This window comes from Dipteris shenzhenensis, chromosome 25, assembly GCF_047967505.1.
Source record: "Dipteris shenzhenensis isolate YYH24624 ecotype China chromosome 25, Dip_SZ_1.0, whole genome shotgun sequence".
NCBI lineage: Eukaryota > Viridiplantae > Streptophyta > Polypodiopsida > Gleicheniales > Dipteridaceae > Dipteris > Dipteris shenzhenensis.
Window position 1 is genome coordinate 16,153,995 of NC_141620.1, and position 144,179 is coordinate 16,298,173.

The window sequence follows — 144,179 nt, forward strand, 5'->3', positions numbered from 1 at the left end:
TGGGGGGCAAATGAGGAGAGTGTGGATTATTACTTGTTGCAATGCTCTATGGTGAAGAGTGTGCTGAATGAGGATACAGTGGATGGGCATGGGATGCACTTCAATGCTCATAGCATGATCATAGGTGGCCACTATTTTCAGCAGATACAGAGGCGTGGTCGCTATATTGAGTTCCAAGAGTACATGGTGGATCAGGAGGCATACATGTATTCTCATCTTGTTGTTGCGATCAAGATTACTTTGAGTCGTGTTCGCACTCGCAAGGCGACGTCCACTCCATGATGGCGCCTTGCAATGGAGGATCATGAGAGCATACTTGCAACTATTGGCATGAGAGCTGATCCTGAGGAGTAGCACATTACATATCATAGTTTTGGGATCATCAATTGATCAGATAGATTTTTATTGGGTATCACTAGTTGATTACATATTTTTGTATTCGATATGTATAGGCTCACTATGTGATCGTACCATTGTAATTTTCATGGACTCATATTTTGTATTTCACTATGATGGTTTTATACATGTTCATACACATCATTGTATTAGATTCTATTTTATACATGATGTCCGTTGTCTTCTCAATGGGACTTGTCGTTTTTGTAAAACAAAAAATTGTTTATTAGTAGTAATGTTGTGATTGTGTTTTGTGCTTTAGGACATTTTAAAAATGTGACAAAGAAAATTCGCGCACGTACTAACCAAATATGCATGTGGACTTATCTATTGGGGATGAAACTTTGCATGACTCTTAGGCTACCCTAGACCTACGTCCATGCAAGATTTGGTTTCCAACTGATTTGGTATGTGCCATGTGGAAGGTATAATGCATACATTTTTGCAAGCACTCCCTACTAGTGACTACGGATGAAAAATGGCGCATGTACTAACCAAATACGCATGTGGACTTATCTGTTGGGGATGAAACTATGCACAACTCTTAGGCTACCCTAGACCTACATCCATGCAAGATTTGGTCTCCAACTGATTTGGTATGTGCCACGTGGAAGGTATAATGCATACATTTTTACAATCCCTACTAGTGACTATGTATTAAAAACGGCGCACGTACTAACCAAATATGCATGTGGACTTATCTGTTGGGGATGAAACTTTGCACGGCTCTTAGGCTATCCTAGACCTACATCCACGCAAGATTTGGTCTCCAACTGATTTGGTATGTGCCACATGGAAGGTATAATGCGTACATTTTTACAATCCCTACTAGTGACTACGTATGAAAAATGGTGCATGTACTAATCAATAGGCACATGGACTCATATGTTGGGGATTAAACTTTGCACGGCTCTTAGGCTACCCTAGACATACATCCACGCAAGATTTGGTCTCCAACTGATTTGGTATGTGCCACGCGGAATGTATAAGGCATACATTTTTACAATCCCTACTAGTGACATGCATGAAAAATGGCCCACATACTAACCAAATACACATGTGGACTTATCTGTTGGGGATGATTTTGGACCAATCGTACATAATCATGTATTAATGTTTGACACATGTTACTACCAATGAGCACCATTCCATGCTAAACATTGACATTTTTTTCTTAATCTACAATTTACAAAAATTAGTGACAATATTAGTGGAATAATTGCAAGCATTGATATATATGAAATTCAATATGATATTCAAAATGATAAAGTTCATAGCACAAGAGAGAGAGAGAGAGAGAGAGAGAGAGAGAGAGAGAGACCTTATACTTGAACACCTTTTCAATGCTTAATGTTTACAATTACTTCACACAGCATTATTTTTAAAATACCTTATGTATTAGATGTGTGAATTGAGATATCTGAAATTCAAAATGATACTCCTAATTTTAAATGTTTATGTTAGATTTGAACAAACTATAAATTGAGATAAACAAAGTAAGAAGAACATCATGAACGTACCAAAATGCTCATGCATCATAAAAGTAAGAACAACATCATGAAAGTACCAAAATGAATGTGTACATCATCATCATCATCATGCAGAAGTGCATTCCTAAACAAGATATGTGTGAGGCCTAAACAATCATCCTGAATCAGAATCTAATAACTCCACATATGATCCTCTAGTCGTCCTCTGACGTGGCTCCTATATGACCCGCTGCCTAACCATCTGATGTGTGTCCTCAGGCAAAGCCGGATCAGATGGGCCAGCCTCATCTCCTGGATCAGATGGGTCAGCCTCATCCTGATGAAGAGGGCATGCTGCACGAGACACTACTGCCATCTCTGCCTCCCTCACCTCCTCTATGTATGCGCGCCTCAGCTTCCAAAGTCATGCATCTGCGAATACTCGTGCCTCAAATCCAGCGCGAGTAATCGTCTCTACATATAGAAGACGCTGTCGCCCAAGCTACTGCTCTACCCACTACTGCAATGATATATGAAGCTCTGCCTCTCGCTCAATACGACGTGCCTCCTCTGCTCGTGCCTCATCACCTGGCATGAAATCACCATATGAGAAGCGTTGCAAAACACACGCTGCAACCACTGAAGTATCAGCACCCTCCTACTGCAGCAACGCTCTCTGTGCCTCCTCCCTGTAGTGCTCTATCAAGACCACGTGGGCAAATGGATCAATGGCCTAATGATGACCAGGATATAGATCATCCATGCCTAGTCCTCTGTATGTGGCCACATCAATGTCAGCAAAGCATACAGGGCACACTAATCGTGTGACCATGTGGCGGGTCATGCAATGGAGATGTGCAATGTGGCCGCACCCTAGTCCAAACCACCCTACACTGTCAAAATCCTTGTGGCAAAGGACGCGAGTGGTGGTAGGAAGCCTGGCTATGACTGGTGCATCTATGGGTGTCCTAGTCACAGGAGGAGCAGGGTATAGGGCCACACTGGGGTCGATCCTATGGCAAGATGGATCACGACTAATATGTCTCAACTGCAAAATATAGTGCTTCGCTCGATGGTAGGCTATGCGTGTCCGAATCCTCTACTCCTCCAAATCTGTCTCCAATTGTCATACACCAAACTCCATATCCTATCGCAATAGATCTGCCTGCCAAGCAAACATGTCACGTACATGGTGAGAATGAACCAAAAACTTCAATTCAAAACATGCAACAAAAAAATAAACTAAAATAATCAAAATAACTAACCTCGACCCTAGACTCAGCCAACAATGCCTCCAACTCTACAATCCGTGCATCTCGAGTATCCAACTCATGCTAAGGCGGTGTAGATATGGAAGGTGGTGTAGATGTGGGAGGCTCCATAGATGTGGGAGGTGGGGGAGGTGGACTCGAAAGTGATCTCGATAGGGCAAAGACCATGTCGTGCAAGGATGAGGCCACTAAATGAACATCCCCCCTAATCCATCCGCCAATAGCTCGCAATGCCAGTGCAGGGATAGCGTGCAGCTCTGGTGCCTCGCATCGATGCCGAACACTTGCAGTCTGACGCTCCTGACGCCCCATCCTACCATGTCCCACTCCTAATCTTGGACGAGTACTAAGGTAGTCTACCCAATGACCAAGCACAAACTCGGCGTATAGCTGCATGGCAAATGACCTGGCTATCTAACGGTTGTGAGGCAATGGACCCCCATTCGCAGCGAGATATCCATCGCCTCAGTGTGACCATCCCAAAACATATCCTCTAAGGCCTGCCTATGAGGTGACTCACGCTCAAACAACTCTCGAATGGCTCTCCAATCCAAGCCATGATCACTAATCTCTGCCTCAGCCTGTGCCTGAAAGGTATCCAAAACGTCCTTAACTGTATCTAATCGACCTAGAGCATCAATGACTAAATCTAGACTCGCAACCAAGTGAGGGGGTGCCCTAGCATCCTGCAGTGCCCTCATCTCAGCTCTCAAAATCGCTATCTGCATATGAACAGTGGTGCCAGAACCTGCGCGCTGGCTAGCACATGCACAAAAAAACACATGGAAATTAATATTCTATTTGGGTAATGAAAATTAATATTCTATTCAATGGGATTTAATAATCTATTTACGTAATGAAAACTTTTAGCTAGCCAATTTTGATTGAATTTTTGCAAAAGCTCATGACAAGGTTTCATGGAATCACATAAGTCTTTGTATTTGTCTATGTAACTATATCCATACATAGATCTACAACCTTCCCTAGTTCCCTATTTCTATAGTTTCATGTGCCACCTAAAGGGATTGCTAGCCACATGATCTACCCTCTCCTTGCATCAACCTCTCGCACCATATGATATGAAAATGATGTGTAGGCGAATGTGTTGTTCAAATCATCCTATTTGTTTGATTGATTACACTTAGTCACGTACTCCTTGATGAGGTAGGATATCATTGGGATCATCCTATGCACCTAACGGTAGATGGGCGAAATGTGTGGCTATGCCTACAATAGTGCTATGTTGCAAATGCAACACATGCACTCCCTACATGCTCTAAGTTGCTCCACTCTTCAATGGAAGATGCACACACAATAGTTTTTCAAACTTTGTGTTAAAGATGCTACACTTCCCTAATTTGAAAAATAATATAAAAACTACTTTAATCTCTTTTTTAAAATAAACGAAATAGATGATTTTGAAAAACAAAATATATACGTTTTGACATTTAAATAAAAACTTCACTAACTTGAAAAATAATATAAAAGCTACTTTAAACTCTTATTTTCTTTTTTTTAATAGATGATTTCTAAAAACAAAATTTAAACGTTTTTATATTTAATTCAAAACTTCACTAATTTAAAATATAACATAAAAACTACTTTAATCTCTTTTTTTTTAATAGATGATTTTTAAAAACAAAATATATACTTTTTGACATTTAAATAAAAACTTCACTAACTTAAATAATATAAAAGCTACCTTAAACTCTTATTTTCTTTTTTTTTAAAAGATGATTTTAAAAAAAATTAATATTTTTTTATTTAAATAAAAAAGCACTAATTTAAAAAATAACATAAAAACTACTTTAATCTTTTTTTTAATAGATGATTTTAAAAAACAAAATATATACATTTTCATATTTTAAATAAAAACTTACGTAATTTAAAAAAACTTTAAAATGCATTTAAAATTTTGAAATATTTTATAATTAAATTAGATATTCCTACAAACTAAAATTTAAATAAATTTTCGCAAAAAAAAGCTACATTAAAAAAAACCTTACCTAGAATCTCCTACTCCGTCCATCTCCATCGTTGTCCGCCGTCGGTCCTTGTCTGTCACTTCTGCAATTCCGTCGAGCTCCCGCAATTCTGTCGATTTCGATGAGGAGGAGCTCGATCGAGGTTTGAAGAATTGGGGGGGGTCCGTCTCTTTATATACAAAAATTTAGGGTTTCATTACCTCAATCGTGGTATTTCACATGCCATATACACATCGCTCCATCGTACCTTGATCGAGGTATAGACATGCCACGATACCTTGATCGAGGTATTTGACATGCCACATACATATCGGTCTAGCATACCTCGATCGAGGTATGTCAGCTGTACATGTTGGATGCCACATACCTCGATCGTGGTATTTGACATGCGGCCAAGTCATTGGTCCAGCATACCACGATCGAGGTATGTGGACTTGCCATGGTACCTCGATCAAGGTATGTCATCTGCCATGTCAGATGCCACATACCTCGATCGTAGTATTTGACACGACCGATGTCATCTATCCACGATACCTCGATCGAGGTATAGTTGGCTTGCCACAATACCTCGATCGAGGTATAGGCTCAGTTCGGTGAAAGAAAGTCTAGGACCTCGATCGAGGTATTGGCTTGGCTCGGTTGTCCTCATGTGCGAATTTCATTAGAGACGATACCTCGATCGAGGTATTTCACATCGAAGCAAAACCTTTGTATTTTCACTCGAGGGGGTGTCACACTCACCCGCAAGTGGTTCGGAAGTGGACACCCTTAGCTTGCTACCTCCCTCCAAGGGAAACTTCCTTTTTTCTTACATGAAAAGAAAGAATATAAGCTCTATGTTGTTGACACATATGACCTACAACCTATTGTTGCACAAGAATATAGAAATTAGAAGAGAGAACCTAACTTTCAATAAATGGCCTTTGAAGGTAGCATATTAAGTAGATTATATGGAACATATCCTATCTAAAACTTGTTTATAACCCTTCACGTAAAATAACCTACACTACCAAGATTTTGCATGAGCCTTGGATGTGGGACATTACAGTTTGAATGTTGAAATTGTTTGTCCACCCTAAATTCATTTCCAATTTGAAGGTTTTTTTATTTGGACAGAAAACCATCAAAGACCATGTGTGAATCTTAATTTGAGCATTATACACCTCCTCCATTGCCTTTTGCCATTTTGGTACTTGTGATGCTTTTGTGGTGCTACTTTGAAAGATGTTGGTCATTCGATCTCCATAACTTTTGCCACGAAAGTTTTTCTTTATATGTTTACCTTTTGGTTCCTTTCTTTTATAAGAAGATAACTTATGTGCTGGAAGGAATTTTTAGGATGATGGTGGTGGTTGCGATATCCACAAATTTCTTGTATTTTCATAAATTTCTTTGTTTTATGGTCATAGTGGGGGCATTCTTTGCCAAAATATGGTAGCAATGAAACACTCTGAATATTTGGAATAGTAAATACAATGGGTGCTAAAAACATTTGTAGGTTAGTCAAAGTTCATACTCTTCACATCTTTAGAGAGTTAGCCTCCTCTTAACTAGATCATATAGGGTGTATGCCTTGGGCTCTTTAGAGTACCTATAAAAAACACTTGATTGACTTCACATACAAATTTTTCTTAGTTCATCCAAAGCTTGTGTGTGGGTTTTTTTGTGTGTATGCAAGAGAGATAAACATTCTCAATAATCAACACAAGGCTTAACACTCATGAATGCATCTTATAGAATTACATTTTGCAATATTGTTGTAGACTTATATTTTGCATCTTATAGGCTTACATTTTGCAATATTGTTGTAGGTCTTATTTTCATCAAATGCCAATAGTCAAGGCACATTCTATTATAGGCTTGGGCAATTTCTTTTTATACATCATGCATTTATATTTATATTGATTATTTTGTTGATATCACCATAAAATATGTAACATCAAAATAAGCATGAGCATCATCATTTTAAAAATGTACAAAAAAAGTCGATAGGTGTATTGATGCTTACACTTCCAAAATTCATGCTCGAGATAGAATAAAGTTTTTAGTTCTCCTGCAAGAAAATTCTAACAAGGGGTGCATAGCTAGTAAATCTGGGCAACAACTCAAAAGAAATACACAAATTTTGAGGTAGACTTATGGAGCAAGTAATTTTACTCTAATATATTTATTTCATATGTATACACAATATCTAGAAATTTCTACAACTTTTGATTATTTACCCCTAGAGTTATATAAACAATAAGTATCCTTTGGGTTCAAATGAAAATAAGAGATGTAATCATTCTTTGTCACATAGAGGGTTCTCCTTATTGGTAACTAGGCATATAACGATTGAGGTGAGCTCATTACCATGGAGATGCCCCCCAAAGGCATTATGTGAACCATCTTTCTTGCTAAAAGAAATTTATATAAATTTTGTTGGATGTTAAGTCTTCTATGTAGCACATAGTAATGTTTTTAATTTCAACCTTTCACTAAGACAAAAGGGGACATATGTGCAGCCCTTGGTGGTGACTCACATGTTGTGGGTATCTTATCATAATGCTATTGGAGAGATCACCTCCAAGCTACCCTCATTGAGAGCAATGCAAGCAAGTGTTGTCCATAAGTGTCACACCTTATGGCTCTCGAGTCATTGCCATTGTGACATAAGAAGAAGAAAGGAAAGTGGGAAAGGAAGGAAAGACGAGAGTGGGGGTCATGGATGATTTTTTCAAGCTAGTTTCGTTAAGGCGCTAAACTTTTATATTAGTGTCAAAAGTTTGTATGCCCTAATAAAAATAGACATTTGAAAGATTCGCCAAGATTTGAAACTTTTATGCAAAAAAAATTAAAGTTTCGCCAAGATTTATGTCTTTTACTTCAAATTTGAAAAGAAAATATATAAAAGTATACTACATCCTATAGTTATTGTGAAACTAAAAAAATGAGCTTGATAAACTTTTGCCAAATTTTTATATTAATATATAAGATTTTATATAAGTATAGCTTCGATAAAAACATCAAAGGTGGGGGTTGAGAGAATGGTGAAAGGGGGGAAAGAGAAGCAAACATGGCAATTACAAAGGGCATAGAACACTATGCAGAAGAAAGAGAGCTTGATATTGTATTCCAAAATATGCACACAATAACTAAAGACCAAAGTCAAGGGTCTTCCCTTGATACAATACATCTTTTGAAGGGAGTACCAACCTATGCTCTACATACCACTCTCTTAATTCATCATTTTATATGCTTCTTAGGCATATTTTCCTCTAAGACACATTTTATATGCTTCTTGGGCCTATTTGCCTCTAAAGCATACTCCTAGCTTACTAAAGTCTCATATACCCTTAACACTATCGACTCCTAGCTATACTTACTTCTCATATACCCTTAACCCTATCGACTCCACCACCCAAAACCATCAAAATGGCATTGCTAACCAATGTTGTTAGCATGCACCCCTTCCTAGTGTTGAGCCATCCTTGGACCAAGGGAGTCAAAGGATACGAGAAATTGTGTAGCTTATACAACTTGGTGACAGTCTAGAAGTCATTGAGATATTTAGCAAACAAAGTGATGTGGCATTCAAAATCAAGTGTCGTGTATGTCTTCAAAGGTCCATATATGACGAGCAAGAAACTCTAGTATGTGAAGGTACATGCAGAGCATTTGTTTTAGTGTACGTCACTTGCCAAGATCAAACACCAATTCTGACCTTAATCTAAGCTCCTTTTCTTTGATATTTGGTGCTCAGAGAGTCTATATTTGTCACTTCCTTTAGTTTATGAGCCACCTCATATTCTTGCTCTTTTATCCTTTCCTCAGCTATGGCATACCACTTAGCCTTAGATTCCTCACCTTCCTTCTCCTTTGACTCTCCTTTGTTCCATTTCCTAAATAGTTTCACCTTGGCCTTTGGATAATTTGTGGTGGCCTTTGTTGCATGTTCATATTGCTTAGGAGGATTGTGGGTGCTCCACTGTGGTTGGCTCTTGTAGTAATGTTCTAGATTTTGCTACTAGTTTGAAATCTTCCCTTGATAACTACCATGCATCTAGATGGTAAATCAGTGGGGTTAAAAAGGTATTGGGTTACTAATTTGTACACGCTATCTGCAACTAGAAATAGTCTACCAGTTTGGGGTTGTGCAAATGATCTAGATGTGTTGGGTGATGACATTCTGATCCCAAATATCCTCAAAGAGTACTCCCCCTAAGTACTTATGAGGCTACAATTTACCCTTAATTTCCCCCCTAAAAACATGCAAGCAAGGTTTATGAGAAAGAGTTGGTTGATGGAAATATGAAATTTGTTGCTCGATGGAAAATCAAAGATGAGTGTCGGCATGTACAGAACATGGCACAATATGAAGCTCATTTACTTCAACTAAAAGAGGATAAGAAGGATGGAGCGGCTCCTGAGCAGCTATGCAATGCTTATATGACAAAAAGTATGTGAAGTATTGCAATCAACACTTGCACAATTCGCAGTTATACTATACATACTTGCCATAGGAAAGCCCATGCTAGGCTATCTTAAGTTGCAAAAGCCTTTTGACTTCATTGGACTTCATGTTCCACATTTTTCGACACATTATAATTGGAATTTGTTAAGAGAGCATGATGAAAACTCACTGGCTCATTTAGCATAGAAAAGAAGGCATGGTGTGACAATAAGGCCTCTATCTGTGCAGCCGGAATGTGCGCATTTGAGTATGGGTACGAGCATTGATGTGGTTCACATGACACTCGTGAATGGGGGGCTAGTGGCCTTTAGGCATCTAGGTGCGAGATTGAAAGCAACAAATTTTGTTAGACTCCTTTGGCCACCCCAGTGCTAGATGCACTAGACAGGGCAGCGCCTGCCTCTCTCCTCCTTGTCAATCTGCATCCCTACCGATCTATAGCCCTTCCTACAACGAGTTTTACAGCCCTTTCCTTTTCAAGCTTTGCATGCGTGGCCCAAATGGTCGATAGCCGTCACAGGACACCATCCGCACCCACCCTCCAAAGGTGTCGAGACGTGGGCCCACTCACTCACAAGCTGAGATAGGGAGATAGGAGAGGGCGTGTGTAGGGGCGAAGTGAGATCCAACGGTTGGCTTCTTGGCTTTGATCTCCTCCAAATCAACGACCTCTCATTTCCCATGCACTTCACGCGGCCTCTACGTGCGACTCACTCATCACTCGCTCATCTTGACTTCCATCCTTCTTCGCCTTTCCCCTCAATTACCCTCTGCATGCATTCGAACAGCCAATCCTTCTAGCTATATAGAAAGCTGGAAGGCAGCCAAAGAGATGTCGATAAAAGGGACGTGCCATGTGCTTCGGAAGCAAAGCTCCAAGGTCGCCCCTCACCTCACAGATTCTAATTATTAAGGCTTTCTATATTTTGATCGCTACCCTTTGTCTGGTGCACGGCGCGGTGCCTGATGAAGTGTGCGGAGAATTGACGGGATCACGCCTTTGTGTTGGCAAGTAAAATGGTGCAGCGGAGAAAGCACATGAACGTTTAGAAAGAAGAGGAAACACCGTATGGAGAGCGTCTGACGAGATCATGCCTTTGTGTTGGCAGGTAAAATGGTGCAACGGAGGGACAAGAAGAGGGACAGATTGTGGAGAACGTCTAGCAAGATCATGCCTTTGTGTTGGCAGGTAAAATGGTGCAGCGGAGGAGGCACATGAACGATTAGAAAGAAGAGGAAAGTGGAGAACTGATGAGATCGTGCCTGTGTGGAGGCACATGAGCGATTAGAAAGGAGGGAAGGAATCCAACACGATAGACAACGTCGAAAAGTTCTCACAGATCACCGTTGTGATCTGCGCCAAGGGAGGAATATCAACGCCATGGATCACATGGCATGTCCTTCTTATCACTCCTTTCGCTGCCTTCCAGCTTTCTATCTAGCCATCCCTGGTCTCTCATCTCACAGAATCCTTTCTACATGCTGATTGCTGCCCTTAGAACCACTAGACTGATGCCTGGCGAGGATCAAACAGTGTGGAGGACTGACGAGATCATGCTTTCGTATTGGCAGGTGAAATGGTGGAGCGACGGAGGCACATGAACGATTAGAAAGGAGGGAGGCGGCGGATCCAATTCACGATACCCATCGTCGAAAAGTTCCGCACACCACCGTTGTGATCGGATCCAACACAACACGCAACGTCGATAACTTCCTGCTCAGGTCACCGCTGGGAGGCTGATCAGACAACGTCGAAAACTTCCACAGATCACCGTTGTTAGCTGCGCGAGGGAAGGAATAATATCAAGCAAAGCCAGTGCGGACTGCAGCCATGGGGATGCGCGAGGGCAGCAGCTCATGGAAGGATCCAACGCCAGGGCCGGGAACATACTTTCCTACGCACAAGACGAGCTGGGGAGCTCCTGCGTTCTCGTTCGGAAGGAAGGCGAGCAGGCCAAAGCTGGAGAAGGAGACGCCAGGGCCGGCGCAGTACTTCCCTGCACCTCCTACAAGACACTCGCCCTCCTACACTTTAGGCAAGAAAACGCTCGCCACCAACGGATCAGAAGGCACTCCAGGCCCAGGCTCCTACTTCGTCACAACGCCATCCTGCTCTTATTCTTCCTCTCCAGCCTTCACTCTCGCCGGCAAAACATCTCCAGGCAAGCTCCTCGAGGACGCATTCCCAGGCCCCGGCTCCTACGACACCCCCCTCTCGCCTGCCGGCCCCAAGTTCACCATCCGTAGCAAACAGATCGAGTATTGTAAACATCCCCTGCCTGGCCCCGGATCTTACTTCGTCGACAGTAGCTTCGCTCATGTCTCGCCTCCTCCGTTCTTGCAGCACCAACACCACAATGTTTCCAATTCCGATTTGTGAACGTCCTAAGCTACTGCTTCTCCTCCAGCTTTCCGCCCCACACTCTCCTTGATCGATCAGCGCTTCCTCTCCTTCTTGCCGCTCATCCAACTGTGCATCCTCCACCGCGGCCCGGCGAGAAGCTATATTGGATATACGCACAGGTCGCCAATATATTTATCGTAAGGTTGCATCCACGCAATCTGCGATTACTTTCATCAAACAAGTTAAAGAGAAGGTCAACAATATCCCTGTGTACCGTTTGCCATCTGCGCTACTGCTCATCCCTGGTTTGTGCTTGCCATCCGCTGCCTGATCCCGAAAGCCTTGAAGAAGCAAAGGTTAAGCAATCACATGAAAGAGGCAACACGCTTGGTGCACGTGAACATTTCAAAGACTCGCGTGAAGGGTGCTTTCACTTTTTCTTTCCTGTCTTCTACCACGGGGGTTAAACTACAAATATTCACACCAAGCTCTTTTAAAGAGAATAGGTGATTTCTTTCAATAGTCATAACACAAATCTTGTATCGTTTCTACTTATTATCATAAATTAACAGGAAGACGTGAATGTCATTAGAAAAGGCCTGAATTGAATGTTGTGAGGACAAATGTGATTACCAATGTTTATGTTTGGTGAGGCCCAAATTTCAATGTAGTGATCAGGATAAAAGTGAACACCATAAAAAAGGTCTTTGTAGTGAGGCCTAAATTTGGAAAAATTTTGGGAAAAAATAGAGGAAGGAAGCGAATGTTACAGGGACAAAAGTGAATACCATGTGTTGACATGAGACAAAAAGCTTTCTTTTATGGTGAGGCCTAAAATCTGGATGTTTAGAGGATAAAAGTGAATACCATGTTGACATAAGACAAAATATATTTCTTTGTGGTGAGGCCTATATTTGGGAAAACCTTAGAAAGCAATATTGTGTGGTAGAATAGTCCATAGAAGGTGGAAGCAAGTTAATAGACAAACATGGGTGCTATGCTTACATATTTATGAGTGATCCCTCCCCCGAGGTTAAAGGGGAAGAGGGAGAGGCAATGTGGTGAAGAAGAGGGGAAATTTTGTCAATTAGTTGGAGGGGAAGAGGAACATGCAAAGTGATGAAAAAGAGGGGAATTTTTTTTCCCTCTTTTTTTTTGGGGGGGGGGGGGTTGGGGTGGCGGGGTGGGAGGGGGGGGATGTGATCGAGAGTTATACTATGGCATAATATTAGTTGGTTTATGGATTTACACGTACTCTCCAAACGTCACCTTCTTCCGCAGAATCGTGAACTTGTACAAGATCTCCCATGGATAATCTACCACTTCGATAGTCCGTCTATAGCATTGGATCAAGGAAGGATCTAATAAATACTAGCCATAGACCATTCAGAGCCATCTGATCGGGGAGGGGTGTCACTCATAAATATGTATGAGTAGCATGACCCGTGTCTACGATGGGTTTGCGACCCACTCTGCTGGTGGGATCTTTAAATTTCTTTAATTTCAAGAAATATGAAGAACCTAGAAGATATGATTACGTGACTACATGGTAACCCTCTCCTTCCTCCTAGGACTATACATTGTGTGTTCTCTTCTCAAAAGAGGTGTGTGGTCAGTGTGTGTGTGTGTGCGTGTGTGTGTGTGGGGGGGGGGGGGGGGGGGGTCTCTACACAAAGTGGAGGGACCTCAAAAAGTGTAGGCTTTTAGTATTTCTCTCTCTAGATTTAGTATTTCTCTCTCTAGATCCTGATTTTGCAAGTATGATTGGATCTTTTCTAGAGAGGATTTTGGCTATCCTCATCCTTTAAGATTCATCATACCATACAAGCGGAGCTTTGCCGCTACTCTACACACACAATGCTCTCATAGTTGTTGTCTTAGACTGCACTTCTGGCCCTTGTTGCCATAGGGTTAACAACTCCCCTGGACCGATTTGATTACCCGTCCTTGGGTTATGGTTGAGTTTACAGATGATGTTGTGTTGTGGTTGTCTTTACCCAATGAGTATGGTAAAAATGGCAGCGGTGATAGATGGAGCGAGCTTGTTGTCGATCTTTTCCTTGTAATCCATGAACACCGTAGATTGCTTGGTCAGTTTTTAAGAAGCTAGTGTCAACCATTTCTTCGAAGAAACACACATAATGCCCTTGAAGAGATATGGCTCTGTGAAAGATGTGACTTGTTGTTTGAGCATCTATCTATTGATTTGGATTGAAGCTAAGGTTGGGCAAATGGTCATCAATGGTGAGGGACACCTCCATGACTTGTTAAGGCTTCACTGTATTTTGCACTTTCCTTGAGTATTTTGTCATAACTGCCTTGCATAATTGATGCATGTTTGTCCAAGGCATTGATGAGTATGTCCTGGCTTGTCCATTTGATTTTAGAGTTTCTATTGATTAACGACCAATTGCGAGGAGCATCTGCACTATTTGGATCATGATGATTGGCATCCTACCGGTAGCGACGGGGTATCGCATCAAATGTGGGATGCGTGTGAAAGGAAGATGGACCTTGTAGGTATTCAAGGAGGTAATTTTCATTGAGCAGCTTTGGTCTATGCCAAGTAGGTTGTGGCTCCAATTTGAAGCTAATGTGTGGAGTGATTTGTGCTTGGCGGATACTCATTGAAATTTCAGAGAGGTCCCATCCTCCTCTTGACTACATGTTTGTTGAGAGTTGTGGTGCCATGAGCACATGTAGAGCAAAGGTATGAGTAAAGGGCAAGCTGCCACATGGCATGGAGGAGATATCCCACATGTGAGCAAGCATATGGATGTAAGTACCCTCATCTATAAAAGGGAGGTTCATTTGAAGTAATATCAATCAAGCACTTTGCACTATCTCAAGATTCTCTTTATGAGTCCAAGCTAATCTATCTTGGAACTTAATTGACTTGAGGTACATGTCATGAGCACTCTCTTCATCATGTTTGCACTTAGGTTGCATCCTCCTTAGAGTAGTGTTTTATTAGGATGTTGTCTCATGACTAGGAGAGCTCGATCCCCCGATTTGACATGATATCAGAGCTTAGGTCTAGTTCTCCTAGATTAGTTTGAGATTGAGGTTGAGTGTTCTCTTTCAGTGTTCATTCTTTCATTCTGCCGTTGAAAGCTTTCCGCTCTTTTCCATTTGTTCATTCCATTCATGATTAATTGAGTTTGTGAGAGAGAGTTTGAGTTCCTCTGTGAGAGAACGAGATAGTGATCGTTCCTCATGATCTACTGCTACACAACCAGACTTTAGCGAGACGGAATGACCAACAACAAGTAGCAAGGTTTTGGCCACACACAAGCAATAGCATGACAAGGGCCTGCAAATGTGGGTGGCTCAACAAACAAAGCCACAAGAAGCATGCAGCCAAGCCATGCCTCCTCCAAGCAGAACCAAAAGTCAGAGAGCAAGGTGGGAGAAGAAAGCTTTGAAATGGCGGCGAGCTTCTACTATGGATCAGATATCTGCTTGTAGACTTCAAACATAGCTCAAGTGAGATGCGCAGCCGAGTTTCTCGAGATGACACAAGACTACAGCCAAGGAAATCTTGGTAGACGATGCGATTTGTATTTGCATCAGAAAGTGCTCAAAACATTGGATGACACCCTCGTAGTTCTCAAACAGTGCCCTGAGTCTCCAAGCAGACCATCAAAGATTCAGTCAAGGTCTGCAGCTCCAAGGCCTTCAGTCGAACCTTCATCGACTCGATCTTTAAGGCTCTAAGCCCACCAGGCAGCCTTAGCCTTCATGCACGCAGACCAGCACACCATCGACGAGAAGCCTCTACACTGGCTCTCCAAGCAATGCCTCCAGCGCCTACCTCTCCAACGCCGAGCTACAAGCTTGAACAATTGGCCACAACCTCCAACGAGCTGCTGGTTATTTGCACCATGCCTCTTCCATGGCCTCAGCCGCCTCATACATCCTTGCAAGCTCCAACGTAGCAGCCATCTCTTGCAACAATAGCCATCTCTTGCAACAAGCAAGCCAACCAGCCACAAAGTAGCTTGTTCAACTCAACTTTCTTGGGATTCCTCATCGTCGCCATCGCCGTCTCCTCCACACTCTCGAAAACTCAAATCCTCTGCATCGCCGTCGTCGCCTCAAACCTTTCTTCTCTAAGGTTCACAAAAGTGACACGTGGTAGATAAGGCATTAACTGTGATTAAGGTCAACCTTGGTTAAGTTTATGGTTAGGTTCAGTTACTTGGACCATGGTTCAGTTTTCTTAGACTTGGGTTAACTCAGTTTGGTTAGAAGACTGCCACATGGCATTGTGCCACCCAAGCACAGTCCCTTTGTAAGCACAGTTTGAATTCTGCATGTGAATCCATGTGCCACATCATCAAGACCCCCTCTTCTTCACAGAAACTTCGACAAACCATAACTTCCAATCCAGGAAGAATTTGGACACGCTTTAAAAAGGAAAAGTGCTCATCCTTTTGAGCTCTACGCGCTTGTTAAACTAGAATCATTGTTAGCAATTATACACTGCCATTGAAGCAAAACAAAGCTCATGGTAAGACCTTTGCAACAAATGATAAATCAAAGCTTGAATGCATACATCATTGTCATAAGCATGCCAAAAGCACAAGTGCATGAGATGACCATAGCACGAAGCATGGCATCCACACATAAAGCATCAAGGCACATGGAAGAACAAAGCATCATGCATGAAGCTACACCAAGCAAAGAAGCAAACCCCATCGTCATCAAGCCATGAGTAGAATGACAGGAACAACATGTATTGAGAAACAAAAACCTTGCCAACCTTGTCCTATATTTTGTAAACAAACCTAACCACCTGAGAGTAGCTATGTAAGCACCCAGGGGAGGATTTGATCTTGTAACTCACATTTGACCACCTTACGGTAGCCAAAGGATCATGGCACCAAGGGGAGGTGTTGAGAGTTGTGGTGCCATGAGCACATGTAGATCAAAGGTATGAGTAAAGGGCAAGCTGCCACATGGCATGGAGGAGATATCCCACATGTGAGCAAGAATATGGATGTAAGTACTCTCACCTATAAAAGGGAGGTTCATTTGAAGTAATATCAATCAAGCACTTTGCACTATCTCAAGATTCTCTTTATGAGTCCAAGCTAATCTATCTTAGAACCTAATTGACTTGAGGTACATGTCATGAGCACTCTCTTCATCATGTCTGCACCTAGGTTGCATCCTCCTTAGATTAGTGTTTTATTAGGATGTTGTCCAATGACTAGGAGAGCTCGATCCCCCGATTTGACAATGTTTGGGTATTGACTCCAAAAATCACCAATGGGATTATCGGGCATGGGAATCCTATCTATATCTTGTGTGGATTATCCAATTCTTGAAGTTCATTGATGGAATCATTAATGGTGTCTTCCGTTGAAAACTCAAGGGAGATTGGAGGAATATGTGGTCTTGGGGGAGAGGAAGAGGTTATAGCGAAAAAGCTTGAGGTCGAAGCAAGTAGTGAATGTGAGAAGGCAGTAGGGATGTTGGTGGAAAGTGGAGGGAGAGCAGGGCAAATTGATAGTCCTCAAGGGATGGATTGTCAAGTGTTGGAAAAAAATTAGGTGCAACTGGATGATAGGAGTTAGATTCTTGGATTAGGCGATAGTGTTGAGAGGCATGGGCAAAGGGGCATGGCAAGGAATATGGGTTAGCATGGATTGTCACTTCTAGTAGGCATTGATAGCTTTAATGTTGGATTTTTCTAGGAGTTATATCCCATGGAAGTTGCTAGTGATTATTGCAGTAAGGGTAGGAGGCTAGCTACTACCCGAAGAGGGGGGCTTCCCATCAAGCATTCATATAGTAGTATTGCATCAGCCTTTAAACGTATGAGATTTGCATGCACTGAGAGACAAAATACATTCTTCTCGTCTTCATCCATATGCTAGCATAGATTTTGGAGAGTCTTTATGCTTACTGGTTTGGTCCAATTAAGACCAGATACTGCATGTAACATTTTGATTTGCAAGTGTTTCCACAGTATGCGTATTCTTCCTTCAAGGTGACCCCCTTGCTGGAGGACTACAACAAGCTCTTGGTATACTATAGTGATGCCTTGTAGCAAAAGATCTTGTGCTGACCCCTCCGCATCGTCATCGGCTTTATCTAGTAGTTGAATTGCCTTTTGATTTGGCCACTTCATGCACTTGTCTTTATACTTACCTAGTGTGGAGGTGTACATATGGAGATGCTTTTGGATGCCCTGAAAATTGATCATTAAGCACACGGAGTTGGAGTATATCTTGCTCCTAAGCATCTAGTTCTACTTTGGTGTTCACAAGTATGTCTCTTAATGCCATCCATTCCTTCTCTAGTGCTTGAATTTGACATTCTTGATATCATCACAAGTGCCTTGCATTTGGGAGAGGGATAACTTGACCTTTTCCTTCTGGTTCGAGGCATTAGATAGCTATAGGTGTTTTTCCCGGAGAGAAATCGTGGCTTGTAGGACATCCTTTCTACTTTTTGCTAGAGCATTTTGTGCAAAGAGTTGTTGCTGCATTTGTCATGCCATGCTTTCCTTGAGCTTAATAATTTCAGTCCCGGCACTTTGCCACTTGGTTTGGAGTGATGGGAGCATATGTCTTTCCATTTCTCCTTCTTGCTCATCTAATGCCATGGTAGCAAATAATTGAGACCATCATTGTAACTATTGGATGTGATGTTGTATGATCTGGAATGTGCTAATGGCCTTGCTTGTATTGGACATACAGTTGACTCCCATGTGCCCTTCTGGAATTTTGATCTATTTCTTAAACATCAGTCTGTTGTATGGTGCCACTAGAGACATTTGGGGGTTGTGACTCTACAGTCGTGGAGTCGTCAACATTAGTGACTTGTGATTCTTGGAGAGTCATGCTATTTGGCTCACTTGCAAAGTCATTATGTGGCATGGTATCCTTTTGGATTTCCACGCTTGAGTCCTTCTGTTGTGGGAGCAAGACTGAACTGAGTTGCAGGGTTCTTTGGCATAATTCCACATTGTCATTCTCTTGAATTTGTTCGGATTGTTGCCCATCCATGTTATCTACATTGAGAGTAGGTGGAGGTCTAATTCCCATTCTGGCGATAATATCAATGTTTCAAAGTCCTCTATATCTTGTGTTGAGAGGGGTGTAGAGTCTTCCTCTTGCTCTATTGCAAACCCAATCATATGATGGCCAATAGATGCAACGTAGCTTTTTCCATTGTGTAGTGGATACATAATTGGTTAGCAGCAAGGATATGTGTTGAGCCGAGTCTTGTAGTTTTACTCTACAAAGGAGTGTAATAGTTTTTATAGACATATACTTTTTTCTCACTCCTGTATGATTGAAAATGTCAGCCAAAAACTTAGCTTCCTCTTTGCATATGGGATCCAGAATCATATCATGGTGTATTCCCCCGCTTTGTGACTTTCTGTTAGTGGGAATAAATCCTAAATCTCAAAGAATCTTGCATCCAAATGTTTTTTTGGATATTCTTCTTATGCCTCTGGAAATGAGAAATCCTCCTGCATAGTGGATCTTCTATTGTAGATCTGTAAGGGCTTTTCTTTATATGTTACTGTGCCGTACTTATCTTTCTCCAACTCTCTGCTTTTATATGATGTTATGAATTGACAAATGTATTCTGTCATAGCAAGTGTTGGTAAGAAGGATTTTAGCTTCTAAAAAAGACTTCCTAGACCCTTTGACCACAAGAAGTTGTAAGCATTGGGTGACATGGTGAACGTTGAGACTTGTGGCCATATAAGTTGTATTATTTCATTTGTTGCTAGCTCTTTGTTGGTTTGGTCATTAAGGTGTTCTGCACCTGCATCCTACATAGTCAATTGCTCTTCCTCGATTTCTCCTAACTCTAGGATCCTTAGGTTCTGTGGCATATCTTCTTAACATGTTGCATTTATTTGCTCATCAGTATCATTGTTCAGAATCACTAGTCGTGGTCATTTTGGTGTTGACCTCTAAGTTGCTGATTCTGGATCGTGTCCTTCTTCAGGTTGGTGATTTGAGGAGGGTTGTTGAGGTTGAGGCTTGGGCCGTTTGGCATGGTGTCGCTTTGTCCATGGCATTGTAGGCCTTTTTCCCATCCCATTGGTTTGTCTGCACCCTGTTATTTCAAACATGAATCAGGTTCCAATTTGATAGTGCCAATATAGTGCCATGTGCTAAGAGTGCCTGTTTCTTTTGTGAGTAGCTAATACATTTTACGCTTTTTGTGATGAGGGTGTTGGGTGTGTGGATCAAAACAAGACTCTCTTGGGGCTTTTATTTGTGCAATTTATTCATGGTGCTCAAAACGTGTGGGTGCCCTATGCATGACTAGTGAGGTGGACATTCCTCCTATATGCTTAATTTGCTAAGGGAATCATAGGGAAGCTAGGACTCAGTCATCACCTCTGAGCCCTAGGTTGAAATCGATTGAAACTACCTATATGTGTGAAGTCATACATATGCTAGTGAATGCTCGTGATGCAATCTAGTCCTAACTATGGAAGACCATGGGCCCCTAAATCTTCATTATTGTCGAGGATTGCTTGCATGTTGATGTAGTAGCACTTCAGTCGACTCCCATTTATTGTTGTTGTGAATTGGATTCCATCCACTATTTCTAGCAGCACAGCTCCAATGGGGTTCATTTTTTTGACTCTATAAGGTCCTTGACCTGGAAGTTTGAGCTTGCCCATATGAACTTTGGTGTTGTACAGCAAACCCAAGTCACCTTCCTTGAGAGGATTACCAGAATTCGAGCAAGGCGACGGTTCAAGCGAGTAATTTCATAAATTTTGACATTCTAGTGTGATGTTTTATGTTCAAAAAGTAGCATGCATTGCTTACTTTTACGGTTGTTGTCCTACCCATGATATTGTGTGAGTAATCAATTGTCTTATAGACAAACAACAATTTCTGAAAATGTTTGGCAATGTTTTTCAAGGGTCAACAACGGAGGAGTGGAAGAAAGGGGTTAAAGTATGTGTTTTTCTTGTGCAATTTCCATTTTCAAGGCAAAAAAATAATGGGAGGAGGATTCTCCCTAGAGGCCGCGATATCATGGCCTCTTGGGAGGCTCCTCTTGCCAATTTTATTTAAGCCATAACTTAGTCAATCGGACTCCAAATATGGTCATGTTTCTAGTCAAAATGATCAGAATGATATGAATGAATACATTTATCATGTTAAAGTGTCAAAATTCTAGATATTTAGAAAGTTTATACTTATCTTTGTTTCATGAGAGCTGGACCTTATCAAACTCTATATTTAATTATGACCATGGATTTTTCTTGTTTAGAGTTTGAGTCCTTGGTTTCCTCCCTCCATCCTAGAGGTGTATACATGGTCAAGGACATATGAAGGTGATCCATATTTAGTTAGCATCATCATGGTCATAAGGTGATCAATAATTTATTAGTTCCATAGTTTAAACATTTTATTCATGTGATCATTTTGTGTACAAAATGGATCAAATCATGTCGGTAGCATAAAAATCAATGAGCTACAAATAGCTGTTTGTGAGGGATTTTGCTAGGAGGAGCTTCTATATCATTGGTAGGACTATTGTTGCCATCTATGTAACTCCATAAAATAAAGAAACCCCTTCAACTCACATACTACCTTACATAATTCTCAGTGATCACCTCGAGGTGTAGACATTGTAGCATTTCCCCTTTTGTATCTATTGAATGATTGCTAACTTGCATGTATTTATTATTTATCGAATAATAGGTTTTCTCTTTGTATGTTGCCAAGAATTTTCCCTTTGGTATTCATTTAATGATTGCTGACTTGCATGGATTTATGAGTTATCCAATAGTAAGTTTAATCTTTGTAAGTTGCCAAGAATCATACAAAAGATAATTAAAAACAATCTGTAATAGTGTCATGTAGATTCAACCATTTTTAGTAAAAATTTATTGCTCCTCTAGGGAGAATCCTCATAAGCATCGCTCGAACTTTGGGCTCGCTCAAACGCAGTCGCTTGATGTTTTGACTTACCCCTTCCTTGATGTTTTTGTCTTTAAGGTTTCTATCAAACCATGCCTTCCTTCTTCGCTTTTCTGGTAGGCAACTAATCTGGTCTCTGTATGCTTCTCTAATTGGTAGAGCCTTTCTTTCAATGATGTATGGTCTCCCATACATTCTTGTACTGCTATGCGTAGACTGGGTATTACAAATTCTAGTGGAACCATAGCTTCAAGGCCATACACCAATTGAAAAGGTGTATTTCTTGTACTGACCTTACCTTGGTGAGGACAATGCATAATATTTTGTTGGTGGATTTGGCTTGTCCATTCCCTTGGGGGTACTAAGGTGTGCTCTTTCTATGGATCACCATAAAGCTAGACAAGAGTTCTTGGATGACCTCATTGACAAAATGTGTGCCTCTATCTGACACAATTTCAATGGGAGATCCAAATCGGGTGATCACATTCTCGTACAAGAACCTTGCTTTGCTTCTGGCATCTACCTTTTTGACTGTTTTAGCTTCAGCAAATTTGGTAAAGTAATAAGTGGCCACAATGATGTAGCATGCCTTTGTTCCCTTTGCTGCTGGATGGATGGGACCAACAAAATCAATCCCCAATTTTTCAAGGGATTTTGTGCAACGACTATTGTTAGGGGATTGAAGTCTGTGTGTTGTGGCTTAGTAGTTCGTTGGCATACGTCACAGCTTTTGACATATTCATAGGCGTCTAACCAAGGTGTTGGCCACCAGTATCCTATGAGAAGGACTTTTCTTATTGGTTGCTTCCCCTTGGAAATGTGCACTTGCAATGCCTTCATGGGCTTCACTAAGGATTGGCATGATCTCATGTGGCATCACACATCTCCTTAAAACTTGGTCCTTGGCCATCTTGTATAGTTGCCCTACAATGAGTTGATAGGGTGTAGCTTTTAGAATTAGTTTCCTAGCATCCACTACTTTCATTTCAGGTGGTGGTCTTCTTGCCATTAAGTACCCAATGATGTCTGCACACCAATCAGGCACAGCATCTATTTGAAATAATGCAGCATCTAGTAAGTCATCTTCTAGTCCTTTCGGCTCTTCTCCTATCCTCAATTGTGACATGTGATCGGCAATGAAATGTTGAGCTCCTTTTCTCACCATGATTTTGAAATTGAATTCTTGTAGCAATAGAAGACATCGAGTGATCTGGCCTATGGTACATGGCCGATTCATAAGATATAATAAGGCTTGATGATCTGTGTAGAAGATAAGGTCAGTAGCCAATAGAGAGTGTCAAAATTTCTTCACACTGTAGATCATTGCCAAGGCTTCTCTTTTTGTTGTGGTGTAATTCACCTCCGCATCTTTTAGTTGTCTGCTTGCAAAGTATACTGGGTAGTCTTTGTTGTGTTTGCTAGGTTGACATAACACACTCCCTACTACATAATTGGAACCGTCAGTATGTACATGAAATTCTATGTCCCAATTTGGTGCCATTAGAATAAGGGCTGTGATCAATCTCCACTTGAGGGTTTCAAATGCTTGTTCGCATTCATCTGTCTAGATGAAGTTGACTAGGAGCTTATATAGGGGTCTTGCAATCATGGCATACCTCAGTATGAACCTTCTATAGTATCTGGCATGGCCCATGAAGACTTGGACTCCCTTGGAATTTAGTGGGGGGGGAGGTTCCATGATAATCTTTATTTTGTCCATGTCAGTTGCAATCCCATGTCGAGAGACTATGTGTCCCAAGACTACACCGTGTGTGACCAGGAATTGGCATTTTAGAGCATTCAAAGAGATTCTATGCTCCTTGCATTTTTTTAGCACTTCTTCAAGGCATTTCAAGTGATCCTTTTTTCCTAAGTGTACGCACAAGTCGTCAAGGAAGACTTGTAGGAACTTGTTGAGAAATTCCTTGAAGCGGTGTACATGACCCTTTGAAAAGTAGATGGGGCATTACATAAGTCGAATGGCATGATTCTGAATGCAAAAATGCCGCATTCTGTGGCAAACGCTATCTTTGCCTGATCTTGAGGTGCAATTTGTACTTGGTTTTACCCGCTGAACCTATCCAAGAAGCTATACACTTCAGATCCTGCTACCCTTTCTAAAACTATTTCAGTCAATGGTAGGGGATAGTGATCTCTAATTGTTGTTGTATTGACATTCTTGAGACCAGCATCCAGTAAATGTTCTAGTTCTTCATAGACATGGGTGCCATACTTGGGATTTGTCTTGTAAGGTCTGCATACCTTTGATTCATGATTATGGCAAGAATTACATGCAAGATTTGAGAGAAGCAATTGCTAATGCTAAAATTTCTTGTCAAAATTTGACTAAAATTAGTCATATGCAAGGTTTAACTCCAAATGAGAGCACATCTTTATGTCAAGTTAAGCATTCCTTACAGTGCAATGACTACAAGAAAATTGCCAAATGGGAAACTAAGGCAAGACATTGTCAAAGAGCTTTTGTCGATAAGGGCTGCTCTCTAAAGAATTTTTTAAAAGTCTCTATTACAAGTGGCAACCTGCAAACATCCGTAGAGTTTTTCAACCTAATAGTCCTTGGACCTTTTCAACATCACAACTTTGCTGTTTCTGGGCTGGGATAATCTCACAATAGAGTTATTTCTTACATATTGGAATGCCCTTTAATGTTTTTTACTACACGTGATTAACTATGCTTGGCAAAATCAGCAAATGCTTGGAAAAAAGGGTTGGTGAAACTACTCCCTAAGGAGCATTAGTCTAAATCATTTTGCTGATTGAAGACCTAATACTCTTATGCTTGTCATTTAGAAGATGGTTGCTAAAATGGCAGTTGATCGTATCAAAGGATACTACATGATGGTCTACATCTTGCTCAATATCACTTCATTCCTCACATACATATCACTAATAATGTTGTCAATGCTTACATTGGAATCGAATATGAAAAATATACTTAGCAAGATGTACTCTTGCTGCAAGTAGACATTGCTAAATCTTTTGATACTATTCATTGGGATTTCATTTCACGGACTATGCATTGTTTGGGTTTTGGGGGAAAAATGGAGCATATTATTTATTGGTTGTATTAATATGACACTAAAGCTACTTACATGCTGTCTAGGGATATTTCTAATCAATCGACTCTCCACCATTTGGTAAGTTAAGGATGTCCTCTTAGTTTGCTCTTATATGCCATTGCTACTATACATGGATCACATGCTTTGCATGGTTTGGAGATTCTTGGTAGACAATCCATCATTGCACAGGCTTATGCTAATGATTCCTTCTTCACTCTTAAGAATACTGATAAGGATCTCTCACAACTCATGAGTGCTCTGCCGTTATATGGGTTGGCTGCTGGTTTATAGGTGAATTTCCAAAAGTCTAATTTGTTACCTTTTTATCCTAAAGATTGGCATCATCTTCTATGGCTAGGGGAAATTGTTTTGCTTGCTCAGTTTGTTCATGATCTTGGGTATCCTTTGGTATGGATGGTCACTCGCCATCAACAAACCAATTCGGTATTTAAAAGAAGTTGGAATATTGGAAACTAGCTACTTGGCCACTACACGTTGGGCTTTATATAGTCCAATAAATTTTGGTTGTCTACATCACCTTTTTTACCTTTGATGATGTTCTATAGCATGCTTCATGTCCACTTCGATGGAAACTCTCATCCCGCATGTTTGGATGGAAATTCCTTGCGGGCTGAGAGTTTGCATGGGTCAAAGGTATTTGATTGGCTAGACGTTCATATCTCATTAGTTTCAAAGGAATCCAACTTGTGTGTTATGTACTTCAAGATGATGATACCTTGTTATCTCTTCCTTCTGCAAGTAGATGGTATAGTTTCGAGATTCATTGTCGCCCACTATGCCAATATCTTACTCAAATGCTTCAATCTTTCATACCAACCCAAAGCTTTAGCTCATGCATCGCCTTGAAGGTTGGACCCTTCTCTGCAAGGGTTTGCCAACTCATCCTTTGTTGTATGCTAACATCATTGTTGCCTATTTATATAAGGTTTTGATGCATTCACCCTAGATTTTAGATCGAGCAAATCAGATTTGGTCTATGGATCTCAATCCGAAATCATGGCAGTGGAAAAGATTGCGGTAGCTTTGGAACTACAAAGTCCCTCTTTGCTAACAAGTTTTTTATGGCGGGTGCCTTTTGTGGCAGGTGTTGCTTAGTGTTTTTTATATTGGCCAACTCTCTCCTTCTATTTTTCACAGATGTCTAGACCCAAGGGATACTTTGCCTCATCTCTTCTGGCATTGCCTTAACACTCGTGACTTTCTTGATTTTCTGCAACGTCTACAAGCTCACTTTTTTGGGGCTTGCTTTGGCAAGCACTTCAGGCTTTTTGGTATTCACCCACAGAGGCAAGGATTTGATCTCATTTTTACTTGGGTTCATTACTAGGAACTTTGGACACTATGGAGAGAGAGAAATCATTGAGTCTTTGGTGATCCCAACTTCTCCAGGTTTCACTTTTTCTGAGTGTCACTACCACATCAATTTTTCTTTGATTGTTTGCTGCTGCAAGCTCGCCAGATAAATTACTTTGTATATTTGTCTTACATTGAGATTTTTTGATATTGTAATTACATGTTTCGCATCTAGGAACAACACTTTCTAATATAAAATTACATGGATTTTCACCCCAAAAAAAGAAAAATGTGTGTGTGTGTTCATCCGGATGGATGGTCTATAGTGGTGTGGGACACTACGGATACTATTGAAGCATGCATTAGAAATCCTAAATGGGATAAATTCAAAGCCAATACCAATGGGCCCTTAAGTTCAATTAATGGTATACCTTCCAAAGTGGATTAGTATCTAGCTATAGAACAAATGTTATTCCAAGGTTCTTTAGTCAATGTTTAGTAAAGGTGATCACTTTACTGGGGCCAATGTAATTATGAAAAAAGTTCTGGTTGAGAATTCTATTTATAGTATCTTGGTTTTCCTTTTGGTAAAGGAGTCTTGTGAAGAGACATACCCGATGTTTTTGGGTAATGTAACAAGTGGTTTAATAAGGTTGTCACTATTGTTTTATTTAGCTTTTGTTAAGAAAGTTAGTATGGTACATTAATGGGAATCTAAATTTGTCAAGTGCATAATAGATTGATACTTCTCCAATTAATTCTAAGGGGTTTGGCCAAATACTTGCAGATACTACAAATTGGATGCAAACCACACTTGAGATTTGATGCATTTGCCTTAGGATAAGAAGGCTATTGGTTGCAAGTGGGTTTACAAAGTTAAGCACAATGCATATGGTTCTGTGAGCATATATAAGGCAAGGTTAGTTGCAAAAGGCTAATGAGAAGATAGTAGGAGCTGAACTTTGGTCTGCTTTTGCTACTTGTCACTTGAGCTAGGCCAAAAAGAAGAAGAGAACGGCTGAAAGGCAAAGAAGGTTGAGCGGCTTAGAAAAGGCAAGGGGGGTGAGAGGAGGAGAAGGTGAGTGGGCTAAGAGACTGAGACGCAAAGATGGAGGATGGGCTGAGAGAGAGAGAGAGGGGGGGGGGAGAGAGAGAGAGAGAGAGAGAGAGAGAGAGAGAGAGAGAGAATTAGGTGAAGGTGAAAAAGGAAAGGTCAGAGAAGAGGAGGGAAGCCACCACAGATCTAAGGCATATACAAATGTACACTTCCGGATTCCAAAAGGATGACTCATACTTAACCCTATTAGGCTATTTATATCAACCCTTAAAACATGGAAGATGGCCATTTATACACTCTTCTAAACATTTTGCTACACATTTCCCCAATTATACACACAATGCAATATAGATCCTCAACATACCTTGCCTCTATATGTTCTTACTTGGCTACTTTGACTACTCAGGCAAGGCCACAAACCTTTGAGGCCTTTGCTTTTATTATAGACTATTGCAATCTTTAAGCCTTCAAGACCTCTATCCCACTACTTGTGATGCCTCCCGAAGTAGTAGCTTGGCCCTTGAGCTCTGTGCTCTTTGTAAGCATCAATCACTCCATCTCAAGGCTCAAGTTATGTAGGAAGCTTCTAGTCTCCAAGCACTTGCACAAGGGAGCTACAAGAGAGCTAGTATGCGCTATGATACCATGGTAGCATAGGGAGTAGTGATGGAGAGCACACGTAGGTAGAGAGAAGAGGGCACAACACAAAAACCTATAATGCAATAACATTGGGATAGTGAGGGAGAGCAAATGTAGGTCGATAGATTATAAGAGTGCACAACACAATAGCCTACAAATGTACATCTATTGAAATAGAAATTTCTTATAAAATCTTATATGGGATTGCTCCCCTTATCCAAGCTATATCACCCTTACCAACACCCACTAAGGTATAAGCATATGAGACTTCATAACTAATGTGTCTAACATCATGGGACTTGTTTTAAAGGATGGAAAAAGAAATCTTTCTTTTTTTTAAAGGAGGGGGGAGACGAGGGCTTTTCAACTGAATTAAGAAACCTAGGTGTGCAATCTACTTGCATATAATTTTTTTTTTTAAGTTGAAATTAGAAATAATGAGGAACATGTTACTTCTGCAATGGTGCAAAACAATGTCGCCTTCAAATCCTATACATCACTAGACAATGTGGTAAGTGAGGAGCATAAGGAAATCACTACCCTTCTTGAAAGTCAATGTAATGATCCATGGTGCTTCTTTGCTCCTTTGTAACCTTGTTTGCTGGTTCACTAAGACAAATCTTCAAGATTGGCTTGATGCTACACACTATATAATATGCATTCCAAGAATCCGCAAAGTATAACATAGAATGCACAATGAAAAAATCAACACAAGCATGTCTCTTATTTCTCTTCAAAACAGAAACTTTAAAGACTAGCATTCAACTATGCTCAATACTCAATTTCTACAATGGGAAAAACCAAAGTCAGATTGTGAATTGAAACTGAACAACAAAAAAGCCAACCAAAATAGGTAACACTTGTAGATAGCTACCACAAAACCAAAAAATCACTTCTTTAAAAGCTCTATTAAGCATATTTTATAAGACCCCATACAAATGAGGATGAGGAATAACTCTTTTGTTATGAGCATTTGTTGATGTATTTAAATATATTGCATTAACATCCAATCCCAAAAACTAGCACATATGTTAGTCATTGCAATATCTTTTGTATGTATTGTAACACATCTCTCCAATGAGAAACCCAAGAGTATCTTTCCACTACACATGTACGATCCACCTTTTTCCCTTACATGGTCACCATGTAGTCGATTAGGGTTGAAAGCTAGTATGTTTGATTGGACCACATCCTCTACAATATTTATGAATGTAAGGATATGAGCAAAGCTTGGCTTTTTTGAAGCAAGCCAATGAATGAACTTTTGCATGCTTGCTACACTACTTTGTATGCCTATATCCTTCATGAAAGCTAAGCATCATGCACTTTGCATTATTGATTGTACCATGTCACCCATGCAAAACTCATACAAGCCTATTTGGGAAATGTGCTCTTTTCATGCCAACCAACTTCCATACTTTGATAGGTTTCATGTTAAGCATAGTAAGTAATTTGTATTATATGAAGATAATTGTTGCATGTTTCTTATATAGCTATATTATTGTTTGTGTGGTGCTCATCTCTGTTTTTCACTATGCAAATAGGCCCCAACGATGACTTTTATTCCTCCATTAGGATTAGTAAGCGCGGGCATGGAGGGCCAAAAGTCCAATTAAAGTAAGCTTAATGCTCGATCAAGTGCAAAAAATTAAGGGCAAAAAATACGCCACCATGATGAATCCAAAAGCCTCTATCTCATCACTTGCTCTCTCCCTCTATTGCTGCCCCCCCCCCCCTCTCTCTCTCTCTCTCTCTCTCTCTCTCTCTCTCTCTCCTGACTGCCCTGCTCCTTCTACCTCCCTGGGGCTCGCTCTCCCTTCTCCACTCTTCTATTTGCGCCTTCATCTCCCAACCGCCTTGCTACTTTGCGTTCATTTCCCTCCCTACGGCTCCCTCCTCCACGCTCTCCCTCCCTTGCTTCTCATAGCACTTGAAGAGTCATTTTGCCATTGCGCCTTTAAACTAATTAATTCATCTTTCTAATTTAGGTTAATTAAGCATGCAAAAATTTAATTAATTAACCCTCTCTCGCCTTCCTCTTCGAGAGCCTCCCACCCGAAAGTCTCACACGACCACCTCCCAAAAGTTTCTTCAAAAAATTAGCTGTTGTTTGCAATTGATTTGGGTTTAATTGAATGTGTCTTTGAGTAGATACGAATTTGTGAAGAGAGTGAAAATTAAAAAATCCTTATGCACTTGTACTTAATCAAATGTTGCAAATAGAGGCCTAAGGACATCGATAGGACTGCGATGGAGATCCAATTTTGATCATTCCTACCATCTAAATCAATTGTCTTGGGTTGGTTTAAATGGCTTGGGCTAGTTTTTTTCCCATCCTAGAAAAGGTTCCCCCTTTTTAAGGATTGGAAAGTATATAATGATGCCATGTGTCCTTTCCCATCCTAGAAAAGGTTCCCCCTTTTTTTCCCATCCTTAAAAAGGTTCCCCCTTCTTAAGGATTGGAAAGTATATAATGATGCTATGTGTCCTCTCCCATCTTCTAACACATCTTCCAAGTGCTGACATGAGTCTTCTCCCACCTAACCCATCCTAATTCTTCTAGGAGCTGGTGGGTTGGGGATAGGATAGGAATAGCATTTGGATAGCATGAAATAGGATGCAACCACCTTTTCCCATTCCATCCTATTGTCTTCAATGTGCTAAGACCCTTCATGTATAAGTGTGATACTCTTACCTGTAAGCCACCTTGTAATATATCAAGGCATCACATTTTCATCTCCAAATTTGAAATGTTTTGGGCCTCTGCAATGCTACATGGAATTAATTAAAGAGAAAAAACATCCAACAATTAACTGATATTGAAGCTTTTATATATGCTGTAAGGAAAGGTGCTTATGCTATGCTCTTATGCAAACACTCAAGCATCGTGAAACGAGCTTTCTTAGAATGAAAGCATTCCAAATGCGTGAGGTCACCTGGTTGACCACGCACCCATTTAACAGGCCAGCATCCAGAGTGGCATTGTCAAAACTGAATTTGACAGAATTTCCATAACTGAGAAATAATAGACAAACATACCCTCTTATGCGATGATATAGTGAGATACAAATCTGCAGCAAGCTCATTCTCTGCTGAGAATCTGAGGGTTGCTGAGAGTTATGATTTCTTTCCACTCCTCGAGCTATGTAAGTCAAACTCCAGGTCTTTTTTCAGGAGATGATGAGTAGACATTACCCCTGATTGCACTTCCTGCACTACGTCTCTGTGAATGTGTCATGCGATTGCTTCTGGACAATAGTTGAAGCTGTAGACCACTCGCTTCTTCTTGAAGCAATGCCAGCTGCAACAAGGATTTCATACATGCATCACTATTGGTTGTTAAGCTTCTTACGAAATCCCTTTTAAGTACACATGCAATGGATTCACAACCATTCCCAAACTCGCCATGTAAAACCAGAATGCAGCATACTCTCAATCATGATGCCAGGAATTCTTTAGAAACATGCCTAACTTGCGATGTAAAGTGAAATGCAGAACTCATCAAGCCCAGAGCCATCTACACACACACACACCCAGTCATACATCCGCACACTGACCTACCCATCCACACCCCCCCACCAACAGTCACCCACACCCACCCCACACATGCACATGCACAAACCCCCATTCTCAAACTTTCCGCGAGAGAGAGAGAGAGAGAGAGAGAGAGAGAGAGAGAGCATGTGATGGGACTGAGTCATCAAGGCTAGCACTTAAAGAGCAACCTAAATCAACCAGTAGTCTGCTGCAGCACTCACTCTTAGCTTGTTCTGCTGTAATCGATCCCATAAAGAGCTTGAAACTGGGCTCAAGCTGGGGGGAGAAAAAATCAACAGTGCCATTAGTGTGACATTCAGTGCCACACCACGCCAATAAAGCACAACATTTTCTAATTTACAAAACAGGGGCCAAACATACCAGTATTCCATAAGCTTGCAAAGTGATGCTTGATATGTTGCTGAATGATGTATCCAAGCAAGAGGATGGATTTTCCCTTTCCTGATCAAACACAAGAAAATCCCGATTTCAGAACCTGTGAAACAATTCACGTATATGAGCACACATTACTGTAATAGATATTCTTCCATTGTTTGAGTCTATCTATCCATGTAATTAAATTCTCTCATTCTATTTGGAAGTTACTGTTAGAATTATGGTCCATCTCCCAGCTGTACTATAGGGAGTCAGGCATATTATATGGTCATGCCCACCCAAGATAGTTGTAGGGGGTTTTCCCAGGACATGTTGCCAGGGTATAAGGGCTGGTAAAGGGTCTGCTTAAGGGCTGGTAAAAGGCCTGGTTAAGGCCTGGTAAAGACCAGCACTTGCAGGACTAGTTGAGGCCAGTCAAGCCAGCCAACCAGGGCCAGGTCAGCCAACCAGGTGGGTTGGATTAAACCGACCAGCCAACCAGCGTAAAGTCGGTCAGTCAGCCTATTTAGTCAGCCCCCCCTACTGCCTATAAAAAGCACAGTTCTGCCTTTCTATTGTAGCTTTTAAAGGCGCAGGTCTGCCTTTGGTTGGGGTCTTCCAGGGCCCACTTCATCCTTTGGTTGTATCTTCAAGTTGATGAATTTCCCAGCAGTAAAGCAGAGATGTTTCCAGCACACAATCTCTTTCAAATCTCTTGCAGTTTATTGCACAGTTCTCTCCCTCTCAGTTCTCTCTCTCTCTCTCTCTCATTGTATTGCTGCACTCTCTCTGTCTGCATATGCATATTTCTGCCACAACTCTGTCATGGCATCAGAGCACAAGGTAGAGTAAAGCCTTGGACATGGAGAGCATGGTTGGGACAGACTGTGGTTTCTGCTGATCGAGCAGGCATGAATAGTTCAGGACAAGGAGAAGGAGCGTGAAGGAGGCATTGCTGAAAGACAGCCACCTTGCACGTCGCCTGCAGAATCTTCTTTCTTTTCTTTCCCACCTACCCTCCCTTCACAAGAACAAGCTCACCCCCTCAAGATGGCAGATTTGATAAAGATGGCTGAGAAGTCAGTGAAGTCCTTCCTATGCTCACAGTCAAAACAGAGTTGCAGTCCTATAACTTGGCTGATTTCCTTTTGGTTGGAATTGTATGGCCAGATCCGGAGGAGCACCTTAGCATCCTTCTGCGGAAGGAGCTGAAATCCTTGGCACGAGTGGGATCGTGTCGATGCTAGAGTACGTTCCTTATCTTCCTCAACTACACAGTTCAAAGTGATCCATCACGATTCACGTGCAGCACATGATGCTGTCCAAAGGAATTTGGGAGCACTTGGCGTCTCCATACAACAGGGTATTACCCCATGAAGCGCATCTCCTTGGAAATGCAAATGCGTGTGCTGAATCCCACGAAGTCCTCGACGATGTGGGAGCAGATCAACAAGCTGCAAGCTCTTCAGCAACTGGTCCTTCAAGCTGGGAAGAAGATACCTTCGGAGGATATGGCCATCACCTTGCTTTCACATCTTTCCTCATAGTGCTCAGCGTTCTACTCTTCTTTGATTGCCAATGGTAGACCCAACACTATCACATGGGAGGAGTTGGTGCCGATGGCTCTAGACGAGGAGAAGCGGTTTGAGAATCTTCCACAGGACGGAGGATCGGAAGCCTTGCCTGCTAAAGGCTGGAACAACAACAATAACAAGAGTAAGTGGAAGTCTTCCTAGTCAATGTCTTCGAGAAAGTCTAACGTGGATCATGAGGCTTGTAAGGCAGAGCAGACTTGTAGCCACTATGGTGAGAAGAGTCCCTACAAGAGGAAGTGCCCTCAGCGGAGCCGCGAGATGGATACCAATTCCTCAATAATAGCCGTGACAATCCCAGCTTTTGTACACTAGAAGATCATGGATAAGGGAGCTCCATCTTCTTGGAGCACGGATATAGTTGCTCTCACTGTTGGTGATTCTTGAAAATGGATTGGACAGTGGTGCTTCTAGGCACACGACCTCCTATGGTAACACCCAACATGGCCATGCAATCAAGGAGATTTAGGTGAGCTTTGGGAGTACTAGAGAGAGGCATGGATCATGCTTGGAACCTAAGGATACTCCCTTATGTGCAAGTGAGGATAGTCTCCCTGATATTTGAGATGAGGGTATGGATGACATGATGGATGTGATTTTTAGAGGCACAACATCACATGTACATGTGATGTCCGAGTCTGAGAGCATCATGTGATGGTGCTAGGGTTCAAAACTATGGGCTTGCCTTTTGATCCTAAATTTGCAAGCAATGTATGGTTGGCCAGACACGTGTGTCTCGGCCTTATTGAGATTAATGCATTTATATCAATTGATTAATAACACGTTCATAACGTTTTTGCATATATGAATTGCAATAGGTTGCTCCAAAAGATGTTACCTAACCCAAATACCATGCCCACATCAAGGGATGAAGCAAAAAAGATATTAAAAAGCATTGGGATGGATTATAACACTATCCACGCTTGTCCTAATGATTGCATTCTCTTTCACCGTCAGCATGAGGATTTGGTGCCAGTCCCATGGAGCTGCACATCCATGCCCTCTTCTAAGTAATAGTAACCTCTCTCTACCCTATTTTCTACTAGTTCTTGCTATTCGCAGCTCTCCTAGTCCCTAAACTAGCAGCACATAGCAGAAATAGTAGAAACTCTGATTTAGAGATGCAATCATTGATCCTAGTACACCTCAACAAGGATGTAATCCATGCTCAGGTGAGGCCAACTGCACCTACTAACCCCCTCCTCACGATCCAAGGAAATGGAATGCCAAAGATGCCTAGACTTTGTCACTCATTGCCTTGTCTCTTAAGAGGTTCATCACATCTCATATCCGTTCCTCCAGGTGTTCCAAGCAAGCTTTGGATACCTTGGCTCAAGCAAGAACCGCAGCCAAGTCCCTTAGTGCTGAAGAGTGACTCAGCATCAAATCATTTGACTAAGATCTAGGATCTTAGAAAGCAGTTGCTGAACATTGGTGCAGCCTAACAATCAACTTCTATCTACAACCATGAATTCTTTGCTAGGGGCATATTTGTCTTTCATACTTCTCTGAATTTGTCCACAGGGAAAAGTACAGTTCTATTTACTTTCCAAGAGCTTGTGGGGCTGTTATTGCAGGAAGAATAGAGTAGGGAAACTGATTCAGCTCAGTCATCAAAGAAAATTTTAGAAAATGTATATCAGCCCTAAACGAAAGGTAAATGTCATTCTTGCAAGAACCTTGGATACCACATCAATTAATATAAGAAAGGAAAGAGAAGGAAGCTCGAATGAAAGTTTCAAATTCCAATGCATCAGATGCAAGCAAGGGTAGTGCTTCAGCTAACCTTGTTACTGAAGATTGGTCTTTGTGGTTTGCAGTTATGATGCCAGGTATGATGCCAACCATGAGGTTGCCTCACTCAGTGAGTGATTCCTCAAGTGCAGTTTGATACTTTGACAGTGGTGCTTCCAAGAAGAATTTATTTGCAAATTTGCACCCTGCTCCTTTTGGCAAAGAGTGTCTTGTGCCAACAATTCTTCATATCCTGTGAAAGTAGTTAGGAGGATTTTGCTGTCATCAATTGATGGACTGATTTATGCCTTCCAAATGTCCTGTATGTGCCACGGATTAAGAAGATATACATTCATAAGACTAGAACATATCCAATCTTACAAATCAAAATTCTTATAAGCAAGTGAAAGAACAAAGGAAAGAAGGGATTTTGTAAGCGACTCTAAACAAGCTTATGAGTAAATGGGAAAATAAAAAATAAAAATGCCTTAGTAAGCAAGTTAAGCTTACTTTCTCATCAATACCCAACATAAGCTGCCATCTGGGTTTCAAAAGATTCAAGAATCTGTGTGTCAAGGATTAAGACTGCAGAAATGAAAATTGAAGAATTTTGTCATGCAAGGCTCAATTTTCAGGACTGCAAGCCTATTCAACTCCCATGGAGCCAGGGCTGAGGCTGTCCATAAATGGTGCTGTCCTTAAATGGTGCAACTGAACCTTTTGATGCTGTTGTATACAGTCAGGTTGTTGGATGCCTTATTTATCTTTGCAATACCCGTTCAGATATTCAGTTCAGTATATCCCAAAGACACAACATTGGTGTGCTGTAAAGCGTGTTTCCAGATACTTGCAGGGTATTCAGTCAAAAGATTTGTTCCATGCCAAGGGAATAGTTTTGTTTATGTTCTTAGCATGCCATCGGGCAATTTTAAAACCAGCCCAGTGGTCTAAACACCTTTGTTACCATAATGTGCATATAAATAGAGTCACTCGCACTTGCATGTTTTCAATGATTCAGACTGGGATGGGGATTACAATACTAGACATTCCACCAGTGCCTATGGTTTTGTGCATTTCTCGATTGAGCAAGAAACGATCTACTATGGCAACTTCATCTTCTGAAGCCGAGTGCAAGGCAGCCTTCACAACTAGAGTTGAATGTGTCTACCTAGCTCAGGAGATTGATGGCAAATCTTCGTGGTGGTTTGCAGCCATCTACTCCCATACTCACCAAGGCTCAGAGTGCTATTGCGGTGGCATAGAATCCTATGTTTTGAGATCCATTATCCCTAGGTCAGAGAGAGATTGCACGTAGGAGAGATCAGTTTCATCTATTGTTTGCATGCACGAATGCAAATCTATTCACCAAAGCACTATCCCGAGAAAAAATTCAAGCTTTCCGCAAAGCTTTGGGCTTACTTCCATTTGGTGATTGAAATCACTCCTTGTACACCAAGATATAGTCGTTGCAGGGGAGTGTTGAAAATGTTGTAATATTTAAGGCAGTGATTAGGGGCACGTAACGTTTTTTCCCCTATCCACAATTGATGGTTATTGTGATGGAGTTTTAACTCACACTACCATTTACCTAGGGTTTTAGGGCTTTATATTGACAGCCCTTTGTACTTGATACTTGCAACTGTTGGGGTAAAGGCACATTGCCACCCTTTAAAAGTTATGACCCCTATGACTGTCAGTCATAGGGTGAATCCCTAATCCTAATAAAACCTATGAGTTTGTGGTGTGGCTCAACACTTTTTACACACCCACACTTCTTGTGTCTCCCTCTCCTAACGTTCCACCTCCTCTCTTTCCCTAACAAGTGGTATCAGAGCCTCCCTCTCCCTCTCACTCCGGTCTACCCCTCCCTCTACCCCTCCCTCTCCCCTCGGGCCTCGTGCCCTCAGCGCGAGCAGGGCGCAGCAGCAGCAAGCAGAGCGCAGGGCACAGCAGGGCGCAGCAGGTGCGCCAGCACCCATAGCTGCAGCAGCAGCTAGCTGCTGCTAGCTGCTACCCGCTACCCGGCGGCCGCAGCCTACCAGGCGGGCGCAGCCAGCGCGCAGCACCGGCCGCGCGCAGCCAGTCGACCGGCTGCAAGGCAGCAGCCGCGACCAGCCGGACAGCCAACCGTACCGGCTGTACGGACGCATCTGTACGGACGCCGCGACAGGCAGGTACAAAAATTTTGAATTTTTTTTTTTGGGAATCCGTGCCCTCGCAGGTACAAGGTACAACAGGTACCCTGCCCAGGTACAGAAGGTACAGCAGGCACTTTTTTTTTTTTTTGGAAGAAGGAAAAGAGAGAGCACTCTGCTCTGCATTCCCGGAATTTTTCAGTTCTAAAACTGTGTGTTTGAGGTACAGCAAGTACACTCGTGTCCCTCGTGCTTGAGGTGACTAGTGCCACAGTGTGTGGTGGTTGCACAGTTATTTTGTTTCGGGAAGGTCAGATGCCTTAATTTGCAGAGGGCTTTTATGCTTTTGCTGAGTGCAAATCTCAGTTTACGGGTGACAATTTCAAAGGGCTTTTGCCTGGAAGTGTATGCAGCGTATGCCTTGAGGCAGTGTGGAGCCAGGGTGCCCACATTGGTCTTGTTTCCGCAGTGTACTCAGTGACATTTCTTGCAGGTCACATTCTGTGTACGACACTTTGAAAATCTCAGTTGAGCCACGCTTGGCCAGGGCGCATCGAGTTTACTCGGTCCCTAACTGTCCATCGTTGACAGTGCTCAAAAGATTTTCTTTTCGGTGTTTGTACATTGGGATCTGTGTTGCTACTGTGTACACAGGGCAGTTTATGCATTACTTTGTCAGGTGAAAGTGCCAGGAGAGCGCTGTATTTTGTATGCTACCTCAGTGTTGAGGTGTTTTTCACTTGGTACAGGTGTCAAATCAAGGGGCTTTTGCCCAGATTTTGCTTGTGAGCACTTGAGTTACTGTTTGAGAACTTCAGATGCCTTTTATCCCCTTGGCAGAAGGGTGATTGCTTGGGATTTGTCCCATACTTTGTTGCAGGTTTGTGACAGGCTGAGGTGTTTGGAGCCTTTTTCAGTGGACAAAACAGTGTATGACAAGTGGTTTATGCATATAAAATCAGTGCAATACCTCATCTGAGGTGGGAGAAGTGTCCAGGACAGCAGTGTTTTGTGCTTCGTCAGATGATGATGCACTGATAAAGCACTTGTGGAACAGCTGCAGCATTCTGAAGTTACTGTTTTATGCCTATTTGAGCACGGTACAGTGTGTCAGAAGGTACAGTGACTGGAGGGAAAATTTTCTGTTTTGCTGCAGATTTTTTTACAGTAAAAAACAGCACTATTGTGAGTGCTCCTGGCTCTTGATAGAGCAGGTTTTCTGAGAAATCAGAATTTTATTTAGTCATTTTTGACTTATAGGGAGTCAGGCACTTTCCTTATCTGATATGGCATCAGGGGGAAGTGAATCTTCAATACTGAACATAAAGAAATTGGAAGGGGCACACAATTATGCATTATGGGCAGAACAGTGTTTGAATGTACTTATGCTAAAGAAGATTTCTAAGCCCATAAGGGTGAAGGGTGTCAAGCCATCTGGGATGGCAGATGATGAGTGGGAGGAGCTTGATTTGTCCGCAAGGGCTTCTATCATGCTTACTCTCACTGATTCTCTTGTGTTCAATGTTCAGGCAGAAAAGACCTCTTATGGCCTATGGCAGAGGCTAGAAGAGTTGTATGCCCAAAAGAGTTCAGCCAGTAAGGTTTATTGGTTGAAGAAGCTTGTCGACCTTCGCATGAAGGAAGGTACAGCTATGACCTCACACTTGAGTGAGTTCAATGCCATCTTTACACAGCTTATTGCACAGGGATTGAACCTTGATGAGGAGTTCAAGGCTACTTTCTTGTTGTGTACCCTCCCTGAGAGTAGGGACACTTTTAAGACAACCCTGTCTAATTCAAATGTCACTCTTATGTATGCTGATGTGGAGAGCTCTCTTCTCATGGAGGAGATGAGCAGGAAGAATAATGCGGGCAGCAAGTCTTCCAATGCTTTGCAAGTACAGGAAAGAGGTAGGACTCAGCAGAAGGGGAGATCTGCTGGCAAGTCCAAATCCCGCAGTCAGTCCCGTGGCAAAAAGGATATTGAATGCTTTTACTGTGGCAAGAAGGGACATGTGAAGTCTAAGTGCTTCAAATTTATACGGGATCATAAAGCCAAGAAGGCTGAGACAAAGGATGCAGGCAGTGGAAGCAAAGGCAAAGGCAAGGCCAAGGCAGATGACTTGGATGCAGTGAATGTTGCAGCAGAGGACAGTGACAGTGACAGACATGATGTTTTATGCTCTTCTGCTATAATTGCACATACATTGGTTGTTGATGGCCTTGACATGCATACCTGGCTCTTGGATTCAGGTGCTTCTTTTCATGTTACTCCTCATAGGGAGTGGTTTACTTCCTACACAGGTACTCATGGAGTTGTTCACCTTGGGAACAACTATGCATGTCAGATTGCAGGGATTGGCAGTATACAGATAGTATTCCCTGATGGACGCATATTTATGCTTGATGGTGTTCGCCATGTGCCGCAAATCAAGAAAAATCTGATTAGCACTGGCTTGTTGGATGATAGTGGTTACCACACCACATTTGGGGATTCCAAATGGGTGATTACTGATGGCCAGGTTGTAGTGGCTGAGGGTTATAAGAGTGATACCTTGTATCCTCTTTATGTTTCCAGTGTAGGTAATCATGTTGTTGCCATAACCGAGCTGCCGAAGATTTCATTGTGGCATAGCCGGTTGGGACACATGTCCGTTAAAGGAATGCAAGAACTGTCACGTTTGGGTTATCTGCCGTCTCTTTCATTTTCAGATTTGCCTACTTGTGATCATTGCATTTTTGGAAAGCATTCTATGACTCCTCATAAGAGGAGAACTCCCCAGAATAGAGCACCGCTTGATCTAGTGCACACTGATTTGTGTGAGATGCCACAGCTATCACTAGGGGGTGCAAAGTATTTCATTACTTTTATTGATGATGCCACACGCAAAGTGTGGGTCTATTTCTTGAAGCATAAGAGCGATGCCTTAGATGCTTTCAAGAAGTTTGTCGCTCAGGTTGAGAATCGAACAGGACGCAGGCTGAAATGCCTCAGATCCGATAATGGGGGTGAGTATGTGTCACATGCTTTTGTACAGTTATGCGAAGCTAAGGGTATTAAACAGGAACTCACAGCCCCTCATAATGCATCTCAAAATGGTGTGAGTGAGCGGATGAATCGAACTATTCAGGAGAAAGTTCGATGTATGTTGTCTTATGCTGCATTGCCCCATGGCTTTTGGGCAGAAGCCGTGCAAACAGCAGTTCACCTAATTAACAGGTCGCCGAACAAGACTTTGGAGTTGAAAGTGCCAGAGGAGGTGTGGTCTGGCAAGCCACCTTCATATAAGCACTTATGTGTGTTTGGCTGCGAGTGCTTTGCTCATGTACGCAAAGAACTGCGCACCAAACTGGAGCCAAAGTCTTTCAGATGCATCTTCATGGGTTACGGTGACGAAGGTGAAATGGGGTACAGGTTATGGGATCCCGTCAAACGGAAGATTATACGCAGCAATGACGTCATCTTTAAAGAGGATAGTGTACACAAAGAACCCGTGCAACCTGTGGAATACAAAAGGGTTGTTTATGATGATGTCGGACAGCAAAGAATGCCCATTAATATGCAGCAGCAGGCTGCTGTAAATAACCCTGTTCAAGAGGGTATACAGGCTGAAAATCAGCCAGACAATTTTGCCAATGATGCACCACTGGATATGCCAGCAAATGGCGCTGTAGAACAGCCAAATATGGTGGTACAGCCACCCGTCATGCACGACGAACAGGCTAGACAGCAGCCTAATACGGAACTTTTTGTTAGGAGGAGCACCCGTGTACAACGGCCTCCTGACAGGTTTGTTCCAGGAGCCAATAATGTGGCTGATTTTATCATGCTGACAGATTGTGGTGAGCCTTCCAGCTTCAGGGAAGTTATGGGAAGAACAGAGAAAAGGAAGTGGGAGAAAGCCATGCAGTCAGAAATGGACTCCCTACTTCAAAATGATACATGGGACTTGGTGCAGCTACCTGCAGGCAGAAAGGTTTTGCCATGCAAGTGGGTTTACAAAGTCAAAGTGGATTCAAATGCTTTACCGAGGTATAAGGCCAGATTGGTTGCCAAGGGATTTAAGCAGGAGAAGGGCATTGACTTTGATGAGATCTTTTCCCCTGTAGTCAAGATGACTACTTTGAGAGCAGTGTTAGCTCTTGTTGCTCATGAGGACATGGATCTATGTCAGATGGATGTGAAGACTGCTTTTCTTCACGGAGATCTCCATGATGAGATCTACATGAGTCAGCCAGAGGGATATGCTGTTAAAGGGAAAGAGCAGCTTGTGTGTAAGCTCAAGAGGAGCTTGTATGGACTCAAGCAGGCACCAAGGGAATGGTACAAGAAGTTTGATGCCTTCATGCAGTCCCAAGGGTATCATAGGTGTGAGACCGATCACTGCTTGTACACCAAACGGGCAAAGGATGGCAGTTTGATGCTACTCATTCTATATGTGGATGACATGCTGATTGCCAGCAAATCTCAGCAGGAGATTAGTGCTTTGAAGAAGCAACTGCATAAGTCTTTTGACATGAAAGACTTGGGTGATGCAAACCATATTCTTGGTATGCGGATTATTCGTAACAGGTCCAAGGGACTTTTGTTTCTGTCACAGAAGGAGTACATTGACAAAGTACTGCAGAGGTTTAAAATGGAGGGGGGGAAGTCTATTAGTACCCCGTTGCCTCCTCATTTAAAACTCAGCAGTAAGGACAGCCCCAGATCAGATGATGATAAGGCTGAGATGGCCAAGGTTCCGTATGCATCTGCAGTTGGTTCTTTGATGTATGCCATGGTTGCCACTCGTCCGGATATTGCTTTTGCGGTGAGAGTCATCAGCAGGTATATGGCAAATCCAGGCAAGCGGCACTGGGAAGCAGTGAAAGGCGTCTTGAGGTATCTCAAGGGTACCAAAAACTTGTGCATATGCTATGGTAGGCAGGATGCATTGGTGCATGGTTTTACAGATTCAGACTATGCAGGGAATGCAGATAACCGGAAGTCTACTACCGGTTATATTTTCACATTTGCAGGAGGTGCTATATCATGGGTGTCTCGGTTGCAGAAATGCATTGCACTGTCAACCACTGAAGCTGAATATGTTGCAGCCACTGAGGCTTGCAAGGAAGCAATATGGCTTACTCGGCTGGTGGGAGATTTGGGCATTACAGGAGATATGCCAGTTTTGCATTATGATAGTCAGAGTGCTATCATCTTGGCAAAGAATCCGGTCTTTCATCAGAAGACCAAGCACATAGATGTGAAATACCATTTCATCAGGGAGGTACTGGAAGACAAGCGACTTGAGCTTGTGAAGGTGCATACTGATGATAATCCTGCAGATTTGCTCACTAAGAGCTTGCCTACAGAGCGGTTTGCACATTGTCGCCACATCATGGGATTAGGATGAGACCATTCTTATTTTATGGTCTTGTATACAGTAACTGTATATTGCTGTAATTTTTATTCTTTTCTCCTCTTTAGGCACATTGGCCTTTAGGTGGGAGGTTGTTGGGGTAAAGGCACATTGCCACCCTTTAAAAGTTATGACCCCTATGACTGTCTTAAGACAGTCATAGGGTGAATCCCTAATCCTAATAAAACCTATGAGTTTGTGGTGTGGCTCAACACTTTTTACACACCCACACTTCTTGTGTCTCCCTCTCCTAACGTTCCACCTCCTCTCTTTCCCTAACAGCAACTTCAATTTAGGATTGCTCCACGTCTTGGCTCTCCCCTCCATCTCCACTTCGGACATATATAACTCCTTGCTCTCCTTCCCAGTGAGGCTCGCCATCTCGTCTTCTCTCGCCCTCCTTTCGCAGGCATTCCTTCCCTAACCCCTTTCCTCTTCGCTTTCAATCTTTATCCCCGGCTTCTACCTTTATAGCCCGTTTTTCAATATTGCTCTCTTGTTTCCCTCCCGTCTGTCCCCTACTGTGAGCATAGGCTTCACTCTAAATGAATTTGGGACAACGACCTCAATCCTAGGTACCAAAGGTTTGCCTATTTGCCATGGAGCCCACTTCCCTACATTGTGGATTTCCTTGGAGACCTTTTTCGAGCAGCTGTGCTTCAACGAGCAGAGGTGGGGGGCCTTCCAAGACAATGCCATCGTTGTCTAGGGCTTGGTCATCTAACCAAAAGTTTGCAAGACGTACTGGAGAGGGATAGGATAAAGAGACACCCAAAGCACAACAAGAACCCTCCTAGCTTCTAGCCTCATAGAGGCTATGCATGACTTCAGCAAAGCATGACAAGCGTCAATAATGAGCAGGTAAACCGACAAGTACTCCCATGGAGTACGAACCCTCCATAGGTGTAGAGCTTGGAGCAAGCTAGTGAGTCCTCTATGGAGAGCTATATGCCACCCTTAACAGAGCTGCAAACACCTGACCCCATTCAGTTGTTGCTGCAAGTAGCTCCATCTCCTTCAATGGCTCCCAAGCGGCTCGTTGGCCCATCCCTTCTAGATCCCTTGCTCAACCCTTACACAACTGCATGAGGGAAGGGACCCCTCTCCAATTTTTATGTCGTCAAGCTCAGCTTGTCTACAAGTCCCTTCCAACCCACCGCCTCCAATCTCACTGATCCCCGGATTCTTCTCCTCTTCCCCTCCGTCTCTCATTCCCAAGTCTTGGTTCCTTGTCATCTCCTCCAACTACCCCTTCTAAAACTTATTTCCTTCCCTCTACTTGCCCATTCTGGTCATGGTTGCACCACCCCTTCCTAGACTTCTCTCCCATCCTTCCCCAAGGCCCTGTCCAAATTTGGTAGCCTATCCCACTTCCCTACCTAGCCGCTCCCTCCTGACACCTCCCATCCTAGCGCCTTTCCTCCTTCCCAAGGGCGTGGTTTGCTAGGCCCACACTGGGAGCTTGCCTGAAGCATCCCCACTAGGATCTAACCATAAACACAGTCTAGCTATGATCCGTTAAAACAAATAGATATCAAGAGGCGACTCACCTCCCAACCACCCTCCAGCACATGGGCTAGAGATCAGATATGATCATAGCTCCGTTGCCCCATACCACTTAAACCGTCCATTAGAAACCTTCAACATAATATCTCATGATCTGCCATGTAGAGACGAGAGTCTAGGCTCGTGATCCAAACCAGACCTATCAGTGGTGTCAACACACTGAATGCCATCCCAATAGCCATTCGATACCAATTTGCAAAAATTTAGGAACCTACAGTCGGAATCCTCGTACATGGATCCTACCACCTTGTGTGGATTTTTAATTAATGGTTTGGTGAAAGAACATAAACTCCAAGTGGAGAACAACCATAGTAAGAACCTCAAGGATGCAATTAGATTGCCTCTATGGCAAAACCATGGCGAAGGGTAGTTCTTCACAAAAACCAGAGGCTACCACGAGTTCCAAGCTAAAGACTTTTAGGAGAAAGAGACACTTTCGACCTCCTAGGGCGAAGCAAACTCAAGCCACACGTCCTTCGGAGACTCCGGCTGAAGCAGCCACAAAGCACGTAAAGAAGGCGAAGCAAACCCTTCAGTATGTAAAGAGATCCCATTGCTTTAGTTGCGGATAAAGGACAAGTGTGAGGGCAGTGTCTGAAGTTGAAGGGTAAGACAAAGACAGCTACTTTGACCGAAGTCAAAGGTAATACTATCTCTTTCGTTCATATCACAATTTTAGGTCAAATTCCTTGCAAGTATAGCTGTAACTTCAACATGAACGTGTTTAAACCCAATGATCTTGTATGTATATCCAAGATGGTTTGGAAGCAGTTTCTATTTTTTTTAACGGATCAAGGTATCTACTAATTGCATAATCCTCCACACTGACAATTGGCGCCAACTTCTAGGCTACCCTAGGCAGTGAACTTTGGACCATCATAAGTGGGCTGCATGACAGCCAGCACATTTCCAGCGTCTTACAAAATGTTGAGCTTTGCATTGTTTCAAAGCTCTTTCATTACCCTCAATAGCATAGCTCCGATAGGATTTTTTGCAAAAGGAGCTTTAGTAATGGCCTTAGGAACAAGAGAGACTAAAATTTTACAGATTAAACAAAAAGATAGATGTAGGGCCAACAAAAAGCATTCTCTATACATACAAAGTCTATATGTATTCACAATTTGCATGTGCATGGGCATAGACACAACTGTATTGATGGATCCATTAAAATGCCTGCACTCATCTCATACAAACAACGTAACTTTACCTCCTACAATATTCCTCTGGGGCATACCATCACATTGAAAGCACCCACGTGCATGGATGGACAGAAACATGAGCAGCAGCCAGCAGGGGTCTGGCCGACCAGAACTGGCCGACCAGCTGGCCGACCAGCGGGCAGGCCCACCGACCAGCTGGCAGGTCCACCGACCAGCTGGCAGGCCCACCGACCAGCTGGCCGACCAGCTAGGTCAGGCCTATAAAGGCACTAGCCCCCCACACTCTCACTGACGGGACAGGACCTGCAGCTGCTCCTCATCTCCTCCTTCCTTTGCTGCAGCCCCGCCTGCTCCAGTTCTGCTTTCTGCCATCTTCTCCTACCTCAGGACAGGACCTGCAGCTGCTCTACACCTCCTCCATCCTTTGCTGCAATCCCTTCTGCTCCAGATCTGTCCCCTCCTGCTCCAGACCTGCCCCTTCTGCTCCTCTGCTCCAGATCTGCTCCTTCTGCCCCAGATCTGCTCCTTTTCTTCATCATGTTGCTATTCCAGATAGCCTAAAGGTTCCTTCCTCAGACCATGCTGGTTTTCAGCCATTTCCTAGGGCAGCTCCAGCCCTTCATCATCTTCGTCATCATCAAGCTACACGGAGGACTGCGTTTCGCTCCCTCTGCTGCTATCATTTTCTACTGTTTCTCTATATGGAATCATCTTTCTGATTCACCTCAGCCATGGTCTTTGAGACACGACGGCTTGAGGTTCTTGTATTCAGTTTTTCATATTACCGACAGGCACTATGTTTTCTGAGTTCCGTTCTTCAATTGTGTCTGAGTATTGTCTATTTTTTGATCGCTCTACTGCAAACCCTATCGTTTCTCTATATGGTATCAGAGCCATGGTGATCTAAAGACCCCAGATCTCTGGTGATCTAAAGATCTTGCTTCTTCAAGGAGGCCATAGGTACGGGGAGCATCACTCCTATGAACATATTAGTTTCCTCTTCATTCCGCTGCGCACTATGGGAGAGAACTCCATCTTCTACTCCCATCCCTCCCTCCCTTTCAGAACTCCATCTTCTACTCCCATCCCTCCCTCCCTTTCTTACCTCCATCTTCTACACCCATCCCTCCCTCCCTTTTCGGTTTCAGGCTTGACACTCCCCATTCCTTCGAACAAGGAGGTCATGATCCTTCACCTCTACCAGATCTCCATTGGCATCAACTTCCAGGATCTACAAGTTCTCCCTAGGCGGGACACTTTCTGTTCAAATGTGTCTTGATGACTGTTGTTTCGAATTCTTCTACATTCATGGAGGCGGGGATAGACTCCTCTCTCCCGAGGTTCAAGATCGGGCACACACTGGCTCACTGTTCAGCTCCGACCTCTTCCTTTGGTGAAATCCTACCATCTCTGGATTATCAGTGCTGCTACGACATATTTGTTCTTTACCTTTGCTTTTCCCTTCACCTTTCGGCGGTGAGAGGGGGTGGCTTATTCTCTCGAGCTTCACAGTGTTCTTATTTCTGCTGATCATACGTGTAACTCAGGCACTTGAGGAAGTGAACAATTCCCTTGCAAGGGCACTCCTCTTGTGATCATCTCTTGGGCATTTCACAAGGATAGCCACCATCACCGTCGACATCCCTACATGAAGCTCCAAGCACACAATGTCTGCCTCTCCAAATTGGCAATTGAGAGGGGGTGTTAAGCAACTAGCAATCCCCAATTTTTGGGGCAAACATACCAGTTTGCAGGCCAGCCAAAAGGTCAGCCATCAGAGGTCTGGCCGACCAGAATTGGCCGACCAGCAGCCAGCAGGGGTCTGGCCGACCAGCTCTGGCCAACCAGCGGGCAGGCCCACCCACCAACTGGCTGACCAGCTAGGTCAGGCCTATAAAGGCACTAGCCCCCCACACTCTCACTGACGGGACAAGACCTGCAGCTGCTCCTCATCTCCTCCATCCTTTGTTGCAGCCCCGCCTGCTCCAGTTCTGCTTTTTGCCATCTTCTCCTACCTCAGGACAGGACCTGCAGCTGCTCTACACCTCCTCCATCCTTTGCTGCAGTCCCTTCTGCTCCAGATCTGTCCCCTCCTGCTCCAGATCTGCTCCTCTGCTCCAGATCTGCTCCTTCTGCCCTAGATCTACTCCTTTTCTTCATCATGTTGCTATTCCAGATAGCCTAAAGGTTCCTTCCTCAGAGCATGCTGGTTTTCAGCCATTTCCTAGGGCAGCTCCAGCCCTTCATCATCTTCGTCATCATCAAGCTACACGGAGGATTGCGTTTCGCTCCCTCTGCTGCTATCATTTTCTACTGTTTCTCTATATGGAATCATCTTTCTGATTCACCTCAGCCACGGTCTTTGAGACACGACGGCTTGAGGTTCTTGTATTCAGTTTTTCATATTACCGACAGGCACTATGTTTTCTGAGTTCCGTTCTTCAGTTGTGTCCAGTATTGTCTATTTTTTGATCGCTCCACTGCAAACCCTATCGTTTCTCTATATTGGGATCTCTGTGAAAGCGCTCTGTTAGAAGTGTCTGGCTCAGTTTTGTGCAATTACTTTGAGACTGTCCTATTATTGTCTACTACGCCAAATTTGGTGTTTGTGAGCCCTAGCTTGTGGACACAGAAAGTTTGAAGTTGGATTAGCATTCTCTTTCTATGTTCTCGAGTGCATAGCCCATATCCATTCTATATTTCCACTGCGTGGAGAAACTAGCTAGGTGTCTAGGTTTCTTCGAACACATACTTCACCATCCATTTATACAAAGGTCTTCGTACTGAGTTTCTGTCCGCACTCTGAAGGTGAAGGGCAAAGTCAACTGTGCCAAAGGCTAGCACCAAAGGAGAAGCCTACTCAAAAAGTAGTCCGCATTCTCTTTCATTCAAGCTACAACTGCTTGTGAAGACTATACGATTTCATTTTAGTCTATCATCCAACTCTGCGCAACTCAGTGCTTACCATTTTCTTCTCTTTAGGTTCTTGTGAAAGAATGCCTTCTCTTCACGCGGAGCTTGGCTGTAATTAAAACAAACTCCAGGTGTAGAAAGGAAAGACGTGTCCTTGGTGCTTTGAATAACCAATCGATAACAAAGGGGATCCAGTTGTACAACAGTAATACCTTGTGCATTGGGAAATTGCTTGGTTATAAGCAGTCTGCTCTTCATCAAAGAGGATCCTTTGCAAATCAACAAGCGAACTTAGGGGGAAATCTACTTTCATAAGTACATGGCCAGGAACAACCTGCAGAGGTACTTCTTTCCTGGTAAACTCTGCACCACTGCACAAGCCACCCATAGAAGAACAATCAGCAGACTAAAATATGTGAGATAATTTACCCACCCACACGGGCGTTATACAACCACAAGGTGCAGTGATGAAAAACAACCTCATGTCAAGGTTAGATCGATGCATAGCCTCTTGCATGCCTGCTGTTAGATCTAAAGGGTCCAACTCTCCGTCCATACTCTTTTTCCCTGTGGTCTCATACAACCCTAGCATATCCATGTCCCTACTGCCCGCAGGATCACTATCCGTATTAACGAAAAGTTCTTCCAATGCTACTGTATGAGACCTGGTCCTGCTATTCACCTGAAAATCCCCAAACCAAAAAAAGAGAAGGGATAATCAGATAGCACAAGAATAACCTCACTAGACGTGATTAAACCTTGCCCTCTTTGAAACACTATGTGGATGTTCAAATAATTGATTGACACTCTGAAACTGGTTGGATGATAACAATCGCTCAAAACACACATAAATTAAACTAAAAACATATCGAGACCTTTTTGCGGGCTATTCTTGTAAAGTTGCACACAGATTTTTCAAAACTTGCTTGCAATCAAACTAAAAGCCAATTGATAATTGCTAACATATTTTGTATATGGAAGCTCTATGTAAGGTTGCAAAAAGATTCTGCATGACAAAGTTAGTAGAATTTCCCTCAAGTAATTCCTTGATTCCTTGTTCAAAACTTTAAGTGGCGAGTATCCAGGGAAGAACCATGCTACAGATGTATCCTTTGGCATACTCACGCTACTCCACTAGTAGAATTAGAATCAAATTGTCTGCCAGAAAGTCAGATCCCAGACAATTTAAAAAATATTGAACATATTGAACAACTGTAAGTACACAAACTTTTAAATTTCAAACTCCATGGAAGTATGGCCACAAAAATCAGTGAAACTTTGACTATTTTTAGAGCCAAGCATTCATTTCCTTTGCAAATAGCATATTCTCTAGTTTTTAAAAACATGTCCCTTCCCTTTCCAGCACAAATTATGTACCTGCATTAGGTGCATGAGCTATGTGGCTATCAGATGCAGCAAGGTTTTAACATGATTCTGTACTACAGAGACAAATGCATAACTGTTCTCAGTTCACAACATACACAAATACCCATTCATTGCATGCATGTATGGCTTAGTTATTTCTCACCTTTCCAGCAGGTAAACTGGTAATCTCTAGTTCTGTATTGTCAGATTGGCTAGAGCTTGATCCTGAAATTGAGAGTGCTGCTGCCCTGCCAAAATCTTTCTCCATATCATTGGTCATATCATTTACAACCTTCCGTAAAGGAAGTCCCAAATTTGACTGCACAGATGTCCACTCCGTATTTTTTCGCCGCCCATCAGATGCTTGAAATGCGGTTGCTTGAATTCTACCTACCTGGATTGAAAACAACTGTGAACAATAGTCACACTAGCTCTATCCCTCAGGAAACAACCTCACATCTGTTTTCAAACTCCACAAAAACCAACATTAGATAGGATTTGCATGTTGAAAGATTGTGACTGTTATAACCCAATGATCCCCTACCTTCACTGATTTCAAAGACACAAAAAGGGAGAAGAGGATTAAAGAAGGGGCGAAAAGATGGTTGGGTGTTTGTTTTGTTCAGAGGCCTGGGGGAATTTGTTTTGTTGGGAGGGCTAGGAGAATGATGTAAGCTCCCTTGGTTCCATATCAGACACCTGCCTAGCATCACTACCAAGAGGTATGGAAAGGCTTACAAACTTTAACACACACCCAAACAACACGCCACCAGAACCAAAGATGCAGACATTATCAACGACATTGTCAAACTAGAGAATTGAACAGCCACATTAAAAAACTCATGTTTGCTAAATCTAGTTACCTCAAAAAGTGTTATGTCAACTATAATACCATAGCCATGGATACATGCCATCGTAGAGGTGGGAAACAATCAGGGCTAGATAGTGCTTGCATTAGTGGGATTAAAACTACGGTTTTGGCGGCTATCCTAGGCCTAAGCAATGGATTGGAGGTGCACAGGGAAGGCCCAAAAAGGCTGTAATTGGAGGACATATGGAACATTAAGAAAGCCCACATGGGGAGCATTGGACTTGGTGGGAGGATGAGAGAGAGAGAGAGAGAGAGAGAGAGATCGGCATGTCATCTGTGTCAATCCACTTTGGCGGAATGGCTGCCTCTATCTACTGTATCCTGACTGCACTCCCTCTAAGGTGGCTAACTGCTAAAAGTCTCTGATGCTCTAGAAGTCTCCTAAAGGCTTGCCAAGCGCCTACTGTAGAAGCAGGTCCCTTCTCCCATCTAGACCACTACATATAGTGTGACACTCCCAGTGGCCTACCATGGTCATCCAAAATCGAGTCATTCCACATGACAAGCTGCCTGTGAATTTCTTCACGAGAGGTGGGTGGAACTCTGCGAAGAGTGTTTCTGAAGCTGCCCCAAGCTTTCAGAATAGCAGCCATGAGAGGGGAAGGGGGAGATTTGAGATGGGCTGAAGTAAATATCCATCTGATGCGTCCATCCAATCTTCCCCATGAGATGGAGTACAAGAATGAATGCTGCGTGAGAAGAAATCTTTCCAGGGCTCCTATCCAGGCATCAATCCACATACTACGAACTTGCAGAGCAAGGCCATACACTGCAAGTTCGGGTTAATGATATTGAGACCTCCTCCTCCTGTCGGGAGAATGAAGGTCTTCCACGCCACCCTGGCTACAACATCTGAGGTGCCATCCAAACCGCTCCATAGGGAGTTCCTGATAGGTCTCACGAGCTGAGTGATACAACCTCTAGACCTGCAAGAGCAAACGAACCAGCCAGTGGCCGATAATACCTGGTTCACAAGCACAACTCTGGATGCAAGGTCTGACAAAATATGAAGAGGGGAGAGGAGAAGAGTGGAGATAAGGAGAGAGGGCACAGCTAGAGAGCACACCACAAATGACTAACTGTACACTAGATTTAGTTTAAAAAATAGAATATATACAAACCCTTTTAGGGTTAGGGTTAGGGGATCTAACCCTTTCCTTTATAGCACTCTATAAGGTTAGTGCTATGCACATATGATCACGTGATGGTGCTATGCACACATGATCACATGATGTTGAGCGTGAACTCTCAACACCTTCCCTTAAGATCAACATCATGAAGTAGGCCTTTCCTCAAGATGATGATTCTGGGAATCGAAGAAGGACTGAGCATTACATTCCATCACACCCCTCTAATGGGAATGTTCTTCCTCTGCGTCAAACCAAGAGCTAGTCGGTGTTTCTCGAATAGCTCTTTACCGAGTGGTTTGGTAAAGATGTTTGCAACATTTTCTTTGCTATCACAATGCTGCAGTGATTTTCTTTGCTATCACAATGCTGCAGTGTGATGTCACCAAGTAACACTCTTTCTCTGATGAAGCGCTCTCTGACATCAATGTGCTTTGTTCTGGAGTGATATACTGGATTCTTCGCCAATGCTTGAGCCGATTGATTATCACAATATATTGTTGTTGGCTTTGACTCATCAAAGTAATCTGTTTCTGACAATAGTTTTCTGAGCCATATAGCCTCACATGCACCTGCAGTGAGTGCTCTATATTCTGCTTCAGTCGAAGACAAAGAAATAGTTGGCTGTTTGTTTGACAACCATGATATAGCACCTTGACCAAGGAAAAATGCATATCCTTGTGTCGATCTCCTGGTCTCATGATCTCCGGCATAGTCACTGTCACAGTATCCATGCAACCATGGATGACTTCCTCTGTATTCTATCCCAAACTGTCTTAAACTCTTATGTATCTCAAGACTCTTTTGGCTGCATTCCAATGAGACTGTTTTGGATTTGCCATAAACTGTGCTAGTGAGCTTACTGCATAACAAATATCTAGCCGTGTGATTGTCAGATATATATAAGAGATCCGATGAGCTACCTGTAGTATCTGTCATTGACTGTAGGCTTTTCTGAATCTTTAGTAAGTTTCAAACTCTGTTCCATGAGAGTGGCTGCAATCTTGCAATCTGCCATATGAAACTTCTTCAGAAGACTGTCAACATACTTGAGTTGACTCATGAATGTGCTATCTGAATCTCTCCAGAACTCAATTCCAAGACAATAGTGCGTAAGTCCAAGATCTTTCATGTCGAACTCTGCAGATAAGTCTTCTTTCAATTTTCTGATGAAGCTATCCTTGCTTCCTGTCACAATCAGATCATCTACGTACAAAAGTGCAATAGTAATGTCTTTCCCTTGAACTTTGTAGTAGAGAGTATGATCTGCATTGGACTGCATGTATCCCAGATCAACAAAATACTTATCAATTCTGCTGTACCAACTTCTGGATGCTTGCTTTAAGCCGTAGAGACTTTTCTTGAGATGGCAAACCTTATTCTCCTTTCCTGGTTCAAGATAACCTACTGGTTGTTGCATGTAGACTTCCTCGTCTAGATAACCATTGAGAAATGCATTCTTGACATCAAGTTGATACACATTCCATTGGCTGAGTGTCGCTAGTGATATCAAGAACCGTATGGAATCCATCTTTGCTACTGGAGCATAAGTCTCATCATAGTCTTGACCATATTGTTGTGCAAATCCTTTTGCAACTAATCTGGCTTTGTATCTCTAAATATTGCCATTTGGATTGTACTTCACTTTGTATACCCATTTGTTTGCTATGGCCTTCTTTCCTACTAGAAGATCGCATAATTCCCAAGTATTATTCTTATACAAAGCATCCATTTCTTCATTCATAGCAGTTTGCCATTCTGGCTTGTCTACTGCGTCTTCGAAATACACTGGCTCTTCTGTAGCCATGATGGTAGTCATAAGAGCATAGTTGGTGGTTTCCACCTGAATTGCTTTGTCTTTCTGAGCATATGTCAATCTCGCTGGTGGTCTGCTTTCCCTAGTAGACCGTCTGAGCTGCTATGGCTCTGCTTGGGGTGTTGCTGGCAATTCTTGCTCTTCTTCATCAACCTGTTTTATAGATGACTGTGAAGTCAATGCATCTATCTCCTGTGCAAGTGAGGTTTTCCATTCTGATTCCTCATCAAAGATTACATCTCTGGAGATAATGACTTTGCGGTTGATGGGGTCATACAATTTGTATGCTTTGCTTTCTTCACTGTAGCAACCATGATGCATTTGCGTGACTTTGCATCCAATATTCTACGATGATCATCATGTATGTGGGCATATGCTATGCAACCAAATATGCGGATATACCCAATGTGTGGCTTGTGTCCAGTGAATGCTTCATAAGGAGTCATACCCTGTATCAGTTCGGTAGGAAGCCGATTAAGCAAGTAGTTTGCAGTGGCTATTGCTTCTGCCCAATATTGATTCGGAAGATGCTTTTCGCTAAGCATTGCTCTAGCACTGTCTGCTAAAGTCCCATTCTTCCTTTCAACTCTTGCATTTTACTGAGGAGTATCTGCACATGTGAATTGTCTTCGAATGCCGTGATTTCTGCAAAAGTTCATGAATGCTGAAGACATGTATTCACCTCCTCTCTCTGATCTCATGACCTTGATCTTTCTGCCTGTCTTGTTTTCTACCATGGCTTTGAATTCTTGAAATCTGAAAAACACTTCAGATTTCTCTTTCAGAAAGTAGACCCAACAATATCTGCTGTAGTCGTCGATGAAGGTCAAGTAGTAAAGTGAACCATTGATGCTGCGAGTCTGGGCATAACCCCATACATCTGTATGTATCAAATCAAGAATACCTCGTGCACGAGAGGTACTTCTGACAAAGTTGGTTCGCTTTTGTTTGTCGAAGCAGCATGCTTCACAAACTTTTCCAAGAAACTGTAGCTTCGGAATCCCAATTGCCATATTCTGATTCCTGAGATCTAACAAGTACTTGAAATTGACATGATCATATCTCTTATGCCATTTTGCAGATAGTGGCATCTGTTGCGGTTGAGCTGACATGGCAAGCTTATCTGGTACAGTAGCTAGCACTCTGTATAAGCGTCCTTCCTTGACACCTTTTGCTACTAGCTGACATCTTTTGGATTTGTCTCTGATAGTGCATTCATCACCGTCGAAGATGACTTTGTAATTATGTTCCGTCATTTGACCTACTAACAAAAGGTTCTTGCTGAGCTTCGGAACATAGAGCACATCTTTGACTAATCCTTTTGTACCAGTGAAATTGTTCATAGGGATAACACCTGTCCCTTGAACTGGATTCGGTGTATTGTCTGCTGTGTAGATGCCATTTTTCTGTCCTTCTAATGGCTTCATTTCTGTGAACCATTCCTGATGATTTGTCATATGAGATGATGCACCGCTATCGATGTACCAAGGATCCTGTTCCACTTGGTCGACTTGATAGCTGAAATCCTCTTTGGGATTGAAATCAGTGTCTAGGTACACTGTATCAGTCTGATGCAATTCCTCGCTTGCAAGAAACATATTTCGATGTTCATTTGCAAAATGACTGTGACTAGAATGTCCACCACGATGATTTCCTCTGCCTCGGGAATTCCCTCGATTATTGCTGGATTGACCGCCTTGGTCGTACTGCTTCTTGCAGCAATCTCTTTCATAGTGTCCAACCTTGTGACAATAGTTGCACTGAATGTTTGACACATTGGTGGATGCATTCCCTCGTCCTTGGAATCTTCCTTGGTTGGAATGATTTCCTCTTTGCTGATTCTGATGTTGCTAAGGATGATGCTGATGCTGATGCTGATTCTGACTTTGATTTTGTTGATGATGACCACTTTTCTGGTATAATCTACCTCTGCCTCTGCCTTTACTTCTATCTGAAGCTGTGAATGCCTGATCATTAGAATGACCTTTTCGTGCTTGGATGGCCGAGTTCTTCACCAAGTAGAACTGACTGAAGTTCTTCCAGTGTTGGAATTTGCCGTTGGATGGCAATACTCTGGACTAGATTCTCGTATCCCTATCCGAGTCCATTCAGAATGACTTGAACCATTTCTGCGGGATTCATAGTCTCTCCTGCTGCTGCAAGTTGATTGTTGTAGTCTTTTATGCGGAGTACATAAGCATGACCAGTTTCACTGCTGTTGCGGAAACTCTAGTTGATCTGGTTTCTCAGGGTGAGAATCCTAGATGTGTTCTTGGACTCGTAGAGAGCTGTGAACATATCCCATGCTTCTTTTGATGTCTTGACTGTGTTGAGCTGTCCTAGCATGACATCTTGCACATTCTACTTGATCAGGTGATAGGCATACTTGTCTTTCTTATCCCATTTTGCTTGAGCTCGGGCAATGGCAAGATCTGCTACTGGTGCGGAAACTGTTTGTGTAGCTGTAGATCCCGTTGCTGGTGCTGTTACGACAGATGGAGTAGAGCTACTTGTGGCTGGATCGTCCAATGGTCTAGGTGTAGACCCATCGACATACTCCCATTTGTCCTGTAGTACAAGAATGGTCTCCATTCCGTATTTCCATGTACCGTAATTGGAGTTGTCTAACTTAGCAGATGCCTCCAGATTGAGATTGCTAGTCGACATGGTGCAAGAAATGTACTCAAAAGTGTCGTGAAGATCTCTGTATGAATCAACTGCAAATACACTGACTATGCCAAGTGAAATCTCTGAACCGTCGGTGAAGATAGAAGTTAGAACTGCAATATATAAAATCTGATATGTATTACAAGGCTTATGGCAATGATGCCGGGAATAGCCAAGAGGCTTTACAAGGCTGAAATGATGTGCACGATGCCGTGAGATAGCCGAATAGGCTTTACAATGGTGGCATGTGTGTGTGAAATCAAATGTTATCTGCCCACTGAATCAATCTGCAATGCCTCTGAACTCTGAAGTCTGCTCACTGAACTGATGAACGTAAGGTTTCAGGTAATGTAATGATGTGAAACCGTATGTGAGCGTATGGACTGACTCCGAGTAGATACTAATCGGGAATTTCGGGCATGGCTTAGATTGGCAAACATTCAAAGCATCCCCTCTATGGCGATCTAGTCTACTCTGATCTAGATCTAAACCAACCATCGATCAATGAAAGAACAGCAAATAATTCATTTTCTTTTGTTCTTTTTAAGTGCTGGGTCAGATGCGTCGATGTAGAGGCAAATGTGCGTGAAGGAAGTGGTTTTGTCGGCGAGGCTCAAATGTGAGTGTGATTTGCGCCGAAATGTGCACATGATGTGACGAGCGCGTAGAGCACGAAAAAACAATCGACTTTCCTTTTTGGAGCACCCTCAAATTCTTCCTGGATCAAGAGATATGACTTGATCTAGGTGGAGGGGCAAAAGGAGTGCAAATGGTGCTCGATGATGATGTGTCACTGTGAGTCACATGCAATGATGATGTGGCACTGTGCCTAGCAAGAGGTGTGCCAGTGAAGCTCTATGCTAAGGTGGCAGAAGTAGTCACATGAAGTGACTGTGAAGCACTGTGTGTGCCTGCAGAGGTCAGTGCTGACTGGACAGCTGAGGTGGCACAGATGATGATGTCAACAAATGACGTGGCAATGCTGACGTGGCACTGATGACGCGGCAGGATGACGTGGCAGTGGTGACGTGGCAAGCTGATTGCCTTGATGATGTGGCATGATAAGGTTGCTGATGTGGCAATCGGCTGCCACGTGTCAGTTGGATGACGTGGCAAGTGAATAAGTGCCATTGAGTAACCCAGCCTTGGGTTAACTTGATTGGGGGTTCACTTATATCCACTTTTTGACCAGGGTTACTCTACGCCGGGTTACCTTGACCTAAGGTGGGTGACTGCCACGTGTCCAACTATGGCCCAACCAAACCCAAGGTTAACGGTTAACCTAACATGGGTCAAATTCTATCTGCCACGTGGCAAAGAAGAATTGAGGAAGACCTAGAAAGCCTTGGCTGGAGGTGTGCGGAGCGACGAGACGTGCTTCGCATCGGCTTCTGAGGATCGATTCGTCTCGCGTTGCCGTCCGGTGGCGGGGAGCCTGGGAGGCTGTCTTTGCTTGGAACTGGAGGATGCGAAGTCACGTTGGAGACGGCTATGGAGCTGCTGGTGCATACGGGAGCCGCTGTTGTAGAGGTTATCGAGGAGGTGCAGCTTTGGGAGTTTGGAGCTTGGGTCGCGGGCGTCGAAGGTGTACCTTGAAGGAGGACCTAGAAGGAGCTGCTGATAGAGTATGGAACCGCTAGTGCTAGAGGAGCGTGAGCAACAGAAGACCCATGCAGAGCCAGGCGACGTTGGAGCCCAGAGCTTGATGCCGAAGTTGAAGACTCCGCCGATTCCCCAGCGGTGAGGCTATTGCTGTCGCCTGCGATGCCGAGGATGTTGACGGTTTTTGTTTGGCCGTCTTGGAGAAGGAGCACTGACTCGCTGGAGGAGCGCTAGGTGCCGAGAGCCTGAAGGCTGGAAGTCCGTTAATGGAGCTGCGCAGATGGAGGCTCTGTGGCGTAGAGGAGCCGGCCGTTGGAGCGCTTTGCAGGCGTTGTGCTAAGGAGCCATCGGTGGGCTGGCCTTGAAGAACATAGACTATGAAGCAGAAGGTTGCAGCCAATTGGAGATTTGGTTAATGGCGATTGAAGGCGCAGCAGATGAAGGCCTTGTTGATGATGATAAAGGCCTTGTTGCTGGCTTCGCTGTGAAGACGGGCTGTTGTAGAGCAATGGAGTGCTTAGGAGCCTTGCAGCTAGAGTAGTAGAAGGTGCAGGAACCTCTCTCACACAGGAGATTGAATCACAAAGAACCTTACAAACTCAAAAAACACTCAAGGTCTCTCTCTCTCGAAACGGAAACTTCTCAAAGCATGAACTCTCGTAACAGAATGGAACATGAGTAGAATTCGACGGAAACTCTCTCAAAGAACTCTCAAGTCCTCACAAAGAAATCACTCACGAGTCTCTCATGAAATGTATGGAAGGAAATCTCTTTCAACAAAAAAGAAGTTCTCTCAACGGAAGAGAACACTCGATCTCTCTCGATTTCTCAATCTGTCAATCACTCTCACAAGAAGGATGGCGCCTCAACAGAAGGCTGAACCATGCTATGATACCATGACAAAATATGAAGAGGGGAGAGGAGAAGAGTGGAGATTAGGAGAGAGGGCACAGCTAGAGAGCACACCACAAATGACTAACTGTACACTAGATTTAGTTGAAAAAATAGAATATATACAAATCCTTTTAGGGTTAGGGTTAGGGGATCTAACCCTTTCCTTTATAGCACTCTATAAGGTTAGTCCTATGATCACGTGATGGTGCTCTGCACACATGATCACATGATGTTGAGCGTGAACTCTCAACAAGGTCAAGTCTGGCAAAACTCCAAAATATGAGTTTCCTCCTGATACTCTCCAACACGGGAGCAAACTGCTGTGCTAGAGAGATACCCACCCCAACCTGGCATCCCAGATATCTGACAGAAACACCCCTTTGAATCCAAGTGAACCCTATGTCATTTCCCCAGTCTCGAGTTTTCTCATCACTGATCCAAAAGCCATTGGATTTGTTCCAATTAATGTGTGCACCTGCCGCAATGCAAAACAAATCCAATGCCGTCCTGAATGAAGGCAGTGTCTGTGGAGTGGCATCCAAAAAAATAGCCATATCATCTGCCAACTCACTGTCTAAGAGCTCATCCTCCTGTCTCAAAGGAAGCCTGAGCCCTACAATATCAGCTTGAGCTCTAATGTTTGACTCTACCTCCCGTCTGAGTCCAAAATGACTCTCTCGCATGAAAGGCATACTCTGCTCTCTGATCTAAAAGTGACTGCTGCTGGGCCCTTGCTGCAACAAGGCGCTCCTGAATCCAAGTATCTGTAGGCCTCTTCTGCTCCTCCCTCTGGAGAGCAGCCAACTGCTGACGGATACCTATCTCACACCGCCTGAGAATCTCACCCTTCGGTATTTATTTAATTATTCAGGCAATGGCAATTACATCAAGGGCTCACCCTTGCACTCTACTACACTAGCCGTCCACTACCCAAGCCAATACTAGGCATCAAAATGCATCCAATTCCCAAGTGTCACTAGAACCCAACTCTCAAGGCAAAGCCAAGGCATTGGCTGTTGATCATTTTTCTTCGACACATCCCTACACTAGACCTGCCGATGGAAGAAAATCATCAACGCTGAAGGTAGAAATTATTTTGAACTTAAATGAGGAGCCCTCATTCCCTTAAGTGATGCACCTCTACATCCGTGTCCGCAATCTTCATGGTCACCATTTCAAACCTTTGGAGGTATGTTTGGGACACATTTTTGAAAGCCGCTACATCCATTTTGCCGCATCTCTCACGAAACGTTTGATAGGTACATAATTATGAACAACGCCCTCAAGTCCGACATCATGCACCAGACACAATCTAGGGATGGATTAAGGAGGCATCTTAACCACAACGGTTGTTGGATGTTGGAAGCAACGGAAGCTCAAAAATGGAAGCACAATGGAGAAAAACGAGATGCTGTAATAGATTGCTGCAAAACTGAAGTGTGGAGGCTCAAGGGAGAGCCAACATAACAAAACCCTAACTGGACTAAGTGTCCTAACTGACCTAGATGGTACATAAACTAACTGTACCAATAGTCCTGACTGACTATAACTAGGCCTACAAGGCTCATACCAAGGTATAAGTGGCATCTATGGATAGCCCATGAAATAGCCTAAACCCCCCTCCATGGTATGAGCTGAAGTATCTTGGACATGGCTCAGGATACCTAAATATCTAGTGTCATGATTGCACATGTTTGTCTCGTAGGATACCTATGACTATATAGAGTACAACAGATCAAGTTACAAAAGATACTAAGTTTAAAGCTTGCTGAAAAGCCTCAAACTTAGGTCGAGGTAGAGCCTTTGTAAAAAGATCTGCCAAGTTGTCTTCAGTGGGAACATAAAACAACTCAATATCACCTGCTAATAATCGCTCTCTCACATAGTGATAGTGAACCTCAATGTGCTTTGTGCGAGCATGGAAAACTGGATTCCGTGCGACAGTCAAAGTACTATGACTATCAGTGAAGATGACGATAGGAGCAGTCTGACATGCACAAAGATCTGCAAGTAGCTTCCGAAGCCAAACACACTCCACTGTAGCTGTAAAAGCCGCTCTGTACTCAGCTTCACAGCTAGAAGTAGCAACTGTACTCTGCTTCTTGCTGAACCAATAAACACATGAAGTACCAAGCATAAAACAATTGCCACTATGTGACACACGAGTGTCAGAACAACCAGCGCAATCACTATTAGTGAACCCATGCATGACAAGTGAAGTATCAGCCCCATAAAGAAGGCCTAAATACTAAGTGCTTTTAAGAAATCTGAAAACACGCTTCACGGCATGCCAATGGTGCATAGATGGGCTGTGCATATATCTGCTCAACTGTGAGACAGCATACTGTAGATCAAGTCTCGTATGGCATAGGTAAATCAAACAACCAACCGCCTGCTGATAAAGAGTGACATCACATGTACCGCTGCCATTCTCAGAAGAGAAGTGAAAACCAGTCTCTAATGGTGTGGATACTGGCTTGCAATCCTCAAACTGAAAATGCTGCAAAAGCTGTCCAATGTACTTGGATTGTGACATTAAAATGCCCCCCTCACTACTAGCAAATTGAATGCCGAGATAGTAGTGCAAAAGACCAAGATCAGACATAGCAAATTTATGTTGCAAATCAACTTTAAAATCTGCAATTTGCTGAGCATGTGTCCCAGTTACAAGCATGTCATCCACATAAAGGACTAAAATCAGCAAATCTGTCCTACGCTTGCGGATGTAAAGGGCAGCCTCTGTAGGGCTGTTCTGAAAGCCAAGTGTGAGCAAATGAGAATGAATTCTCGAATACCAAGCCCGAGGTGCCTGCTTCAATCCATAGAGGGACTTTTTCAAGCGGCATACCTTGCTTTCAGAACCTTCGACCTCAAAGCCAAGAGGTTGGGAAACATAGACCTCTTCCTACAAATGCCCATGAAGGAAAGCTGTCTTAATATCAAGCTGATGTATCTTTCAATAAAAGTGGGCAGCAAAGGCAATAACAATGCGAATGGTAGTGATCTTGGAAGTGGGAGCAAAAGTCTCCTCAAAGTCAATGCCATGCTGCTGAGCATAGCCCTTAGCAACAAGACAGGCTTTGTAATGGTCCACTGAACCATCAGCTTTCCGTTTGATCTTGTAAACCCACTTAATTCCAATGGCATTCTTGCCATAAGGCAAATCACACAACTCCGAAGTGCCATTCTGATGGATAGAATCCAATTCAGCTTGCATGGCCTTCATCCAACAATCATTCTGAAAGGCATCTTGATGACATAATGGCTCTTCATTGCATGCTGTAGCAACCAAAGCATAAGCAACAAAACTAGCATGCTCTTTCCAGACAGCTGCTCTCGTACAGGCTCGCAGAGGAGTGTCTTGTTTGCTGTCTTTTAATGTGTCAAGGAGCCAACGGGGTACCTTTTTAGGCTCCTGAATTTCTGCTCTTTCCTGGTCAAGAGCCGGGTGCAAATGATCCTGATCAATGGTAGGCATATCAAGCTGAATTTATGCATGCACATGGGGCTGTAAATGACCAACAGATGGAGGAGGGACAACCTCAAATGGAACATCATCCCAAGCATCGGATGGAAACAAAGGCATCAAAATGTCAAATATGTTTGGGGCATCAACAACGGGCTGTTTTTGACAGTCCAGCAAAGGCATAGTGGAAGATTCATCAAACACAACATCCCGACTGAGAAAACACTTGCCCATGCGGGGCTGATATAGCTTATAGCCCTCGCTCTCTGAACTATACCCAAGAAAAATGCATTTAATAGCTTTATCATCCAACTTAGTGCGTCTCTGTGAAGGCACATGAGCATAAGCTAAGCATCCAAAAGCCCTCAGGTGGGAAATGCGAGGCTTACGACCCGTCCAAGCCTCATAAGGTGTGACAGTCTGCAAGGCCTTTGTAGGACATCTATTCAAGATGTAATTTGTACACATGACCGTATCCAACCACAACTTATTAGGCAAATGTTTGCCTTTCAACATGCATCTAGCCATTTCCATCGTTGATTTATTCTTCCGCTCATAAGGTGTGATAGTCTGCAATGCCTTTATAGGACATCTATTCAAGATGTAATTTGTACACATGACCGCATCCAACCACAACTTATTAGGCAAATGTTTGCCTTTAAACATGCATCTGGCCATTTCCATCGTTGATTTATTCTTCTGCTCAACCATGGGATTTTGTTGAGGAGTATAAGGCACCGTGCATCGATGATTGATGCCCCAGGAAGCCAAAAAAACAGCAAACTCCTTCGACATGTATTCACCCCCCCTGTCTGTATTAATGTGAGCAATGTGCAGCCCACTCTCATTCTCAGCCAAGGCAATAAAGTACTTAAAGCATTAAGAAACATCAGACTTGGATTTCAATGCGAAAATCCAAGTGTACCTGGTGAAATCATCAATAAAAGTAACAAAATAGTAGAACCCCCCAAGAGCTACAACCCTCATGGGTCCACAAACAGCACTATGAACCAAATAAAGCTTACATGAAGCACCAACTCTCCCATCCTTGGGAAACACAGCACGGTGCATCTTACGAAGTAAGCATGGTTCACAAACATGTTTGGTAGGCATATGCATTTTGGGAAGATCCACAACCATATCTTCCTTATATACCAGGGCTCCAAAATTGAGGTGTCCAAACCTCTCATGCCACAAATGAGTATCTGCCATGGTAGAATCAATAGCAAAGGCATGTGCAGCAGCAAGTGCAACATCATCATCTGAACATTTGTCATAAGCATCAAGTCTGTAAAGACCGCTAGACAATGTGCCAGTCAAAACCAGGGTAGAGGCATGTATAACATCATACACTGCACACCTCACACCATCAAAAATAACTTGAAAGCCACATGTAGCAATGGCTGAAATAGTTCTTACGAATGCCTGGAACATAAAGCACATGGTCTAAAGTGACAATACCACCAGAGACAGAAGTAAGAGCAACTTGCCCAATACCTTTCACGATATATGATGCATTATTGGCACATGTGACACTGCCCCCCTTAGATGTAAGCTCCAATGAGCTGAATAACTTCCTGCAGGAAGTGATGTGCTTGCTAGCACCACTATCAAAGAACCAGGCATCACGAACATCTAAAACTGCCATACAAGCATCATGAACAACAAGATTATACTAACATGTAACCAAGAAAGCCCAATGGTAGTCTTGTGCGAAATTAGCGGACTCATGTCGATCTTCTGCACTAGAAGAACCAGATCTGCAAGACCAGACTCTTTCTTTTTCCTTTCAGATGCTATGCGCTTCCTGCATTCAGAAATATCAAGCCCAAGTTTCCTGCAATAGTTACATCTCTTTTTCTTTTTGTTATCCTCTAAAGAAGAGACACCATGTGAATGACAAACCTTGCCTTTACCTTTGTGTTTATGATGGACAGCAAATGCTTGATCACTAGCCATAGTAGCATTGCAATTCACACGACTTTGCTCCTCCTGAAGAAGAAGAGCAATAAGCTGGTCAAATGAAAAATGATTGGCATCACCCCCTGCAACTAACCTCAATGTAGTAGCAAAGCCTTGATATGAATCAGGAAACCCATCAAGGGTATTAAAAACCAGCTGAGAATCAGGTATAATCTCATCAATGTTGGCCAACTGCTCTTTCAAATCCTTCACATTAGTGAGATAGGCATCCATGTTACCACCCTCATCAAGCTTTAAATCTTTCAACTGCTTGCGGAGATAGGCAACCCGCGCCTCATTCCGCACTTGATACAAAGATGCAAGCTGATCCCATGCTTGCTTAGCTGTCTTGCAAGACCGAATATGAGGGATAATAACCCGTTTCACTGAAAGAGCAATCAAGGCATGTGCTTTGGCATCACGACCATCCCACTGAATTTACTCCTGTGAAGAAGGCAAAGCACCTGTAGCACGAGGTGCAGGAGTCCTAGCTGTAGCAGTAGAACCATCACCTGAGACCCATCACCTGAAGAAGCAGAGACTGCAGGTGTAGCACCAGTAATAGTGCAGAACCTAAAACAATATGCCATAGATTCTTGGCAACCAAAACATGTCCCATCATGTATGACCACATGGGGTAATTGGTGCCATCAAGCTTGTCATCAGCCCCAATCAGCCCAAACAAATCATATTTGCCACCAAACATGGTGCTAAAATACAAGGCGAATGCAACAACTGGCAAAGCAAATGAGAGAAAGGCAACGTCTCAGAATCAAGTGCCAAAAATCTGCCCAAGCTTCAAAGCTTATGTCTGCAAAAGACTCTGCTGTCCCAAGGTGTACCTGTTGCAAGAAAATTCCCCAAACGCAACACGAGGCCTTCCAAGGCAACACGAGGCCTTTCCAAAAAGCAAATGAAGCAGAAATTGAAAAAAGCCAATGCAACAACGGCTTACCCAATGATGTACAATAGTGACAGGCTTTGAAAGCAAGCAAATGAGGGCTGGAAACGAGAATTACAGCAAAAGAAGTGTTCCCACGAGGAGGAGAGCACGTAGAAATGGAGTGAAAGAGATCGAATGGAGAGAAGCTCGCAGCCCAAGGCAAAGGGATGCTAGATGAGGAGGGAAGGGCTCAAAGAGAAGTCTCCACATCAATTCAGCATCTCTAAATGGCTCCAAATGCCGGCACGCACCTCGAGGCAGCTCCAAAATGCTGGCACGCAGCTCGAGGCAGCTCCGAAATGCTGGTGCGCAGCTCGAGGCAGCTCCCAAATGCTGGCACGTAGCTCGAGGCAGCTCCAAAATGCTGGCGCGCAACTCAAGCCAGCTCTGAAATGCTGGAAAATCTGAGAAATGACTGGCCCGCACCCCGAGGCAGCCTGTACTGCAATGACTATACTTTAAATTCTGACAAACTGGACAGAAGTACAGAATTTTCTGACAGCTATACAGATTTTCGTACAATTTTTGACAGGTGTACGGATTTCCATACAATTTTTGTCGCATGTGCGGATTTTTTTATTTTATTGTATTTTTTGACAAGTTCGGAATTCCGTACAAATGCAGTAAATGCTCGCGTGTACAAAAGGCTCTTTGAGTGCGAAAGGCTCTGGTCATTTTTTGCTGCAGCAGGCTGGAAAATGCACCGAAAAACAGTTCCCTTCACGAGAGTTGCTCCAAAGTGTGGTCTTCTCGCGATCGCGACAGAAGTGCTTGGAAAGGTCTCAAACACTCGTGGGAGTGTGAAAACCAGCAAGACCAGCAAGAATGAGAGCTCCAGAGGCTGCCAAACAGCTTGGGAAAGCTGTCAATGGCTGAGGGAATGGATTCCCGACCTACTCTGATACCACTGTTGGGTGTTGGAAGCAATGGAAGCTCAAAAATGGAAGCACAATGGAGAAAAACGAGATGCTGTGATAGATTGCTGCAAAACTGAAGTGTGGAGGCTCAAGGGAGAGCCAACATAACACCCAACTAACCTAGATGGTACATAAACTAACTGTACCAATAGTCCTAACTGACTATATGCTAAAGCAAAGATGTAGGAGAGGGTGTAAGGATTGAAATATGCTATTTGCCTTGGAGCCATATGGACCCAGGTGTTTGTAACATGAGAATGAGAAAGGTACAAGAGAGTACAAGGGTTAGCCTCCCTTCAAAAGGTGGAATGTATTGAAGGCCAAAAGTTTGACTTTGGTCTTCATTGTATACTTGCAACATTAGGAATAGAAGCTCTCTCTTTCTCTACAGTCTCTTGAAGTTGAGTCTTCTTGTTTCCATTGCTACTTGCCTTGTGATTGCCACTTACTCCTTTCACCATTGTCTCCCACCTCTCACTCTCATTCCCGTTCCCCTCTTGCCCCTCTCACCCTTTGCTCTCAAGGAATCACTTAAACACTTGGGTGACACAAGTGCGAGGCTTGCACATACAAAGCTCCCACAAGGAGTTGTATGGGAGTGGAGACTTCGACAACATTCTTCCAAGATCCCCATGACATTTGAGTCACCGCGGACTACACAATTTTGAGCTCACAAATTGGTATCCATTTGGTGTGCTGAATTGACCACTCTGACTGTGCCCCACTGAAAGTGACAACTCCAGCAATAGCAAATGCTCAAACGGCCTCTAGACATAAGAATTGCAATACACTATCCCTCTAGCACCTTTCTAGGCACACCCTTTGTGGCTACGTGTCTGGTTACAGCCTGTATGGCCTAGAGAGAGCCTCGAAGCAAACAGAAGAAATAACAACTTCAAAAATGACAAATGAAACCCAAAAGGAAATCAGAATATCCATACCCGTTGTCCATGGAAGCATAGTACCTAGAAACGGCGATTTTGGGCACCCGAAATAGTTTGCCCTTTTGGCGTCATTTTCGAAACCAAAACGATGTTTCGGACAAGCCTTTTTTTTTTTCTTCTTCTTAAATAGTGCCTCTGGATCCTAGCCAGGGAAACGTTCTAGAGCAGCAACAAGTAAGAACCCCATTGGCTGGTAGGGCAGTTTTTGCTCTCCCCCTCCAGCCTCTCCTCTGTTGGAAAGGTCACCTCCCCATCTGTAAGCCCCCATATGAGGAGAGCATTGGGGGGGTGAACCTAGGGTTTGAGAGACTAACACACGAGCAGACCATCTCACAACTGGAAAAGTATGTTTATGGATTTTATTGTGTAGTAACCTAGGACATAGAGGGGATATGACTCCACAAGTGTACTTCGGATTGATTATACCAGCTGATACTATTAGTGACTACGATAGTAAATTTAACAATCGTTGTGGAGGGGTTCTAAAGAGCTTGGATACAACTCTAAATATGAGTATTGCATATCATCCACAAGTGATGGTCGAATTGAACATGTCAATGAGATCATAAAGAATGCTACGAGCAGATGTACAAAAACGGTAAACTAATTGGTAAGAGTATCTATCCATATTAGTGTTTGCACACAACAATGCCAAACATTCTACAACGGGTTCTAGTCCATTCATGATAATATATGGGTGTCAATGAGCACTACCGCAAGGTCATGATATGATCTGAACAGTAATTGATGAGTTCCATAAAACAAGCCCACTTTATTCCTTTAAGAAGACGTTAAAAGAAACTAAGGCAGAGATACTTTTAATTAAGCATATTTTTGTACATCATGGTATACCTCAGCCACTTGTTTCAAACCATAATACCAAGTTCACCAACAATTTTTGGCAGGCATTGTTTGATAATTCAGGTATCAAGCTGGAATTTTCATCTTCTTTCATCCAAAAACTGACGGGCAAAGTGAAGCTGCAAATAAGGTCTCATTGGAATTGCTGCCTTGGAATTGCTTCACACATCCACAAGGGTTTTCCAACACAGTACCCATAGTTTATTCCTAACTCTTTCATATTGGCATTGGGGGTGAGCCTTGGTGTGCTGGAATGATGCTGAGCTTAATGAGGACAGATCAAGATCACGTAGTGTTTAACCGTGAGGCAGATGTGATCTTCACAACCAATAATGTTTGAGTGTCAGTTTTAGCACCTTGATCACTCACATGCACATTAGATAGAGCACGTCAAGGTCTAAAGGACAAATTCAGTTTGGGTAAAATTTTGAGTTGTCTAGGTCAAGTTACAAGCCTAGCAAACCTAGGATCTACATTTATTATGGGCCTATTAATTTAATTAATTGTGTGCATGGGGTAGAGGGGTCATGGGGCAAAATCTTTAGAAGACCTAATTAAAGGATTAAAATAATTCCTAAAAACTATTGTAACCTAAAATAACCAATCGAATACTACAATTAGGAAATAAAATATTAGAAATCATTTTTCAGCTTTTCCATAGCTTTTTCAGCCTACTTTTTGTACTTTCTTAGCTTTCCGTAGCTTTGTGCTTTCTTAGCTTTCCGTAGCTTTTTGCTTTCACACAAGATCTATAAGAAGTTTGCGATCAGTTCTAAGCAGTCTAATTGCTGAGTGCTCTCTCTTTCAAATTTCCATCCTCTCCCTGCTGCTCTCCTTGCAAATTTGCCCTCTTCCTAGCCATTGTCCTTGCTGTTCACTTGCCCTCTGCCAACTTTGCTTCACTCTTCTATTACTCCATGATCTCCTTCTGCTATCCAACTTGATGACGTTGCTGGAATTTCTGATTAATCCTATGTTTCCTCCTTTTCAACACCCAAGGCGAGTCATGGGTCAAGTATTCTTCGCATACTTCGCTTCTATCAATACCTACACTTTCTTTTACGCGCTGTTTTTCTCAAATTCATTTCCGCTTTTTGTATTCCAAGCTACCAAAAAGTAATTTTCTGATTTCCTTTTTCGCTCATATAGCTTTCTGGAACTGATTTTATTAATTCCCTTCCATTACTAACCGCGTTTAGGTTGAAAACGCTAACCGTTTCTGATGGGGGCTATGTCTAAGAGATAGGTTGTCGCTAGAACAACAATTCCTAAGAACTTTTGCAGAGACTAGCAAGTACTGGGCCTCTTTTAACCTGGTTTTCACCAAGGGCTGCCAGTGGTTATTTTTCTATAGTTTCCTACAGCTTTACGTATTGAGTTCTCCCATTTTTCATTCACCAGGAGATCATTGTGCATGTTTTGGACTACTTATTCATGTCCTAGAATTTCTAGGTTACCCCGTGTTCCATCTGAGGGTCTGCATTACTATTGTACTTGAAGCTGAGCATCATTATAACAAAGAAATATACCTGAGATTAGCCCAGGTAGTAGGTGTACTTCATTCACACCCCATCGGGTGCCGGACTCATTTCCCTTCTTCTTCCAACCCTTTGTGTGACATTTGAATGATATGTGTGTGAATGTTCATCTCAAAATAATGTCTATTTGAATTTCTAAGTTTATTGAGTAACTTAACTGGAAATTGCGCTTCCACATAGCACGACTCTAACAGCCATGGATATACACTATAGTAGAGGCTGCAAACCATGAGGACTTGACAATGCTTGCATTAGTGGGATTAGAGGGTTTGGATATCAAGGCTATCTAGGCCTAAGCAATGGATTAGAGATGCATAGGGAAGGCCCGGAGAGGGCATAAAGGTCCTAATGTCCATCGAAAAATGGCACATGAAGAAGAACCCACATGACAAGCATTGAGGTTCGTGAGAGGGTTTCATAGAGAGAGCTCATCCAAAAAAGACAAGTCAAGGAACCCATGGTTGTCAATCAGAGAAGAAGGCCTCTAGAAGTTTACGTACAAAAAAGGCCTCACAGATGCTATTCACAACACTGGATATTAGTGATTTGTGAACCTGGGCCCCTAGTTCTAGCTACGATAGTATATAAGATAGGGGAAACAAGCTCCCGATGGCAAGAATGCCTTGACAGATGTTAATGCACCTCTTGCTAATTAGCATCACTATTATCATTCCTACATAAATCATAAAAATAAACTAGTGATATAGTTCATCCAGTCCAAGATGTAATTTTTCAAAGCAAACACACTAAATCGCTCAAGGCCTACCTTTCAAATTTTTAAAGTTAAGGAGTTCAAAGTGCCTACATCATAGTCCCATGTAATTAAACACAAAGAATCACAAAAAACAAGCAGTCAACAACTATTGCACTAGCCTGTAGATGATAACGCTTTAAGAGTGGAGCCTTACACCACTCAAATCTCCAACATAGTTGTTTGTCACACCATCAATACGCAAACATATTATGCCTCATACAAAACTTGGCAGTCCCCAAAAAAAAAGCTAAACTAAACTAAACCCTAACCTTGTTGGCATCTTCACTGAAGCACGAAAATATAAGACCTATAAAACCTGGATCCAATAATTGATACATCCCTTGGGTACGTACATCTGCAACAAAACAACCATATCCACACTTATATAAGAGCTTGAAGAACAATTTCAATTCAATACACTCACAAACTTCTATCACATTTAATGGACATGCATAGCAAATATCTATATATTTGTTTGTTCGTTCGTTCATTTGTTTATATATTTATTTATTTATTTTTTTTTATTTTTTTTTTAGTGGAATTGTGCATATCAATGCAAAACTAAGTTTTAAGACATCCAAGCGGAGCGAGTGTCTCGTATGTGTGTAACCAAGTGTTAGAAACCAAGCATGCACTAGACATAGCTTTGCTTGGGCACTCAAGAGCCCCAAGCTCCATGGCATTCAAATCCACACAAAACTCCCTTCAAAAACTCATCCAATAGCATCCCAAGGCTACATCAATCAATCCCACATCCAAGGCAAACAAGTCTCCTACAAAGGAGAAATCAAACGTACGCATCATGGTGACATTGCCAGGTAATGATATGCTATGTATTGGCAATCTCAACTCTCAAACCATTGGTCTCTCTCAATAGCTACAAGGCTCACTGTAGATCCATGGAATACTTGGGAGGTAGAGAAACTTATGGAGTTGTTGATTCCACATACAACAGCTATGATGAAGGTTTTTTTAAAAGAAACTACAAATACTCCCACTACCCACTAACACATGAATAGTCCTACCATTAATTTTTGATGTCTTGTTCAAGGCGGATTCAATAAACTCGGGTCTTGACAAGGTATGTGAGGTGATTTGTCAGCCCCTTTCGAGAGTGTGCATGCTAATTCTGCTGGCAAGGATCCTCGAGGTGGGGTGAAAGAATCTAAGCAAAAAGGAGAGGTAGGATAGGGGTTGGTTCGTGGTGAATCGTCTACGAGGGAGGAGCCAAGATCATACGCGGAAACAGTTTCATGCAAGCTTTCAAGAGGCTTTCTGCATTGTCTGTTGAGGACGCATGGAAGATTGTTTGGGCTGATGTAGCTAAGCGAGAAAGTGAACCAGCGAAGTAGGTTTTAAGGGAGAATGGTACGAGACACAAATCGGTTTGTCGAATGCAGTTCAAGGCCATTAAGCATGAGGTCGAGAAGCTTGTTTGGAGGTGGGGTATTTGTTTTTTATTGGGAGGCTTCCTACTATGGAGAAGCTTCAAGTCTTCCTCTCTTATGAGTGTGAGGTCTCGGTGGAGGCTTGGTCGAGGTTTTTTCTTCTCGAATGTGTGTCAAAGAAATTCGTACAACATTGTCAGCAAATCATACATGTTTGCAGGTGCTGCGGTGTTGACTATACCTTGGAGCCCAACATTCAATATTGATAAGTTTCTTTATAGGGATTGCCTTGTATGCGTTGATTTTTCGAGAATGCCAACTTGGATGGGCACTTTGCTAGAGTGGGTTGCATATTCACTAGGTCGGGTTCTAGTCATTCCCCCATTAGCGAGGAAGGATTTTAGGGCCAAGAGAGCGTGGATCTTATAGGATCAGAGGCAGCCGATACCAGATTATGTGGAAGTTCAGCTCTCGGATGATGTGGTGGTTACGCACAAAGTTCGCTTTGGTTGGAAGGTGGTGGTACGGAAGGGTAAGGTGTACGCTGTTCTTCATGATAAAAGATTGTATGATCCTAGCCCGACTCAGTTCGGACGTGATGAAGGTTTGGAATGTGGCAACAATCCTGAAGCAGACCAATTTCGGATCAGTGTGTAGTTGATGAGGAGGATGATCTCTAGAGGCAAACCATCGGTCTGACAATGAGGCATTCGATTCAGCGTCCCTCTCCCCCCAATTCTTTACGAAAAACCTCAACGATATGCCAGAATTTTGAAACAAAATTACCTTGATTATCCATGACCCTGTCCATGGATGTTTTTTCCTTACAGCCTGAAAGATAAAACTTTAAAGGACAATCCGCCAACAAAAGCCACAATTGCCTGCTCAGGATCCAGGCTCTGTTAGCAATTCTCTAATTCGAGCATCTTCAAGGCATCCTCCAATTCGACAATGAGTGTGGCTAAGACTGGATCACAAGGGGAGATCTCCAAAGCTTTGAGCAACTTACTCTTGCATTCCACAAACCGCACTTTCTTTCAATCTAATTCTAACCTTCCAAGATCTGGCCACTTGAACCACTGTCCTAATATCCCTATCCCATCTAATACAAGGATCGGCACTCTTTGAAGACACGTTGACCCATCCCCTCATGACTTCTTCACAGAACTCATCATTCTTCAACGAAGCTTTGTCAAATTTAAAGGGCACATCAAACGACCGACCTCAAAGTCTCGGCAGGGAGGAGGACCACAACCTATAGGGAGATGATCAGACAAAGCTGAATTCTCCCATACTTTACCCCCCATGGACGCACAGAACCACCACCCTTCATCTGAGAAATAAAACCTATCAATTCGATTAGCTCTAAACTCTCTCTCTTATTACTCTAGGTGAACCCATTTAGACCCTTTGGATCAAAGTCACTAGCATCCACCAGGCCCTTATCTAAACACAACTCATCCCAAGACTCAGATTCCGACAAGGACAATCCCCAAATCCCATGAGTCAGCTCTATCATGTAACACCCACCTATTTCTCGTAATGAGACTATTCAACTCTCTTCAGCACTCCCCACGAGTTTGTGCATCATTCGACCATAGTCACAGTGAAACGTGGCTAGGATACTGTAGGTTTAGATAAAAATTTGTAGAGGCGAAATCTCCCGTACGGCGGCGTGCATGTGCAGGTGACAACCCTGCTCTTCGATTACCTGCAAATCCAAGCCCACTAGCCTCAACTAGGCCATCCCTTGTGCACAACTGTCAACAACTAGCCATGCAGGGTCTTCATGCTTTTTGACGACACCTGCAGGATGCGCCGCTAGCTATCTCCAAGCGTCGGCAGATTGCAAGGCTCAAGCGCCCTGGCCCCTACGCAAGACGTGCAAGCTAGCAAGCAAGTACCACGGTCCACGAGCAGCAATCGATTGCATGCATAGCTACTCCAACGCCAATTGAACGACGAACAGGAGCGCCCAAGTGCATCGTGGACACAGGTTCGTTAGCGCATCATGCATGACGATAGTAGCCCCTTTTGTTTGTGGATTCACTAGCCCCTTTGGTTCGTATACAGCTCGCTGGCCTTTTGTTCGTTGGTAGAATTTCTACGTGCTCCTTCTTGCCATGTGTCGTTGTGTTGGAGCCTGGCAAGTAGATTGCTGCATGCATGATTCTACTAATTGCCAGCTAGCTAGCTATTAGCTAGCTGCTGTGAGCATTGGAAGCAGTTGGCTGGTCATGTTCATTAGTATACGTAATACGTATTACTTACTACTACATTCACGATTCACAATACAAAATTTATTGTAATTTGTCTTGCAAGCTTGAAGCAACAAATAATCAAAGGGATTATTGGTTGTCTCGCAGGTCAAAGACTCGAAGTGTCAGAGGGCTACAGAGTAACCTGTAACCAGTTCCAACTTCCAAGGACTTAGGATAGTATAGCTTAGAGATGGGGCGAGCAAAGGACATTGTTTGGGAGCAAGTGCATGTGGAGCAACAGTATGGTGCTTCGGGTTCGAAACAATGGAAGTGTAAGCATTGTGGTGGCTCATTTTGTGGTAGTGCACCTCGTGTAAGGGCACATCTTCTTGGTATCACTGGAAAGGGTGTCAATCCATGTGTAGGAGAAGTTCCAGATGATGTAATTCTTTCCTTGGGAGGCACACCAAGTGGCCCGTCAAAGAGGGCACGAGTTGAGGCCTCATCAACACTAGTAGGTCCTGGATCTCCTCCCAGGAGTCCCGTTATATCTGTGACATCTGGACCCCCTCCTCCACTTTCACCACCTACACAAGGGGCTTCTTTTTCTATTGGTAGTGCTTCCACTAGACGGGCATCAGTGCGAGTTGTGAAGCCTCCAAGGTTTCCAAATTCAACCAGGTTACCACCCAGGCCAGGGCCTTTGCGAGCCAATTGGGTCACAACTTTGCTTGCATCTGCTCGTCGGGCAACTCGCAAGCTCTTTTATGAGTGTGACCTTTCCTTTAACCTTGCTTGTACTCCAGCTTTTCAGGAGTTTGTTCAGGCAGTGGCCGAGGCTGGCCCTTCATTTAGGGCTCCATCTTCAGAGACTTTACGCACTCGGGAGCTGAAAGGAGAGGTCTTGCAAGTTGAGAAGGAGCTGCAGCCTATTAAGGCATCATGGGCTAGATACGGGTGCTCCATTTTGTGTTATGGGTGGTCAGATACCAAGAGGCGCCCGCTCATTAACATTCTTGTATCATCTTGCGTGGGTACTATGTTTTTGAGATCCATAGATGCATCAAATGAATCTCATACAGGTGAGTACATTTACAGCCACATTAAGAAGGCAGTAGAGGATGTGGGGCCTTAGAATGTAGTACAGGTGGTTACAGATAATGCAAGTAACTGTCAGCGCATGGGTGCGCTACTTGAGAGTGACTATCCGCATATCTTTTGGACTCCCTGTGCTGCACACAGTTTGGATCTTCTTATAGAGGACATAGGGAAGCTTCCTTGGATTTCCTCGGTGGTTGACAAGGCACGGAGCATGGTGACTTTCTTGACAAGGAAGCATAGAGCCCTTGCAATTTTTCAGCAACATAGCTCCCATGAGATTCTGAAGCCCTCAAAGACCCGCTTTGCCTATCTCTTTATAGTCTTGTCACGCTTGGTAAAGGTGAAGCCTAACTTAACCTAACTTAAGGCGCATGGTAGTCAGTGAGGAATGGTTGAGCTGGGATAAGTCCAGCAAACCAAAGGCACGTGCCTTTGAGGACATTGTGTTTGATGGTGATTTTTGGCATGTAGCTGAGGAGATTGTGGGGATTGTGCAGCCCCTTTTCAGTACCCTTCGACTTGTTGATAGAGAAGGATGCACAATTGGACTCGTGTATGAGTTCATGCAGAAGGTTGGAGAGGCATTGAAAGGGTGCACATGGCTTGATGCAACAAGGTAAATGCAAATCAGGAATCTTGACTTTTCAATTCACTGTTGGCTGCAATTAATTTGCAGCTTTAAGGAATTGCATGTATGATGTTACATTTGTATTTAGAATCTAGAATCTAGATTCTAGGTTTGCAGCAACCTAAATATATTTCATTTGCACCCTGGTCCCTACAGAGAGCAAGAGATTATGGCCTTGTGGGAAAAAAGATGGACATGGTTCCATAGGCCTATTCATGCAGTAGCACACATTTTGCATCCTCTATGGAGGAGGGAGGACCAATCAGATGATGCTGAGTTGACTGCAAGGTGGACAGGTTTCCTTGAACGTGCATATCAAGATGCAATATTGCAAGATGCTTTGAAGGACCAACTCCTCTCATTTAGGAACTCCTTTGGGGAGTTTGGATCAGCTCGTGCATGTCTCCATGATGGTCAGTTGAGGCCTGTTACCTCGTGGGAGAAGTATGGTCGGGGCACGCCGGAGTTGAAGCGCATTGCCCTTCGAGTCCTTTCACAAGATTGCTCATCTAGCGCCTGTGAAAGGAATTGGAGTGTGTTCTCACTTATACACACTAAAAAAAGGAATAGACTACGCACTGGACAACTTGACAGGTAATTCATAATTTTGTGTGTGAGCACTCGGGCCTCGGCATATCTATTTTCTTTTATATGCACTCAGCACACAGTTCATTATTAGCATTTGAATTATAGCTATGCTACAACCTACATGTATTTACTGTTAATTCATTTGGTGTATAGTAGGCTTGTATATGTCCATGCCAATCTACGACTTATTCGACGAATGAAGACCATTGAAGGTCCACAGGAGGTGGATCCTGATAAGATACGTGTGCAAGTCCCTGAGGATGAAATGCTTCATCCTATGCATGAGGATGATGATGCATATGCATTCATTGCTGAGGAGCGGGCATCGTTGGCACGTGCCACACGATCTCAGGCAGGCAGACAAGCAGGGAGAACAGAACCAACTTTAATAGCAGCTGCTCCAGAAGAACAGGAGACCTCCTCATCATCAGAAGAGGATTCATCCACTTCTGCAGATTCTGATAGTGATGATGGGGAGGAAGAGGAGGAGGGGGCTGAGGGCCAGGGAGAAGATGCCCAAGCACCTACAGATCTTGATTCTTGCTGATTAACTTGCTACTTTCTTTCAGATTTCAGTAGAGTTTGAACTTTAGTTTTGTTTGAAATTTAAAGTTGATACCTTCACTCTTGACTCTTGAGTTATGTAATCTAGGTTCTAGTCTATAGACTAGCAGACTATTTACAAGAGTGAAACTGAGAACTTGATTTATGTCCAGACTCCATAATTGTGATTCCTGAACTTGTGAAAACTGAAATATGATAAAGTTTAAGGCTTGAGCTTGTAAATTGTAATCTGAAATCTGATTTTTTGCAACCTATCTAGATTCTAGTATCTACTCAACTGAAATCTAATTTCTAAAATTTAAAGGCTTAATTGAGCTTTGTAATCTAGACTCTATTCTAATTTCTAGCATTGGCCATTATAGGCTTGTTGATAAAGTTGAAGGCTTGGTTGAGCTTTCTAATCTGGAGTCTATAATCTATTCTACCATTGGCCACTATAGGCTTTCTGTCAAGTCTTTTTCTATGTTTTTAGCTAGTTTTGCACAGTTTTGGCATACCAAATGTATGCATGCATAAAATTTATATTTTTTAGACCAAAAAAATACAATTTGGTTTTTTGAAACTTCACCTATTTTTTTGAAACGTTTTGAAACGTTTCAAAACATTTCACGTTTCAACGTTCTGAAACGTTTCATTGAACTATGCATTCAACGCATAGAGCATCTCTCAAAAGCTCCCTGCCCAGTAACGGATTAACCTAGACTGCCACACCTCCTTTCTCTTGAATAGGCGAGTTCACAAAGGTTACAAACCCCAAAGCAATTTTCATGATGTGGAAAGCGATGCATAAATAGCTTCCTATAAGAGGAACATGGCCCGGTGGTCAAGCATTAGTCCGGTGTGCCCTTTGTGTGGAAGAACCTTGGAGGATATTTTGCACCTGGTTTGGTCGTGTCCTATCACAAGAACTGGACTGTCATGGCCAGGGCTATCAGGAGGACTGGCCTGATGGCTCAGTTCTCTCTCCGTTCCAATCGAAAGCTAGTGGTCCTGATGGAGTGCTTGGGACAACCAAGCTTTCGGTCAAGGGGTGAGAGTGGGCTTTAGAGAGTTCTTAAGACTTTCTTAACTGACTTTGGGGTGTCTATTCGGAGAAGGGACTCCTTGGTGGGGTCTCACTAGAGTGAGCTGGGCCTATGCCTTGTATGATGTGTCTGATAAACTACTAAGTGTGCCTTTTTGGAACAGGCCACAAGCAATATCCCTTGCTAAAATGGCCAATTTTTGTACAGTTTTTTCATATTAATAAAAGCCGGCACTTTTTTTTAAAGCTCATTAATTGTTATACTTAGATAATTGGTCACTCAACTCATCACCATCATTCTTTCAAAAAGACTTTTGAGTTGGTGATGCAATTACCAAACAAGCTCTCCAGCCTATTCCAGATTTCCTCAGCCGTAGACTTGAACTCAATGTGATGGATTAGAGAATCTAACAAACTGAGCCAAACTAAGACAAACTTTCATTGTCTTGCCTCCATAGCTTCAATGGATGGGGGTCGCTTCCTAAGACCTAGACCTCCATCATGACCCTATACTAGTTCCCACACTCCTTAACGCATGAGAAGTAGCTGAACCTTGGTCTGTCATGTCGGAAAACCTTAACCTACGAACTTCAAGGAATGGAGGTGACAGGGCTGTCCTCCATGACAAATACTATGACAGCCAAAAAAACCCCGTGTAGCAGATCTTAACAGAGACGGAGCATTTGACAGAATGGTGATGAGAAACAAACGGGCTATTGTTAATGAAGGTCGATGAGGAAAAAAACAATGACTAGCAGCAGCAAGAGCAAGAAACATCTTGTTGAAAAACAGGCAGTTCTCAAGAAACAACGAGCCTCTCAAGTAAAACATCAGGCAATTGCAAGCGGTGGATGGTGTAAAAATGGTGGCTAGTCATTGCTGAATACACTAGAAGTTTGAAGGCAGATATCCAAGCTCATCTCGTTTTTCTGATGTCCGTCCTCAGCAAAGCATGCTCCCGCTCTCAAAAAAGCATGGACAGAATTCATCGCTCGCAAAAGCAAGGACGGAATGGAGTTAAAATGTTCTCAAGTGGATGAAGAAGAAAAGGAAAGACTGAGCAAGCAGAAGGAGGGGAAGAGGAATGACTCTGATACCATGTTAGCTTTACATGGTGAGAGAGGGAGAGAGAAGTGGAAGAGAAGGATGGAGATACATGGAGGCAAGCATACTTGGATTGATGTTGCTTGGTGTGGAGTACATTCAACCTCATTTGATAGGCACAGGGAGTGCCTTATCTTCCCACACACACACATCACAAGTGATGTCAAGTGAGAGAAACTCACTGACATCACTTGAAGGCAAGGACCTTGCTAAAGGACAACCTTGATTCAAGGCTCTAGGGAATCGACTTCCACAACTAGAGAATTGTGCCCTTGCAAGAAGGACAATGACTCAGGTTCAGTCAAGTGTGTAAAGAGTTCTAGATGGTGGTGTTAGTTTTCAGAATTGCTGTGTAGAATTGCAGCAGAGATGTCGAAGTCAGAAGCCTCTTCAGCCATTGCTCTTTCTTCCTTCTCCTCCAGCCGAATTCCTTCTTTCACTATCCCTAACTTTGGAGAGTCCAAGAAACTGGATGGGACCAACTATCCTATCTGGAAGGTGAAGATCCAGAGTCATTTAGTGGCTTAGAAATTGTGGAAGCTTACAACATGGAGGCAAAGCCAGAGGATGTGCTGGACAACAAGGGGATGATACTTGCACCAGTAGATGCAAATGAACTGGAAGCATGGGAAGATAGAGATGCCATGCTTGGCATTGATCATAGGGACAACAACGGACTCGGTGATTCCTCATATCCAGATGACAAACACATCAATAGAGGCGTGGGCCATTCTAAAGGATTTGTATGAGACATAATATATATCTTGAATCTTGACTCTTCAACATAAACTCTACAACATGGATATGGATGAGGCAGATTCGGTTCATCACCACTTGATGAAAGTCAAGATGGTGAGCGATTGATTAGCACCAGACTCAAGCCAGTTGGCCTTGCATGCACTTGGGATGGTACCACGGAGTTTCAAGAGTTCGTTACAACTGTGACAGCAGAAGACAGGACCAAACATGTGACCTTTGAGGAGTTGGGTCCCTTCTTGCTATAGGAAGAGGCTCAAGAGAAGCTCTATAACAAAGACAATGACGACAAGGCTTGCTGGCAAAGGACAAAGCCAGCAAAGGATAGGGCAAGCCTAGCGGTGACAAGCCCAAGAAGGATGACTTTGGAGATAAAGAGGACACTTCCAGTAAGAAAAGGAAGCACAAGAGGAAGTGCTTCTATTGTGACGAGCCAAGCCATTTTGCGAAGGATTGCAGAAAGAAGGCAGCAGATCAGAAGAACAAGCAGTCCGATTCAGATGGTGAGTCAAAAGCGTTGGCTAATGTGGTAGTCGGAGAGCTGTTCTTGGTGACATCTCCATGTATTACTGAGGTCGGATATGCTGACCTAGAAGTCTATGTAGGATATTGGAAGTTTGTGGGCAGTGGTTTGCCTATGGTGCAACTTTCAGGAGACCTTGTAATCAACCGCTTGGCTTTATATGAATATTAAAGAAATACCGCAAGGGGCGCCATCGTTTGGGCCCAATTGGTGTCCTTGTTTCTGACTAGGAGCGCTCTAGCTCCCTGTGATTAAGTTGTGGTGATTAATTGTTTGGCTATTTACTGTGTATGCTATAGTTAAAGTGGATCTCACCACCCTTTAATATGTGAAGGATAGCTTCAGTTGAAGGATTTTGTGATCTTCGGTGGGGATGTCTGTATCGCTGCTACTTCTTTCATCAAAGTTCGTGGTGAAGGCAACCTCGAATTATTCTCGATCTATGTGGAGCAACCACCTGGGTTTACCAAGTCAGTAGGTATGGTCTACAGGTTACGGAAAGCCTTATATAGGCTTAAGCAAGCTCCTCGAGCATGGAATCAGAAAATTGATGAGTTTTTTGTTCGGAAGTATTTCCGCAGGTCTGATCCTAATCTATTCCATCAAGGGGGACTTCTCGCCCTTATCATCCTGTATGTTGATGATTTGTCATATTTCCGAGATGAAGGCAGCTCTTTCCCAGGCCTTTGAGATGACAGATCTCACACTTCTTCTTGGGTTTGGAGATTTCACAGGGGCCGGAAGGATATTTTGTGTCCCAAAAACGTTCTACTCAGGAGCTTATGGAGGCTTTTCATATGTCAGATTGTCGTGCCATTTCCTCACCCATGACCCCAATACCAAATTGTCCAAGTATGACCCCAGTGATCCAGTGGATGCAAGCACATGTCGCCATTTGATCCGCTCCTTGATTTGGCTCCTCAATACCATATTTGATCTATGTTACTCTGTTGGTCTTCTCAACTCCTTCGTGCAGGCACCTAAGAAGACCCATTGGGACGCTGGTATGCGGATCCTTTGTTATTTTCAAGGGTGTCGCAATCGAGGGTTGTTCTATCAACCAAGGCAACATTTGGGATTCATCACTTGGAGTAGTAAAAGGCAACCCACAATAGCCTTGCCTTCAACCGAGGCTGAGTATCATGCTGCGTGTTTCGCCACTTGTGAGGCAGTTTGGCTCTGGCAGTTGCTTGGAGAGATTCGGTTCCCACAGACATTATCGGCAGTTATTCTCAGTGATAATCAGAGTTGAACTCCGTATTCCATGCTCGTACCAAGCATATTGAGATCCAGTACCACTATGTCCGAGAGAAGGTGCGATGATGTGATCCAGCTTACATATTGCAAGACGGACAACAAGGCGGACCTCTTCACCAAACCCTTGGCATGGCAACTACTTGGCGATGATTCCAACTCCCTCACGATGATCCATGATCCAGGAGCTAAGAGGGGATGTTAGAGGTCATCTCATGTATCATACTGTATCGTAGAGAGAGGGCCTTGGTTGTGGGTCTGCCCGCCAATGTGAGGTTGAGTGAGGGCCACGCTTGTGGGTTTGCCCGCCCAGGAGAGGTCGAGGGGTGTCCCGTGCATGCTTCTCAGATGGAGGGGAGTCCTGAGAGGTGTTGTCATGTCTCGCACCCTCCCCATGCCTGGATCTGTGCTAGAGTGTCAAGGGGTGTCACAGGGGGGTACGGGCCTGTTCTGCCCACCCCGGGCCCTGCTATGGCCCCGATGAGGACTGCCACCAGGCCACCTAGGTGGCGCCTCTGTTAGGGGGTTAAGTTGGGCCCCCAACCCCATGCATTCCCACCGACCAGCAGGTCGGCCTGGCCCTCCCTAGGTCGGTCCACCTGGTCGGCCAGTTTAGGGCAAGGGAGGCTCTATATACAGGGCTCGTCTCCCCCCCATTTCATCATCTCAGCAGTCAACTGTTCTCTCAGTTTGGTTGAGGTTTTCTCTGGCAGTTGAGGAACTTTAACTAAGATCCTTGTGCAAGTCTCTCCTGGCTCTATTGTATTCAGTTCTTCCTGTGTGAGTGTTTGTTGTTTTCTCTCCATTGTTGCTCAGCACCGCTGCACTTCTCACATCTCCAGCCCCTAGATTTGGTCCATAGGCACCTCCAGACAAGCGCCTTTGATCTGACCTGTCCTGCCATCTGCTCCAGCCATTTGCACCTCTGTTCAGCCTTTGTTTGGCACCAAAGATGGGGAGGTGACCTTTCCAACACCCCCTCTAACCGACACATCTCGGCCCAATGCCACCTCGTCGATGAAGTTGCTCTCCAACAGCTCCCATGATGAAGCCTTTGAAACAATCTGGTGTAGATTCCGATTCTTGGCTTTTTAATCAGTGGCTCTTGCTCCTCTAGGTCCTATCGTGCACAAGCAAACAATCCTGGTACATAGGTCCATCCAGGGTAGGACCAGATGGCACCACCCCCTTAAGTGATGTTCCTTCCTTCGAGCTCGAACAATCCAGATGCCATAATCTTCCAGATGTCCCCCTCATAATGAGTAATCAGCCTGGAGTCTGCCAAGCACCATGCTCCCAGGGTCTGTTTCAACGTGTCCTCCCTCTGCCAAGGTCTGCAACAAAAGAACCATCTTGAGAAATGAAATGCCAAGAATATCTCCAGATAACCTGGACCATGAACTCTCACTGAGTTTTCAAGCAAGTAATCTTATGGCTTCAGTACACCCTGTGCATAGTCCTCTTCAACAATCTGCTTCCGAGATTCGAAGGACACACCCCCACCAACAGCCCACAGACTGCCCTGGTAGTCAAAAATCAGCAAGGCGATGTGATAGAATAGCCCTAGAGCACTTTCCCAGCTTGTGACTTGCCTCTCCTTGTTCTTCTATGGTCCAGAAACAGCCCTCCAAGAAAATTTTGACTTTTATGCTTGCTTTTTGGCCTCCCACATACCTAGCAGGTGTCTTGTGCTGATTTTAAAGACCCGTGCCCAAAATAGCAATTTTTAATTGCACCACTCTTTTAGCCCTCTGTTGCACACTTTGGTCCTAGGAATTAATTGCCTAGCAATTGGGTGCACATTCACAATTTCCAAGGGTCCACTAGGAATTTTAATTCCCCAAGTCCTGCGCACGTGGCCAAACTCTCGCGCCCCAAAGGCTCAAGGCAAGTATGGGAGTTGCAAATCAAAGATCCCATAAATTCATGTCCTTGTGATGTACCCCCCTCTTGAAAGAAGACAAATGTCCATGATTGCCTGCAAACAAAAACAACAGCAAAAGAATTAGAAAATAGCAAAAATAAAAACCAAACCTGAAAGGACAGCCAACAATGCTGCCAACAGATCAACCAAGTTTGAAAGGGTAGCCAGCCAACAGACCAACCAAATCTGAAAGGACAGCCAACCATGCCGCCAACAGCTCAACCAAGTCTGAAAGGGTAGCCAACCAACAGACCAACCAAATCTGAAAGGACAGCCAACCATGCCGCCAACAGATCAACCAAGTCTGAAAGGGTAGCCAACCAACAGACCAACCAAATTTGAAAGAACAGCCAACCATGCCACCAACAGATCAACCAACAATGTATACATATTTGTAGAGCCATGGTAACAAATACATATAGCATTGCACATCAAATGCATCATAACCAAGTGACTAGTACACCAATCATAGAGGTCCCGCGGCAGAAATACTATCAGCAACCAATACCTCAAGTGAGACTTAGTGTAACACCAAGCGACCTCTAGATACTCGAGCGTGTCTGTATAGAGGGAGTGGAGATGCTACCCCCCCCCCCCTTGAGCATCAGGCAATGCTCCAAACGCATGTCGCTCTGCTGAACCTGAAGAAGTGCAAACTAGAGTTGGCTCCAGTTGAAAAGCCTCAAGATAAAGCTGCAACACCTGACGAGTGTCTACAAGTTCCTCCTCCAACCACTTCACATGCAATGATGAATAATTTAGAAATTTCACCAAGTAGCGTCGGGTAACTTTACCTTTACCTTCCTTTCCTTGTGTGCTAGAATATGCTCAGGCACAAGAATTTCATCTAACTCTTCCACCTCTAGCTGCATCTCCCAAGGCACATCCTCAGGCACATCACCGTGAAAAGGCTTAAGAAGGCTCACATGGAAGGCATTGTGAATCCTCCAATGATCAAGCAACTGCAACCGGAATGCTACATCATTGATCTTCTCAGTTATTTGAAGAGGCCCACAATACCTCATACTCAACTTAGAAAAAAGCCGAGTACGACCCCGTGTACTTTTTAGCCTTGCCTTCTAAAAACGCAGCAAGACATAATCACCTTCATTAATAACAACTTCACGATGATGTTTGTCTGCTGCCCTCTTGTGCTTATCGTGTGCCCGCTGAAGAGCTTGCTTCACCTTTTGATAAGCTACATCCAAGCTTTTCACATACTTAGCAGCCTCAAAAATTTTACCTTTGGTCTGTAAGATGGGTGGAATCTTATGGCTACCTTCCACTATCTTGAATGGAGCTTTACCTGTAGAAGAATGTACCATGTTATTATATGCATACTCAACCAACAGTAGAAATCTCTCATTGTGATTGGTGCTCCGAAACATAGCATTTCAGCAAATCCAATGCTATGAAATTAGCCTTCTCCGATTGCCCATCTGAATGTGGATGAAAAGCACGAGAAAACTGAAGACTAGTGCCCATATTATCAAAAAGCCCCTGCCAAAACAAGCTGGTCATGAGAGGATCTCTATCACTCACGATAGACTTAGACATGCCATGATATTTAAAAATATTATGCATAAATAACTTCGCCAGATGATCTGCCCCAATCTTCTTTCGTATAGGAATGAAGTGTGCCTGCTAGCTAAATCAATCAATGATCGTGCACATTCCATCATTAACTGTAGGGATCTTGGGCAAATCAAAAATGAAGTCCATGGCTATGCTTTCCCACGGTCTATCTGGGATGGGCAAAGGATGTAACAGTCCTAGTCTTCTGACGATCATACTTCACCTTCTGACAGGTCATGCATGTACAAACTTTCAACATCACGCAGCATAGGCCAATAAAAGAAATGCTCCACCGCCTTGACTGTAGCGTCAATACCACGATGTCTTGCATACGGTGAATCATGACATTCACTCATGACCTTCTGCCTCAACTGCTTAGTGACACATAGCCTGCCATGCATCATCATATAACCATCCTTAAGCACATAATGCTCATGTCTGTGTCCATTCACAAGCTGATAATAAATTCCAAAAAACTGCTCGTCATTTGCATACTGATCCTTCATAACATCCAACTCATTATGATAAGAAATTGGCACAGCTGAAACTTGCGGCTTTCGAGACAAGGCATCTGCAACCACATTCTTTTTGCCTGCCACATGTACAATCTGAAAATGAAACATAGACAAGATGTTTGCCCACCTCATGTGCTTCTCGAACAGCTTGGATTGCATCAAAAAGTAGCGCAAGGACTGATAATCCGTCTAGACCGTAAAATCAGTTCCAAGAAGGTAATGTTTCCAAGTGGACAGGGCATGAAGCACAGCCAACATCTCCTTCTCATAAACCTGCAAATGCTTCTCAGCTGGCTGTAATATGCGACACCGTAAAATCAGTTCCAAGAAGGTAATGTTTCCAAGTGGACAGGGCATGAAGTACAGCCAACATCTCCTTCTCATAAAGCTGCAAATGCTTCTCAGCTGGCTGTAATATGCGACTCTCATAGGCTACACGGTGCCCATCCTATGTTAGAACAGCTCCAATACCATTCTTACCACAAGCATCCGCGTGCACATGAAAAGATTTCCGCAAATCACGCAAAATCAGCACCATATATGCTATGAGTATCTGCTCCAACTCCTCAAAAGAGTCATTCTCCTCCTTTGTCCACCAAATCTCCCTCGCTTTCTTAGACAGTGCATGCATAGGAGCTGCAATATCTGCAAAATGACGGATAAAGCGGCAGTAGTATGAACACAAGCCCAAGAAACTGCGAACTTCATGCAAGTTCTTCGATTGTGGCCAACTCCTTATGACTTCCACTTTAGTTGGATCCATCTGTACCCCATCTTTGGAAACAATATGCCCCTCGAAATGAATTTCAGCCATGAAAAACTCACTCTTCTTGGGGTTTATAAAAAGCCTTTGCTTCCTAAGCTCTACAAACACAATCGCTGAGTGCTCTAGATGCTCCCCTTCATCTTTCGAAAACACAATCATGTCATCAAAGAATGTACCTACAAAGGCTCTATGATTTCGAAAGATCATGTCCATCATGCGATTGAATGTTGTAGGAGCATTAGTGAGTCCAAAAGGCATGACCAAAAACTCATACAACCCAAAAGAAGTTCCGAATGCCATCTTATGCACATCTTTTGGACGTATGCAAACCTGGTGATACCCACTCTTTAAATCAATACAGCTCCTCCCTTCAACCTATCCAGAATGTCATCTGTCCTGGGTACCGGGAAGCGATTTTTAATGGTAATCTTGTTCAAGGCGCAATAGTCGATGCACATACGCCAAGAGCCATCTTTCTTCTGCACCAACAGGACTAGAGAACAGTAAGGTGATGAGCTCGGCTGAATCAGCCACTTCTCCAAGAGTTCATTAACTTGACTCATGATCTGCTGCTGCGCGCCGCACTGACCCTATAAGGTGGTTTATTAGGTGGACTACTTCCAGGTATAATATTAATCCCATGGCCCTCTGGCATTTCTGGCGGAAGCTCACTCGGCAATTCATTTGAAAAGCAATCTGAAAACTGATTTAGAAAAACAGCCCTTTCTCTCTCCAAATGAGAGATAGTATGCTCTTCATTTACTAGAGGAATCTCCCTAGAAAAAACCATATACACAGAGATAGTATGCTCTTCATTTACTAGAGAAATCTCCCTAGAAAAAACCATATACGCAGAAATATGACTTTTTATTACAGAATTTATGGCACAAGCCGTTACAACTGGGACAGAATCCCCTTTCAATTTTGCATCAATTACATGGGTCTTCACAAACTATAATTTTCCTCTTTTTGGCTTCTATCACTGCATCCAAACGGTGCATCCATGGAATTCCCAGCAAAACATCACAACCAGAGACAGGCATAATATAGAAGTCTTCGTTGTCCGCAGACTGAGTATGCAAACAGAGCTTCCCTATAATGGAGTGCTAAACTCTAGATTTGCCATGCCGGCTTCACAACTCGGCCCGATCTCATCTGCACGGATCCACAATCTAGCTGCCATATCTGGAGAGATAAATTTGGCCTTGGTGCCAAGATCAAAGAAGATTGAGGGCTGTTTGGTCCCGAATCTTACCCCAAGCCCTGCATAGCTCTGTTTCTTCACCCTAGGGCTGTTCACTGATTACATATGGCATCAAACCAGCCATGGTCTTCGATTTCCTTCCCTTCTGATCACTCTTATCTGCATCAGCCTTCTCCTCCTTCCACTGTGGGCAATCCCTAGATATGTGTCCAAGTTCCTTGCATTTAAAGCACTTCTTTTCCTCATACAAGGACTTCAACTCTTCAGGAGATAAATAAGCAGCTGCCTTCTTATTCTTTTGGCGCTGGCCTGCAACAAACGAGCTTTCTGGCAATTGGCATTCTTCTCAATTCTGAAAGGACGAGACCCAAACTTCTTTTCTGCACTGTCCTTCTTGACCTCATGCTTCTGACCTCCCTTGAATCCAAAAGTCTTTCTCTGCATCAGTGTGTATGCTGCGCTGGCATTCTCAATTATCAATTAATTGAGACATGTTAGAAACTTTCATTTTTGTACAGTAGTCTCCGAGCTCCTTTGGTAAGCCACAACAATACTTTTCCACCTGCTCAGAGAAAGGGACATGCCAATAGGAGCTTACAGGCAACAAAGCCGTCCAAAATTTATTATTGTACTCCTCAAGATCTCGGCAGTTGTTTGAATTCAGCGCATGCCAGGCAGTCATAATATCAACCTCAAAAGTCATAGTAAGCCACGCAGCTGAGAACACTTGTTTGAAGCCTACCCAAGTAGTAAGTGTTGTGTTTTGCATAAGCATGGTGGTCCACCATTGGAGAGCATTACCCTTCAGAAAACTTGCAGCCTAACATATCTTAGATGCTTCAGAAAAGTTTCCTCCAGTATACGCTGCATCAAACTGTTGGAGAAAGGTCAGAGCCTTGAGCTTGTCCTGTGTACCACTGAACGTCTCAAATTTAACCCCAGCTCCAGCTTCCTTGTAATCTTTCACTTTCCCTTTCGGTGTCAGATTATCATATGCAGGTGTCTGAGCAAAGGGCACAGCAGCACTCACACTATCTCCCACACCAACACTATGAGGCAAAGCTGAATTATTCAGACCAGGTCCTGAATTTTGCATGTTTGGCATAACCATGTTGCCAGCTACTGTATTAGGCATTCCCGTTTGCATCCCTGGGGCTGCACCAATATTAGCATACATCCAATTCTGTCCCATGGGCTGCAAAGTAGGCTGATACCCCACCATCTGACTTGCAAGCATACCAGCAAAGTAGCCATCGCCTGGAAAATTGATCCTCCCCCAAAGCAACCACATTGCACTGGGGGTGCCATAACTCCTTGCTGTCCGGAAACCATGGACTGAAAATTATTGCCTTGATTCGGCCCCGGAATAGCAGTGGATTGCTGCAAACCATAAAGGTTTTGTGAGGGCAGGTCTTGAAAGCTGACATGCGGTCTCTTGTTAGCTTCAAACTCCCTAGCTGCCTCATCAAGCTTCCTTTTCTTTGGCTGTGCATTAGAATTCAGCATCTTCAGGAAGCGAGGGTCCTGTGTACACTGCGTGAATGCACTCGTGAAACTCTGCAACTGTGGGACGGGGCTCATCCTCCCGGCCAGCAGCTCCCAACCTCCAACCTGGGTGTCCCTTACTGCGGGACTTTGGAGGTTAGGACCCTGGAACTATCTCGAGATTCTGGACTAGTATCCTCTACCACAAGAGGTAACGCTCATGGTCCTACAGCCTCGGAAAGGGGGTTTGATCAGTGCAGTGGGCTCTCAGACACACCCCGTTTGGAGATTCCAGTTCGCCTCCATAGGGTTGGAGAAGTGGTCCCCAGAGGTGTTTGATGCCACTATGGGAGATCAGATTTCACGTATGATGGACGAGTGGATGGGGCCATAGGGACTGGACCTTTGGCACACCCACGGTGCTGAGGTGAACTTTCAGCTGAGCTTCACGCACGAGGAGCCGATGTGTGGTTTAGCGGTAGGGGTTATCAGATTGCCACTAGAGGCAAAGGTGGAGCAGGCATACTACTGGCCCCTCCAGAAGTGTCCGGAGCTATTCGGGGTGGAAGTCTCCTTCACGATGAAGTGGGCACAGAGGATCGGTATTGAGCCAGTATCCACTCTAGTATGTCATCGCACAAACACGGACTATTCGCCCTCCAAACCCCCAGCAAAATCACTTAAGGCAATCTTTCTGGAACAGGCACCAACCCACTAGAGAGCCTTGTTCTCGGCACCCCCGTCCTCATGAGTTGGACCATAGTGAGTTGGAACGTGCACGGGCTCCACGACCGTGCTCGTAGCCAGCCATAGTACCTGATACTCCAATAGGAGCTGCAGAGGGCAGTGGTAGGGCGGATAGTGGACATCCTTTTGATTCAGGAGCACATGTTTTCAGCATCAGACATCAGACAACGACACCACCTTCTCCCAGATGGAGGTCCAGAGAAGTGGTCCCCCGCAATAGGACGGAGTAGAGGGGTTTGCATCTCCGTCTCACAGACTTTGGCTTCAGAGGTCTACGATCAGGGTGAGCTCATCCCAGGACAGGCAGTTTGGATGGGAGTTCGGATGGGAGAGTCTAGGATTGGGATCCTGAACGTGTATGCCCCAGCACACAGACAGCATTGTCCGACCTTCTAGAGGAGGCTGTCAGAGTGTCTTCTGGATGTAGACTCCTGGATTGTTGGAGGGGGCTTCAACAACCTGGAGTTTGGGGAAGACAAGCAGGGCGGCGCCTCCTTCTCTGAGATGCCAACAGCAGAGCATAGCACCTGGGAGCAGATCACGTTCATGATCAGTGGCAAAGACCCGTGGAGAGAGTCAGATTTCAGCAAGACACCTGGCAGCCTCCTCTTCTCCTTCGGACAGAGGAGACATGATGGGCTGCTCGAGAGACTAGACCGTTTCTATGTTGGGGACTGGGCACTGCACAGAGGCGGCTCTACCGGGATTCTGGCAAGTACCACGATGTCAAACCACTCTCTAGTAGTACTTCACTTAGATCAGCCCCGCCAAGGTCTCCCTCAGAAGGGGGTCCGCATTCTAAAGGCCCTCCTGCAGGACAAGGAGATCCAACAGGTCATGGCAGGGATTTGGGAGCAGTCAGAGATGAGGGCTGGGCTGCGTGCTTGGCCGAAGCGATTCAGAGGAGCAGTGAGGAGTTGCAAGCTCACGTCCTTAGGCAAAGGACTCCTCTTCAAGAGCGTGAGCGGGCTTTGAGGAGAGACCTCACCTCCATAGAGCGGCTCAGGGAGCAGGACCCAGGTTCTCAATGGCTTAGTGACACGTTTGAGAGCGCTCCCCTTGAGCTTCAGGACACGGAGATTCGGCGGGCTGAGTTCTCCTATCACTCCTTCTAGGCCCGGTGGGTGCAGCAGGGGGACAAGATAACGAAGTAGTTTTTCAAACCACTGGGCCCCAATCGGCAGGCACACAGCTGCAGCGTCTCTGTGATTCGCAAGGCATCATCCACACTGACCCGCATGAGATTTTAGACCTGACCACAGATTTCTACAGCCAGCTCTTTCAGAGGGAGAGGATGATCCCAACTGGTCTTGTGGCCCGAGAGGTAGTTTGGGATCGCGTTCCGACAATAGTCTCGCAGGACTTATGCAGTAGACTGGAGGAGCCTTTCACAGATAAGAAGCTCTGGGAAGCCCTCAAGGCTCTCCCGACCCAGAAGTGTCCGGGTGAGGATGGCTTGACACCAACCTTCTTCCGGAACTTCTAGGAGATTATCTCCACCCCTTTCCGATTGGCTTGCCAGGAGATATTTCACTTTGCTTGATACTCCATACAAGATCCTCGCCAAGGTCTTGAGCTTGCAGTTACGGCCCCATCTTACCGACATCATCCATGACACACAAACCGGGTTCATCCAAGAGCGCAGCATCCTGGACAACATCTTCACGTTCTGGGAGGCAATGGATTGGTCCAGGGAGGAGTCACAGCCACTGGCCGTCCTTCTCTTGGATTTTGAGAAGGCCTACAACAGGGTGGAGTGGTCCTTCCTGGAGGGTACTATGCGGAGATTGGGTTTCTCAAACAGATGGGTCAAAGGAGTTTCTGCGCTTTAAGCAGGGAGCTCTAGTCAGATGCTTATCGAAGGACACACGGGTGAGGCCTTTTCTCTCTCTCACTCGGTCCGCCAGGGCTGCCCACTCCCCACTTGGCTGTTAGCCCTAGTACCAAAGATCCCCTAGGCAGTGAGCTGGGTTTCTCTGGGACAGGCCGGTTTTTTCTTTCAGCCCAGCACCTTTGGGGCTGTCTTGTATGAAATCTTTCAAGCGTTAATAGAAGGTTCTTTTCTTTTGGGGTACTCCTCTATCATCAATAGGGGTCTGAGACATGCGCTCCTCCTCTTCCTCTTCTGTAAGAGTCGGCAATCGTTCCCTGTGCGACATATTTGCTGAATAGTATGTTGTTTTCCTTCGCCCAGTCTGTTGGACTTGCACCAAGCCAACCTTAGGCTCACCTCTTGAAGAAGTTAGGTGGATCTTGGCCATGGAACCACTGAAGCCAGCCTTCACAGATTAAAGGGTGGTGGGATCCATTTTAACTAGAGCATACACAGTAATTAACCAAACAATCAATCACCACAAACTTAATCACAGGGAGCTAGAGCGCTCCTACTCAGAAACAAGGATACCGATTGGCCCCAAACGTTGGCGCCCCTTACGGTATTTCTTTAATATTCATATAAAGCCAAGCGGCTGATTACAAGGTCTCCTGAAGGCTGCACCACAGGCAAACCACTGCCCACAGACTTCCAATATCCTGCACACCATGCAATCCCTGTTCAACCTTATATGGTGAATAGGCATCCAATCACTAGGAAATCCTGCAATCTCCATGCCAACCAAGTGCGCAACAGTACCCCAAAGGCATCAACTGACTCTACGTGTCCTGCACCTGCACAACCCAGTGCCCAACCCGCCAGACACAGCTGAACAACTGCAGAAAAGCCCCAGACAGCCAAACTCTAGTGCAATCAATCCACCAAGCACTTCAAAACAAGTCGCCCTTATCTATGGCCCTCCTGGCCACTGCCCAACAGCAAAAACCAACCCTTCTTGGCAAGGAATCAATCTCAAACGCAATAACCAACCAGCAAGCAGTCCAAGAACGGAAAAAGCAGGTAAAAGCTAGCCCTCCTCTGCCCAGAATCCACAGAAATCAGGTCACCTGGGCTGGAAAATCCTAGATCCTAAAAGGATAGTTGATAATGGCCTGGCACAGCCCAAAGACAGCTCAAAAAGAGACACCCAAGCCTGGAAAGCTCCAAAATCAGTAGCAACAACCCAAAAAGCAACCAAAAACAGGTCGCAATCCCTGTAGAAGCTCCTGCTCAGCCAGACAACATCCCGCAGCGCCCCTGGACAGCCCAGAAGCAAACTGATCTGGAGGCTCTTGGCACAAAAACTTCAAGCAGCCTTGGCAACCCACCAACAGCCCACAGACTGCCCTGGTAGTCAAAAATCAGCAAGGCGATGTGACAGAATAGCCATGGAGCACTTTCCCAGCTTGTGACTTGCCTCTCCTTGTTCTTCTGTGGTCCAGAAACAGCCCTCCAAGCAAATTTCGACTTTTCTGCTTGCTTTTTGGCCTCCTGCATGCCTGACATGTGTCTTGTGCTGATTTTAGAGTCCCGTGCCCAAAATAGCAATTTTTAATTGCACCACTCTTTTGGCCCCTTGTTGCACACTTTGGTCCTAGGAATTAATTGCTTAGTAACTAGGTGCACATTCACAATTTCCCAAGGGCCCACTAGGAATTTTAATTCCCCAAGTCTCGCGCACGTGGACAAACTCTCACGCCCCAAAGGCTCAAGAAAGGAATTTTCATTCCCCAAGTCCCGCGCACATTGCCAGACTCTCACGCCCCAAAGGCTCAAGGCAGGAATTTTAATTCCCCAAGTCCCGCGCACGTGACCAGACTCTCTTGCCTCAGAGGCTCAAGGCAATCACGCGTAAATTACGGGAGTCACAAATCAAAGATCCCATAAATTCACGTCCTCGTGACATCAATCCAACTGAAGGACTCATATTCCGAGATGCCCCACTATCAACGATCTAGGTCCGGAAGTCTTTGGCTTGGAGAGACAAAACCCCCTCTCCAACAGAGAAAGCAAGAGAGTCAATCATTTCAATATGCACAAAAGCAGGAGTGATAGCGGTAGAGGAAGAACCTGGACCTTGGAAGAACTGGGACCTGTGTTGTTAACCCTAAGGGAACTTCCTGCAATAATGGCCTTTCTCGCCACAGTGATTACAAGTTCACTCCACCTTTAGTGCCTCCTTCTCTGCTTCAGTCCTCATATCAAGGGTTCGACGACCTTGATTCTTGCCTGACTGCAGAGCTGCCAAGGCATCGGAGCAACCGCCATGGGGGAAACTTTGAAACTACTCCTCTTGACCCAGCACCATAGGCACCAACTCTTCCCAAGTGAGAGTACTCATCCTGCTCCCAATGATCAGTGAAGAATAAAAAGCAGAGTACTGGGAAGTGAGATGAGAGAGCATAGTGATGGCTATCTTCATATGATATCTCCTATGAAGTTATCTCCTGTTGAAATTCCTAAAGCTTATTGATATGTTCCCGCATAGAAGAGGACTTAGTAGGATCCAACATCCTCATCTAAACCTCAAGAGAGACCCTCTTCATAGGGGAAGTCCGATTATAGATGGAGGCTAGATGCTTCCAGATGTGCTTTACACGATTAATAATCGGAGGAGTACAGTTCAAGAAGATGAATGAACGGACCCTTGCATTGACACAGTCCCTGATTCGGGCCAGATTCTCGGCCTCCTTTTAATCCAGAATACCTAAACTTGCATCAAGGGGATCTGGCCTTGTGACACCTACATGAATGAAGTCCGCCAAGTCGTAAGACTGTAATACTAACTCCATCATAACACACCACATGCCATAATTATTCCCGTCCAATTAACACTCAACAAGGAGCGTGGATAAAACGGAGATCTTCGCCTCCCTAGTAGAGGCATCACTCTCGATATGGCCCATCGGAAACAAAGATCATGGAGACCGCGTCCACGCCACAACGAGAGACTTCCCAACAGACACAGATACGAGATATTTTCGCAGCTCACAAGAGAGCCACCATGGAACCTGGTTATGTGTTTTGACTCTGAGATTGAGTATTAGCTTTGAGCTTATTTTAGTGTAGTACTCAGCAAAGGGCCGTAGTGAGCCCTTTGCCTCAGCCCACAGTGGCTAGTGTGAGTTACTTTGATATTGTACTTTGTCTCATAGGTCCGCGAGGCCTTTCGAAGATGGCCATGCATCTCTCTCTCTCTCTCTCTCTCTCTCTCTCTCTCTCTCTCTCTATATATATATATATAAACTATTTACTTCTTTATTTATACTATGGTCTACACCCACTGTTGGGCGCTGATGACGTCAATGGGGATGTCATAGTAGCTAGTCCCTGCTATGCATGATGGAGTTTATGGCTTTCAACTTTATGAGTGACTATCACGACTATGTTGTGTTTTTAAGGGATGAGTTTGGGAATGTTCCTGGATTCATTTAGGTATATATCCATGCCACACACACACACACACACACACACACACACATAGAGAGAGAGAGAGAGACAACATGCCCTCGAGTCTACATGTATGCATGCATAAGTAAATTAGTGGCCAGATGTGCATGTGCGCATGGGTGTGAAACTTTGACCTGGACCTGAAGTGCTACACAGGAAAAGCTAAGGGCATAATACTACTGCATCTCTCTTAGCAAAAGTATCAAGTCATAATCTCCATTAGACCCTGAGTCTTGTATAATCCACTACAATAAGTGCATTAAGATTTGTCAACACAACCATCAATACATGAACTTAGATTTTCTACACACTTAAAGAAAGAAGAACAAGGTCAGTGATGTCCACTCAAGAATGGCAAAATCCTATCTAGTCAACTATTATGTTATCGAATCCATTATGTGTGTAACGGGATCGTTACCAAAACATCCCCAATGCAATCGTACAAGGCTTCTACAATGTGTAAACACATGCAATAGTGCAATGCAATGTCCAAAGTGAAAGCATAACTAGGAGCCTATTGAACACAATATGAATTGGGAAAAGATGATGCATATCCACATACTAACACATCCTGCATACATATATCCAAAGGTCTGCGAACCCCGGTCATGATACAAGCTAGCCTCAAGGGAGAAGACTTATCAAAGATTCCGTGTACATCACGTACCAACATGAGAGGGGAAGACCGTTATGTGCGGATGCGAATGGTACCATCCTATGACCCTTGTTACTCTCCCCGTCGCAGCAGATATTCTGTGTTCAGCAGTCAAGTTGAACCATCCCAGCTTTCCTTTGAGCAAAAGAATCACAAATACAATGCCACGGTTTGCAGAATTTTATTGCAGAGGCAATCCAAATGAAAGGATATTTCAGCTTGAGCAGTGGCAGCCGCAAGCTGCTCTGGATTTGTCTCCACTCGATCTTTGCGACGATCGGACCGAGTCTGAGGAGCTGCACCCCATACGAGCGCTGTAATACAGCCATTTTTTGAATACTGCACCAACAGCGCATGTCAGAGACAATCGGTTGTCTAATCTGGTTCATTTTACACTTACTTTTTCCGAGATCCCTTGCTTCAATTTTTTTCCCGATATCATTTGCCACTTACTTATCCACCTAGGCTTTGTAAGACACACAAATGGACCATATTTACAATGTAATCGAAAAGCACCCTAAAGTGCTCACTCTGAGGTCATTTTGCAGAGGAGAACGTGCTAAGCAGGCCTCCAATCATTAATGATGAGGAGCTGCAAACAAAAGTTTTCAAGTTTCAACAGCAATCATGACTCGATTATGGCACATTTGGAAACAGGCATTCTTCTTGTGTGCTTTTAAGAGTGACGCACAATGCAATCGCCAATTGTTTTAATAATCGGGCATCACGTGTGCTACCAATCTGTAGGCGCTTTTGACGATTAACAGGCTGTTAACCTAAGCCATGCATCGTTCCAATGAGAAAAAAGAAAGTGAGAAGAGGCAGAGCAAAAGCGTAAACGAGGAAAGTCCAGCTGTATTCGTACCTCGATATCACCAAGCAATAGTCCCATGACTTCCTCTGTTTCTGTCGACAGTGCATGGGTGACGCAAGTCAGCCAAACCTCCTGGGAGATCTTCACTCCAGTGAGAGACATATCCGTTCAATAAATCAACTGTTCCTTTGTTTGGACAGTACTCCGTCAATTCTCCCTCTCCGCAGCTTCCGCTATTTCTCCAATCTCTCTTTCTCTCCCGCTGTGAAACCTAGGATCTAAAGATCGCTTCGTTTCGATGTAAAGGGATTTCTTCTGCTCTGCTAGCAGAAATCCTTCTGGCGTCCCAAGACAAAAGCCTGCTCTGTTGCCTCAAGAATCGCTGATCAAATGAATGCATCTAGGCAAATCGAAATGCTCTAGATTCCAAGTCTTGCATTCGGGGTCGATGAAATGCAACCCAAGTCTTAATCTTTAGGATTTAAAAGAGGAACCTTTTGGTGCCAACAGCGTTTAGACCAAGCAGGTTTGTAAACAAGTGAGTAAAGTTATGTTCCGCCAAACACAACCGATTGTCGAGATGAAGGGATGATTAATTTGCAACACTTCTGATGGAAGCCAACCATTGGAAAGTTGGAATGCTATAATACAACCATGCAAATGCAAAGAGATTTGCAAACTCTATGTTTGTGTGTGTGAGAGAGAGTTTTTTTTAAGAGATAGACTGAGTCCCACAGAGACTTAGAGAGTACGCAAGCTTCATAAATGCCTTTATTTGATTGGCTTGTCGATTTTCTACTAGCCTACTAGTGGCGAAAATTGCCCCACTAGGCTAGTTGAAAATCGACTAGCCAATCACAATTGTGCATTTAACACACTCCCTAGTGGCAAAAATTGCCCCACTAGGCTAGTTGAAAATCGACTAGCCAATCACAATTGTGCATTTATGGAGCCTACACACTCCCTAAGTCCCGTGGGACTCTACTGCTGTGAGAGAGAGAGAGAGAGAGAGAGAGAGAGAGAGAGAGAGAGATTAAACCAAAATAGAAGGGGGCCACTTGGCAAGAAATGGTGTGGCACACTTTTTTAACAAAAATGTTAGTATAGCGTTGCCTAGAAGGCAGTGTTAACAAGGTGAAGTAACTTCATCGGGCCTTCCCACAAGGGATATATTATTTAGCTTCTTGTTCCAGTTTTTTCGAAGTGTGGTTAGCATTTTCTATAGCAATGAGTGGTCTAACGACCAATAACCAAGTTTTTGTCGTGTTTTGTATTTCTTTTTGTTGAGTTTTTCTGTATGTGGTTGATAGGTTTTTTTGTGTTATGGTAGAATGTCTTGATCAATTTTGTTATTTTGTGAGGAGGCTTTAATTGTTGGATGCTTATTATTGCTCTTCTAGTGGCGGTGTAGTCCGTTTTGTTTTTTGTGAAGTCGTGGTCAGCATTGTGTAGAGTAACAAGTGGTCTAACCAATTAACAAAGTTTGTGCCATGTTTTGTATTTGTTTCTATTGAGTTGGTCCATATGTGATCGATAGTTGTTCCATGTGTTGTTGTAGGTGTCACGATCAATTGTCTCATTTTGTAAGACCACATTAGTTGTTGGATGTTCACCATGATGTTCACCATTGGGCTCGCAACGGAGTTGTAGTTGATGTTGAAGTCACCTACAATGTATGTTGTTGTTTTTTGTGGCACCATGTCTAACATTGTCTATATATCCTATGTCAATGTTTGCGTTCTTGCTCTTGGTGATTTGTATATGTTAAGAATTACAATTTGTTGGTTTGATCTTGTGTGCAGTAATGAAAGCAGGCACTCGTAGCCTTGTATGTACAAGCTCTCTTGTTGTAGTAAGGCTAGTTCTTTTTTGTAGTATGTGGCCAGCCCCAGTCCTATTGATGTTGCCACATTTTTGAATAGTGGCAATTCTAGGGTTAGTAGTGTTTGAGTGTGTGTTTCTTGCAAACATGAGATGGTCATACCAAGGATGCCCTTTGAGCTCAACAAGTCATTTTTCGTGAAATTGTGACAATCATGTGTTTAGGCTTTGTAATGTTGTCTCAATGTTGTTGTTTTGTTCAAATGTCCAATCGGAGTTTACTTGTAACCTTGAAAGTTCTTGTAAGACTCGTGGGTTGATTTTTATGTGTTTCTTTTCTAATTTAGTGTATACAAGCCCATGTGTTTTGATTCCTGCGGGGTCAAATGCAAGGCTTCCACGGTTAGGCCTTGCGAGCGGTGGATTGTTATAGTAGGTGTAGGTTGGGGATCGGGAACTATGTTCTTATAAGTGTGTTTAATTGGTTGTTACCAACTTGGATCTCGCGAGTGAGGTCAAACTTTTCTGGGAATTTTGCAGGCAGTCTGTGAGAAAGTTTGTATTGCCATTGCTTGATGTCATTGGATATGATTGAGCTTTATGAAACAATGCTTGTTGTTGATCAATATTTTCTTGGTAGTGGTTGTACATGTCTTTCCAAGTCTGAAAGTCATCATTCAATGAGTGTTCAATGAAACAAAATGGTAAGTATAGCAAGCAAAGTTCTTTGTAATTATTTTCTAGGTCTTTCACTGCGTTGTAGTTGTTAAATCATATTATTCTTTTGTGCTTTCTTTTTTTTATACTCCCCCTTTGTACTATGTAATTGCTTGCAAAAGATGCCAAATAGGTGTTTTGCAGGTCTTGATGTTTGTTTGCATCTTTTGTGATTATATTGTCAAAGAAGATGTTAGTGCTTTTTGGATGCAAGTGTTCGAGTTGTGTGAAGTAGTGTCCTATCCTCAGGGGAACTTGTGTTTATGTACATGAATTCCCTTGTTGTGCTTGTGAGCGGGAGCGAGAGGCACAGGTATATAGCTTGTTGTGCACTGATGTGTTGGGTATTTAAACTTTTGATGCCAACTGTTTGAACATGTCCCACTTTCTTGAAACTATGTACAATTGCACGTTTAACAGCGTCATTGGTTTCTTTGTCAATCTTTACAATGTATGATGTGCAATAAGAGGCTGCGCCATGAGGATTCAGAGTGAACTGGACATCGGTGTTTGCTCCGCAAAGATCTATCAAAGTTGGATTAAAATTGTTTGTGTAGATGTCCTTTAGTTGTCTTTTCATAAAGATATTGGGCTGCGAAATGTTTCTTCTTAGCACGAGCTCATAATCATTCTCTAACACATAAAATCTCTAAAGAAATGCATCGAAGCTTAATGTACCAGTTGTTTCTTCTCGTAACGCTTCCGTTAATGTTTTGAGAAAAAATTGTGGTTCATTGCACTGATTTCATCAACCAATGGTACCAAAATTCTTGTTTGCCACATCGGTGGCCTTCCTCTTTTTTGCATGTTTTCCTATGTCTGTGGCTTTGCAAATCATTTTACGTGTTCTGAAGTTTTGCACTGTCTGTTGTGATGTATCTGTCGATGAATTCTTCTACATTGCTATCATCACAAGTCCCATAAATGGGGGCCCCGCGTAGTAATGTCTTTAAAGCTCTAAATTTATGTACATAGTATTGAGTTGTTGTGATAGGGTCCGACCTGATGAGATCACAGACATCGTTATGAATTTGGTTTGTATCTTCTGGAAAAACATGCTTCCTTAGCTCAGGAAAACATGCCAACAGGGGCTCCCATTGTTTTTCAACTGTAAACAACGTGACGAAGAACGTAGGTGGGCCAAGTTGCCTCACCATCGCGAAGACATTTCGTTTCAAGCATTGTTTAGAGTCGGCTGAGGTCCTCAAGCAAACAAAGTCACGATATCCAATTTCTTATTGCATCAATTTTTCAATGTTTGTATCTATTATCACAATTTTTGTCCAAAGAGGTGTCCCTTGCAGTTGGCCTTTCCGCATACGTACCCAAGTTGATGATAGTACCTGTCCTACCAACACTTTCATGGTTTTGAAGAGCAAGTTTTTGATTGACCATGCGAACCTCCTATCTTTGTTTCGTAGTTCCCATTTCACTATGTCTTGGTTCGTATGTATGGGTCTTGGTTCATATGTATGGGCGTGATCATAAAACAAAGTTGGAAATGCCAGTTCTTCACATTGTTCGAACGCCTTTGAAAAGACTAAGAGGGAAAAAGCCTTCTAATGGGGCAACGACTATTGGCTTGTCCTCAAAGTCAATAACCTACTGGCTTGTATAAATGCCATGGACCAACGTATCTGTTTCGAGCTTAACTTGCAAATTTGTCTCGGCTGTTGTCGTTGTTGTATTTGAATATGCCTATTCATTGCAATGGAACACTTGCATGTGCTCTAACAAATCATGGTTGACCTTCACATTGTTCATTTTGTAAAGTGGGCTGCCAAGCATTTCTTGTAATGCGTGCATTGCCAATGTTGGACGCACCAAACCACTAATGTAATTATGATCATACTAAAAGCAATGTTTGATTTCGACTATCATTGTTGCACTATCACTTATAAATCTTCATTCATAGGCCAAAAATGGGGATGGGAAAAGAGTGCAAAGACAGGGAGGATGACGGGCAAAAACGATGACCAAAGCATGGGCCAAGCAACCATGCACACAACAGATAAGGAGACTATCATAACGAATCAGAGGTGGATAAACATTTGCAAGAGTGCCGTATGCTCACATGCAACTGTCCAATCGCGACGACAACACACGCAAAAAAGCCAAGAATAAACAAAAAAATCCCCAAAAACCTATTTTCGCTTCTATGGGGCGTTGCCTTCACTTAGGCCTACTCATGGCAGGCCAAAAACAAGAGAGTACAAGTACTCATGAGCAATGCCTTAGATTCTCTTAAATGCAAACGATCATCACGATCAATGGATGATTACTTTGCAGCACCTATAACGAAAGTCCGTGTGTAGAACCATTGAAAAGTTTTAGTGTTGTTTATTTCACTAAAAGATAAGTGTATGTGAGAGAGAGAGAGAGAGAGAGAGAGAGAGAGAGAGAGAGATTTCACAAACAAGGTGAAAATCACTAGGCATGCCAAAGGATATGTAGATTAGGAGAACCTTTGAATCCCCTCTCACATTATCCTTCCATGACAGCATTCATTTAAGGAAAACCTCACTCTTAGATTAGGATAACCTTTAAATCCCATCTTAGGTGATCCTTCCATGATATCATTCATTTAAGGCCCTTGCACAATCCCCATAACAAACACCTAGGCATTTGCCTTTGGCATGCCAAAAATATGCATGAGAGAGAGAGAGAGAGAGAGAGAGAGAGAGAGGAGCTAAAAACTAAAATAGAAGGGTATGGAGGAGGAGCCACATGGCAAGAGGGACACTTTTTCCAAAAGTGAGATTAGAGCGCTGCCATGCAAGGTAGTGCTAACAAAGGATGAACTTTTTGTACCGCCACTACGAGGCATGTTGTCCGTGACCTATGGTAATAGGTAATGGATATCCTTCCCACAAGGAATCAAATGCGGGTAGCCGAGCAGCCCCTCGGGTGGGTGACCACCCAAACCACCTAAGCTATCGTTGCTTCTCACCACATGAGGAAGGTTGATGCACGACCATCATGAGTAAGGTTGATGCAGTGAACCTGACATGTTTCCCTCACTACTAGGTACACACTGTTTGTGGCCTATGCTAACAAGTGTCCTTCCCACGCAACGGTTGTTGGGTGGGTGGACCTGAGTTGTCATTGCTTCGCAACGTCAAGAGGAAGGTTGATGCATGACCATCATAAGTAAGGTTGATGCATGGCCATCTGTCAAAATTATGTGGATGGGCAAATAGGTGTCCCCTAGGTGTCCTTCCCGCAAGGAATTTCACATAGGTAGTCGCTTGGGTGCATGAATGCCCAAACCACCTAAGTTGCCGCTGCTTCATAACATCATGAGGAAGGTTGATGCATGACCATCATGAATGTGTCCAATGAGTGAGGTTAATGCATGATCATCTCACCAAAATGTGTCCAATGATGTCCATCTCTCAAGAAGTGGGTTTACAACAATAAATTCCAATGCCAATCTATGGCATCAACCCGAAGTCGATTGAACTTGTTTGGAAATTAGTCAAAGGGGCCATGCATCGATAGCATTACCCATACATGAGTGCATTGGTTGATATGCTTTCCTCTGGAAAGGCACAACTAAAGCAAAAAGGTGGCAACAATGCACTAGGTGCTGCTATTTGTAGGGAGAATGATGATGAGCAAGGAATGGAGCTCTGTAATAAGCTCGCTTTAGTTTATGATTAAAGACATTCTAATTTTCTTGCTGCTACTGATACATCCTTTGGTTGTTTGGAGTATTGTACCTTCGAACTATGTATTTTACTTGTACATGCTCCTAGCAAATGATGGAGCATTAAAAATCATAATCATAGCACTAAGTAGATGCTACTAGTGCATGGGGGAAGGCCCTCTTAGTTACATCAAGAAAGGGGAGCAAAGTGCCAATCCACCCTTTTTTTTTCTTTGTCAGGATTAGGGCTTTTTGGGTGATGCACTTCCACTACAGATTACAAGAGTATGCTAGTGGTGGCCATTTACATCTTCATTTCAAAAAAGAAAAACTTGAGAGAGGAAATTGTATAAAAGATTGCATAGAAATACAAACAATTGCTGCTGACATGCCTTTAACAAAAATGATTTTCATTGCGTCCAAAATTTTGGTACCATTTTTTATAATAGACAATGTATATACAACTCAAGATTTTTTTCAATAATGGATCACTTTTGATTTGAATAGTGAGAGCTATGTCCTTGTCCATAATGTTTGCCCTCTTTGCATGTATACAACACAAATTTGCAACTTCTATAATAGTGACTAGTTGCACTATTGCATCCTCTTGCAATGTTGCCAATGCAACACTTTGTATTCTTGCATTATACATGTACTTTTGCAAAATCTCTTTCACCACAAAGGAAAAAGGAGCTGTAGGCATAAGCAATTCAACACTCTTCTGATACCTCTTAATTTTTAAGAGTTCCCTCCTCCACAGTTTCATTCAATAGTTGCTTCTACTATTGCCACCTCCACCACCGCCACCGCCACTGCTTCTATTGCCACCACAATCGCAATGCTAGGGTGACCACCTCTTGATCTCTTTTCTCATTCTTTCTTTTTCTTTGACTTTCTTGTGTGGGCTACTAGCTTGGACCTCTATGGGCTGCTAGCTTGGACCTACTTGTGGGGGCGTAATCAAGAGTTGCTTTCCTCCCACCATAGGCCCATTTCATCGAGCCTTTCTAACCCCATGCTACGTGTTTTTAAAATGTGCACCTTGTGCTCTATAATGTGACTTTTCCATACCTTGCGTGCTCTAAAAAATACTTTTTAATAAACCATGGACCACGGGTGTAAAGAATGTGTTGCAACCAACATAGAAACAAGCACCAAATATGCTTTTCTGATTGCACATGAAAATTTGCAATAACTTTGCTTTCTTGTGCATTTTTTAAGGCCTTATTCATATGTGTAATACAGACTCACTCTAACTTTTCTCCATTCACTACTCCACACTCATCTAACTTGATAACAAACACTACTTTTCCATTGCAATCAGCAAAAGCACAATAGCAAATCTGTCAAGGCTATGCACATTTCTCATTAACTTGATGCCTCTAGGAAAACATGAAATGAAGACCCAAATTATTATGCTCACCTCCTACCTTCATGTTGTAGTACTGGACCATTGCAGCTCGCACTTTATGTAAAGCCAAGAACACATTGTTGTACTCAATGTACTCTCTTTCTCTTCTCTTTTTCTTTTCCCCTCTCTTCTTTTCTCCTCTTCTCTTTTCCTCCCTTTCCCTCTCTTCCCCTCTCTTCTCTTATTTCCTATCTTCTCTTATTTCCTCTCTTCCCCTCTCTTCTTTTCGTCTCTTTTTCTCTCTTCTCCCTTATCTTATTTCCTCTCCTTCCTCTCTCTTTTCTCCTCTCCTTTCCTCTCTTTCCTTCTCTCTTTTACTTCTCTCTTTCATTCTCTCCTTTCCTCTCTTTTCCTCTCTTTCCTTCTCTGTTTTCCTTCTTTTTTCCTCTCTTTCATTCTCTCTTTTCCCCTCTTTTCTCCTTCTTTTCTCCTCTCCTTTCCTCTCTTTCCTTCTCTCTTTTCCTTCTCTCTTTCATTGTCTCCTTTCCTCTCTTTTCCTCTCTTTCCTTCTCTCTTTTCCTCCTCCCCCACATTCTCTCTTTTCCTCTCTTTCCTTCTCTTTTCCTCTCTTTTCCTCCTCTCTTTCATTCTCTCTTTTCCTCTCTTTTCTCCTTCTCTTTTCTCCTCTCCTTTCCTCTCTTTTCTCCTCTCTTTTCCTCTCTTTCCTTCTCTCTTTTCCTCTCTTTTCCTTTTGGGGGGGGGGGGGGGGGGCAATGCTAAGTATGTAAGTCTAGAATGTGCGTTCAACAGAAGGTATTTAAAAATCCAATCAATTCACATATTTTACATTTACACAGGGTTAAAGAATTATGAAATTTGTGAAAAAATTTATTGTACATACGGGGCTTTTAAATCTATTTTGAATAAGAAGAGTTCGTTATTTCAGTGGTATGAGTATTGTCCTTTTGCTTAGGTGGCGTGGGTTCAATTCCTAGCCTTATAGCCTTTTATAAGGCTTCAAGCATTGCAGGTTGGTCCATGCTATCACTTTTAGGGTCGGCCATTCTTGCAGGTCGGCATCTCCTTTTTCACCTTCATAAAGAGGATGTTGTCTCATTGCCTTAGTCACTGTGCTCCTTGAGTTTCCTCCAAGTTGCATTGTAGAACAGATCCTCTGTGCCTAATGATGGAGTCGCAATTCTGTAAGATCTTTGCCATGGAACCCACAATGACGGTCGATGGACTAGAATGCCCATCGCAAGCCCTCTACCCTCAGTAATGCAAAGTTTAAACTTTTTTCGTGGAAGCCAAGTTTTCATGGTAGGGTCATAGAGGTTATACGCTCCAAGAGTTCCCACTTGATCTACATGTTTGTTCGTCGTTTCGACATCTTATTCTCAAGCTCCTAGTGACTCACTTCTTGTGGAACACTGGAGGTGAATTACCAGATGCTAGACTTGTCTTATCCTTAGATTAATCCTACCATAGCAGCTCGTGCCTCTCTTTTACTCAAAAGGAAACGGCTCATTTGGACACGGGACTATCTACTTTACACTTTTCATATAGGGATATTTGCTACGATGCTTGGGCTCCTATTTTCTTAAGAACCATTCCCTCATGAAGCAACATGTGATTCAAAATAAGTGAGAAAACTTGAGTGATGGAAGATCTAAGGAGAAAGCTCTAATGCAATGGTCCTTAGAGGGGGACATGGAATCCTAGAGGGGTAGGAAAGCCTTACTGCAACCATTTGCATGATTTGTGTTGGTTATCTAGATAGAATTAACATAGGTTTTATTCTTTGGGGGGGTAAAAGCATGAAAGCATTAGTTATACACATTGTATGCATAGGAATCTCTATGAAAGCATTCAAAAACCCATGGATATATTGGTCAGTACAACAGGTCAATGCTCACATCAACTCTTATATTGATGCTATCACTCCTACACTAATTTTTTTTCAATGTTTATATTGATGCTAACGAATTGTTTAAAAAATTCAAGTTGGATTATGGCTGAAATAGCCCCAATCTACCCTAAAATATCCCCTGCACACACACACACACACACGCACACACACACACACACACACACACACACACACACACACACACACACACACGTGTGCGTGCACGTGCACACATTTCTATTGTAACACACACAGTTTTTCACACACTCCTCTCCACTAGAACACACACTATTATTCATTCTCACATACTCGTACACTTGTATGCCATCATCATTCGCACACAATCACACACACATGCACATACAAACACACATTCTCCTTCTCACAACACACACACACACACACACACACACACACACGTAAGTTCAGTGGGTTTGTTCTTTACCAAGTCACACTTATAGGCCGCAAGTGTTTTACACACACACACATACACTTCATCATTACACCTACATACATCATTGTCTAGAGCAAGATACTAAATGCATCCAAGTACTCATATTTTTAGGGTTGTAGGACAAGATGGCCTAGCTACCACAATCTTGCTTACAAGTAACCCAACGCCAAAAAGCCCACATTGAGTATTTGCCTTTTTATTACCCATAGTTGGAGCCTCTATCATCTCCCCCTTCCTCTTGGGTCCTCCATGGGATCATAAGGAGGATTAAAAGAAAGACACTTGGCTAAGCTCAAGAAGATGCTAGACTTGCAGAAGCAAAATCATGAGGCTACTGATACAAAGTGAGAGTGAAGAATGTGGGACAATCCCATGGGACCACTTGGTAAGCTCAATTCATGACATACTTTGTAAGTCCTCTAACATATTCTTGATGGAAGTGAGACACCACATCTATGCAATATTTCTAATGATAAAACTTTTGTGAAATTTCTTTACACTAGCTTGAGATAGGCATCTTTCATAAGAGAGAGTACTTACCTTGGATGTCTATGTTAAGCAAAAAAATGAGGATTACAACTTTTCCATCATCATTGAGCTCACTTGTAAGGCTTGTCAATTGATTGTCAATGAAGTACATTGTAGCCAAGTAGCCAATATTTTTATCAATTTAAGACATTCTAAGCTCATAAAATTTAAGATTAGAAAACACCTTCAAATTGGTAATGTTACCAAAAATACTTTGAGCTTTTTCTAGACTTCATGAGATAACAATTTGAGATCAATGTGATGTATAACTAAGTCAACTAGGCCAAACTCCAATAATATCAATTGCCCTATGATTGTGTTTCTTTCAAGCTTCGTACTCTGTGGATTCTGATGAAGTAGTTTCCTTGTTCCTAGAAAGTAACTGTCAAGTCCTTTCTCACATCAAGATGAGTGAAGTAGTCTCGGTGCCTTTTGGTTCCTCATTCTCAACATTTGATATGCATACAAGTCTGTACTTTGAATCTATTTTCTATCTCAGTGTCTTCTGGTTCCTCATTCTCAACATCTCAACCTTGTCACTATCTATTGGCACAAAGGTTTCTTACCCTAGCTCAGATCCATGCCCCCTTACCATTTGCATTATTTGATAGCATGGATCCTATGCACAAAAGTCCCTAAAAAGCCACCTTGGATTCATCACCCTACTAGAAGATTGGTGCCTGCATTATCAAATAGTATAGTTCCTGTGCACAGAAGTCCTTGAAAAGCCACCTTGGATTCATCACCCTATAAGAATGCTGTTGTCTAGCAAAAGGGAAAATCACCTCTTAAAGGTATGTATTACATGTATCTTTGCATTGCATTACCTTAAAGAATGAATTCACATGCACATGATTGCCTTATAAAGGAGACAAACTGTTAATTTCTTTGATGTCATGGTTGATATAGGAAACAAACTGCCCTAGTGGAGATTTCCTTTGGTGCACCCTCTCAAAAGAAGCTCCACTCCATAAAGGAAGACTTTCATGTGGAGTATTAATATCCCATGAAAGACATAATCTATGAATTAATACACTATTCAAAACATTTGGGCCAAAATCGATGGACAGATGGATCATTACATTGATGAACCATGAGGGAAGGTCCCATTCTTGGTTTTTATAGCTCTTGGGGAGGAAGTGTGTCACCTCTCCAACCACATACCGTGTGGTTGTGTGTGTGTGTGTGTGCATGTGCTTGCATGCGTGTGTGTGTGTGTGTGTGTGTGTGTGTACACACACACACACACACACACACACATACACACACACACACACACACACACACACACACACACACACACACACACACACGTGCACATGCACACGCACATGCACGTGCATGCACACACACACGGACATGCATGTACGTGTGCACACACACACACACATACATTCATACTATATACATACATATATATTGATATTTGTATTCATATTTATATATTTATATATACATATATATATATATATATATATATATACTTGCAATATGAAAAAAGTATATCTGTTAAATCAATTAAATTTGCTTCATTTCATCATTCATACTAGTTTGCCATTCTGGCTTCTCTACTGCATCTTCAAGTACACTAGCTCTTCTGTAGCCATGATGGTAGTCATAAGAGCATAATTGGTGGTTTCAACCTGAATTACTTTCCCTTTCTAGGCATATGTCAATATGGCTAGTGGTCTGCTTTCTCTGGTAGATTGTCTGTGTTGTTTGCTCTTCTTGGGATGTCTCTGGCAATTCTTGCTAAAGTCCGAGACACCAATTATCACATGACTGGCCACCCAACCACAATGCTTTATATTGTAGCCTTTAGATGCCTTCTTTGCCATGCAAAGCTTCATCAGAAGGCTTAAAAAAATTTTGGGCTTCAAAAGAAGGCCGCTATTTCTTAAAGTTAGAAGGCTAGAGTAAAATTTGGCCTTCTCATTAAAAGGTGAGGGCACCATAGTGATTGGCAATTAAGTACACTATATTGGTTGTTTTGTCCCAAAAATAATTGCATGCAAGCCCGTCCAATTATAGAATCATGAGGCACTATTTAATCACATGCCACCATGGTGATGGGTAATAACTATACCAAAAATAATTAAAACATATCACTCCTCCATGGGGACATAAAATCATATGCAAGAACGTCCAAATGACCATGAAGGAGTTGCCATATCGATGATTGGTAATTACCTAGTAATTAATTGCATGCCAACTCGGTGGTGCTCTCCAAATAATCATGAAGGAGTGGCCATGTAGGTGATGAGTGGTAATTAGCTATAATTAATTTCATGCAAGCCTAGTGGTGCCATCCAAAGAATCATGTGACACATTCAATTAATCAAAATTTGAGTTGCTAATAAATCACATGCTACCCATCCAGATAATCATGAAGGAGCTGCCATGCCTAGCATCATGGGCCACTGGGCAATGACTGGTAATTAATTGCACTTTACTTAATCACATGCAAGCCAAATAATCATGAGCCACATTCAATTAATCAAAATTTGATCCATCAATTTCTTTTCACAGAATTATGGTTAGCATAATTCTTTTCACAGAATTATGGTTAGCATAATTTCTTTTCATAGAATTATGGTTAGCATACCAAGATCGGTTCAAGCCTTTGATGCTTGTGGCAAAGTTGTCTGACTGTTCAATGGTTTAGCCGTCAACTAATCACACACGCTTGGCCAACCACCGTAATGAGTACTAAATAGGCCTCAGCCAACCACCAGGGTGGCTGTCACTCTACTTAGCCTCTACTGTTCCTTGTATTTTCCCTTTTACTCTTTAGTCTGGATGTTATTCCTTTGCCATTTCACCATGTTCTCTCAACCTCTCTTCCTTGCACTCTTGGTGCAACTTCTATCCCCTCTCACAATGGATCCCCCTGGACACACCAAGCTCCAAAACATGTCATCCAACTCCATCTCTACAGAGTCTAAGAGCTTCTCACTGAATCTTTCATCCCCCTCTGCACAATACAAGAGCCTTTCACACAATCTTTCTTCCCCCAGTCTTGAAATTTTGAAATACGAGAGCTCCTCACACAATCTTTCCTCCCCTAATCTTGACATACAAGAGCTCCTCACACAATCTTCAAAAGCCCCATTTCAATTATCTCTTCAAATTCACCAAGTTGATAGATGAAGTGAACGTGGAGGAGGGATACATTGTCTGTCAAAGTCAGAAGATTAACATCAATGAAAGCATGATTGAAAAGGCACTAGGCATTCTGCAAGGTGACTCATAAGCATTATTCTTAGAGAATAGAAAGGATATTAGTGGGATGAGAGAGAGAGAGAGAGAGAGAGAGAGAGAGAGAGAACACCACAATTGACTAACTGTCCACAATATTAGATGAAAAGAATGAATAAATACATATCTCTTTAGAGTTAAGGTTAGGGTTTCTAACCCTTACTCCTTTTAGCACTCAAGTTGTGTAAGTGTTATGCACAATATGAGCACATGATATTGAGATAAATCCTCTCAACAATCATTATTTACAAATTTTGTATAAGTTTTGATATCAAGGAAGCATATACTGTAAAGGGAGATTAGTGAGCTTGAAGGCTCTCTTTATCCAATGGTATGTCTAATAAGGCTAGGTTGCATATTGTACAAAATCTTCTACTAACATCCATTTCCATAGCCACATTAGCACCATTGTGGTCACCTAAGCATGACATCAGCTTCTTAGTTTTGGGAATATAAATCCGTAGGGCCTCATGCCCTTGAAACACTTATATGCACTATCATCAATGATGATAGTGTTTCTACATGAAAAGTCATCTTGATGATGGGACCAAAAGTCATCCAGATCTTTCAACATCACTGGATTCACTCTTTCAAGCACCTTTTCATGACCTAGTGTCTTACAATGGTCTTGATAGAAGCCATCAATGAGCTCGGGAAAGCACAAAGAAAGCATTGTGAACAACTTGTTCTCCCTATAGGAACTCCATATAAAGACTAAGAATTGCTTAAAGGCTCACTCAATGAAAAGGCTTTCATTTAGGAAAAAGAATTGCCTTTCTGAATCATCCTTCCCAATCATTTCTATCATTGGTTACAACCGACACAGAAAAGGAACTTACCACCACAAGAGTGAGCATGGTGAGTGATGATCAAGTACCTCATTGTGGCTATCTCTTGGATAGAGTAGTGCATTCATTAACTTCTAAATGGCAAGTACCAATGGCAACAAATGGTGAAGTAGTCAATTAAGGGCGGTCGACCAATGGCGACCATGGTGTAGTGAGCCAAGCAGCACATCTTTAGAAGGCAATTTTGTTGTTAGAAAAGAAGAACTTTGTAATAGGGAGAAGGAGAGAGAGGAGCCTATCATCTTGTCTAACTCTACATAGAAAAAGGCCTTTAACATCAAGAATTAGATCCCTCTTACTAGCAAAAAGAGGGAAATGTTCCCTATCCACATCATGCAGATAATGTGCCAGTGGCAGCTACTTTTGCATCTTCGTAGTTGCATCTTTTAGTAGCTTTTAGAGCCTCACTAGCTTCTTTTGGTCCTACCTCTTTTTTTATATCTTCTATTGTGGAACCTCACTAAATTCTCATTCAAAACAATCAGCATCTATGAGGAGTGTGATCCAAACAAGGGACCATAAAAAATACAACCGCAAAGGCCTAGGCACATTGCACCATGTTGATAGAAACATGGGTCAACATTTAGGAACAAGGAACACAAACTGGGGCACCATAGCATAATGTTTGTTCAAAGTCTCAATAGTAGATACTATGCTAATTATTATGTAGAAAATTAGACTCTACCCTAAAGTAACGTATGTGCAAGCTTCAATGTGGTAGAACATATACAATAGTTAATATATTAAAAATTATTTTGAATAGAGTTAAGGAAAAATTGTCTAGCATGGAACACAAATAGAGCAAAAAACTCTAGTCCTATGTGAACAATTATGTAGAAAAGAGTTCACTATGAGAGAAAAAGCAAATGGAATGTAATGAAAAAATCTCAAGGACCTCTCATTATCTAGAGTGTACATTGGTTGTAATACAAGTTGTGGAACAACAATGAAGCGAATGTAATACAAAGGCCTTGCGTCCATTAATTGGAGTATAGTTTGTACAAAATATAACATACTAGATTAAAAAGGTGCCTAGATGGCTAGTATTCTTTGTAGTAGTAGCAAATGGAAATACAAAGATTCTAAAAAACATAGAGGTGAAACACTAGGTTTTGTTAATTGGAGTGTAATTAATATAGAATATGATCGGATCACATAGTCCCTAGATGGCTATAAATAATAACTTTTTGCACATCTGTGGTTTGCAATTATTTGTAGTGGTAGTAAATGGAATGCAAAGAATTTGGAGAAGTGAAGCAAATAGAATGCAAAGACTTTTCATTAGATGGAGCACAATTTGTATAAGCAACATGAAGCAGATTACAAAGTGCCCACATAGCTATTGATTAGAACTTTTTACAAGCTCGTGGCTTGCCAATATTTGTAGGGGTAGAGGAATTGTCATACCCCATACTCTTTTTGGGAAGCTCCAATGCCCAAACATCTATAGGTCCTTTTGTCTTATTTTTCTTCTTGATAGCTACTTGTGCATTATATTAAATGACATAGAATGATTGCTAGAATTAGTCTAATGGCTTTCGCTTACTACATACCATTAAATAGTTTTGATAATGGCATGCATTCATCATCATTTTCCTGCTTTGGATGCAACTTAGCTCCTTAATCCCCCTTGCATAATTCCTCAGAGGGATCATTCTTTTCATTCTAAGAAGCTTCTATTGTATATATAGGGAAATAGAAGAGAACCCATTTTCACCAAATCAGTTACAAGACCCTAGTCAACTACCGAGTGAAGCTTACCTTTGTTCACTTCTTCTAGTCCTGACTTGTCATTTATTTCCAAATTTTCCCCGGCATCAACATCATGAATAGTGTCAATCTCTATATCATGATCCATGGCTAGAATGACCTTTGGCCACCACCTACTCAACGTCCATGAACATGCCCACACCCTGCTCACTAATATCCATAGCCCTTCACTTTCCACAATCCCTTGCATGTCATTGTTTATTAATAATGTGACATTTACAAATGAAAAAAGAGACAAAAGGAGATAAATTTGTAATGTGACATTTACTTATGAAAACTGAAGAATATGAAAAGATAGGCAAATGTGTATATTTATGTCAAGTTGATGAATGTTTTAACTATGTATTATAAATGGATTTTGTAGAGCACATGAAAATTGGTTGGTTGCTTTGAAAAACACTTTTACTTATAATTTAAAATGCTTCTTAAGGATTGAAACTTGAAAGAAATACTCAAGGATTAGAAGCGACAATCGAGGAAAGTGAGATGAGAGGATTTATGGTAGTGCTTAAGGTTTTAAACATCAAGCTACTTTAGAGCATGCATACTGCTTCAAATTAGTGCATAACCCTTTAGTGAGCTTGAAAAGCTTTAAAGTGATAAGAAAATATTTAAAGTGAGATGTAAGGCTTCAAAGTGATACGAAAGGATTTAAATTTGTACTTGAGGATACATACATAGAGGTGCTTTAAAGGATGCACCATGCTTCAAATTAATGCACACCCTTCAATGAGATTGCATGGCTTTGAAGTGATGGCAAGTAGATCTGAAACAATTAAGCTTTAATGAAAAACTTTAAGCTATAGTTTCCAAGTAGTTTTGAAGCTAGTCTACTAGATTTAAAGCTTTATTGATGGATTTTAAGGCATCATATCACCTTTGAAAAGTTTTTATACCCTAGGCTATAGAGACACAATGTTGTGATTAACAAAAAAAACCACATTATTCAAACCTTAAGTATAGAACCACTAGCCAAGTAGTGCACATACCATTTTCTTGGCCTCCATGTGGTATGGTCTAATTGAATCCATACTACATGTGCTTGTTTCTACCTCCTATAGTTCTACAAAGCATATTGGGTGGTAGATGTGTCAACAAGGTACTAAACTTCATAGGAAGCCCACATGTTGCATGCCTTCTTGCACATCCAAAGTCATAGATCCAATCAGATCTCCATCCACTTTGGGGGATAGGGAATATACCCATGGTGCGGCCTTCGTTCTGCAGATGCTCAACTTTTTGCAAGTGGGATTTTTCTCCCTCCTAGCTCTCCTTTAGGCCATGGTGATGATAATGGATGCCAAAAACAAGCACATCATTAGAGTTTGGTATGCTAGATGGGACCTCAAAGTTAATAAAAACGTGAAGGGACATGTGTTAAATGACCCATGTGATGTCTACATCAAGCTTGAGACCAGTTGCACCATTTCCAATCCTAACTTATGCAAGTGCCTTTCACTTGCCCTCAACTCAATTTCCATGTTCCTCACCACTCTCATATGCAAGGGCTTTGATTTTAGTGTGACTAGCATAGTCTGTAGTATATTTATGTCATCTTGAACCTTTGCAAGGTGATTTTGGACACTAGTATTCACCAATAACTTTTCCTTGGCAACATCATACTCTAGTTTTACAATCAAGGCAGCACCTCCAATGTGTCCATCTAAGCCTTTGTGCAACTAACCATTTTTCAAGGAAATTCTAAGTCATCATTTGACTGCATAGGTGTACACTATTGTCTTTTGCCACTACACTCTGTTGCAAGCAAAGTTGAATACTTATGCTACCCTTCCAATGTGCTTTTTGTGCCACTTCCTCGACCTTTTGTTTAGACCCCTAGGCTACTTGCCCATTTTGGCAAGACCCTTCTCGGCATAGCCTACCCAATTGACCATGAAATTGGGTTTGTCTTCATCCTTTTGTTTTGTTTTGCTTGCAAATGCTAGTGATACTTTGTGGTTGGGTGGGCTGTCTTGATACACATGATAGTGCAATTTGTGGCTACTATTGCACTTCCCTTTGAAGATAGAGAGACACTGCTTCTATGGCACATCCTAATTTGCTAAAAGACAAGGATTATGCCTTTCATGACATGTCCATACTCCACATGTTAGTATTCCTTTGCGGAGTGGAGCTTCTTTTGAGAGGGGTATTTCACCAAAGGAACTCTCCATTGGGGCAGTTTGTCTCCTTTATAAGGAAATAAGATGCATGTGAATTCAGGCTTTAAGGTAATGCAATGCAGAGGTAGATGTAATAAATACCTTTAAGTGGTGTTTTTCCCTAAATATGAATCATTCTTTTATGTACCCCCTTGAAATATTCCCTTTACACTTTCTTTTTAACCACCCTACATACCAAGCCCACTAACTGTCCCATACCTCCTCTAATCCCTTCTTAACCCATGCACTCATTCGCTCCTTACTCCACTTGCGACTTAAACTTCTCTTGTGGCTAAATTGTTTTTTTAAATCATCTAAGAATCCATATGGTTGTCTATATTCCTAGGTAAAGTGATAACAAGCTGGGGAAAACAGGCATTACCTGTCTACCCAAACGTAACTATGATGTTCTAACACCTAGTTGGTTTGGATGGTGGCAGGTAAGTGGACCCCGACCTCGGAACTGGGACTACCTGAGGATTCAACATATTTTTTGAATATTATGTTTGTCAAACTCAATATTATTAAAAATTCTTAATTTGATAAAAAATTTTGCAAACTTTAGTTGCATTTTTCAACTTAGATGTCTCAAGCATTTTTTCCTTTTTTAAAATTTTATCCAATTGATGGAATTAATTGTATGGCTCAATTATTGATGGGACTTTTAATCTACACACACACACACACACACACACACACACACACACACACACACACACACACATGAATACTTCCCTAACTATGAATTATTCTTTTATGTACACTCGTGAAATCTTCTCTTTACACTTTCTTTTTAACCACCCCACATATCAAGCCCACTAATTGTCCCATACCTTCTCTAATCCCTTCTTAACCCATGCACTCATTTGCTCCTTACTCCACTTGTGACTTAAAGTTCACTTAAGAATCCATATGGTTGTTTATATTCCTAGGGAAAGTGATAACAAGTTGGGGAAGACAGGAATTACCTGTCTACCCAAATGTAACTATGATGTTCTAACACCTAGTTTGTTTGGATGGTGGTGGCAGGTAAGTGGACCCTGACCTCAAAACCTGGACTACTGCCTGAGGATTCGAGATTTGTTTTCAATATTATGTTTGTCAAACTCAATATTATTAAAAAATTCTTAATTTTGATTGACCTTTTTTAAACTTTTATCCAATTGATGGAATCAATTGTATGGCTCAATTATTGATGGGACTTTTTAATCTAAACATACACTTTGATTTCCCAACTAGCCTTTGGTCGGGCTAGTGCCATACAATTAATTCACATCCATTGGATAATTCTTTAGCATGGATAAACCCTAGTAATGTTGTGATCCACCTTATTTTTTACTAACTTTTATATCTATTTTGGCATTTACTATTGGCATTATTTTTTCTTTTTGACACATCATACAGATCCACTTTTATTCACTTATCATACAGATCCACTTTACGCATTTACTATTGGCATTATTTTTTCTTTTTAACACTTATCATACAGATCCACTTTTATTCACTTATTATCAGTAGGTGGGGAGTAAGTTCCACATGGTAGGCTTACTCCCCATCATGTTGTCTTACCCTCTGGGTTGGGGGTGGGCCACACACACACATAATAAATTTGATTAGTAAATGTACCTCATACACACAGACACTTATTTCTTTACACACACACACACACACACACACACACACATGAATACCCCTAACTATGAATTATTCTTTTATGTACCCCTGTGAAATCTTCCCTTTACACTTTCTTTTAACCACCACATACCAAGCCCACTAATCGTCCCATACCTTCTCTAATCCCTTCTTAACCCATGCACTAATTCGCTCCTTACTCCACTTGTGACTTAAACTTCACTTAAGAATCCATATGGTTGTCTATATTCCTAGGTAAAGTGATAACAAGTTGGGGAAAATAGGCATTACCTATCTACCCAAACGTAACTATGATGTTTTAACACCTAGTTTGTTTAGATGGTGGCAGGTAAGTGGACCCCGACCTCAAAACCTGGATTGCCTGAGGATTCAACATCTTTTTTCAATATTATGTTTGTCAAACTCAATATCATTAAAAAATTCTTAATTTTGATCAAAATTTTTGCAAACGCTAGTTGCATTTTTCAACTTAGATGTCTCAAACATTTTTCCCTTATATGTTTCCCTTTTTCTAACTATTTATCCAATTGATGGAATCAATATCACATGCATTGGATAATTCTTTAGCATGGATAATCCCTAGTAATGTTGTGATCCACCTTATTTTTTACTAACTTTTATATCTATTTTGCAGAAGTGGTTTACGCATTTACTATTGGCATTATTTTTTCTTTTTGACACTTATCATACAAATCCACTTTTATTCACTTATTATCAGTAGGTGGGGAGTAAGTTCCACATGGTGGGCTTACTCCCCACCATGAGGCCTTACCCTCTGGGTTGGGGGTGGGCCACACACACACACACACAAATTTTTAATTTCTCTTTCTCTGTCTCTCTCTTAAACACACACACACACACACACACATCCAAGTTATTATTTGTTTTGTGCATGCTTTGTCATAAATTTAATGGGACGCACGCTTACACTACCCCTTACATGTTTTTCCCTATTTATTTTTTGCACCCTTTTTCATAAATTTAAATGGGTTGTATACACACTTACACCTTGACTTAATTGATTAATTAATCAATTTAAAATAATTCTTATACTTAAACTCAGACTCTTAATTGTATAAGTAAATAATAATACCCCTCTTCCCTTTTACTTATTTATTGGCACTATATATATTTGTTTTTCTTAAGGAGCAATTATTCCTTTCTTTTTTAAAACTTTATTTAACCTCCCCTTTTTTTCTTAACTTACCCAACCTATAAACCTTTTTTCCCCCTCTATAGTTCTTTTAGTACACTTTCAGAACTTTAGAGCTTTAATTTAATCATACTATACAGGTCATTGCTTAATTTTGTTTGGGATTTGTGTACATAGTTTTTATAAAAATTTATATTGACTAGCTTCCTCCTAGCTTCCTTAATTATTTTCTTCAGTCTTCCCCTTTTAGTAAGTAATGGCTTACTTTTTTAATATACCAGGTTAAACCCCCCTTGTTTTGAGTTGGCTTAAACCCTTACATTGTTTAGCTAATCTTTTTATTATAGCCCCACCTCTTTAACCCTTGATTTTGTCCTACTCTACTCTCCCTGCTTTCCCCCTTTTTTTGCTAACTATTCTTACACCTAATTCCCACTTCTATGATCCCCTAACTTCTCCTTTTCCCGAGTCAACCATTCTTATCCCTAACTTATGTAACCCTACCTTGGATCCTTACCTAACCTATCTAACAGCTAAACCCTACGACCACTACCCCTTCTTTATCACTAAGCTACATGGCATTCATCCTACGTACCTAACCTTGAGTGGATATAGAACTGAGATTGGTTCCAAACATAGTAGTAGCTGATTCTCACATGAGTCATAGAGGAAGAATTAGTAATCATGCCTGCCTGACACCCATAATGTATTGTGCAGTACCTCAGGATCCAAGGAGCTATGAAGCATAAAGTAGCTCAAAAATCGTAGCCGATCCTCACATCAAAAGATGAATGAGAAAGTTTCAAGAGGCAAATAGCGCACTAGCCTTATATAGATCTATTATGCTCAAGCCAACTTTGTTAGCAATTATTCTGATCACTTTGCCACCAAACAATTAGCCAGTTCGTATGACTAGTTGCTCGATATTATAACTTGGTCCAATTGCCATCGTTGCATAGGTAAGAAAGCCATAAAGTTAAAGGATATACAAGGGGCCTTTTAAAAAATATATAAATAATATACTCTTTGTAATGGTTAAGCCAAAAAAAAGCTACAAAGACATGGTCTTTACTGACCCTACGCAGTGCAAAAGATCATCCTTCAAGCCAATTAATCCTATGTGAATAAAGGATATTGTCCAAATTAAAGAAAGAGACACTCAAATTAGTATGGATTCACTCTCCATCATGCTTACATTTTTCCCCCTTTAAACCAAGTTTGATATAAAAGGAAATGGAAGACAAAGAATGGCATGTCAAATCCCATATGCCATCTACTTTTTAAACCGTCATCACAATCTTGTCCATGTGTTCGTGCATGCGTGTGTGCATGTGTGTGTGTGTGTGTGTGTGTGTGTGTACGTGTGTGCGTGCACATGTGCATGTGTGCCCAACCAACCGCTCGCACATGAGTCCACACCCTACAAGGGTGACCATGTCTCCTCGTAGGGAGGGGATCATGGTGCCCACCAATACACACAGAGGAGTGGTAACTAGATAACCATTAATATTTAATCTATCTTTATCAAAGCTTTTCTAGTGTCATCTTACAAATGTAGATGATTAGAATAATATGAGAGTATACATAAATTTGGTATAGCTTTGAAGGTTTATCTCTCTTCCATGCCTTAATAGAGTGATACAATTGTGGCTTGTGTCATTACCAAAGTAGACGATCAAAATATATACACATAAAACATAGCTTTGCAAGTCTAACTTTCTTATAGGCTATTGGTAGTGTGATACATCTGTGAACTTGTATTCAAAAAATAACCTTAATAGTAGGATCATCTTCCTCAGTAGGAGTAATCCTAGAGGAAGCCCTACTTCCTTCTTTGGAGTTGTACCTTCTATTCCTATCCCTTGTTCTATCCAACACGGATGAACTAGTCGAGGATCAACCTCAAAACATCATGTTTTTGGTATTACTATTTCTTTAGAATCCATAAGAGTCATCGTATTATGACTCGTCATTAGACTTATTTTTACAATCATCTTGTTGTGACTCGTCATTGGATATTAAATTTTAATGACTTTTGAAAGCCTTTGTATAAAAGCCTAGATTCCAATAGATTGAGCCTATAGGAGGTCCAAATACTCCATCTTTATATAGTCCCATAAATTGGACATAAAAGGAAAAAATGGATAAACATTATGGATGGAAATAGAGGAGTGTTATCCTCCCTTCTCCATCCCCCAATGTGTGTGTGTAGATATTTCAAGACAAACATAATCCATTTCAATCCTTTCAAGATGAGAAGCCACAAGACAAATTTTAGAAGAAGGCCTTTTTATTAAAAACCCAATTCGCTATACAAATATACTACATGATGTTGAAGGATCCCCACTCACCTACATCCATCCACAACAAGGACAACTTAGAACAAGAACCTTTAATTGTGGGATTGCATGCTTTAAAGCATAACTCCACTTGTTATTGATGTCACAACATCATAAGCTATTTGTAATAACAAATCTTATCAACCTTGGATGGTGGTGCATTGTGTGGCACCCCAATATTTGAGTCACAAGTATCTAGATGCTCCATGTTTATGGTGCAAGTTCTTCATATTTCCTAATGCAAAATTTTACAAGTTACCCCAAGTAGGGGGTCAAAAGAAACTTCACATCATATTTTGCATGGTGTCATCCATCATTAATGGCAAATGGAGAATAAAAATCCTATCACATGAACATCATACTTTAGACAGCAATAGGATTATCCTTAAATGTAGAAGTCATAGTTGTCTCTTCTCAAAAAGTCATCATTGCCTTCTTCTATGAAGATAGTTGTGTCCTTTTTATACACACACACACACATATCAAAGGCAATATGTAAAAGACTTGTCCATGTCATTACCATTCCATAATCTACACACACATAAGTCATTCTAGATAATTTCAGAGTCTTGTAAACTAGCACCTTTATGGGATCAAATCCATACTCAGGTCATATCATTGAACACTGCCTATAATTATAGTTGGCATGAAGCCATTCAAACTCTAAATCCACAAACATTGTCCACATTATATCATGTCATGTATTGGTCATAAAAGGTCATGATTTTAGAGTCTTTTACTCTTAAATTAATATAGTGGATCATGTATAGATAAGTCATGTAGTAGCTCAACAAATAAATCATAGTAAAAGGGTTATGTGCAAATCGTAAAGGTATAACTACCTTATTGCATTATATGTTGGCTTCCCATTGCATAAGTAATGCTATGCTGAGATTGTTTTTTCTTGGTCTACTATGCTGGCTAAACCTTATGCTCGTATTTGCATACTATCAAGCATCTCGAACTCTTCGTTGTCATGTAGTTTGACTGGATACAAAATCTCACAGAATTGTTCAATAAATGCATGAGCACCATAAAATAATGCAACTAATGAAATCGTGGGGTGTTACACATTCATTTTGTAAATGAACAGTCCATGCATAAGGTTAGTGAACTAATACCTTAATGGAGAAAAGCCATACATTACATGTTTGTTGCATCTATATCAGTCCACGACCATAGCCTTGGCATCCATCCCATTCGGTGACTGAGTAATACAAAAACCAGAATAGTTTCAAACATGGTAGCTGATTCTCACATGAGTCGTAGAGGAAGAATCAGTAGTCGTGCTTGCTAGAATGTATTGTGTAGTACCTTAGGATCCAAGGAACTATGAAGCAAGAGTAGCTCAAAAAAAAAAATCTAATCCTCTGATCACAGACGAACGAGAAAGTTCAAGAGGTAAATAGCACAGTGGACTTATATAGATCTATCATGCTCATGCCAACTTGGTCGATTATTCTGATCGCTTTGCCACCAAACAATTAGCCAGCTCGTATGACTACTTGTTGGTGAATCACCTTAGTCAAATGCTATTATAACTCGGTCCAATTGCCAATGTTGCATAGGTAAGAAATCCATATAATTAAATAATAGACAAGGGCCCTTTAAAAATATATATAAATATACTCTCTTTTTTTTTCCAAAAAAAAAAGCTATAAAGAAATTGTCTTTACCGACCTTATGTGGTGCGAAAGATCATCCTTCAAGTCAGTTAATCCTACGTGAATAAGGGATATTGTCCAAATTAAAGAAAGAGACATCCTCAAATCAGTATGGATTCACTGTCCATCATGCTTACATTTTTTATCCTTTATACCAAGTCTTATATAAAAGGAAATGGAAGACAAGGAATGGCATGCTAAATTTTGTACGCCATTTACTTTTTTAACCACCATGCATTCATGCGTGGATGCATGCATGCATGTGTGTGTGTGTGTGTGTGTGTGTGTGTGTGTGTATACACCCACACACTTAAAGGATCATTGTTAAACATGCATTCCAAAGTGACTGTTGGCTTCCCATGCATCACTGAGGCTATGTTGGGCCTCCTTCAATGTGTCTTTTGGTCTACTATACTAGCTAAATCTTATGCAGCTTCTTATGCAGCTAGTATCCGCATACTATCAAGCATCTCGAACTCTTTGTTGTCATGTAGTTTGACTTGATATGAAAGCTCATGGAATTGTTCAATAAATGCATGAGCACCATAAAATAATGCAACTGATCCACCCAGTTCACACAATAGATCAAATCATGGGGCGTTACACATTTGTTGATAAAAAATGGTCCATGCTTAAGGTCAGTGAACTAATACCAAAGCCATACGTTACACGTTTGTTGCATCTATATCAATCCATGACCATATCCCTAGCATCCATCCCGTTCAGTGATGAGGTAGTTATGCCTTTACAATTTGCATATAACCATTTTACTATGATATTTTTGCTTGAGCTACTACATGACTTATCTATACATGATCAACTATATTAGTTTAAGAGTAGCACACTCTCAAATCATGACCTTTTATGACCAATGCATGACATGATGCTAATGTGGAAAATGTCTGTGGGTTTAGAGTTTGAATGGCTTCATGCTAAGCATGTATCTTTTTTTAAACTATAATTACAGGTAGTGTTTCAGTGATACGACCTGAGTATGGATTTGATCCCATAAAGGTGCCAATTTACCAAGACTCTAAAATTGTCTAGAATAACTCATTGTGTGTGTAGATTATGTAATGGTAATGACATGCACAAGTCTTGTACGTATTTCTTTTGATGTGTGTGTGTGTGTGTGTGTGTGTGTGTTTAGATTTAATAATCCCATCAATAAATGAACCATACAATTAATTCAATCATTTGGATAATTATAAAAAGTTGCATATGATAAATGGATTGAATCTTTTTAAGAACACAAAATTGACGTGACTTTTGCCAATATTACAATCCAAACATTTTTTTTGTTCCGAACGTGAGCAATAGGATCGGTAATATAATTTTTCTTTATATTGAGTTTGAAAATTTAAGCAAAGAATTAGTACAAAAGTGTCAAATCCATCAGGTAGTCCAAGCTCCAAGGTCAGGGTCCACTTACCTCTCACCATCCACAGAAAACCATTTGTTAGAACAAACTTGGCATCATGTAGGAAGACAAGTAATGCCCATGTTCCCTAGCTTGTTATCGCTTATATCAAAGAAACTTACAACTACATATAGATTCCAAATGTATACCAGAAAAGAACTATATGACATACGTACTATACTATTTCTTGCATTTAGCTTTTCAAGACAAAAATGGTCTAGTTCTAAACTTTTGTCCATGTAATTCCATTTCCCTTCGTGCATCCATCATCTATTGCAAAATAAAGGCCATTTTGGTATGATCTATGATTGCAGACATCATAGTAGTCCTACGGAGCTTGTGTGTGTTTGGAATTGGAGTTTCCTATTATCAAATTCAGTTATCCACAAAATCAGGGGGGGTGGGGTCTACCATCAATGTATAAAGGATCCTAAAAAAGAGGGGTTAGTTTGTAGCTAAGGGTGAGAACCAAGAATTATGTGTGTGTGTGTGTGTGCGTGTGTGTGTGTGTGGGATGGGGGGTTTGACATGACTAAAGTTAAATTAATTCATGGAGGGGGGTAGTTCACACCCTTATGAAAGAATATAAAAATCCCTTTGAGTCTAATCGAAGGAATTTATGTGAAGTCACCAACTAGGGGGATAATCCATGCCCATGTAAGAAGAGTTAAAAGGCAAAAAACTTAGGGGGTAGTCCGCACCCTTGTTTGTGACAAAATATTTATGGTAATGGGGGGTATTCCACACCCATGCCTTAAGAAGGTAAAAAAAGAAATTAACCTATATATATTTTACACAAGGTAATTAGCAATTAACTTATGATAAAAGAGCATCACGTAAAGCTTTTCTTCTCTCTATTTTTATTTTAAAAAAACCAAAAAGGGATCAATCAAGCACAAATGGGGACAAATCTAAGTAAGTGCACAAGTGTGTGTAGCATTTTTTTCCTACTTAAATTTAGAAAATCAACTAGAGGTATCTATACTAAGTGCACAAGTGTGTGTGTGTGTGTAGCATTTTTTGCCTACAAGTATAAAATTCAACTAGAGGTATCTATACTAAATTTTAGAAAATTAAAGTCTCCTTTTTCAAGAAAAGATAAACGAAATTTAAAGTGTCTTTAAAGTAAGAAAAAAAATAGGCATATAGATATATACATAAAGAGCTAGATAATAAGACCGCCAAATAGTTCATAAAGAGAGAAATACATAAAGTGACACCCATGGCTTGGTCGGGGAACTAAAGATGAGCTAAAAGAAAAACTTGCGCAATTAATAGACGCCAGAAGGGCACAAGAGTGGGCAACTGAGACCCTGAGAGTGCCATGCAATTATGAGAAAGGCATGTACGAAGGAGAAGGTCATGATGCAACCAAGCCACTAACACGGCGCAAGGATTGTTTCCCACAATCAGCATTAAGAAGTGAAGAGGCGAGCGCAACAAGCTGAGTGCACATGCTAAAACATATCCAAACGTAACAACTCAGAGATCCTCTAAGCAAGAAAATTCAACCCACCATCTTTCACAAATGAAGAGAATACGTTTAAAAAATCCAACAAAGAAATCAAAGGCATACCAAAGCGTGTGTGAACTTCCCCGTGTATCATACTGTGCCAAGAACAAGAACACGTCCCCGCAAAGAGAGAAACACTAAAGGGGAGAAGGGAGGCAGAAGGAAGAGACAAAGCAGACCCTCTTGTAACTTGTAAGCGATAGAGGAGGAAAGGGGAGAATGTGAATGAATCATGCTACAAGGGCAGGTAGCAAAAGAGTCATCGGATCATTTAAAATCCATGCAACACCAGGCCCGATGAGAAAGCCGGCAAACAACGGTGAGAAAATGTAGCATGAAGAACCAATAAGACAGCCATGAAAAAGAAAGGGTAGTAAGAGAGCTACATAAAAAGAGGTGTGGATCGGAGGGGTAGGATGGATCTACCAGCCAAGATAAGAGAAAAGCAAGCAAGGGAGCATGTAATAGCCCTTGTTGAAAAATTAAGAGGTTGGTAAAGTTGACAAAGTTTGTATGGAGTAGCAGAGATGAGGAAGCTTGACAGGAGAAGCAAGGGAACAAGAGAACTCAATGGTCTTGATCAAGGGAGGCAATGACACTAGAACCACATCAATGGGTCGGCACATAATAAAAGGTATCATCATGCTAACAAAGAAGGCTAAGCAAGTGATCCCTAAGCAGCAAATGAAGCCATGAAGGAGATAGTAAAAGGGAGCACAGTAGCGAGCTTGAGGGAGATAGTAAAGGGGACCACGCCAATGAGCTAAAGGGAGCAAGATACCACACACACTGTTCAGCTATCCATATGTGAAGCAAGAAATTGCTACAAGCCTTATAGGAGAGAAGGAGCGAATAAGTAGCAAGTTGCATGCAAGAACACGTTATCAGAGACAACGTTAAGGTGGCGGTGTATGGTGGTGATGGTTAAAAGGGAAAGAATGCCACGTGAGGGTTGGTAGTTTTTTTGGGTTTGGGATAAGTTAGAGTAGGAGTAAGAGTTAAGCTAGAAAGGATTAGCTGGAGGTTGTGGGGAGAAAAACAGTAAGGTTAGGCTAAGGGGGTTAGTAAGGTGTTGACAAAAAGTCACCAAGAAGTGCACTAAGGGTTAGCTAAGAAGAATACTGGAGAATAAAAGGGAATCAGGTTGTGTGTGTAAACACAAGAAAGGGACTAGGAGGGGTTGTGTGTGTGTAAATGTGCAAAAATGTGTGTTGTATAAATTTTCCAATATAATGAAGGTTTAGGATAATTTGTGTGTGTAAGTATATATAAAAGGTGTGTGTAACTAAATAAAGAAATATGTGTGTGTGTGTGTGTGTGTAAGGGACTGGGGGGTGAAAATAAAATTCTAGTATATCGAAGGTTTAGGATTATCTAAATAAATGACTAAAATCAATTAAATGAAACAATTAATTGCAGCAATTAATTTAGTAAAGGAAAAAGTAAGCAATTAATTTGCTAAAGGGGAAATAATTTTAATTAAACACTAGGGGGGTTTTGGGTAATCTATCCCCTTAAGTAAGAATTAGGAGGGACAAGTATGTGAGGGTGTACATGAGTGTGTGTGTGTGTGTGTGTGTGTTTTAATAAACTTGCTTGGGGGTAATAAGGTAGCTTGGGGTACTAAGGTTAAGAAATAAAAAAATAAAGTAAGCTAAAAAATAAGGAAGGGAAATTGTTTTTACAACATTCACTATTGAGGGTGGGAGAAAGTTTGGCCACACTAAAAATAGTGAGTCAATAGGGGGAGAAAAAGAAAAGTGGAGGGAGGGGAGAAGGGGGGGGGTTAAAAGCAAGTAAATGGAGAAAATGAAAATGTGTGTGAGTTTAATAACCAAAAATAAAAAATAAAGGATTGAAAAAGTTTTATATTGTGTATGTGTGGGGGGAAATTTAATATGAGTTCAAAGAGATAATTGTGTGGGAGATAGAGGAAGTATGGATGTGTATGAGTGTGTGTGTGTACTGATGGGTAATTTTATTTTTAAATATATTAGTGTACTGTGCGCGCACCCGTGTGTGTGTGTTTATGTGAAATAAGATAAATTAATGTGTGTGTGTGTGTGTGTGTTTTGAGAAGAGGCAACTATGACTTCCACATTTGAGGATAATCCTATTGCTGTCTAAAGTATGATGTTCATGGGATACGCTTTTTATTCTCCACTTGCCATTATTGATGGATGATACCATACAAAATTTGATGTGAACTTTCTTTTGACCCCCTACTTGGGATAACTTGTAAAATTTTGTATTAGAAAAAATGAAAAACTTGCAACATACACATGGAGCATTGAGAAACCTGTGTCTCAAATATTGGGTGCCACACAATGCACCACCGTCCAAGGTTGATAAGATTTGTTATTACAAAGAACTTATGATGTTGTGACATCGATAACAAGTGGAGTTGTGCTTTGAAGCATGTAGTCCTTACTGTAAATGGATGTAGGTGAGTGGGGCTCCTTCAACATCATGTGGTATATTTGTATTGCAAATTGGGTTTTTGTCTTGTGGATTCTCGTCTTGAAAGGATTGAAATGGACTATGCCACGACCCACAAAGCGGAAGTCACATAAGGTGCAACATTGTTGAAATGCCTGAGCAAACCACTGCGGGAACTCGTCCTCTCGGTAGGGATATGCCCCATAAACAACAAAAAGAATTCGCAAGAATGAAATTTGGAATACTCACGATACAATTTCTCAGCGCGAATAGAAACATTAGCCTTAAGAGTCTTTTTGGCATCTGCATTGGTCTCGAAAAATTATTGCTGCTGTTTGGCGTTAAGCTCTTGCAAGTCTCAAGAAAGACAAGCAATAGTCACTTCATCTCAACAGAGTGATTCCACGCGCCAGCCTTGGCATCAATGTTCATAGAAAATGTTTTTTGGTAAAGTTCAAAAAAACCTCCAAGCCTAGAAAATTGGAGATAGAAGAGGTTTTCACACATTTTATAACTATATTTGCAAAAAAGTGCAGGTTTTTGTGACCTCCAATTTTATTTTCTTCAGATCAAAATCATTCTTCCATTCGCCTTACGCTAAACCCCGGTTTTTCGTGAACACTGCTTGGCATTATTTGCATAAGTATCTGCCACCGGCGAAACTTCCATACGGGTCTCCATCACATCAGTAATGGCGGTCCTAGGGGATCTTCAAATGAGGCTCGTCATCAGTTGGACAAGAAACAACACTAGAGAAGAGATGCGAGGACATCACAACGCTCATGGATGTTCGCCTCTCTCTCTTAGTATATTATAGTTTTTCGAGAAAGAGTTCCATTCGTACATAATTACCTAAACTTGTATGTCCCAGAGCATTGTTAGCAATGCCTTCCAGGCAGCGCTCTAGTTACATTTTTGTTAAAAAGTGTCCCACACACTTTGTTGCCAAGTGGTCCCCTTGGTTCTCTCTCTCTCTCTCTCTCTCTCTCTCTCACACACACACACACACACACACACACACACACACACACCCCACTTTTTCTTATAGTGAAAGTTCTCTTTCTCACACACACACCAAGACTTTGCAAATCTCTTTGCATTTGCAAGCGGTTGCATTGTCCATTCATCTTGACAATTGTTTACATTGGCAGAACTTAAGGCAGAGCTCAAGGGAGTGCTCACGAGTATTTGTACTCACTTATTAAATTGTCAATGTATATATATACATTTAGGATGGGGGTGATTATTTTCTGAGTTCAACAGAGTGCCACCATTCTTGGACCGTCGCTAGAGTGCGGGGCAAAAGTACATCTGCGAGTTCAAGTGGGTTTGTGTTTTTTAGTACAATCGTTGTCCACTTTTCTCAGATGCAGGGGACTTGGGATTTCTTCATCTAGTTCACTACAGCTTTTACCTCATGTCTCGCAGGTTTCCTAATCCTCGAAAAGGTCGATTTGTGATCATGCCTCCTTCTTGTCCCGCAATGGTGCCGCCCCACATGAACGACGGTTCTTTGTTCCCTGCCATGAATGCATTTGCCTTGCCCTCCGAGTTGGTGCCGCCCCTCACTCCTTCCGTCGAACCAGAACGAGTCGAGAACATGGTTCAGGAACTCCTCCCCCTCGGTGTTCTGCCTGTAAATTTAGCTCACGATGTTGCCGAAGCCATCATCTTCGGAATCCGGTCAGTTTTTAATATTCAAAGATGGGAGAGAGTCTAGGTTTCATGGAACCAACTTGGTGGTCGGAATTCCTACCCACAAGTAATAAAAGTCGTATCCTTCGCATTATCACGAGTATCTTTCCGCAGGTTAGAAATAAACATGTAATTGACTGTACTCATTATAAAAGGTCATACGCCCGTGTTTACACATCAAAGACGAGAGAATTTTTAACATTTATCGAGAAGACCCGTGAGGCCAGCGTTGCATCAGACTGCCTATGAGATACGATAGTGTGATATGCTTTATTCATGTCCTCAGGAGGCCCAGCATGATGTATGGACAACCCGAGATACCGGATATTTCAGGCTGGAACTGTAGCATACTGCACATGAGAGAGAGAGAGAGAGAGAGCACTCCAAACTGTATTAGGCCACGGTGTATCAGGCTGCACATAGGTGAGTGGTTTGTAACAGCATAGACACACGGTATAAAAAACACAACTGACGAATCAGCAGCACATTCAATCTACTTTTGAAAAACTTTTATTCTGCTTTTGTTGTCCTCAAGCAAAAGTATAAAAGACGATGTTATATCTCTTTTTCTGAGCAAATGTGTCTGGAAAATGCAACAATCTTCATTACCTTGGTGCTGATGAAGCTGGTGTGGATGGCATCCTATTCATCATGCAATTGCGGTTTATAGTCCTTTTCAGTGGAGAAACTGTCTTTCCTTTTTGTGCATGCGTGCATGCACTGGGATATACTTGCATGTACACAGGAATGCACACACACATGCACCTGGACACGTGTAAACACCCAGAAACTAGTTCTTCTCCAAATAGTGTTAGAATATATGGACGGGAAATGACACTGATCCCATAAGTAAATGTGTTAGGTGTTCAGATTCTACGAAAGGGTGAAGTGCATATATTTTAATGGAGTCAGCAAGCATGCAAGCAGGAACCCTTGGTTCAGTATTTCAGAGCATCACATGCGTCTTATGATTTTACTTTGCCTTGCATGTTCAGTGCGTCGTGCTGCTCGGTCAGCCTTTGTATCTTGTGGTCTAGACTCTAGTAGCCTCTTGCTGCTCTCTAATCTGTCGTAGTAGAGTCTCCCTGTGTTGGCACATCTCAAGCAAATAGAGCTTAATGTAGACCTGGTCTTGGAAGTGGATCAGTCGTCGTGAGAGTGGGCCGAAGTTGCTCCCCTCTTGGTAGAGGCAGTGGTATCGTCCGTGGATCTCATAGTGGGCTGGGCAGGCATAGAGAGAATGCTCCTCTGTCTCAACCACTCCCAATGTGCATAGCATACAAATCCGCTGCTGCTCTCCCCGTCTCAATCCTCAACGGATGGGATGAAATCCGCATTTGTGCAATGACGTTCCTCATGCATGCGAGACTCCTTTGTCCTCGCGATATTGGGTCCCTTCTCCGATACTCTCAAGAAGTGGTTGCGATAGAATTGGGTCTTGGTGGGGAGCTCCTGATCTCCCCCAAAGGACTCCGAATCATTCTAGACCCCATAGTCACTTGTAGCTGCTCAATCTCCTCCACTCTGTCATCGAGAGATCACCCCCCTAGAAGGGTGCCACATACATGGCGGTCGGCCGCACTAACATGTTGAAAAGCCAGCCCTTTGTCGGTGGACCCTGAAAGTGTGCCTGGAAGCACTGTCTCTCTAGCTGGGCCAAGACTGCTCTTGGGCTGCATGAGTCATCGTGAAAATGGATCCTTTTGAAGACTGCTCCCAAATACGTGTAGGACTGCTATCTCCTCTAGCTCACCACGGTAAGTGAAGTTGAGTTGACGGAGCACTGCCCTAAGGTGTTGGAGACCATAACCTTGGTCTTCCCAAGGTTGACGGCTAGGTCTCTCTTTCTGCAGAACATCTCTAGGGCCTCCATATGTCTTTGCAGCCCCTCCGCTGAAGATGATGTAAGGGCTATGTCATCAGCATATAGCAATATTTGTATCATGAGGTCGGCCAATAATGATCCCTCGCCCCCTAGGCGGTCTTTAAAGGATGTGATCTCATCGATGTAAAGTCCGAAGAGAGTCGGTGAGGGGGCGATCCTGCTTCACCCCAATTGTGCTCTCAACTCAATCCGATAGGCCACCTGGGGCACGAACGCTGCCTTTGATTGACTCATATAGGCTCATCGCACCCCAAATCAGCGTCTCTGGAATCTGCATCTCTTGTAGTCTCCTAATCATGCGGGTTCACACTACAGTGTCTTGACTGACTCATATAGGCTCATCACACCCCAAATCAGCGTCTCTGGAATCTGCATCTCTTGTAGTCTTCTGATCATGTGGGTTCGCGCAACAGTGTCAAAGGCCTTTCGAAAGTCTACAAAAGAGCTGTAGACTTTCTGGTGTCAGGACCTCGCATCCTCAATGATAGCCCTTAGAGTGAAGATGTGATCTAGAGTAGAATGCTGCCTTCGGAATCCAGCCTGTCCGAGTGCCCGCTGCCTTCGAGCCTCTATGACTGTTGTAGCTTCCTCTCTAATACCAACCCATAAATCTTGGCCAAAGTGTGGCCAATCATGAGGGTGTGGTGATTCCCAATATCCATAGGGTCCCCGGCTTTGTGTATCGGGACAATAGTGGTGCTCCAAGCAGGTGGGAAGTCGTGGCATACAGCTTGGTTGAACATCTGTGCTAGGACCGGAGCTAAGACCTCCTGGCCATGTGCAAAGTACTCAGTCCGTAGGCCCTCATGATACTATGTTCCCCGATTGTGTAGCTGACAGAGTGCAGCCCGTACATTCTGTGTAGTAACAAGTGACAGGTAGTGGCTTGGGCAGAGAGAGAGAGAGAGAGAGAGAGAGAGAGAGAGAGAGAGCAGAGAGCAGAGCAGAGCACTGGCTGACACACAGGCAGCATATGCTAATCCTTCTTGTATTTTTGATTGGATCCCGCACAGGAGTCTGAACAGTCCACATTGGATTTGCCATGGAGCTGCTTTTCATTTGGGCTGTGCATTTTCCTGGAGGGGATGGTCAATGTCTGAGTATTAGCTCAGCTTATGGCCCATGGAGTGGGCACTTTTGCTGGGAATTAGCCCATAGGCCCCAATGAGAGACATGGTTGGCAGCAGATGAGCAGAGGCCAGTTCAGAGGGCATTCCAGCCCCGATGTAAGGTCCCCGTTGGGGGTGTAAATAGTAATTGCAGAGAGAGCACTGCAGGCTGTATAGATCAGCCCAGTGTAGCGAAGGCACTAGAGAAGGCAGCAGCAAGGCACAACATCCAGCCAGCAGTTCCAGCCATCAGAGGGGCATCCAGGCACTAGAGAAGGTGGACCACAGGGGGCAGCAAGGTGAAGCAAAGGTACCAGTAGCAGATCCAGCAGATCCTACCACTTGTCAAGAGCTCAGAAAGTGTTGCAGATCATAGAGGAGCTGACATAGGGTTGAGGTGCTCCTCCCTAAGCCACTTAAGACCTCATTTGAGAGACATGCAGTAGAAGTGAGCAGGAGACTAAGCAACAGTTCATGGCCTCAGATCTAGCACTGGTACCAAGCATCGTGCTGTTCATGTGCTGTAGTTTGCTAGTGCACTTTTGTATATCTGTTTTGGGCCTTTTAGTGGACCTTCCAATGCTTCTATTACGTGTTACGTATTGCTGTCTATTTCAGATCAGAGCATGGCATTTCGTGAACAAATATTGAGGAGCATATTGTGGTTTTGCCCTGACCTTTCAAAAGCAAAGCCACTTCATATGAATGTCTTAGATGATTTCATAGCTACTGTTGAGACACGCTTAGATTCGACAAAAAGAGGGTAAATGCATCTTTTTGGATACATAATCACTTATGCTTGGCTCATATATCTCCGTACATCAAAGTAGAACCAAATTGATGTTGGTGTTTTATGAATCACAAGCATCGCTTAAAGTATTGTCATATGCAAACGCATGAGTTTTTTCGTGATGTCCTCTGAAGTGGCAAACTAGAGGGAATAAAATGGACCTTGAATAAGAATCAAGATGCTAACTTTGAGAAACATATATAGAAATACATCTTGAGTAAAGGGATGTATACGAATAGCTACATAATTGAGTTGCTTATTACTGAAGTTGAAACAAAGCTCAGGTAGATCATATGGAAACCCACCAAGGTGGTAAAGTATAGGTCTACTTCTTAAGTAAAATGTTCATAAGAGAAATGTAGTAGTCTCACTATTTGTCGGGCTTTTAGGGAAGAGAATGATACAGTGGATAGAGGCAAGAAAGGTAACAAATGGATGAGCTGATCTAACATAGTCAAAACAAGGTTTTTGTGGAGGTGATGAAAGAGCTTTAAATACTCGGATATGAAGCGGTTGTTGAGGGAAGGTTGCTTGGTTTCTAATCGTCCATCGCAAATTGGTCTGTAATTTCCATTTTCACAGATTGAATTAGTTATCTGCAAATGCAACCTAGTTTGAGAGTTTACAGACTGGATCTAAAGCCAAAAAAAAAAGCCCCAGACCCTTTTGCTTGTCATGGGCATAGTTGGAACCGTACACGTACGATCATCTGTACCATACGGATTTCGTATGTACGTATCGTACACATACGACAAAGTATTTCGTACACACACCTCCCCCCTCCCAAAAAAAAAGCCAAAATTGTGAGTTGCTCATACATTTGCATGTTTTCTTGCATTTCGAGGCCGTCTGGACTCCCTGCCTGCTCGTATGCATTCGTCAAGCTTGCCTGCCTGCCTGTACCCATTCGTGACTCGTCCAAGGCTCCAGTCGTACAATACAGCAAGCCCAACCGTACAGCCAGCCACAGGCTCAAGCTTGAGCCTGGCCTTCAAAGGTCATTAAGCTCTAGCCTCCTTCAAGAATCACAGGACTCAAGACATTGGAGACTTAAGCTTTGTGGATTGAAGGACCGAGGTCACTCCCTCTTATCTCTCCCATGTCCTCTGTTGAAACTTGAATCTTGAGTCTTGAAGTTCTCCTTAGTCGAAATTTTAGATTTTCATCTCTCTCTCTCTCTCTCTCTCTCTCTCTCTCTCTCGCAGATGGGAAGAAAGAAAAGAGAAGAATGGGCATTTGTTGAGACACTCAAGCCTTTGGGAAAGGGGCAATTCACTTGTAAATGCAAGTACTACCCTTACAAATGGGATGGAGGACCTACTCGCATAAGAACATACTTTCTTGGGCTAACACCCAGAAAATGTGAAAGACACCTGTAGAAGGTTGCAAGCATAGGCATTAATTTTTTTTGCAGAAGAGCTTAATGCAGATGTGGTTGATTTGGGAGATGCTTGGGAGAGTCATAGGCACGGAAGGGTGCCTACATTGCTCTTCGGTACTTTTCTTTGCAGAGGATATTCCTCAGTGGAAGGTGAGGAGTCCATACTTTTTGGAAATGGTCCGTGCAATTGGCCAAGTTGGGCCTAGCTTTAAGCCTCCATCTTATAAAGCTTTGTGCACTTCGGAGCTGAAAAATGAGATGGTATGCATAGATCAAGAGTAGTTGTAGTTTTGAGAGAAATGGAAAAATTATAGAAGCAGCATAGGGTGTGATGGATGGTCTGACACTCGGCGTAGGCCCATCATTAATACCATGGTCTCATGCATTTTTGACTCGGTATTCTTGAAGTCTATGGATACTAGTGGGCAGTGTAAATCGGGGAAATATATTTTTGGGATATTAAAAGATGCCCTTCTTGGTGTTGGGCCAGATAATGTATTGCAGGTTTGCATGGACAATGCATCTAATTGTGTGCGAGCTGGAGAATTGGCAGAGGAGTGGCCCCATATTTTCTATAGTAGATGCACATGTCATTGCCTTGACCTCTTGTTTGAGAACATTGGGCAGCTTGCTTGGGTGAATCCACTGTTAGCACATGCCAACATGATTGTGACGTTTGTTACTCAGAAGCACACCGTGTTAGCATTATATAGAACTTTCAGCAAGAAGGAATTAGTGAAACTTGCACAGCCTCGGTTGGCTTATATGTTTATCATGTTAGCAAAGTTGTTGGATGATAGAGTTTACAATAGATTGCGTTGTATGGTTGTGAGTGGTCAGTATTGCAGGAAAAAAGTATCACGCACTGTGAAAGCATAACAGGTGTCTTTCATTGTATTGGGTGTCTCATTTTGGCAAGAAGCAAGAGTCGTAGTGAAGATATGTGCACCTATTCTGAAAGTCCTTCGTTTGGTTGATAGGGAAGGGGCTACCATGGGACTTGTATATAAGCTCACTGGTCGAATGGTGGAGAAGATACATACTATGGATGGAATAGACTCCTCAAAGTTGGTTGATGTCAGAGCCTTGTGTGTTAATTTTTTATTCAAGAGCTGCACAATCCGCTACAATTCGAGCAACTAGGAGGCCAAGAATCGAGGTCATTATGTGCCTTGTCTATGTGATGTGTTGCATCTAGAGCAGCAAGGCAGCCAAAAAGAAGGTGTGCAATGTCTCACCATTGGCTGTGTTGCAAAGCAGCAAAGAAGACCTGCTTGTCCAACATTTGAGCAGCCCACTAAAGCTCCATAGGAGCATGCCGCTAACAGATGTTTTGAAGGTGCAAGGAGGTAGAAGACAACTCTCTGAGTACCAAGAGTCCACATTAGGCAGTAGCCTATCTGCCTATCTGCTACATGGTGGCACACTAAGTATACCTTCTGTAGCAAATTTTGTTCATCTTTGGAGCAATGTATAATACACGCTTCATTGTTCTACTCTACTATGCATTGTTCAAGATCTGTGCCATACTTATCTCTATCTCCATATGTCTGCACAAAGGAGCAAGATTTAATTTTAGCATTGTGTGTCTCCTGGGCTTCCCTACTACAGGAGTGTTGGCTCATACGTGGCAAACTTCTATGAAAACACAATAGGAGGAAGACCCTTCTAGGAAAACCAACTAAAGAAATTCTCACATGTTACAATAAGATAGCAAGATGCGTAACATGGAAATAGCCTAACTCACTCTCTCTCTTGCTCTCTACTATCTGAACTGAAAGAATGATGCACTCAAAACACAAGTGGAACTGTGGAGTGACTCTGAGAATCAGAGGGAGAGAATATCGCAAGCCTCCAAAGAGGGAAAATAGTAATTGAACAATATCTGGCCTAGAGGCCTCAATACAACTATAAAGTACTGAAAGACTAAATACTATATGGAGGGGATGAACCCTCATTACAAAAGAGAAATGAAACTATGGTATAGAGGGACCAAACTCTCAATGTTATGGTGAAGGCTAAAAGGGACTGCTCTAATGCAAAACCCCAACTACTACTGCTGTTTTGGTTTGAACCGGGCTTGGAGATAGGACCTATAGATGCCAAGACTAGGGGAAGATCTGTTGCTCCCTTCTCAAGGCCTAAACTGCTTGCTAATCCCTTGTTGTTGGCTGTGGTGGTGAAGCCCCAAACTGCTCTAAATATGGGATGAAGAATGAGGCCAATGGGACTACCTTATATATAGGCTTTTGGGATAGATAGATCGAGCCTAATCCGCTATCGACGCCGACCCTTGACAATGTCGGTCAACTTTACATTTTTAACCTGCGCTATTGGATCGTGTTGAAGCCTGTAGATAGCATGCCACGGGTTGTGGATGCCCCTCACATCCCCTTTTGCAGAAATTAATACTAGTGTATGACTGTGGTATCTTGATCTAGATACATGGCTCATGGATTCTAATTTGAAGGAATTGAATCCCAAGGTCTTTTGCTAACTTTGGGTAAGTATACTCGATGTGGTGTAATGATCCAAGAAGATGATCAAAAGGATGGAGGAAGATTCATATTGAGGGACACATTCTGGTCTTGCGATAGTACTATGTGCTACTAGGGCATCCTGACTCGAGCCCTCTAAACTACTAAAATGAAAGGTTGAGGTGGAATACCTCTAAGCCAAGAAATGAACTTGGACCCATGGCCTGAGATCTTGACATCCAAGCCTTGGTTTTGATAACCTGGTTGAGCTTCAAACTGGTGCCACCATCGTGTCCCCAACTTCCAAGATGATATTCGCTTCTTGAGTAGGTACGACCTTGACAGGTTGACTGTCTACCCACCCTGAAATCTTTAGGGTGGCTAAAGAGACATTCATGTTGCTCTCTATCTGCTGCCTCGGAAATGTGCCATTCAAGGAAATGGAGTCCGTCAACGTGAGAGTCGGCCTTCCTAGTTGCTTGGATGGAAATGATGTTCTATGAGTTTCTTGAATCTGCCCATAAAATTGAAACATGTTGGGAAACTGACGAGGCTCCCCGTTCTCATTAGGGGAGATTTGGGGTCTCAAAAGGGCCTCCAATTAGTGTTTCCTAATTTCAAGGGATTAGAGAGGGATTTAAGGTGTACCAATGAGAGTGCTCCTTTGTGTGGGGCAATGGTACATTGAGGTGTACAAAAGGACATGTTGTGCATTTATGGGTGGGGAGACTTCTAACCCATGGTCTAGTCTCCAATCGTAGGGTCACATTCAAATTTATGGTAGATCACTCCTAGTCATTAGATCAAGGGGTAGATCCAAGGGAGGGGATGAGAGGAAAATGTGCTTCAATCTAGGCCATAGATCAAGTGGTGGATCCAAGGGAGGGGATGAGAGAAAAAATCGCTTCAATCTAAGCCATAGATCAAGGGATGGATCCAAGGGAGGGGGTGAGTGCAAAAGGTGCTTCAATATGGGCCATAGATCAAGCATAGATCCACCGGAGGAGGTGAGAGAAAATGGCACTTCAATCCGGGCCATCCAATATGGCGCTTTAATCCGGTCCATCCATCTTCATCTTTTGATCTCCACCCTCCATGAAGCGCCTAAATCCTAGCCCTTCATGAAGTGCCTCCATCTCCACCATAGATCTTGAATAGATCTAATGGCCTACAATGAACGCCTTATCCCTCTTTATTAGGCCTTCCCTTGTCAGATTTGGAGGCCACTAAAGTCAACCTTGGCCCCATACAAGGCATCCTAGCTAGTCCCTTGATCGATCCTCCATCCAAGGGCCAAGATGATCCATGTCCGCTTAGTAAATGCCGGGGGTCCCTTATACCCTTGGGTTACCATAGTAGGTCACTTTTTCTTAACTTAATCTCTTTTTTAATCTATTCCTTATGAGGCCCTTTTGAGACCTCAAACCTCCCCTAATGGCTAATCTTCAAGCTCCTCGATGACCGCTGAGGTAGTCCATGTAGGAGTTGAAGTTGTGGAGGAACCACTTGACATGGCTCCTTCTGCTCGAAGCTTCTAGTAATGTCGGGCAATCTTATTTTGTTTTGTTTTGAGAGCCAGCTTTGCTGTGTGTGGCACTTACACCCACCGAGCATCTCATGGAGAACTCTTTCCCCCCACCTTATTTAAGCACTTGACAATGAAAGCATCGGTACTCTTTGGCATAGGTTGCTTGTGTTCCTACATCCAAGTACCCGCCATAGCTGTTGCTATCCTTTGCCATCCAACTCTTCTAACCCAACACTTGACAATGAAAGCATCGGTACTCTTGGGCATAGATTGCTCATGTTCCTACATCCAAGTACCCGCCATAGCCATTGTTGTCCTTTGCCATCTAGCTCTTCTTCTGCTGTCCATTCCCACCATCAATAGCTTTCTCTTTTCCTTTTTTGAAAGGTTTTCCAAGATTCAATTCCTCTTAGCAATCTCAACCAATTTAGTGAGATCTTTCAAGGTGATTGGGTTGAACATTTCAACCTCATACCTCACTTTCGGGGTTAGGGCTGCTAAATACCTCTTCCTTCTATCATCCTCGCTCTTCTCAGGTAGCTCTAAAGAGAGTTTCCAGAACCTAGCTGTAAATTCAATGTTACTCTTTGTTATCGAATTGCTTAAACCTTTCCAAATGGAAGGTTAATTCTTCTTCATGCCTCGGAGGCATGAAAGTGGTCCTAATCTTGGAGGCATGAAAGTGGCCTTAAGCTACTCTACAAACTTGGACCATTGAAGAATAGGCTCTTTTCCCGTTTGTAATAAGGAACACCACATCAAAGCATCCTTCTGTAGATGCAGTGTGGCAAGAGCAAGCTTCTCATAATCAGTCTTATCCTGATGGGCAAAAATATAGCTCAAAATGGTGAATCCAATTGAGGATTTTATCCGCCTCTCTTGCTCCATCATACTTTGGGAATTTTATTTTCTCTCAAGGTTGAAATTTGGCTCTCTTCGAGTAGGTACCTAAATCTTCATCGCCCAAATTCAGCACTCTCTTAGTTCCAGATTTTGTCATAATGGATTGTTCAATCATATGGCTAAGCTAAGAGACCAACTTAGCAATGGGAGACTCCTGTCTCCCTCTTGCACTTGGATTATAATCCATGTGTATGGGATTTGAGTTAAAGCCGTAACTCAGTGCCTTGCTCTTGGATGGACTCATTTCTCCCTTCATTTCTAAAAGAAAACTCCCTATTAAGAGGTTCTTGAAGGAGAGATGAAGGTAATTCTATACGTGGGTTATCATACTCAATATGTGTGTAACTCTCATTTAAATTATCCTCTTCAGGAGGAGGTGATGGTGTTCTCTCCCCATCTCCTTCTGGTAGTGGAGGAAAAATGGACAAGTTCATTTTAAAGTATCCCTTCCCCTTCCATTCTTACCTTTTAGTAATATAATAGAGAAAATGGCTTGCTGTAATTTCAGAAAAGGGGTTTATTTTACACCAAATGTCAAGTGTTATAGAGTTGGTGGTAATTATCTGACTCCCGCTTTACTTGTGTCAAAAAACCACTTAAAATGACCTCTTCTTCCTTCTCTTTTGGGCTCTTCTTCTTATATTTCTACAGTAGACTGGTGCACTCCATTTGGGCTACTTGTTTTGAGTGGATTGGAGCTCTAGATGCCATTACAGAGGGTACTTGGTCGACTTTTTGTTGGGGAGAACAGGGGGGTCCCTTTTCCTCTCGGTTTAAGGGTGTATTCACACGGGCGGGGGGGGAGGACACCCCATTCCCTGTCGAAAGACCAAAATTTTCAGCCCTTACCTCAAGGACCCCAAATTTCAAGGTTTGCAAGATTCATGCAAAGCTTGGCTTCGAACCTGGGATTTGCATACAACCTTCAGCCGAGATCTCCAGATCTTGGGATTTGGAACTAAGGACTTTCCTGTTTTGGTAAGGGATGAGGTTGCAAGACTGTTTTGTTAGCGTTGCAGGTTTTGCTGTTGCCTGTCCTTGCCGGCCCGTGCCTCACTATTGCCTTCATAACCTAGGGTTGTGCGACACCCATTGTGCCATGCAACCCTCTTCACGCATCCCGCGCTTGTCCGTATGTGCACCTCCTATGCATCCTGTCTTGGCCTCTATCGTTTCCCTCTTCTTGCATTGCATTGCAGCCCTGGCCTACACGCTTTCACGCTCTCTCCTCCTCACTTCTTCTCTTCCTTTTCGTGTCCAGGTCATGGATTGTTGCTACTCTGATACCAAATGTGAAGATACCGACTTCTCAAAAAAGGATTGCATCCTTAATCATCACTCTATCATAAGGGAAATAGTGGGCTTGAACCTTGTAAAGATACAAATATGTATATTTGCCTATGCACATGTACTTAAGGTAGGATAGGTCTTAGCATGAGTACAAGCCTAGTGATGGTGCAAAGTTTGTAGAGATTATGCATACAAGTATTTTAGACAACCTATCAATGATTTGCATGAATGTCACACAATATATGTTATTCACAAAAAAATCATGAATTTAATATTGAAAGAGCTTGCATATGATGCAAATGATTGTGATGTTTTTCATAATTTATTTCATGAATAATGTTCAAATATACTTATCAAGTAGTTGGTAAGGTTTTCAACGAAGATGAACTAGATTGAGAACGTAAAAGGTTATTTTGGCAAGGAGATCTTAATAAGAGCGATGCTTCATTAGCTTATTACAAGTGCAAGTCCATAAATTTTGCACCATTCAACACATTATGTAAAAATTACATTAAGCTATGATTCGTAAAGACACGATTCGCCAAACAAAATAAACCTTTGTGCTACTTCCAATGGCTACCAAGGACTTGCACGAGTATGTACTAGGGACAAAAGTTAATACATTACCATGTAGGCATTGCAAAGGAGATGAGGTAAGTTTCTATTGCTCTAGGTGAAGCATATGTCTAGTCTATGGCCCTTCTAATCCCATATGCAGTCTATAGTAGAGAGAGAGAGAGAGAGAGAGAGAGAGAGAGATCTATAGTCTCGTCCATGTTAGAAAAGGAACTAACACTATATTAGAGAATTTGGGAATTTTCAAATAGTTTGGGAATTCCCAATATGGCTAGGATTTGACCACACGGTCAAATCTTAGCTTCTTACTTGAAAGTAATGCACCCTTAATATGATATTAGGGAATATTCCCAAGGTCCACTTTCAAATAATGGGTTAAGATTTAGCCACATGGTCTAATCTTAACCCCTTATTTGAAAGTGGGACTTGGGAGATTCCAAAATTATATAGTGTTAACTAACCTAAGTAGTCAAACATGCCAAGATGAATGCAGTTGGAGTTGGTGCATTGATGTTAATTGCTTCATTGGAGGATGCCATAGTGAAATGCACTCAAGCTATAAGATTGAGTTGATAAAAAACTTTGCTAGATGAGAGTGGAGAATTAATGTAGAGGCACACAAGAATTATTGAAGTCGATAAGGTAGCAAGGCCATGGATTGTGTTTTAATAATCCAAGTGGGCTTGATCAATATCACAGAGGCTCATTCAATTTGGTTGCTTCAACAAACTAGACAAATCTTACATACATGGAAACGGAACGAAGATTAACCTATATATAGATGATAGGGTCAATGAAAGCTCATGCTTCATCGACCGAATCAATTGGGCAAACTCATTCTTGCCTTCATATATGAGAAGATCAATCGATTTACCTCCCCAAGGCCTTTCGTATTTAGAACTTTAATGAAGAAACATGCCTTTTGACAACTAGAGACAAGTAATCATCCATTGTAAAAAATAATGACTAGCATAATTTTTAAAATATTGGTTAATGACTAAAGAACGTAAATAAGAATGTTAGTATCAGAGACTACTATTTCATTAAAAAATAAAATAAATTAGGAAATTCTCCGTAGGGAAATAGAAGATATACTTTCTTTTTCTTTAAAAAAATCAATGGAAGCATGTGTATGTGTGTGCATGTGTGTGTGCATGTGTGCATGCGCGTGTGTGAACACACGTGCGCATGTACGTGTTGTGTGTCGAGTCATGACGATCAAGGAGAGCCATGTGTGAATCCAATACTTTTTTAGATAATAAGTATTTTTTAAGAAAAGAAAGTTGAAATTTCTCTCATCATGTGAATGGGACTTTTATCCCATACGCATTTAAAAAATATGTACTTGGATAGATGTAATTGAGGGGTTACTTTCTTGCAAACATGCGTGAAGGAGGATTAAGTATGCATTTCAATGAAATGATTAAAAATATTGACATAGGATGTTTAATCAACCATGGGGTTAAGTTGATATTTTGTGATTGTAATGATATCATATGTGTGATTGCTATTAACACAAATAAAAGTTATCCATCTTTCAAGTCCTTTAGTAGGTCCATCATGGAATGCTCATGACTAATACTAGCTCTAGAGTTTCTTGAGATGTTAACAATGGAACTTGTTCTTTGAAGTTGCATCTCTTGCTCATTGCACCTCCCCTTTCCCCTGCCGTAGCCTTTCCCTACTCCTAGAAGCCTTTTCCCCCTTTGTTCCCTTCACTTCCCCCCGCCTCTTGGTCATTCTTTCCTGTCTCTTTACTACGCCATTGCCTACTTTCTAGTGGCTTGCTCCTAGGTCGCACTAAAGCTCAAGGTTTGTAGGTTGTTGGTCATGCATTTTGGAGTGTTCTTTGGTTGTTGTCACAGGTCACGCTGTCCTTATAAAGCTACTAGGAGATCACATGAGTCTTTTGTTGCTGCTATACAAGTAGTCTGGAGAGCTCAATTGGTCTTCTTTTACCCTACACACCCTTTTGGAAGGTCTATAGTTGGTAGCGATTGCTCTTGGGCTTGCTGTTGGTCCTTTGGCTTATACTTAGATTCTTGGCTGCCCTTGTTGGTCAGGATTGTATTTGGAGATTGTCTTTTAGATGCTCCTTGCAATTCGCGACTCATCTAGGAATTGTTGAAGACATGCAAAGAGAGAGAGAGAGAGAGAGAGAGAGAGAGAGAGAGAGAGAGAGAGAGAGAGAGAGAGTCACTCTTCTCTCCGCATTTGCTTCAACTTGCTCTTTAACCGATGTGCGCTGGCTGTATATCCTAAGTTCTCTCAGGTCGACATATGCTTAGGGTGGTGCTCTAACCAACAAAGCAAAAGCTTGAACGGCTACTATGAGGGTCACTCCTATCGAGTTTAGTCTTCAAATAAATTTGAAAATATGTCTTGCTCGTGTTCATGTGTCTGATGCCCCAGGAGGTTTTCTAGGATGTTGTGTAGTTGTTGGGTTGTTGGCGCAACCTCATTGGATGGTCTTCTCGGTGTTTTTCAATAGCGGCAACTCCTTTGCACCTCAATTGTTCCTAGGGACTTCCTTGCTTACCATGCTATCTTGTGGTACATCTCTGAAGTTTTGCGGTTTTATAAGTCCTTGGAGCAGCCTATAAGCTACCTCTTGAAATAGGTCTTGTGGTCATTTTTTTTAGTCGCTTAAGGTCTTTTATCGCCAATTTGGTATGCTTTCTTAGGTCCATAAGAATCTCTCATCAATAAACCTTTGAGAGAGTTTTTTGAAGCCCCAGCCCTTTTAGTGCTTGAAGTAGCCTTTTCGCCCGAGCTCAGGGATGTTTTTATCAAAGCTATGCTTATATATTATTAATATAAAAACTTGGCGAAAGTTTTCCAGCTCATTTTTTTAGTTTCACAATATTGGTGGAATGTAGTACTTTTTTATATATTTTCTTTTGAATTTTGAAGGAGGAAAATCTTTAATTTTTTTGCTTAAAAGTTTCAAATCTTGGCCAATGTTTCAAACATTTTATTTTATTTAGGCACACAAGCATTTGATGCCAATATAAAAGTTTAGCTTCTTAATGAAACTAAGTTGAAAAAATCATCCATGCCCAAGCTTGTGGCCAAGTTTTTTTGAGGATCTTGATCCTCTTTTTCCTTTTCCATCACCCCCTCACCCCTTCTTTCCCTTCTTGCAATGCATAGGTTTACTTCACCTTGGAGAAACAAAGCTTAGTGGTGACCTTCGGTCTAGCAAGAGGGGCTCTTATGACAGCTCCCTTGATTCTCACTACCGTAAAGGATTTACTTTCTCCATAGGACAAGTAACAAGTTGAAATTGTAGTTCTGTCATTCTAGGGTGGGCATGATTGTGGGTCTCACAAACCAAGGACACAGGTGTAAGATTGGGTCTAGGAGAGCTTAGCACTAGTAGAAGACCACATTCTAGAGGTCACCATCTATAGGAGGAAGGTCCTCCTAAATGCCAAATGAATTTTAATGGAGTAGAGTCTGATATTCCTCGGCCCGCACCTTGTCTACTTGATATCATGCTACCAGCCACAACATTTGATACTTTGCCAAAAGTTGCAGAGGGATGTGGTAGGAGGAGCAGTGTACTTTCTTTTGATCGAAGAGCATATGCTATGTAGAGGCTCTGAGGTGTGGTCTTCCACAATGTCAATAGTGGAGGGGTTTGCATTTTTGTCTTGTGGATGTTGGTTGCAGATGTATATGATCAG

The 144,179-nt window shown here is 42.4% G+C and overlaps 1 protein-coding gene and 1 pseudogene across 3 annotated transcripts; one reads left to right on the top strand and one right to left on the bottom strand.

Annotated features, from left to right (window-relative positions):
• Nucleotides 1–30,747: 30,747 nt before the first annotated feature.
• On the bottom strand, nt 30,748–96,908 carry BRCC36A (Mov34/MPN/PAD-1 family protein). 3 transcript variants are annotated; one of them, XM_087396310.1, is made up of 10 exons: nt 96,260–96,908; nt 95,607–95,733; nt 95,407–95,493; nt 70,339–70,424; nt 49,871–50,101; nt 48,822–49,024; nt 48,555–48,713; nt 31,847–31,927; nt 31,687–31,741; nt 30,748–31,229 (listed from the first exon to the last, which is right to left on the bottom strand). In XM_087396310.1, exons 1-10 carry the CDS (start codon nt 96,368–96,370, stop codon nt 31,080–31,082), a joined length of 1,290 nt encoding a protein of 429 aa, XP_087252436.1. In that variant the 5' UTR covers nt 96,371–96,908; the 3' UTR covers nt 30,748–31,079. The 3 variants fall into 3 exon arrangements, 2 of the variants coding, with proteins under 2 accessions (XP_087252436.1, XP_087252437.1); XM_087396311.1 differs by lacking the exon at nt 31,687–31,741; XR_015543411.1 differs by lacking the exons at nt 30,748–31,229; nt 31,687–31,741 and adding an exon at nt 35,219–35,486.
• LOC147885515 (uncharacterized) lies at nt 73,909–76,522 on the top strand (annotated as a pseudogene).
• Nucleotides 96,909–144,179: the final 47,271 nt, after the last annotated feature.

Coding starts and splice junctions, on each gene's coding strand:
- BRCC36A (XM_087396310.1), bottom strand. CDS start 96,370: ATGTCTCTCACTGGAGTGAAGATCTCCCAGGAGGTTTGGCTGACTTGC. Junction 49,025..49,870: donor CCAGTTTACCTGCTGGAAAG/GTGAGAAATAAC, acceptor GGGGATTTTCAG/GTGAATAGCAGGACCAGGTC. Junction 31,742..31,846: donor TGCAAGCTTATGGAATACTG/GTATGTTTGGCC, acceptor TTCTCCCCCCAG/CTTGAGCCCAGTTTCAAGCT.